The sequence below is a fragment of the Mirounga angustirostris genome, unplaced genomic scaffold, assembly GCF_029215605.1.
Source record: "Mirounga angustirostris isolate CCGP_5_RB_7025 unplaced genomic scaffold, mMirAng1.0.hap1 SCAF_11, whole genome shotgun sequence".
NCBI lineage: Eukaryota > Metazoa > Chordata > Mammalia > Carnivora > Phocidae > Mirounga > Mirounga angustirostris.
In genome coordinates, this window is record NW_026991719.1 from 40,865,427 (window position 1) to 41,004,402 (window position 138,976).

Genomic DNA, 138,976 nt, shown 5'->3' on the forward strand with positions numbered 1-138,976 from the left:
TGACTGCAACCACCTGAGGCCCCGAGAAGAGCCACCTAGCTAAGCCCAGTCGACCACAGGACCATGAAAGGTAATACTAAATTGTCATCTTCAGCCACTAAGTCTTAGGGTGTTTGTTACCCAGCAACAGATAACCAGAACACCGAGAAAAGGCTGCAGTGGCCTTTTAAGACCTGACACCCCCATTCCCACATCCCCCCGCCACAACAAAACCAACACCAGCCAGTCAGACTTTTAGTCCCTTTAATTAGGTGCTCTGAAGAAAGGGCAGAATGACAGGCAGGCAGTGGAGAAGGTGATGTTTCTTGAGCCCTGCTTGGCAACGGGTCAGTCCTCATCCTCCGGCAGCTGGATCTTGCTGGGGTCAAAGTAGTTGGATTCCATGATGGGGAGGCCATTGGCCTCTCGGAATTTAACAAGCCTCTCAGCCTCTCGGCGGGCCCACTCCTGCATTCTGGAGGCAGCAGCACGGGAGTAGACATGAGGGAGCCTCACTGGACACCAATCCCCATCTTATCTCCCCAATCCCCACTGGCACAAAGAACAGGATGCCTGGCACAGTCCCCTTCAACCTCCACCCCCACCCATTCCACTCTCTTGGACACCCCCCATGCACCTGTAATCAGGCAGATAAGCTACAAAGGTGCTGCCAAGGACCAAGACAATGGAGAAGCCAAAGAAAAAGACGACCCGCATGTTCCAGACGTCCACAACAGGGTCCTTGTCATAACCGTGGGAGTCTGGGTTCTGTGGCAAGAAGAAGAAGAGGTCAGTGAGGGCTTCCTGTGGCTCCACAAAAGCCTTATGCTGGCACTGCATAAGTTGGTCTCCAATTTCACCTCAGACCAATCTCTCCTCTCTCCTTTAATTCTTCTTTCTAGTCTTAGGAGTTGTCAACCTCCTTGCTACCACAGGGCCTTTGCACTTACTGTTCCCTCTGCCTGGAAAGCCTTTCCCCCAGATCTTGTCATGGCTAGATCTGTCTCCTCACTCAAAGTGTTGGCTTCATAATCACTTCCCTTAGGAGGCATTCCCTAGTCACCTTATCCATTACTTGTCTTAAACTACAGGAAATTGCCACTTTTATAGGTTAAAGATAGCTGAATATTGCCAATTTCCTATGGTTTCACCTAACAAAATTACCCCCTACCCCAAAGTCACTCCCCATCCACTTATCTTGCTTAACTTTCTTTCTAGCAGTTATTAGTTTACCAAGGTAGCATCTCCCCAGGTCCTATCACATTATCTTATTACATACTCAATATTACCGTTTCCAAATATTTTACATGTTTACCTTCTGTGTTCTCCACTATCATATAAGCTCTACGAGAGCAAGGGCTTTTTCTGATTTCCACACTGCTGAACCCCTAGGGCCCTGAACTGCACCTGGCATACAGCAGGCCCTGGCTCCTTATTTACAAAATGAACGGATAAATGAATAAGCATCCTATATATCCAAGCCAGAGGACAGTACTGATGAAGAACCTACTGTGTGCCATACACAAACTTCAGCATATCCCAGGGAGGCGGAAAGTAGCAATAATGATTAACACCTTCTAATGCTGAATACCAGGTGCCGGCAGCCGTTCTGAGCATTTTGACTCATTGAATTACATGAGGCAGATGTAGCATTTTATTTTCTAGAAGGTGTCCTCATACTTTCCCCATTTTACAAAGAGGCAACCACGGAGTTAAGCTACTTGACCAAGGTCACAAAGATGAATAACTGTGGGTGCTTGTATTCCAACCATGGCATTCTGATTTCAGAGTCTCTGCTATCACCACAGCACAGAGGACCTGATTCCGCCACACGTTCAGTTATGCGAGTTTGGGCAAGTCACTTAACATCTTTATGCTTCAGTTTCCTCATCTGTAGAACAGGCATGCTAACAGTACCTACTTCAAAATAGGGTTGTTTCGAGGATTAGATAAGATAACGTACGTAGAGTGTTTAGATTATTACTATTATACATGGGTGTTTAGTATTATTGTCGTTATACTATATTGCTTCTAACGTGTTCTGAGCATTGCCCACTTCAGGTTTTGATACCTGTCTGCAAAATAAAGCCAATCTCGCCCCTGGCCCTGAACTGAAGATTACTAGGGGACAAACAAGGAAATCAAGCTAGGCCAAGTTCCCAAGTCTTCGAGGATTTCACCAGCAGCGCAATCCTCAGCCGCCTAAGAACGTCCTCTACAGCGCCCGGTCCGCCGGCCCCCGATTGACCCTTCTGGCGTCCCGTTTCCACTCCCTCTCACCTTCTCATAGAGGTTTTCGTCCTCCGGATCTGGGTCCTCCTGCCAGCGTACGGTCGGTTCCGGCGTCCGCTTTCCAGCCACAGCCGACGGGGTGATCACGGCCCTGGACGAGCTGGATTCCCAGCGAACACGGGCTGCCGGGAAACGCGTCGCCGCTACTGCGAAAAGGCGGCGAGCGCACAAACCTAACAGCCCGCCCGCCATGACAGATTGTGCTGCTAGCTCTCAGGGGCGGGGACGGAAATGCGACTACGCGCAGCTGCAGTTGGCCCGAGCGCGACAATTGTCGCTCCGCCCCCGCTGCACTAAATAGGTCCCGAGTCTGGATTTGGTTTTCAAATGAAGTGAAGCGCTGAGCAGCCCTCTTTCCTTCCCTCTGTCATGGCCTCACGGGGGCGACCACTTTCCTAACCTCGGTCAGGCTAAGGAATTTCTGGCTGATAGGTCTGCTCATTTCCTTGATAAGAAAGCGTTGACATTTGGGTGGATGCAGGTCCCAGCCAATGGCACGGAGATTTCCCTCGCCCTCTGGGAAAGGGGGCGGAGCTTCCGTTTGTCTTTCATCTTCGAAGGAAGCCAAGCTTCTAAAAAGCGGGCCTCGGCGGATTGGCCAATAGCTACTCCTTTTCGCGACTTGCGAGCGTTCGGAAGGAGAGTGGGGAGGTGGCATACGCTTGCCAATCAGAGCCGGCCAGGGCTGGCCGTCGGCGGCCGGCGACCAATAGACGAGGCCGGCCAGAGCGCGCTCCCTTAGTAGGTGGATGGTGGTCGAAGCGCCGGCTCCCTTCTCGTCGTCGCCATTTTGTGCTGGTGATTGCGGCCGGCTGGGAGTAGGCGGCAGTGGGTTTCCTGGGGAGGGTAGCGCGCTTGGCGCTTCCCCCCTCCCCGCTCCTCCGCCCTTCTGCCTCCAGCCTCGGACTTGGGGGTGGTGCGGGCCGGCTCCGCTGAGCTGGGAGAGTTGGAGGAGGTGGCGGCGCGCCGAGGTGATGTCCGGGAGCCCTCCCTTGACAGCCCGGGCCGAGAAGGTGAGCGTCGTCGCTGGTCGTGGGGGCGGAGGTAAGGGGCCGGGGGCGGGCGGGTGCGGAGAGGAGGCTCGAGGGCGGACTACGGGACGTGGGCCTGGGCTACGCGCGGAACCGAGGGATGGCGTGCATGGCCTGAGCCCGGGAGGGGGTGTCTCCCCCCCCCTTTTGAGAGCGGAGGCGCGTGCGCGATTGGGGCACAGAATGGGTGCACGCGGGTTGGGGGAAGGGAAAGACCGATGGGAGTGGGCTTCCGTGGCTTACTGTGTCTGCGACACCGAACTTTATCCGTGGAGGGGCCAAGGTCTTTATCCATAGGGGAGGGGGTGTGCTATCTGCTCTGTGTGACTTGGGTACTTACCTAACCATGGGGAAGCATTCTGTGGCTCTGGTCCTTATTCTTGGGTGGGGGAGGAGGAGGAGGAGGAACAACGGGAACGTCTCTATGACTCTGGTCTTTATCCTTGCAGTCTGTGCTGTAACTCAGGTCCTTATCCATAGGGAGTCTTCCTGGGACTGGCAGCCCTAACCAACCCAGTTGCTAGGCGGGGAGGGAGCGCAAGGAATGTGTGTATGACTTACTGCCCCTTCTTTGGGAAGGGGTTCGTATCTGTGACTCTGACGCTCATCCTTTGAAAGGGCCTCAGTGTGTGATTATGGCCTGTATTCATTGTTCCTGTCTTGCGATTTTGGCCCACAGTTATTCGGGGTGCATGTCTGTGACTTTGGTCCCTATCTGTTGTGGATACCGGTGTGTGACTCTGAGCTCTTTGCCAGAGTCTACTGAGGGTTTTGTATCTGGCTCTCATCCACTGGGGCCCCTGGTTGTGATTCTAACTCTTATCCATCTGGGAGCAGGCAGCTCTGGTTCCCTGTGGCTTAAGGAGGAAGAGAAAATTGGTTGTGTGTATACATGGAGGAAAGGTGTGGTGGTAATCTAGTGTTGGGCAGGTGTTGTTACTGCCTAGCTTTGCCTGATTCCTGCTCAGAGGGTGGGGCCTGAAGATTCTGGGATACTTCTTGGTGACCCCTGGCCAGGTCACATGGCTCTGGGGACTTACTTAGTTCTCATGGCAGCCCTGAGGGTTGGGTGAAGTGACTGCCCTTCCATCCCAGCAGAACAGCACAGGGGTTGGGAACAGCCTCAAAAGGGCTCCTTTTGCCTCTGAATAAGTTGGACCCAGAGCCCTGGGGAGAGAACCACCTTGGGACCTGGCTCCGCATAAGAGACAGGGCGCATAAGAGACAGGGCTCGAGGCTGAGCCAGTTGCAGAGTGAGGGCCAAAGCTCTGTTGGCCCGGAGCCCAGGGAGACGTCAGCTGTCTCACTGCCAAGTTAGCCCCTTTACCCTCTAGGCCTTTCATGGTCTTCTGCTGTCTTGTAGGGGGCAGCCAACCTCTTGTTGGGAGGATGAAATGGCACCTGGGGCCCCATGGAAGGAGCCTGGTGGGCGCCTACAACTCCCGCTGTGAAGTCTTGCTTCCGTGCCTAATGTGCCTGATCTTAGACAAGTCATCCAGCACCGAGAACCCCCTGGGCAGGTAGCTCCAGGCTCAGACTTGTCTACCAGTCTCAGATGGCAGAGCCCTGATCACAGAATAGGTGGTACCACCAGATCTCTCTGCAGGATGCTCCCTCTCTGCTGAAGGCCCTGCTGTTTCTGTTTTATTTAAGTAAGCTCTACGCCCAGTGTGGGGCTTGAACTCATGACCCCGAGATCCAGAGTTGCATGTTCTACTGACTGAGCCAGCCAGGTGCCCCTGGCCTTGCTATTTTAGGGCTGTGGGCTGTAGCTTCATGTTTGTGGGGAAAGGAAGGAGCAGGCCAGGTAGGGGCTGCCTTCCCACTCTGGTCCACAGGAGCACCAGGAAGTTGGGAAGTAATGTCCTTGGGCTAAGGGATAGCAGAGAGCCTTGACAACAAGGGTTTCTCAAGGAGGCCCCAACTGCCTTGACCCCTTTCTTCCTTCTCCTCTCCCCAGAGTCCCTGCAGGAGGCATCACCCAGGCTGGCAGATCATGGTGGCAGCAGCGGGGGTGGCTGGGAAGTGAAACGGAGCCAGCGGCTGAGGAGGGGCCCCAGCAGCCCCCGCAGGCCCTATCAGGACATGGAGTATGAAAGACGGTGAGTTACCCACTCCCACCCCTACCAAGCATCCTAGACTTATCCCCGTGTAAGGATTGGTCCAGGAAGGTGCTAGGAGGGGACTTCCGGGCAGAGGAAACAGTGCAGCAGATGATTGGTTTCTTTTCAGCAGATATTTACTTGGCACCTGTTGTGAGCTAGGACCTGTGCTAGGCTCTAGCAGTGCAGTGCTGAGTGAGACAGATAAGACTGCAGCCTTCTGCCTCAGTGTCTCACAAGGGAGACCACACAGTTTACAGGTGACTAAGAAACAGCTTGATAGGTGCCATGGTTGGTTGTGGAGTTGGGAAAGGATCAAGAGAAAGGGAGGAATGGAGGCAGAGGCCCAGGTTTCCAGTTTGGGTGACTCAGATGTTCACCACCACCAAGGTGTGGACAGCCACTGCAGGAGGAGGGGCAGAGGTGGGTGGCAGGTGGGTGGTGGGTTGTAAGTGCCTGTGGATTCTCAGGGGAGAGGTGTGGGCTATAGCTTTGGGTTGGAGGGATGGATGGGAGTGGTCCTTTCAGAGTCAGGCATTTGTGCAGGATAAGTATGGGGCAAGCCAGGTCAGATAGTGGGAGACTTCAGGACAAGGTGGGCTGAAGCTAGCAGGATACTTGTCTAGAATGGGACACTCTCGAATGGTTATTTTTATTTATTTGTTTATTTTTCCGTGTGGTTATTTTTAAACTGGTATGAACAGGAAACAGTCGGGACACTTGGTAAAATACAGAGATCCTGGGCCAACCCTCACCATCCTGGTGGATCACTCCAGTTGATTCTCATGCAGATGATCTATTCCTGACATATTAAGAGTGCCTAGGAAAGTAGACCTAATGCTCCCAGAAAGCCTCTGTTAAGAGTCAGTAGATTTATAAAAAGTCAGGGGGGAAATAATTTTTTAAAATGTCTTACAAAGGGTTTCTTCTTCCACCACCCCCTCTAAAAATGTTTTCTGAAGAGCGAGCCCAAATTTGAGATGGGGTCATCATCTAGTGTTATTCAGTCTTCTTAAAAAAATGTCTTTTGAAAGCATTCAAGTTTTGGGTGGTATTCTCTGGAAATGCTCTGTGGCAGTTTCTGAGTTTGAGTAGGTGACATACTTCCTTCAGACTTTATAACCAAATAAAGCCACTGTCTTTCTTTCGGCTTTCAAAAGACCTCAAGTGCAGAGGTTTGAGTTAAATCATACCTTCTCAATTCAAGGTGGGTTTCTGTCATAGGTCACTGCAGGGCCTTCTCTTGCCATATTTTTTTTTCCTTTTTATTTCCAATTCCGATAGCTGTAGGCAGCTGCTCTGTCCTGTTTGAAAGGTATCCTTCTAAAATATGTAGCATTGTTTTGAGTGTCCCTGTTTTCAGTTTATACAAATGACAGAGTGCTAGAGTTTTCATTCTGTTCCTGAATTTTGTATTAGCACTGCATTTTTAAGATCTGTCTCCATTGCCATGTGTATATTAGTGCTTTGCTCCTAACTGGTCCCAAGGACGCCATGGTGTATGCCTGTTGCCTTTTACTTAATGATTCCCTCAGGATGGGTACCTGTAAGATTCATCACTTTTTTGTCTTGTAATCTGTGCATTCAGAAACCTCTGTTCCTGCCTCTGGATCGCAAAGATTGTTTTCACTCTATAGTTTTCCCTTTCACGTTCAGATCTTTAATAACATTTAAGAGTACACTTTTGAATATGGTATAAGGTAGGTTCTGGTTTTGTGTTCCTCCACATAGTAGGCAGTTTTCCCAGTACCTTTTAAATAGTCCATTCTTTCTTTATTGATTTGTAGTACGTCATCTCATTTCAAGTTCCCTCATGTACGTGGATCTGTCTTGAGTAATCTGATTTGTTTCATTGGTCTGTTTGCTTAATTCTCATGCCAGAACCTTACTGCTTTTGTTATTATGGCTTTATTAGAATCTCTTAGCTCCAACTTTGCTCTCTTATTTATCAAAGTTGATTTTAGCCATTTGCAGGACTTCTATAAAAAATGTATCAAGTCCCTCAAAAACATTCAAGAATTTTGATTAAGATTGCATCAAATTTATATATTAATTTGGGGAGAACTGTCATCTTTGTTAATTGGTGATCTCATCCAAGACCTGTATGGAGAATATTTTAAAGTTCGTTTAAAGGACATACAAGGGGCTCCTGGGTGGCTCAGTTGGTTAGCGTCTGCCTTCGGCTCGGGTCATGATCTCAGGGTCCTGGGATCGAGCCCCACGTCAGGCTCCCTGCTCATCGGGGAGTCTGCTTCTCCCTCTCTCTCTGCCTCCCCTTGCCCTGGCTCACGCTTCCTCTCACTCTCTCAAATAAATAAATAAAAATCTTAAAAAATAAATAAAATCTATGGGGTGTCTTTGTGGCTCAGTCAGTTAAGCGTCTGACTCTTGATCTCAGCTCAGGTCTTGATCTCAGGGTCGTGAGTTCAAGCCCTACTTTAAAATGAATGAATGAATGAATGAATGACATTCAAATCTGAATAAATGAAAATACAAGTCTTGTGTAATTCCTAGGTGCTTCAATAGTTTTCATTGACATCTTATTTTCTTTTATATTTTCCAAGCTTGTGTTTGCTGGGGTAGAGGAAAGCTGTTGATTTTTTTCTAAGTTATCTTACCCCTGCTGTACTGTCTTGTTATTTCTGATTATTCATTGTTGATTCTGATAGTCTTTCTAAGTAATTGATCATGCTGTATGCAAATAAATTCTGTCACTTCTTTTTCCTCACTTATAACGTTGTCTAGGACTTTAGTACCATATTAAATCGTGTCAGTGATGCTGGGTGCACAAAATAAGATTCATTTTGGCAGGTTGTAACAGAAAATCTGAAGAATAATGGCTTAAACAATGTAGTTTATTTTCTTTCTCATAAAGGACATCTGCAGATAGATGAGACATTTCTGTCTCATAAAGGACATCTGCAAGACATTAGCAGTCAGTCCCGGCCTGATAGGCAGCCCCGTCTGCTTAGCCATCAAATTGGATGTGTGCTGTAGGCTGTTAGAACGTAGCCTTTCATAAACCAAGAAAATAATCTTAGTTTGTCAAGATTGATCAGAAATGAGAATCGGGGGCACCTGGGTGGCTCAGTCAGTTAAGCATCCGACTCTTGATTTCGGCTCAGGTCATGATCTCAGGGTCCTGGGATCGAGTCCCGCATTGGGTCTGCACTCAGCACGGAGTCGGCTTGAGATTCTCTCTCTCCCTCTCCCCCCGTGCTCGCTCGCTCTCTCAAATAAATAAATCTTAAAAAAAAAAAAAAATCAGGTGTGCCTGGGTGGCTCAGTCGGTTAAATGTCTGCCTTCGGTTCAGGTCATGATCCCAGGGTCCTGGGATTGAGCCTCGCATCCGGCTCCCCGCTCGGCAGAGGGCCTGCTTCTCCCTCTGCCTGCCGTTCCCCCTGCTTGTGCTCTCTCTATCTCTGTCAAATAAATAAATAAATAAAATCTTAAAAAAAAAAATCAGTGTTGGGTTTGATGAACATTAAAAAAAAAATGAGAATCGAACTTCATAATTACGTGCTTTTTTTTCCTCCTTTTGTCCATCAGTTTCACAAATCACATTAAATTATATCCTTGCCATTGTTGAATTATACCTTCCTTGATCATGGTGTGTATGTTTATAACTTCTTATTTTGAAAAAAATTTCCAATTTTCAGAAAAGTTGCAAGTACAGTAAACTCCTGTATATCTTCTCCCCAGAACCACTAACTGTAAACATTTTGCCACATTTATTTTACCTACCCATATGCCTCACCATCCCCTTCTTCCCCCCATCTCTCTCTATATATAGAGATGCAGATACATATCTAGGTATCTATATATAGGCAACTTTTTTTTCCTGTATCATTTCAGTTAGTGACTGACGTGACCCTTAAGCATGACAGAATGTATGTCCTAAGAACAAGGACTCTCTCTTTCGTAACTATAGTACACTTCTGAATATCAGGAAATTGAACATTATTATAATACTTTTATCTTCTAAAAAGTCTGTATTTTTATGTCATCCCTTGTCCTTTATGGCATTGGTTCCCTAATCTAGGATCCTATCCAGGATCACACACTACACTGTATGGAGCAACTTTGTATTTTTGGTTCCCTTTACTTAGGAACAGTTACTAAGCCTTTCTTTTTCATCCGTGGCCTCAGTATGTTTTAAGAGCACAGGTCCTTGGCTTTGTAGATGCTTCTGAACTTGAGTTTTCCTAATGCTTATTCATGGATTGTTGGCAGAAAAATTATTTAATATGTACATTTTTAAAACACTTACATTTGATTAGGTACTGTATTATTTAGGATATTTGCATCTGTGTCCCTCAGTAAAGTGGTCTTAACGATTGCCTTTTCTAGTACCCATCTGACACTGAGTCACCATAGCCTCATGGCATGATTTGGGCAGCTTTTGCCATTTCTCTCTTTATTGGAGAAACTTGTATAAAAATTATCTGTCCCTTGAAAGCTTGTTAAAACTGAGCTTCGAAAGGGCCTGGGTTTGTAATGATCGTTTTGTCTAGTTCTTCTGCCAGTTTTGGCAGTTTATGTTTTCCAGAAATATATTCATTTTGCAGAGGTCCTCACATATTAGGATTCAGTCCAGATTTGTGGAAATGTATTATGAACAGGGTCTGTCTTTGGAAGGTATTTCGTCAAAGTGCTCTGTGGCCAATGAAAAGTGTCCTTTACAAATGTCCAAATCTGTTCTCTTCCCAGGTTTAAATAGCTAGAGTTCAGTATGCAAATTTATTTAGTTTAGGGGCACCTGGGTGACTCGGGTAAGTGGCCAACTCTTGGTTTCAGCTCAGGTCATGATCTTGGGGTCCTGGAATCAAGCTCCTCCTCAGACTCCATGCTCAGCAGGGAGTCTGCTTGAGGATTCTCTCTCCCTCTCCCCCTCCCCCCTGCTCATATGTGCTTGTGTGCTCGCTCGCTCTCCCTCTAAAGTAAATCTTTAAAAAATTTATTTGGTTTAGATGCTGAGTGTCAGAGTTCAGGGTTTCATCTGAACATTTATCAACTGTTCGGTTCTTAAATTCTGAGGACTAGAGTTCACCTATTGAGGGATAACTGTGGTAAGCAAACACATTGCTCATATCAGAAACCTTAAGGGGCGCCTGGGTGGCTCAGTCGGTTAAGCATCTGACTCTATTTCGGCTCAGGGTCATGAGATCGAGGTCTGTGTCGGGCTCTGTGCCACGCATGGAGCCTGTTTAAGATTCTCTCTCTCCTTCTCCCCCTCTCCCCCTCCCCTTCTCTAACAAACAAACAAACAAACAAAACCCTTAAAAATACGTCACTCATACCAACCACTTCTTGTCCAGGCATTTATCATAAAGAAATAATTTGGGTTCCAAGCCAAGCTCACAAGGACAAGGACTTCATTTTATTCACAGCAGTTATCCCCAGCACCTAGAACAGTACTTGACACATAGCAAATGTTACATTAATATTTGTTGAACGAATAAATGAATGAACAATTATGAAAAATTGGAAACCAACCAGATGTCTGGAAACATTTTATTTTCTCCATTTGTTAATTATCTTTGAGCTTTATGGTGTTTTTCCAGTATTTTATTATGAAATTTCAAACATACTGCAAAGTTGGAAGAATTTTACAGTGAATAACCTCTATACCCATCCACTGGATTCTACCATTAACATTTTACCATGCTTGCTTTATGACATGTTTATTTGTTTATGGTATTTTTTAACCCATTTTTAAGTTTTTACAAAGCCAGATTTATCAGGCTTTTTTTTTTTTTTTTTAATGACTTCAGGGTTTCGTCTTGCTTAGAAAGGCCTTCCCCGTTCTTGGGGTGATTCATTTTTCTTATGTTTTCCTTCTAATGTCTTTACAGTTTCTATTCAGGGATTTCAATTTTTGATTCATCTAGAATTTACTTGGTATAAGAAGTGAGGTAGATAAACAACTTTTATTTTCTTAAACTTTTTCTGTGAAGGACCAGAAAGTATTTTTGACACTGCAGACCCCGCCATCTCTGTCACAACTACTCAGCTAAAAGCAGCCCCAGACAATATGTAAATGAATGGGTATAGCCGTGTTCAAGAAAACTTTATTTAGGTGACTGGATTGGGTCCACTGGCTGTGGTTTGCTGATCTCTGGGCCAGACCGTTATTGCAACTGGTGTTTATTGACTAATCCATTTTCGCCCTGTTCATTTGAGTTGCAACCTTTGGGTTACTCTAAATTTCCATGTGTGTTACTGTGTAGTGTGGACTCTGTTCAGTTTCACTGATCTGCCCATTTGTGTTTCAATGGTTCCACCTTTATATATAATATGTTTTAGTATTTGGTGAGGTTCTTTTCCCCCTCATTAGTCTTTTTTTTTTTAAACAGAATTTTCCTGACTCTTCTAAATTGTTTCTTGTCCTTTGCTGTTACAAACAGTGCTGTTGAATGATGCTTTTGTATGTGTGCAAGTATATTAGTATATTAAATTTCCAGGAAAACTGGAGGTCAGGGTAGATTTTTAGTTTTACCAGCTATTGCCAAATTCCCCTCCACAAGGGACTGTTCCCGTTTTCACTCCTACCAGCAGTACAAAAGTGCCTATTTCCTTACCAACAGCGTCTTGCCAAACATTTGGACTTTTACAGATCTGTCGTGTTAGAAATGTTCTATCACAAAGCTTCCTTACAGAAGAATTCCAAATAATATATGTAGATACTCCACATACCAGGAGGTAGAGCTTAATTCTCCTCCTCCTGAGTGTGGGCTAATCTTAGTGACTCACTTCTAAAGAACAGAGTGTAGAAAGGGAAAAAGAGAAACTATAGTGGAGGAACCTGGCATACCCCACCACAACCACATGGTCAAGGTCAGCATCGGCAGTGATAAGTCACGTTGATATCATGGGCCCCCTTATACAGTGCGATCAGCAGGGCAAGTCACCTTTCTTGTATTCTCCCCCAAAATACCATAACTTCTAATCACAAAAACACAACAGACAAACCCAAGTTGAGGTACATTCTGCGAAATAGCTGACCAGTGCTCTTGAAAACTGTCAAAGTCATTTAAAAAAAAAAAGGCAAGACTAAGAAACCTTCACAGGCCAGAGGACACTAAGGGTGCATGATGACTAAAAGCAATGTGGCATCCTGGATTCAATCCTGGAACAGAAAGTGGATGGTAGTGTGAAAATGGGGCACCTGGGTGGCTCAGTCATTAAGCGTCTGCCTTCCGCTCAGGTCATGATCCCAGAGTCCTGGGATTGAGCCCCACATCGGGCTCCCTGCTCAGTGGGAAGCCTGCTTCTCCCTCTCCCCCCCCCCCCTTGTGTTCCCTCTCTCGCTGTCTCTTGCTCTCTCTAATAAATAAATAAAATCTTAAAAAAAAAAAGTAGTGGGAAAACAGGTGAAATCCTAATAGTGTGGAGTTTAATTAACTTCTTAGTTTTGACAAATGTGCTGTGGTTACATTTGTCCCCTGTTAACATTAGGGGAAGCCGGGTGAAGGGTATACGAGAATTATGTTATCTTTGAACTTCTCTATAAATCTAAAATTATTTCAAAACAAGTTTGACTTCATCAAGATTAGAATCTTAACATAAAAGGACATGGTTCAAGAAAGTGAAAAGACAACCCACAGAATGGGAAAAGGTATTTGCAAATCATATATCTAATAAGGGATTAACACCCAGAATAGAAAAAGAACTCCTTCAGCAGCACAGGACAACCCAATTCAGAAATGGGCAGAAGACTCGAATAGACATTTCTCCAGAAAAGACACACAAGTGGCCGATAAGCACAGGAAGAGATGCAGAATGACAAGTGTTGGTGAGGATGTGGAGAGATGGGAACCATGGTGCATTGCCGATGGGAATGTAAATGGTGCAGCTGCTGTGGGACACTGTCCAGGGGCTCCTCAAAAAAATAAATCTGCAACTACCATGTGGTCCAGCAGTTACATTCCTGGGTATTTACCCAAAGGACTCGAAAGCAGGGAGCCAAACAGATATTTGTACACCAGTGTTCGTAGCAGCATTAGTCACGACACCCAAAACAGCCAGTAGGTGGAAACACACTTGATCTTAGCCAAAAGGCCGAGAAGTGATCAGCAGGTGTCCTTCAGCAGATGCATGGCCAAACAAAGTGCTGTATGCGGTACCTACGTACATGTGCGGCCATAGCAAAGGAAGTTCTGACTTATGCTACAACAGAGATGGACCTTGAAAACATGATGCTAAGTGAAAGAAGCCAGACACAAAGTAACAAATATTGTATGATTCCACTTACACGAGGTACCGATACCGAGAACAGGCAGATCCATAGAGACTGATAGTAAAACCAGGGGAGGGGGGGATTAATGTTCAGTGAGTAGGGAGTTTCTGTTTGGGATGATGAAAAAAAGTTTCCGGAAACAGCCGGGTAGGGTTGCTCAACATTGTGAGTATATTTTGTGGTAAATTTTATGAGATCTTTATTTTACCACAATAAAAATGACTAAAAATACACAAAAAATAAATTGTAGATGTTTATTTTAAAATGGCCTGTCCAGGGGGCGCCTGGGTGGCTCAGATGGTTAAGCATCTGCCTTCGGCTCAGGTCATGATCCCAGGATCCTGGGATCGAGTCCTGCATCGGGCTCCCTGCTCAGCAGGGAGCCTGCTTCTCCCTGTGCCTCTCTCTCTCTCTCTGTCTCTTACGAATAAATAAATAAAATCTTCAAAAAATAAAAAATAAAAATAAAATGGCCTGTCCAGGGTAGTTTTAATTTTCATCCTTCATTATAAGACAGAGCATCTTTTTAAATTTAAATTGTTTGTATTTCTTTCCTGTGAATTCTGTTCCTCTTCCTCTTCCCATGCTTTTTCCCAGTTAATTTGTCCTGACTGGGCTCATGATGTTTTTTTTCTTTTCCAAGCAGAAGTGTTTTATTTTTATATAGTTAACTTTAATAATCTCTTCTGTGGCTTCTGGATTTGGGTCATAGTTTTCCCCCATTTCAAGATTATCAAGAAATCATCTCGTGTTTCCTTCTACTTTTATGGTTTCAGTTCTATTAAATCTTTGACCCATTTTATTTATTTTTTTAAAGATTTTATTTATTTATTTGACAGAGACACAGCGAGAGAGGGAACACAAGCAGGGGGAGTGGGAGAGGGAGAAGCAGGCTCCCCGCCGAGCAGGGAGCCCGATGCAGGGCTCGATCCCAGGACCCTGGGATCATGACCTGAGCTGAAGGCAGATGCCCAACAACTGAGCCACCCAGGCACCCCGACAAGTTTTATTTTTATTATTATTTTTTACTCTCGGACCGTGCATTTTATTTTTTTTTCATATTTTCCTGATTGTTTTATTTTTATTTTTTAAGAGATTTTTTTTAAGAGATTTATTTATTTATTTTACAGAGAGCGCACGCACATGCAGGTAGGGGGAGGGGCAGAGGGAGAGAATCTCAAGCAGACTCCCTGCTGAGTGTGGAGCCCATCGTGGGGCTCAATCCCAGGACCCTGAGGTCATGACAAGCTAAAATCCAGAGTCGGCCACTTAACCAACTGAGCCACCCAGGTGCCCCGATTGTTTTATTTTTGAAATTTTTTTTTCCTCATGAGAAGTGTACTCTTCAAACCCCACCCCCTATTTCTCCCGTCCCCTCCACCCACGTCTTTCTGGTGACCATCAGTTCTCTATAGTTAAGAGTCTGTTCTTGGGGTGTCTGGGGGGCTCAGTCATTAAGCATCTGCCTTCGGCTCAGGTCATGATCCCAGGGTCCTGGGATCGAGCCCCGCATTGGGCTCCCTGCTCAGCGGGGAGCCTGCTTCTCCCTCTCCCACTCCCCCTACTTATGTTCCCTCTCTCGCTCTTTCTCCGTCAAATAAAATCTTTAAAAAAAATAATTTTAAAAAGGTGTTTCTTGGTTTGCCTCCCTCTTTTTTTTTTTCCCTTTGTTCATTTGTTCCGTTTCTTAAATTCCACATAGGAGTGAAATCATGCGGTATTTGTCTTTCTCTGATTTATTTCGCTTAGCATCATACTCTCTAGCTCCATCCATGTTGTCTCAAATCTTTGACCCATTTTAAACGTATCCTGGTTTATATGTGTGAAGTATAGTCATAAGATCTTGGCGCTTGTCTAGGTATTTAACCTTTTTGGTTCAGTTATACTTGGGATCTTCCCATTTCTAAACAACGCCTCTCTGAATAGAGGCAACATATCTGTTTCTGCATGTTACTTTTGTCCCCAGCATCCTTACTGATTTATTGGTTGTAATCATTTTTCATTTGATTCTCTTAGGCTTTGCAGGTATATCGTCATGCCGTTTACAAACAATGGTAATTTTACCTTCTTGTGTCCAGCTTTTAACCTCTTTTCTTCATTCTCTTGGTTCAGCTAGCGCCTTAGAACAGTGTTCGTAGTGGTGTTGATACTAGACATTCTAACAGTGTCATTCCCGACCAGGATTGGGACCCTGCTAGCAGTAGTCTACTGCGGTGTCTGTTTTTTCTTATTTTAAGTAAACATGTATTGGTTGCTTTTAGAATACTTTTTAAGTCATTATTTCATCAAACAAAAATTATTGGGCACCCACTGAGTACCAGGTACTGAGCTTAGTTTTGGGGAGTAGGGCAGTGGACCCTCTGGATGTGGTCCCCTCTTTGCCAGAACTCATAGTTTAGTCCTTTTTTAAATCATCAAAGAAGTGCATGTGAGGGGCGCCTGGCCGGCTCAGTCAGTGGAGCATGCAACTCTTGATCTCGGGCCTATAATTTCAAGCCCCACGTTGGGTGTAGAGGTTACTTAAAAATAAAATCTTTAAAAAAAAAAAAGAAATGTACATGAAATCAACTTTGGGATAATTATTTTACGGTAATCGCGGTAGGAGAAATTTTAACAAAACAGCCGCCAGGGCCAGCAGGGTGACGGCAAAGCAGGGGGGCAGGGTAGCACAGCGCGCAGAGAGGCAGAGGGAGAGAGGGCGGTAGGGACCTCTCCCCGCAGACCCCGCAGACCTGGCAGGACCTTTGTGCGCATTTTGGTGTTTTATCTTGAGAATGAGGGGGAGCCGTTGAAGGGAGTGCAACGGTTGGGCTTGGTTGGCTTTGCCTTATAGAATACTCGCTCACATTCAGGGCGTAGCAAATGAGCTGGGAGACGCGTGGGGGGGGGTGAGACTAGCCCTGATGCCACATCTGGGGGCCTCATGAAGGAAGACAGGCGTGGGCCGGGGAGGTGGCAGAGGGAAGGAGAAGTGGATTGGATTTTTGAGGGGTGGGGACCAGCTCACCTCCTGGAGTCAGGATTTAGGGAGCCCCATTGGGAGTGGGATCTAGGGTCTAGAGGGAGTGAGTGGGTGGGAGCCCGCCCTCGCCTCTTGCACCTTGCAGAAAGGACTGCCCTCTGATCCCTCCCCGTTCTTCCCTCAGAGGTGGTCGTGGGGACAGGACTGGCCGCTATGGAGCCACTGACCGTTCGCAAGATGATGGTGGGGAGAACCGCAGCCGAGACCACGACTACCGGGACATGGACTACCGCTCATATCCCCGCGAGTATGGTAGCCAGGAGGGCAAGCATGACTACGACGACTCGTCCGAGGAGCAGAGTGCAGAGGTGAGGGCCGGGGAGGACAGAGTCCTGCGGGGCTTCAGCTTGTAGCACCATGTGCAGGTGCTCTCGGCTCCCATGCCTTCAGACTACGCTCGGTGGCTTTGCCTCACCTGGAGAGTCTGTTCCTGCTCCCCTCTGTGAGGGCTCCTCTCCCGAGTTGGGTCTCCCTGACTTCCACATGCTTGGCTCTGTACTTCTGAGGGCCCCTGGCCATCACCTCTCTCCCTTCTTCCCTTTTTTAATTGGGGTCCATGGTTCGCTGCAAGCCCTTCACTGCCTGCTCCCAGCCAGTTTGGGGCCCTTGAGGAGCCTCTTGCATGGGACCCGGCATGTGTGGTTGGGAGGGCAGTGGGGGGACTGGATATCACCCAGCAGAGTAGCCCTGGGAGGCCAACCGTGGGCATTCGCAGGGGCGGCAGAGCCCCTCTACAGAAGGGAAAGACCCTCTAGGGCCTCTCCTTTGAGCTCGGGGTAGCCAGTTCCACATTGCATTGTTAGCCCTGACCTGAGGAAGGGAGGCATGTTGTTCACCATCTGAGGAGGAGAAGCAGACTTGCCTTAAGGGAACCCCAGTTTGAGAGGATAGTCAGGGCCCAGGTCCAAGTAAGCAGGCAGGTCTCTTATCCAGAAGGGTGGGAAGGGTACTTTTGCAACCCAGCCCCCGGGGACAGAGTGTGGGCGTTTAAGCTTCCCCACTGGCAGCTGTGATCTGTACCTGGATGACTCCAGGGCACCAGGGGGCCCTGGGTGGACCCGTTGGGAAGAGTGCAAGTGGAGCACTGAGTTATCTGGTCCCCCTGAGGGCAGAAGGGCTGTGAACCCTGGCCTGGCCTGCTTAGGCCTGGCAGCATGGCTTGGGCAACACGCAAGAACTCAGCCACCGCACCCTGTTAGGGGGGAGCCTAGTGGTGACAGAGGACTGGCCAGGCGGAGGAGGATCAGGGCCTGGGGGCAGTGCTGAGGCCCTCACACCTTTGCAGGCCCCTGCTGACTGGCTCTGGATGAGATACTAAGCTACTTCTAGAACCCTGGCCCAAGCTGGAAATCATAAGGCATGAGGAAGAGTTGTGCACATACTAGCTGAGCTGGTAAGGGAGGAGGAGGGGGCAACAGAGGGCAGGATTCAGCACACTGACCCCAGACCCAAGGAGGTTTAGGCAGTGTCTGGTCACCCGTCTGTAATACTGCCGCCGGCCTCTCCCCGCTCCCACCAAGGCAGCCCCCAAAAGACCTCCGGGGACAGTTCCCTCCCCCCCCCCCCCCCCAGAAGCCTTGCAGTCCAGGGCCGACCCCTTTTGCCTGCCCTGAGCCTTTAGCCGGAGCCCGCCCAGCCCTGGCTTTCAGAGCCTGCCTGCCTCAGAGAGCCAGCGGCCAGCCCCTAGGCCCCCCCCAGACTGACTGCCCGTCTGGTGTCTCCCGTCTCATTCTGTCGGCCAGGATTCCTACGAGGCCTCCCCGGGCTCCGAGACTCAGCGTAGGCGGCGGCGGCGGCACAGGCACAGCCCCACCGGCCCGCCAGGCTTCCCCCGAGACGGCGACTATCGGGACCAGGACTATCGGACCGAGCAAGGGGAGGAGGAGGAGGAGGAGGAGGAGGAGGAGGAGGAGGAGAAGGCCAGTAACATCGTCATGCTGAGGATGCTGCCACAGGCAGCCACTGAGGATGACGTACGTGCCCCCCCCATGGCCCCGGGCAGGCGGCAGAGCAGGAGGCCAGGCTGGGTCTCCTCCAGGGCCCTCAGCTTCTCCCTCACCCCGACCTCAGCATCTTTCATCCCTTTTCTCCCCCAGCACTGATCCGTCCTCTGGGCAGGCCCTTGTACTCTCCTGGTCTGGAAGGGAGGATTGTCGGATAGGCTGCCTTGGCCAAGGGGCTGTGGTGGTGGGTGTGGGAGGGAACAGAGCATTCCTCCAGAACATTCCGCTGGTCATCCATCCATTCTGCATACGTTGATTGAGGGCCAGATGCTCACCGGGCCCAGAGCCGGCTCTTCCTGCTGGCAGAGATGATGCAGGGCCCTACAGCCCTGGGGATGGGGAGGGTCCCCATGGGATTTTCTGAGGTTTTATTCGCATTCTTTCCCCATACCCTCACCCCCTGCCCTCCTTTGTCAGCAGCGTCAAATATCAGTGGCCTGGCCACAGAGTTCTGGGTTCTTTGACTTCCTTCGCTGCTACTGACAGCCTTCCCACCCCATGCTCCGTGACATTCCCTTCCATATTCCTCCCTTTTCTTCTCTTCCCTTCTCATAGAGGCTTCCCCTAATGAGCCCCAGTAAAACCCCAGAGGGCCACTAGAATAGCCTCCTCCCTAGCCTCCCCGAGTCTCCTCTCTGCCCCCTCCCCTGAATTCTCTGCCCAACTCTTCTCTGAAATCTACCGGCTGCCCCTTTTGTCACAGAGAATGTCCCACCTGTGTATTTGGGAGTTTCTCACGGCTGGCCCAGCTGCTGTGTTCAGGGTCAGACGGTAGCTCCATGCTGACATGTGCTAAGGATTGAGCACAGGGTGGGCCACAGGCCAGGTCTCACTTAATCCTCCTCACAGCCACCCTGCGGGCAAGGTACTCTGCGTGTTTCCGTCCTACGGATGAGGAAACCAGGCCCCCAGCAGTGAAGCAGCTTGCCCCAGGTCCCACAGCCAGTGAGTGGCAGGCCAGTGAGTGGAAGAGTGGAGCTGGGGTTTGGCCCTGGGCAGCTGGATTCCAGAGCCCACATTCTTGCTGTTTCCTGAGCCCTCCCTGAGTGTTTGCAGTCCTAACGAGCTCCCCTGTGTTTCTTTTCATCCTCTAGCACGTGTGTGTCTGTGTGTGTGTGTGTGTGTGTGTGTGTGTGTGTGTGAGTGTGTGAGAGAGAGAGCGAGCGAGCGAGCAAGCTTTTTCACCTGATGAGGAAACTAAGGCCCAGAGGCAGTAAGATTGCTGCCCGAGAATGCCCAGCACATGCTCCCAGGCTTCTGCAAGAAGCACCACTGGCCTAGAGACCCTGCCTCACCTGGTCCGAACCCCAAATTGCCTCTGCAGCTTCCCTCTGGCTTCACCCAGGAAGCTTTCCAAATCCTGGGACCACACCTTTTGGTCTCCACCCCAGGATACTCCTCCATGCGTGGCCTGGGGCACACGGCGGGGCTCTGCTCAGATCCCAGTCCTTCCTGTTTTGGTATTCGCGTCACGGGTCTCTTGGGGCAAGCTCCAGCTCTCCTCACTGCCACTGCACCAAGCCTGTTGACAGACACCGTCCCCCCCCACCCCCGCAGGCCATTCTTGAGCTGCTGGCTTGGCTCGCTGCTCTCTCAATCCTCTCCGGGTCACCACACTGCCAGGCCCCCCCCCCCCCACTTGCACCATGCCCCTTTCATTTCACTCACTCTCTGCAAGTCTGGGGCCGAGTGCTGAGACCTGGTGCTGGTGCGGGCCCAGGGCCTTGGCCACTTGGGGAGAAACCCCAAGAGAGCAAGAGGAGGCGGTGCGTGCACATCACCGGCAGCCCCTCAGGGTCCTGGAGGCCTCCGGTGGCCCCCCGCGTGCTGAGCCTGCCCCCATCCGTATCTCCCCGTACAGATCCGGGGCCAGCTGCAGTCCCACGGAGTGCAAGCACGAGAGGTCCGGCTGATGCGGAACAAATCCTCAGGTGAGCTTTTGTTCCCAGTGCCCCCCCCTTCCACTGGCCAGCCGCAGCCTCCAGTCTCCCTCCTGCTTCTGCCTTCTCCCTCACCCTCCCTGTCCTGCCTTCCTGCCACAGCTGGGAATGGGCAGCTTGGGGTGCCCTCTCTTCTTCTCTTCCCCTCAACCCGTCCTCCTCACAGCTCTGGGGCTGTCGGGGAGGGGGGGGCAATACTGAGCTGAGTGCTCCCCGGGGGCAGGGCCAGGGCCAGGCTCCAGGGCACCTCCTCTTTGGGACTCTTAAGTATCTGAGGTGGTAATCCCCTCCCCATATACTCCCTTCCCTCTCCCTTCTTCTCCTTCCCCTGCCCCTCAATCTCCCCCATGTTTTTCTGGTGACAGCCTGTGACCAGAAAGTAGGTCTGACACGGTCCCACCCACATGTCCCAAGAGGGGAGGCAGGGGATGGCTCTTACCCAAGGGTGCATCCCAATGAGCAGCCAGGATTTCTGGCTTCACTTGTTCCCTCCCTCCCTCTTGCAGGCTGCTTAGAGCTGGCCTGAGGTTAGCAGGGTAGGGGGGTGGGAGTTGTCTCTGCAGGACCTCTGGCCCAGGCTCCCCAAGGCAGGCACAGTGGGGCTTCACTGCCTGGGCTTCTCTCTCCATCTCTCAGTCTCTCTCCTCCCCACACCTCCATCTCTCTCTCTCTCTCTCTCTCTCTCTCTCCCTCCCTCCCTCCCTCCCTCCTCCCCCCTCCCTTTCCTTCTCCCTGCCCCTCTTTTCCTCTCTGTCTCTCTCTTCTTCCCTCTCTCCCTCCCTCCCCCACCCCAGATCATATCATTTCATCTTCCTGTGCATCCTAACAGTTACTCTTACGGAGATCAAGCATGCCCCCCCCCAAGTCCTGCCATGTCTAAGCCCTCCCTGTGTGTACCTCCAGAAGAGGAGCTGCTCTCCTGCAGCCTCAAGCCCTGGGTCCCTTTTCCAGCCCTGGCCAGGCCTCGAGTCTCTCTTGGTAGCATGTAGGTCTTGCTCTGCTTCAGCCCAGCCAAACCACACACTGACAGGATTCTGGTCGTTCTCTGTCTCCATAAGGTGGTATCCTAGGTGTGGCCCCTTCTGGCACTTCTCTCAGGCACCCACTGATTCTTTAAGGTCTGCCTGGCCAACCCTGGCCCCCATTCTCCTGCTGTCTAGGAGGACTTGCACTGTGGGTGGCTGTAATCTTCCTAGCTTGGCCCTGAGCGGCTCCCTGGTAAGGCCCACCTCCCCTGCACTGTGCTGAGGCTGAGGTGACATTGTGTCCCTGACTCCCCCTGGTTCCTGATGGGCCTGGAGCCTTCCCAGCCTCACCAAGCAGCCTGGCCCAGGTTCTTTTTTGCTTCTTTGATGAAACACCTGTCACAGGACCCCTCCTGGGCACCGGCCTCGTGCTGGGCCCCACCCTTCCATTATCTGTTCTGGCCCATGTGGGGTCAACAGCCTGCCCATCTGCCCTCCTTCCTTCTCTGAGACAGATCTCTACTTGTACCCTTTCCCTCCCACCTCCTCCTCTCCGTCTCTGTCACCCTAGGCAGGTCTGCCTGAGCCCCTCTCTCTTTCTTCCCAGCTGGCGTGTGTGTATCTCCTCCTCCCCCTCCCACCTCCGTCCCCCGTCCCTCTTTCCTACTCCTCCCAACCATCTACCTTGCCTCCCACCCCCTGGTCTTTCTCTCTCTGATTACTTCTCTCTCTCCCTTTCTTCTTTTCTCCTCTCCCCCTTTCCCTCTGCCCCCACCCCCGGTCCTCTCCCCTCGGGTCCCACCCCCGGGAACGCCGTGTGTCCAAAGCTGTTGACTAACCCACTGCGTCTGTATCTGAATGCTGTCTCCAGGTCAGAGCCGGGGCTTCGCCTTCGTCGAGTTTAGTCACTTGCAGGACGCTACACGATGGATGGAAGCCAATCAGGTTGCTTTGCCGCACTTGAACCCCCCCCCAAACAAATACTACTTTGTAATCGAGCGCTCCCCATCGCCTGATTCTTATGGACACAGTTCCCTGCCCTGTGGCCCTGTGTCCCATCCCCCCCGCCCCCTCTCTCTCCCCCTTCCTGACCCTCACTATCTCCTCTTCCCATCTCTTGCTACCCACTGGGCTTCCCATCAAGAACCCACACTCACCACTGGTCCCTTCCCACCACCAGGCACTAGCTCTGCCCCTCCACCTCCCAGCTGAGCTTTTGGAGAAAGGGCTGCCAGGGGGGAGGTTTTCTTCCACAGAGGCTCCCACTCCTCGGGGGCCACCCTGCTCCGGGGTTAGGCAGAGCCAGGATTTCGTTCCACTCTCAGGCATCACTGGAAGTCTAGCCACTGGGGACCTTACCTGTTGGCACACTAACTAGCAAGTCCCGTTTTGCCATCTCTCTCCCTGCATGTGAGTTCGGCCTTTTGACTTCCCCGTGCGAGAGGCCAGCACCGCTCTGTTGATCTGAAGTACCAGTCACATGCGACAGAACTCGCTTCAGATGCCCCAGCCCTCCCCCTGCACCTACCCCCCGACAAGAGCCGCCGCTTGCGCACTCCGCTGAGGGCAGGCCTGCCTTCTCAGCCAGGAGTCATGCTGTCAGGAAGGGAAGGGAGCCTGCTCCCCCGCCTGGCACGGTCTCCCCACCCAGCAGCTTTGGGACCTTCAGAGACCCAAGGACCTGCTCTGCTCACCTGCCCAGAGCCTGGCTCACTGGTGTGGGACACAGGAGGAAGGGTCAGATGTGGTGGAAGCAGGGGCTCAGCAGGGCGGCCCTGGGGCCATCTCTGCCCTAATGCCGGGGGGCCCAGGACCCAGCCAGCCCCGGGAAGACAGCCTCACAGCAGGAACTTCCATCTTTTAAATATGGCTCTTTCTTTTTCCCCTTCTCCAGCACTAGCGCGCGTGCGCTCTCTCTCTCTTTCTCTCCCCTCCTCTCCCTCCCCTCCCTGTCCCCCTCATCCCGAGTGTAGCCTGTGTAGTGCTGGCCCTGGGTGTGGCCTGGCAGTGTCAGGGCCGAGTGGGGGGTTTTCCCCACTGTCCGGCAAGCGTCGGTCAGCCGAGCACTGTGTGCCTGGTGGCGTGTGTTCACGTGTGCGTGCGCGTGCCCGGAAAAGGCAGCAAACAGCTGCGCCCAAGGGCTGTGGCGCTTTCCCTCCCTCCTTCCCTTCCTTCTTCCCTCGTCCGTTCTCCGACCTCCCTCCGTTCCCTGTCCCTCATCCATCCAGCTGAAGGGCTCGCTCACTCTCTTCTCCTGTGCTGAAACGGTGCGTGGGGCACTGCTGCCTGGGCCTCACTGCGCTCTGCTTTTTCCCGCAGCACTCCCTCAACATCCTGGGCCAGAAGGTGTCCATGCACTACAGCGACCCCAAGCCCAAGATCAATGAGGACTGGCTGTGTAACAAGGTACAGGGGCGGTGGGCAGTGGTTGCCGTGGATAGAGGCAGCAGCGGCGTCTGTCGCCCTGGGGCCTCTGCGTGGCATGGGTGTCGAGGACTGGCTCAGCTCAAGGGGCCACCGTCCCTTGCCGCCTGCCCACCCACCCACATGTACTGGGCTCTTACTTGGCGCCAGGCTCTGCCCTCAGGAGGCGCAGTCCTGCCCAAAGTCCCAGTAGGCTTTCCACGAGTACTTACGTAAGCGACCGACTAGTGACAGTGGAGGCCCGCCGTGGGGTGTCCATGTCAGATGTGGACTTCCGAGCCGGGCTGGCCGGGATTAGAGCCTCCCACATCCTCCTTGGTCTCTGCCTCACTTTCCTCAGCTCCAAAACGTGAATAGCGATGACCCCTTTCCCCCAAGGTGGTCGGGAGGATTCCCGAGTGGCGCTGAGAGGTTAACCGTTGGAACAATGTCTGGCCCACAGTTAGCTCCCTTTGATGTCCGCCTGTTCCCCCAAAGGAAAGCACAGGCTGCTCTGGGAGCCTGTGTCGGGGGGCCCAACCTTGATGGCCGCTCTGGCAAAGCCACGTCCACCTGAGGCTGAGGCCACAAGCTGTAGGATCTTGCAGTCGTATTCCCTATGAGGAAGCTGAGGCTCAAAGGGGGTGCCCCCGTGGGTTAGCCTTGCGCCATGACTTGCTCCCGATCACAGGGGCCATGGATGGTACACTGGGTTCAGGTCTTCTCTGGGGCCAGCCTCCCAAGCGGCCCGGAGGCAGCCTTGCGACTCCACAGCCCCACCTTCCTCAGCCAGCTGGCAGTCCGGAGACCGAAGGGGGGCACTGAGAGCCCGTGACCCTCCCCGCAGGAAGAATCCTGCCTACTAAGGAGAGTGGCACCTGTTTGTTTTAAAAGAGAAAGTGTGGTTTTTTTTTTTTTTTTAAGATTTTATTTATTTATTTGAGACAGAGAGAATGAGAGACAGAGAGCATGAGAGGGAGGAGGGTCAGAGGGAGAAGCAGACTCCCTGCCGAGCAGGGAGCCCGATGCGGGACTCGATCCTGGGACTCCAGGATCATGACCTGAGCCGAAGGCAGTTGCTTAACCAACTGAGCCACCCAGGCGCCCCAAAAGAGAAAGTGTTATCAGGAGGCCGGGTGTCCAGTGTCTCTGCAGGGGTAGGGACCAAGGGACAGTGGCACTCTGTCCCTCCTGTATTTTCAGGTACTCCTCAGAACCAGGGAATTCTCTCCTTTATCCTCCTTTAACTCCCCGCATTCTGTTGGTCACCAGGCCCTGTCGCTTCTATCACAAAAATGCTCTCCCTCGTGATTCCCACTGCCCAGACCAGCCGTCACCCTCTCCCTCAGCTGCCGCAGACCTCTCTTCTGCTGTGCTGGCCCCTTGCCTCTTTCTCTCGCCCTCTCACTTGTAACATTCCTCGAAACTGCCTCTAACCGCGTTCTTCCGTCTCTGCTTAGAAACCTGCCCCTCGCCACTGAGCTTGAGCGTGACCACCCTCCGTAATCTGGTGTCACCTGCCCTCTCCAGCTCCCACTTCTGCCTCTCCTCACCCTCCTACACCAGCTACAGAAAATCTCTTGTGCTCTTTGCTAACGGTAGCTTCCCAGCAAAACCAGACCAAACCAAAGCAAACTTCTAGGCCTCCCAGACCAAACATCCCACCAACTGTCCCCAGCTGAGTGAGCCATGCCCCGCTTGGACCGTTCCCCTCCCAGAGTCCCCGCAGATGAACCTGCTGCCCCTCCCCCGTGCTACATCCGCTCCCTGCTGCTAGGCTGTGAGGGCGGCCCAGGCCACATCCTGGGCCTACGGGGCAGAGCCTGGCACAGGAGCGATGGCGCAGTCCCCGACCATGGAACAGACACAGAAACGTAGAACCTCCACAGATAGAAAAGCTAGGGGTTCCTGGAGGCTGCCATGACCAAGGCTGGTTTCTCAAGAACACCAACCCAGTCCTCGAGATAAAGGAGGGATGGGAGTCTGGCCAGAGAGGGACTGCTGGCTTTCAGGGGTGGAAACATTGAAGGTTTCTGAAGAGGGAAGCACATTTTAGGAAGAGGAACCCGCTAAAGGGACAAGAAGGGGGCAGTCCTGGCAGTGGGTACCTCAGAGGAGGTGGCACTTGTAACAAGGGTGGGGGAGTTGTTGATTCCTGAGTTGAGGAGGTGGCACTGAGAACCAACTTGAGACCGCATGAAGGGAAGAGTCACAGACTGGGAATGACAGCCAGAGGCCCCCTGCCACCCCTGACCCTGGGACCTTCCTTCCTGGGGCATGGTGCGGTTCCCTGGGGGGATCTCTGGATCCCGCTTTGGAGGGTGCCGCAGAAAGCCCCACCCCACCCTGACGGCCTGGCCTGTGCCTCGCAGTGCGGTGTCCAGAACTTCAAACGCCGTGAGAAGTGCTTCAAATGTGGTGTGCCCAAGTCAGGTGAGGCCCTCCCCCCTCCCCCCTCCCCCCCTCCCCCCTCCCCCCTCCCCCCCCCCGCCCCCGGGACATTGGTGGAACGGGGAGGACGGTGCCCGGCCTTGGAGCTGCCTGCCCCCTTGACGCCAGCCTGTCTTCCGCTGCCCCGGACAGAGGCAGAGCAGAAGTTGCCCCTGGGCGCGAGGCTGGACCAGCAGACGCTGCCGCTGGGCGGGCGGGAGCTAAGCCAAGGCCTGCTCCCCCTGCCGCAGCCCTACCAGGCCCAGGGTGTGCTGGCCTCCCAAGCTCTGTCACAGGGCTCGGAGCCAAGCTCGGAGAACGCCAATGACAGTGAGTCCGTTGTTCCTTCCTTTCTCCCTGCCCTAGGGTGTCTGGGCTGGGCTCTCCGAGGCCAGAGAGGTGGCGGTGACCAGGACTGAGTCCTCCCAGGGTCTCTGCCTGGTTGGGGGACAGACATGAAGTAGGGAGAGCAGGGGAGGAACATTGCCCGACTCGACTTTGGGGGTGTGTTGGGAAGGTTCTCGGCAGGTGAGCGACTGAGCTGGGACTTGGACTGACAAGCAAAGTTTATCCAGGAGGAAGAGGTGAGAGGAAGCAGCAGGTGTAAAAGACGTGGAGGCCAGAGGAGAGGGGTAGTGGGGAGACACCAGAGGGTAGGGCTGGAGCAGAGTATCAGGGGTGCCCCCTAATGCTGGGCCCCTTCCTGCAGCCATCATTTTGCGCAACCTGAACCCACACAGCACCATGGACTCCATCCTGGGGGCCCTGGCACCCTACGCGGTGCTGTCTTCCTCCAATGTTCGCGTCATCAAGGACAAGCAGACCCAACTGAACCGTGGCTTCGCCTTTATCCAGCTCTCCACCATCGTGGTGAGGGCGGCACAGGGGGGGGCCGGGCAGCCAGGGTCCCGGCCCCCGGGGCGGGGAGGAGGGACCCTGACCCCAGCCGCCTCCCCCCGTCCCCCATCCGCGGCTCCAAGCCTGGCAACGGGGCAATGGAGCCGGGGACCTCCCCGGGCCTGACCCTTCTGCCCCTGCCTCCCCTCCTGCCCATCCAGGAGGCAGCCCAGCTACTGCAGATCCTGCAGGCCCTGCACCCGCCGCTCACCATCGACGGCAAGACCATCAACGTTGAGTTTGCCAAGGGTTCTAAGAGGTCAGGACCCCACCTCTGTCCCTTCCTAGCTGGCCCCCCAGCCTGGGGCTTCTCATCTCACTCCTCGTCTCTGACATCCTCCCCAGGGACATGGCCTCCAACGAAGGCAGTCGCATCAATGCTGCCTCTGTGGCCAGCACTGCTATTGCCGCGGCCCAGTGGGCCATCTCACAGGTACTCAAAGACTCCCCTCTGCCCCAGCGTCCCCACACCGGGGCCACAGTCTCGACCCTCCCGCGCCCTCTCTGCAACCAGGAGGGCTGGCTTGCTGTCTGGCTTTCCGTGGACCCCAAACCCTCACAGTGGCTGCTGCGGGCTTTGGGGGCCTCGCCGCAGCTCCCTTCCCAGTCACCTCCTCCCAGGCTTTCAACTTCAACACCATCGTGGCTGCTTTTCGCTTCTATTTGGTGGTTATTTTATCGTCCTGAATTGTTACAACTTCTTTAATAAAACGGAATTTATAAGTGGCTGAAAGAAAATTAGGAGATGAAAATAAAGAAGGGGAGGACAGTGTCTTCCTTGACCTGACACCCAGCACTTGAACTACTCCACACACGTACCAGTGTCAGCCCTGGGAGCCTTTTGGCACAAGTCTTCGGTCGATCCTTGTTTTTGCCGCTGCCCTGCCCTGCTGTGGCCGGGCGGCCCTCACACTTCACCTGTCTGAGAGGCCTGCATGCTTTCTGTCAGCAGACAGACACTAGCCTCACCTGTGGGCAGATGCTTCTTAGCAGGTTCCCCTCCCCCTGCGCCCCTTCCTCTGCTAATAAGCCCCTCCCACTGCCCCTCAGGCCTCCCAGGGTGGGGAGGGTGCCTGGGCCACCCCCGAGGAGCCACCGGTCGACTACAGCTACTACCAACAGGATGAGGGCTATGGCGGCAGCCAGGGCACAGAGTCCTCCCTCTATGCCCATGGCTACCTCAAGGGCACCAAGGGCTCCGGCATCACTGGAACCAAAGGGGACCCATCTGGAGCAGGTGAGTCCCGGCATCTGTCCCTGAGCCTGCAGCGGGGGGGCGGTAGGCATGGGGTCCTGGGCCCCGTCATTCACAGGCATTCTCCTTCCCTCCCTGTCCCTTATGGCAGGTGCAGAGGCCTCCCTGGATCCTGGGGCAGACCCTGTATCACTGCAGGCTTTCTCCCGCGCCCAGCCTGGTGCCGCCCCTGGCATCTATCAGCAGTCAGCGGCTGAAGCAAGCGGCAGCCAGGGTGCCGCTGCCAACAGCCAGGTGAGGGAGCTTGGGGGATCCTGGGGGGGGGGGGCACGCAGGGGGCATCAGCAGACACTGAGCCCCCTTCCCCTGTCTGGCCCTGTGACCAGCCGTACACCATCATGTCACCCGCTGTGCTCAAATCCGAGCTCCAGAGCCCTACCCATCCCAGCTCTGCCCTGCCACCAGCCACCAGCCCCACCGCCCAGGAGTCCTACAGCCAGTACCGTGAGTAGCCGTGGCCTGCGGGTGGGGGGCGGGGAGCTCCTTAACAAAGCAGAGAGGAGTGTGACCCCTCTCCTTTCTCGCCCCCCCAGCTGTTCCCGACGTCTCTACCTACCAGTATGATGAGACATCTGGCTACTACTATGACCCCCAGACTGGCCTCTACTATGACCCCAACTCCCAGGTGATAGGGTGGCGCAGGGAACGGGTGGGGTCTGCGGTTCCCCTTCTTGAGGTCTCCCCTCATGCCCCCCTCCCTTGCTCCTCTCCCAGTATTACTACAACGCTCAGAGCCAGCAGTACCTCTACTGGGACGGGGAAAGGCGGACCTACGTTCCAGCCCTGGAGCAGTCGGCCGACGGGCATAAGGAGACAGGGGCCCCCTCGAAGGAGGGTAAAGAGAAGAAGGAGAAGCACAAGACCAAGACAGCCCAACAGGTGAACACTGGGGGTCCAGCAGTCGCTGGCTGGCTGTTTGGTGGCTTCCGATGAATGCATTACTCTCTAAGCTTCTGCTGCTGAGGGAGGGGGGCAGATGTGCGCAGGGCAGTGACTGCTCCAGAGAGACCGGGCTCCGGCCCGGCTCTGCTCCTTGATGCAGGACATTGAGCCAGGGCCAGTCTCCGCAGCAGTACGTGGTAGGGTGCCCACCTCCCTGAGTGGCCAGTGCCATCCATCCAAGTGAGCCCAGTCAGCTTTTCCTGTCCCGCCCCCCCCGCCCCCCGCCACCGGCGGGAACCCTCCTGTTGCTGCTTGTGTGCCCGAAGCCAGGCTAGCCCTGCCTGTGGAAACGAGGGGGCACGTTTGGGTCCTTTGGGCCCAGAACCCCACTTGTGGGTTTGTGTCCAGGTCTGTCCATCCCAGAGAACTTACTATGGGCCCATCAGGGTGTGGAAAATGGCCATTGCCACGTCTGGTGGGAGTGGGCAGTTGGAGGGAACTCTGGTGTCTTTCTGTGGAGGAAGGGTATGACAGTCTGGGTGCAGCACTTAGAAGCAAGAACTAAGTGTTCCCTTGGCATCCTGGTAAATTCTAAAAGTGGTGTTGTGCCTGGAGGTGTGGGGGGACAGAATATGGAATGTAGCATAGTATCCCATGTAGAGGTTTGAGAAAGCCGTTATCTGCACCGTAAACTGATAAGATGGAAGCACCCAGAGAGCAGAGTTGTGGGCGTGCCTGTGAGGAGGACAGGCACAGCCCAGGAGGGCTTGGCAAGGGGCACTGACGACAGAATGACGAGAAATGGGGACTTCCATCGCCACCTCCTCACCCCCTGCTGGAAGCTGCAGGGCAGGAAGGGGCAGTGGACGGAGCTGGTGGTCCCAGCCCCTGGAGGGTCCCTGAGAGCCTCACCCCCACCCTTACCCCTAGATTGCCAAGGACATGGAACGCTGGGCCCGCAGCCTCAACAAGCAAAAAGAAAACTTCAAAAACAGCTTCCAGCCCATCAGCGCTCTGCGCGACGATGAGAGGCGGGAGTCAGCCACCGCAGACGCTGGCTATGCCATCCTCGAGAAGAAAGTGTGTGGCGGCCACCCCTCCATCCCCCCCTGCCCCCGCCTCGCCATCTCCGCCGTCCGTCTGTGCAGTCCCTGAATGTGTGTGTGTCCCCCCCCCACCCCCACCCCAGGGAGCACTAGCCGAGAGACAGCACACCAGCATGGACCTCCCAAAACTGGCCAGTGACGACCGCCCAGTGAGTGGCCTGGGCAGGAGGAGCCGCGGAGGGGTGGGGGCTCCAATCCAGCCAGGCCTGACCTCCCTTCCGCACCCTCCTGTTCTCTAGAGTCCCCCTCGGGGCCTGGTGGCAGCCTACAGCGGGGAGAGTGACAGTGAGGAGGAGCAGGAACGAGGGGGTCCTGAACGGGAGGAGAAGCTCACAGACTGGCAGAAGCTGGCCTGTCTGCTCTGTCGGCGCCAGTTCCCCAGCAAGGAGGCGCTCATCCGCCACCAGCAGCTCTCTGGACTACACAAGGTGACCGAGGGAGGATTGGCAGGGAGCCTCAGCCCGGCTCGGCCCAGCCCGGCCTGGCCCAGCCGCTTCACGCCTCCTCTTGTCTGTCCCCTTGCAGCAAAACCTTGAGATTCACCGGCGAGCCCACCTGTCAGAAAACGAGCTCGAAGCACTGGAGAAGAACGACATGGAGGTGAGGTGTGACCCATTCCTGGACTCCATCCCCTCTGCCCCTTGCCAAGTGCCTATTCCCTCGGGCAGCTGGTGCTCAAGTCCCTCGGCGGGTGTAGCCTGCTGCTCACACCCCCGATATCCTGCCCACAGAGACCTCAGTCAGACCTGTTAGCCAAATCCAGCTCCCCCATTCTCTCTCACACACACACAATACACAACACACACACACACACACACACACGTGTTTTCAGCAAATGAAGTACCGGGACCGTGCGGCCGAACGCAGAGAGAAGTACGGCATCCCTGAGCCACCAGAGCCCAAGAGGAGGAAGTACGGGGGCATGTCCGCAGCTTCTGTGTAGGTGCCTGGGGCCAAGGGGAGGGGCCCGGGCCGGCGGGCCAGTCACTCACACTGTCCCACTGGCCCCTGCAGGGACTTTGAGCAACCCACGCGGGATGGGCTGGGCAGTGACAACATTGGCAGCCGCATGCTCCAGGCCATGGGCTGGAAAGAGGGTAGTGGCCTGGGCCGCAAGAAGCAAGGCATTGTGACGCCCATTGAGGTGAGTCTCCTGTGATCCCATCCCCATCCTCCAGCATTCTCTTCTCTGCTGCACCCCCATCCCGCAGCCGACCTGACAGCCTGCCTCTCTCACGTAGGCCCAGACACGGGTGCGGGGTTCCGGCTTGGGTGCCCGAGGCAGCTCCTATGGGGTCACTTCAACTGAGTCCTACAAGGAGACACTGCACAAGACAATGGTGACCCGCTTCAACGAGGCCCAGTGAGCAGCTGCAAGAGCTTCTTCTACATATGTCGGGTCCAGCCTGGGGTAGGGGAGGGAGAAGTGTGGGTGGTCTGAGTGGGGCCCTGCACCTGTCTACCAGCCCACTCCCCATCCAGAGAGGCCCTGACCGAGTCAGACTTTGAGTTGGTGACTTTTGTTGGAAAACTGGGCTGGGATCATGCTCTTCTTTTTGTAATAAAAGCTGAAAAGTCCATAGCTTGCATGTCTCTTTCTCATGCACCAGCGTGGTTTGTGGCCCCCACGCAGGGACATAAACACAGGTGGACGAGGGGCCTCATCAGGCCAAGGTAGGTGGCAGTGGTAGCATTCACGGTGTCTGGTGCATGGGGGCTACCGGCTTGGGATGAAGGTGGGGGTTATAACAGGAAGTTCTGGCTTGTGCCCCGACCCACAAGATCCCGGTCACGGCCCCCTCGCCATTGTCAAGTCCAGCAGGTCTCCATATACCAGGAAATCCCACACCAGCAGGGCACCATCGGGCTTGAAGTCCCCTTGAGTCAGAGCCAGCACTGGGAACCTCCCACCCCCTGGCCTTGCCACCCAGCAGCTGCACCCGTTGTACAATCGCAGGGCTAAACCTAAACCACACTTGGCCCTCCCTGGGCCTGGGGACTGCCCAAGGGCATCTCTAATTGGACAACAGTGGGCACTCTGGCCCCAGTCACCCCTGTGCCCTCAATGGGCAGATGACCCCAGAGGGGTGGAGCTAGAGAAGCTCAGCCTGCCAATCCCAGGTCAGAGATGCTCCATCAGGACCAGTTGGGCCCACACTTACTCCCATTCTCTCCACGACTGTTAGCACAGGACCCACCCTTATGGTCACTGCCGACCAGTCTGCACCCTGTGATTCCCAAGTATGTGTGTGCTCTCAGCACAGGTCTGGTGCAGTGGAACGTGAAGCTGAGGCTGCCCTCTCCCGGCTGGCCCTGAAGGTTTGGGCGGGAAATGGGGCCAGGAACCGCCCCGCCCCCAAACAGAGGCTTGTGAGGTGAGAAAGTGAAAGGGGAGGTGCTAAGGGAAAAGCAATGGGCACAAAGCCCCTCCCCCACTTATTGGCCTGCATTATGACATCTCCCTGCACCAGCTGTAGGAGGCAAGGTGAGAAAGAAGGGGCCCCCAGAGGTGATATGGTGGTGATTTGGGGTGGGGGTGTTGCCCAGGGACAGAGGAAGGGGTGTGGGAGAGGGGAGAGGGACAGGAAATAGGAATAGAAGGAGGCCACCTGTAAGAACCTGTCTCAGGATGGGTGGGTTTTAGCCTGGAGGCGCCCACATGTTCCCTTCCTGCTTCCCACCCCCCAGGGCTCTCAGAATCCCACAGCAAGGAACCCTTATACATGGTTGGAAGTAGTAAATGGTGCAGCCACTGTGGAAAACTGGTTGTTTCATATAAAAGGAAACATACACTTAGTCCATGACCCAGCAATTTCATTCTTAGATATTTACCCCCAAATAAATGCAAACACGCCAACAAAAAGACCTGTTTTATGTACATGGAAAGCAGCAGCTATGCTTACAGTAGCCAAAAACTAGGAACCCAAACATCCAACAAGAGGAGAATAGATAAATTACGGTCTATTCATACAATGGACTACAACTCAGCAATAAAAAAGAACAAAATACTGATATAAACATCAACATGAATGAATCTCACAAACATGAGTGAAAAAAGACACAAAAGAGTACACACTATATAGTTCCATTTATGTGAAGTTCTCAATCAAAACATGGTGGGGCACCTGGCTGGCATGCAGCTCAGTAGAGCATGCGACTCTTGAGCTCAAAGTTGTCTAAGTTTGAGCCCCGAGTTGGCTGTAGAGATTAAAGTCTTTTTAAAAAGAAAAAAACACAACATTTTGGTGATAGAGCACAGAGTGGAGGTAGGGAGGGTGTCTTTCACTAGAAAGGGTTGCAAGGTAGCTTTCTGGAATAATGAAAAAGTTCTAGATCTTGATTGGGTGTACTGGCCACATGGGTGTATATGTAGGTAAAAATTCAAGCTGTACAATTAAAATCTGAGCATTTTATCATATGTAAGTTAAACACAAAACTGGAAAAAGACCACCAGAGAAAACCTCAATAAGAAGCAAGGATATAAGAGAACAGAAATAGATGAAATAAGGGAAACACAACAGATGAGTAAAATCAAAGGCAGAATCTTTAAAACAAAAAGTAAAAGGAAAGACAGACCTGGCAAGACTGATCAATTAAAGAAGACTGAAAATGCGAACACACCAAATACAAAATTAAAAAGGGGAACTTACTACAGATGAAACAGAACTTTTAAAAATAATGAACATATGTCTGAAAATCTAGATGAAATGAATACATTCCTAGAATAATATAAAATGCCAAAACCATTCCATGGAGAAACAGATTAGTTGAATAGAGCAAAAAGTAATAAATTGAAACAGTAGTCAAAAGATTTCCTCTCCCCACCAAAAAAAAGGGGGGGGGGCGGCAAATGGTTTTTATAAGTGTGATTTACCCAACTCCCAAGGAATAGTTAATTGTTATCTTACTGAAGTGGTTCCAGGTACTAGAAAAAGAATAAAAGATGTCTATTTTATGAAGCTAGTGTAATCTCTATCCCTGAAACAGGTAAGATAATACAAGAAAATTTCAAGCCCATTTCACTTCTATCTGTAGATGTAAAAATCCTTAACAAAATCTTAGCTAAATGAATCCAGTAGTATATTTAGCAAACATGTTTTGATTAAATAGGATTTATCCCAGGAACGCAAAATTGGGTCAACATCACAAAAGGCTATAAATGTAGTTCTCTACCTTAATAGACCCAAAGTAAACAAAACATAATCATCTGAAACACAGAAAAAGCGCTTGATAAAGTTCAAGACACCATGAGTCCATACCTATATAAATGAATGGGTAAAAGAGTAAATAATTGGAGAAGAAGGGAAATAATTTTCTTTACAGTAGAACATCAACTAATAATACTAATAATTGTCAACAATGTTGGAGTTAGAAATTTTATGAATGCTAAAACTAGTGGTTACACTAGCAGTCAGTCACACTTTGATGATGAACAGGATATTCACATAGATTCAAAGTCTCTCCCTATGAAATACATGTTAGTTAATTCCAAAGGGAAAAAGAGTATCTTTACAGTAGAGAAACCTGGTAGATACCAGCTTAATAAAGGGAACACAGCGAACATTATCAGTATTAAAATCATGAACCATCTGATAGAATGAAATGAGGAGTCAATGACACTTCTGTGATCTTCCCATCCCAAACGCGGAACCTGAATCTAACCATGAGGAAGCATCAGACAGAACCAAACTGAGGGACATGCTACAAAATTCCTGGCTCGTCATCTTCAAAAGTGTCAAGGTCATGAAGGTCAAGGGAAGACTGAAGAACTGTTCCAGACTGAAGGAGACATGCCATTTGAAAGTTCAAATGTCACCTCCTTAATGAGGCCTGCCCTGTCTACCCTATTTAAAATTACAAACCCTTCCCCACCATCCTCCTGTGCCCCGCTCCTTGTATTACTTTTCTCCATAACACTTCTCAACTTCTAACATCCTCTATATATTTTTTCCTTTTCTATATTGTCTCCTTCACCAGAACAAAAGCTCCACGTCTCGCCTTGCTCACCACTGTGTCCCTAATGCCTAAAACAGGGTTTGCCATATACCAGGTCTTGGAAGTATGAATAAATACACATACCACGACTGTTCAAATCACTCTCACTTTAAAAAAAAAAAGGCTAGGAAAAAAAAAGACACAAAAACAAAAAAAAAAAGGCTAATATATAGAGTTCCTAAAAATCCATGAGAAGTACAGCAACCCAATAGAAATGAACAAAGGACACCAACAGAAAATTCCCAAAAAGCAAGAACCATAAATATCTTTAAATCTATGAAAAGATGCCCAAGCTCACTCCCACAGAGTTCACAAGACACACTCATTCGTGGCTGGAGGCAAAGCGAAATGGTACATTTCTCTCTCTCACCCCCACCTCCCCCTCCCTCTCTTTTTCCTGCTTTCTTACCTCCATGGGCTTCTGCTCAAGCTGTTCCCTCCAACTGGAATGCTCTTTCCTCTCACTTGGGAAAGTCCATATCCTGCCTCAGTGACTCCCACTGATCCATTTGAGGGCAATCAATTCTTCAGAGAAGAACTCGGCCACACCCATGGCTTCAGCTGTCTCCCCTGATGGTCCCCAAATCCATATCTCCAGCCCCAGACCTCCCTCGATCCCCCTGAATTTCACACCTGGTCCCCAACTGTTCACTCAACCAACACATACCAGAACTTGGACGTCCAACATGCATCTCAAATGTAACACATCTGAAGACAAACACCGGATCTTGCCCCACACCTGGTTCCTAATGGAGTATTTCCCATGTCAGTTGATGACAACTCCATCCTTCAGCTGCTCAGGCTAATAACCTGGGGCGTCAGCCAGGACTCCTCTCTACTTTTCATGTCCTCTATCTGATCTCTTGGCAAATCCTGGCATCTTTACCTTCAAAGTCAGTCCAAAACCGAATCTCTCCTCACCCCTTCCACTTTTACCATCTTAGTCTGATCCTCTCTCATCGCTTCTGGACTCTTGCAGTGGCCTTTCCGCTGGTGTCTCTGCTCCCATCTTTCCCCTTACAGTTTGTTCTCTCTCCACCCAGAGCAGCCAGCTTGTTTACACTGAAACATAATTTATATAATGTGACTCCTCCACTTAAAATCCTTTCACGGCTCCCCACAGATCTTAGAACAAAACCCAAACATCTCAGCCTGGCTTATAATATCCTCCTTGATACGACCTCAGAGCTCATCACCAGTGTTCTCCCTTCCACACTCCTCTCTGACTACACAGACCTCTGCACTCTTCCTCAGACAGGAACTTACAACCTCAAGGCTTTGCACCCAATGATCCCTCTGTCTGGAATGCTTTCCCCCATGTGACACATGGCCTGCTTCCTCACTTTCCACATGCCACTTCCTCAGAGAGGCGGTCCCTGACTACTTTACAGGGAGTATCTGGGGAGGTCTCTCCGAGGTGAGGCAACAAATAAATAAGAAGGAAAAGATCTGATGTAAGAGTGTTCTTGACTATTGCAAGGGCAGTCTCCTTTATATGTTCTTTGCTGTGTTCCCAGTGCTCTGCACTTAGTAGGCACTCAAGAAATCCTTTTCAGGGCACCTGGGTGGCTCAGTTGGTTAAGCGACTGCTTTCGGCTCAGGTCATGATCCTGGAGTCCCGGGATCGAGTCCCGCATCGGGCTCCCTGCTTGGCAGGGAGCCCGCTTCTCCTCTGACCCTCCCCCCTCTCATGTGCTCTCTCTCTCTCATTCTCTCTGTCTCAAATAAATAAATGAAATCTTTAAAAAAAATCCTTTTCAAATGAATAAATTTGGAGGTTGTTGACATGATACAGGATACAGAATTTAGGATAAGGTGATAAAAATATTTTCTGTTAAACACCTTTGCTCAAACATCACCTTCTCAGCAAGGCCGCCTTTGATCACACGAAAAATGCAACCTGACCCCACAGATTTCCCCTTATCTTGTTCTATTTCTCTCCACAGCACTTGGCAGTTGTCACATACATCTATACAACACGTATTTACATATATCTTTATATATTCACATATGAATATAGAATACACACAATATTTAAGACATTATACACCGATGTAAATTATTATTATTATTTTTTTTTAAAGATTTTATTTATTTATTTGAGACAGAGAATGAGAGAGAGAGAGCACATGAGAGGGGGGAGGGTCAGAGGGAGAAGCAGACTCCCTGCAGAGCAGGGAGCCCGATGCGGGACTCGATCCAGGGACTCCAGGATCATGACCTGAGCCGAAGGCAGTCGCTTAACCAACTGAGCCACCCAGGCGCCCCCGATGTAAATTATTTACATATTGACACTAGCTATCACGTTATGTCAACTATGTATTTATATGTATATTTTATTACATATAATTTATATTATACAGTCATATATCTATCATAATAAATATTTATATGAGAAACTATAATTTTTACTCATTTGCTGTATTTATGGTCTATCCCTCTCGCTAGAATGTCTGCTCCGTGAGGGCAAGGAAAGAATCCCTAGCGCCTGGCCCACAGCTTGAACTCCATAAATGTCAAATGAATGAACTCCTTTGGCCGTCTGAGCCTCAGCCTTCCCATCTGTAGGATGGGTGTGCCTTTACATCTGGAGGTACCCCACGTTCCACTCCCTTTTCCCATTCCCTCCCCCACCTCCAGCACAGCCCCCGGAATTTCACAGCCCAGGTTTACATTTTCCCATACTCTGGGCGCTGTAGCCCACCACGTGCACCGGGCACTGGCCAGACAGGACTACCACCCCCAGCATGCCTCGCGCGCTCGGGAAGTACCACAACCCGTAGGGTTGTCTGGGTCTGACACGGCCGCCGACGGCGCGGGAGCAGGGGCGGGCACCCCTCTAGCTAAGCATCTGTGGTACGTCCCAAACCGGGGGCCCTTCAAGGCCCCGCGCTTCCGAGCTCCGCGCAAACTCTGGTCTTGTACGACGGAGCTGGTTTGCTCTTCCGTTGCCCCGTGGCTTCGGCTCATCTCCAGCAGGAAGGCGAGGCTTCCGCCCGGCGCAGGGGGTGAGCTGGAGCACGGTGCCCCCAAACCCTAGGCAGCATTTGGGGGAGGGGGCTCAACTTGGGGGATCCCCTAATGGGCGCATTTGGAGCTCTGGGCCCGGGGTGGCTGTTTTTGAGGAGTCCCTTAGGAAGTGGCATTTGGGGACACCGGGATGGGATTTTGAGTCTGTTTTAGGGAGTATCACTGGGAGGCAGGATTTATATACCCCTCGGAGGCAGGGTTTAGGGGGATGTTTGAGGAGACCCTTAAGGTCCGTGTATGAGTTCTCTGTCCATGAGGCAGGATTTGGGGGTACTCCCCAAAGGGAGAGGCGAAGTTTGAGGTTCCTGAAGTCAAGGCGGCATTTTGGGACAGCTTGTTTCACGAAAGGTCCTGTGACAGTGGGAACGTTCGGGACCGACGTGGCATTGTGGATGTATCTATGGCCTTTGTGACCTCTGGTTCTATGATGAGGTCCCCCCGCGCTTGGGTACTCGGGGCGAGGCGACTGGACAGGTCGGAGCCCACACGTTTTTAGGGCGAGGGACCCCCAGGCCAGGCTGTGGAAGGGACGCTGGAACCCAGTGTGCTAGGCTCTTCCCGAGGGGACAGCGTGCTACCGGGCCTTCGTTGGCCGCGGCTTTTTCATTATTCATGAGGAGGTGGGGCCGCCCATTTTTGCCTCTTTCGCACCTGGTCCGCTGGAAGTATCGGCTTGTGAATTATTCACGAGGGGGCGGATCAGCGTGCTGGAGGGGTATGCTGAAGGGGAGTCCTGCAGTCCGCCGGGCAAACTAGAACTCATTGATTAATCGGAAAGGTGAGTAGCGCCCCGAGTTTTCTGTGGCTTTTCTAGGGGCGTAATTGTGCATAATTCATGAGGGGCGTAGCTTTTACGGTTTCATCTGCATGACCCGTTGTTAGCTTTCCCTTACAGGTTCCAGGATTTAAGCCTTAAATCTAGCGAAGGGAGGAGGCCTCCTACATTGTTCATTCCTTATGGGCCAGTAACTCCAGATTATCAACACAGGCTCTAGATTCAAATCCCATCGATCCTTGCCAGCTGTGTGATCTTTGGCAAATCTTTCCGTGAGCCTGAAAATGGGTATGGGCATAATGATAATCAGATGAGTTTACACTCATTTCACACTTTATTAGCCCATTTAATCCCCACAACAATCCTAGGAGGTAGGTTGTTATTATCCCATTTTATAGATGAGGAAACTGGGACACCGGGAGGCTAAGTAATTTGCCTAAAGTTAGTTACTCACGGTCAGTGAGTGGCTGAGCCAGGATTCAAACCCAGTCAATCTAGTTCCGGAGTCTGTAGTCTTAATCAAACGCCATAATGTCTCCCCTCCTCCCCCCGCCCCCCGCCCGCCACCACCACTTCAATGGCCTGTATTACTACTAGTTTTAGTCATATAGCACTTGTGCGGGGTACTGTTCTAAGCCCTTTCTGCCCATTTACTCATTTAAACCCCATCACAAGGTAGGTTAGTATTGTTCTCATTTTATGGGTGGGGAAACAGTGGCCCAGAGAAGTGAAGTGTCTGGCCCCAGTTCACACAGCTAGTCATCGGTGGGTGGAAATGATTTTTGTGAGGGTTCAAGAACTCTCTAAGGAGGTCACCTTTGAGCTAAGACCTGAAGGCCAGGAAGGAACCGATTTCCTGCTCTGCATTCCTGAGATCAGTGGCACAATGCATGGAAAGGACACATCACCATAATATGCGATCTGTTAACATGATCTGTTGTTATTTGAGAGAAATGTATTGGGTGCTTATTGTGCGCCTGAGGCTTTGGTATACAGTTGTATCTCTGGTGACCTGGTCCTCTATCCTGCCTATTCAGTGGACATCGGTGGCCTTAGCATTCTGTTTTCCATTGTCCTTCTAGGCGGTTGGTTGTCTCAACGCATTTTGTTTGTTTGTTTGTTTTTCTTTTTAGTCCTGAATAAGATTTCATTGCCTGGTCAAGACATTGTTTTTTAAATAATGCCCCAAGTTGGGGGTTTCTGTAGTGGCTGAGTATACCCTCACCCATAACTAATTTTATATTAATATAAATATATATTTACATAGTTCTTTTATGTTAATGTATAATACTTAAATTTAACATCGCCCTGTGTCAGCACTTCTAGCTCACACCTTGATCCGTATTCTCTGATTTTCATAATAGCACATTTTGCCTTTATGAGGTAAATGGGTTCTATTACTATCCCCATTTTACGGTTGTGGAAACTGAAGCACCTGCCAAAGGCATATTGGTCTGGATTCGGTTGGACCAAGGCAGCCCTGATGTTAGTCAGGGGTGGGGAGAAGGCAGCTACACTTCCCCCTGGGTTTCCCCTGTGGCTCTCTGCAGCATCGGCTTTCATTATTCATGAACAGGAAGGCGTGGCTGTGTTGCCTCGGCTGGAGTACTATAATCCCTACTAGCTGGGCAGGGCTGTCTTGAGTGTTTCTGTCCATCCAGCCTCATACATAATTCATAAGTAACTAGGTGGGACCTTTCTTGACCTCTCTGAGTTTCCAGGTTGAGCTGCTGCAGCATCATCATGCATTATTTATGAGCCGGGGGAGTGTGTTTTCCCTGTGGTAGCCCTTTTTCCCTGCTTACAGGGTATTAGATGCAGCAATAGGCGGACCTGTACCTTTTGTTCCAGCCCACCGGGCCTCGTGCATTATTCATGATAAGATGTGGCCTTGGTCTCCTTGGCTTCCGGGCTGCTATAAGATTATTAATTATTCATGAGCAACGGGGCGTGGCTGCCATGTTTTAACATTGGCTTTTTGGTTGCAGGGAGTTAGTCCACCAATCACCCGGCCTCATGCATAATTCATGATCAGGAAATGTGGCCTTGAGGTCCTTTCTTAGTTTCCTTGGCAGCCTGGCTGCAACAATGTATTCATTATTCACGTTCCATGGGTCGTGGCTTCTATGGTTTTTTGGGTTTTTTGTGTTTTTTTAACTTGTTTTCCTAGTTGCTGCCACCTTCGGCACAAGGTGGCGCTCTTCCTCTTCGAATGAGTTACAGCAGGCAGGGACCATTATACATGATTCATGAATGGGCGCGGCCTGCCTGCATCCGGGTTCCTGGGGGGTGGGGCTCAAGGTTTTGTTCCGGCCTCGGGCTCTGCAGCCGCCATCTTGTGTCGGCGGCGGAGGTGAAGGAGGTGGCTGGAACGAGCACTACCGCTACGGCCGGGGGAGGAGAAGGCGGCCCAGGCGGCGGCGATTCTAGGCGGCCCAGGCGGCAGGGAGGAGGAGGAGGAGAAGGAGGAGGGTGGCGGCCGGGCTTGGCTTCGGCTCCTAGAGGAGTTGGCGGCGGCGCGACCCGGGGAACCGGCATTGGTAACAAACGGCCTTTCTCAGCGCCTTGGCCGGGGCAGGGGTTTCGGGAAGCATTGGATGAACCTGGGTCGGCGCTGGGCCAGGCTGATGTCGTGATGGGCGGTGGTGACTCGGATGCTTGGGATCCGTGGGGAGGAGGGAGGGGGACAGATCTTGGGGCGGGGTCGACATTTCCCATCCTGGACCAGCCCTCGGGCTCCGAAGTCTGACCTTGGGGTCAGATCCCCCCCCCCTTCCCAGGATCTGGTTTTAGAGACTCAGGCCCAGTATCCCTAGTCAGGGACCGGGACCCTGTCCTGAACCTTGTATCGCAAGTCAGAACGCCCCTCAGTCGCCAACAGAGACTTATGGAATTGACATTCCTGGTCGATCGAAGCCCCCCACCAATGTATGCCATTAAAGCTCTACCCCCAGAGTCTACTTTCAGACCCTCCTAGTCTTTCAGTATTTGCTCTCACAGCTTCCAAGAGGGGCTAGATCCCGGGGAAGGCCTTCATTTCTGTAAGTCTTCTTTAGCAGCTTCCTTCAGATCGCTCTGCCGCCTCCCCCAACTCACACAGGCATTATCTGCCCGTAGAGCCTCCAAGGAAACTAGACCCTGTGAAAGACTATTTGGGCCTGGCCTCCATGTCAGAGACCGGTTCTCCACATCTCCAACCCCAACCTGGCCCTAGCATCTTCCATCAGAAAGCCCTCTGGGCCCAGCATTTCTAATCAGAGGGTCTCCTCAACATTTACCTTTAGAGATTCCTTTCCTTTCTAGCATCTGCTTTTAGAGACTTTCTCTACTTTAAGGGAATGCTCTTTTTCATGGTCTCAGTATTCTCTTTGGAGACTGCCTCTTGTGGGCCTCAGCAGCTCCCTGATCATACACTCCTAACTCCCAGGATGTTCCCTCAGAGCCTCCCGAAAGACCAAATACCAGGGCGGAACTGTTTGGATACATAATTCTCCATCACGGATCCCCCGGCCAGCACCTGCCCTTGCAGACCCTGTTGCCTTCCAGCCCCCTCCGTCAGACTCACCTCAAACCCCACCCTTCACTCAACCTCTGCCTTCAAAAGCCAACCAGGGTTGCAGCTTCTCTCACAGATCCCTTAACCTCACATCAGGCCTCAGAATCTGTCCTCAGTCTTTCAAGGTCCCCAGCATCAGTTAGAGGCCTTCAGGTTCGTAGGACCCCAACATCATTGTCAGATGTCACTTCCCCCAACAGGCCTAGTTGTCTTCAGTCAGAGTAGAAAACCTCCTCCTCAGCATCTACTCTCAGAGCCTCCATGGGATTCCACATAATTGGTCAGAGAAACCCAATCCTACTTGGAGACCTAGCCAGTATCTGCTTACTGAACTTTTTAGGGCCAGAACTGTCTGGGCTCAGCCTCCTCTTTCCACTCTGTTAGAGCAGCTGCCGTACCTAGCATGTACCAATCAGAGATCAACACAAGGCCCTTGTACTCCATTAGAAATCCCTCCCCAACCCCACCCTAGGACCTAGCATTCACCTTCATAGATAGTCTCCTGGGACTATTGACGTCAATGTCAGAGACACCTCTGTCCCTACAAGTCCCTGTTATTTTTGGTCAAAGGTTTTTCTGTGCCAACAGCATCCATCTGCAGAGACCCCTAGGGCCCCAACATCCTCCTGATGGAGAACACACCTCCCCCCAGACCCCAGCATCTTCCTGCAGCCTCCTTGGTCCCCAGACTCCCCCACCCATTCCCTGTGTAGCTTCCATGGGGCCCAGCTACTGCCCTCCTACCTCCTTGCAGCCTCAGGGTCCCTCTAGTGCAATTTCCTGGTCTTTCCCTAAAAGTTCCTTTACAAAGGATCAATCTGGCCTGGCCCTCCCCTGCCCGCCTTCCATGACTTCTAACCCCCTTTTCCATCTCCTCCTGAGCCTCCATGGGCTCAAACAACTACCTCCTGACTCCTCTCTTTTATGTTCCCAGGGACTTCTCAGTTAATCCCTCCCAGGAGGCTTGACAGGCCCCAGCATCCTGTGCCCTAGCTTCTCCATCCTGATAACCTGACCCTGTGCCTGCCCCCTCTCAAACCTGCTCCAGGACTCCTACCTCAAACCTTCTTCTCTGGTTTGGGTGGTAGAGAATGCTCAGGCTTCAGAATCACCAGTTTGGAGACCTCAGGCAAATTCTGAAACTCTCTAAGCCCCAGTTCAGCTTTGCTGAACAACAGATAGTATATGTGTTCTAATTGGGGCCTGAGCATATGTTGAGGGAGAAAGGGTATCAATTTTGTACTGGGGGTAGGGGGAATTTTTAGCTCCTCTCGGGGGTTTCTGCCCCAGAATCCTCCTGCTTGCCTTGAGACTGGACTGTTGCAAATCTCTGCAGTTGAAATCTTTTCTGGAACAGTTACCCAGAACCTGCTTGTCAAGACCCTTGCTGGCAGCAACAGGAATGCGGAGATAAAAAGTGCAGATATTAAAGATCTCTCTGGCCCTGGGTCATCTCTGATTTAGGAAGCAAACGAGATGCTGTGTCCCAGACGAGCAAAGCAGTGACAAGGCAAAGAGATAACTAAGTAATGGAGGCCACTGCAGGTGTCCAGGGAGGAGCTTACTGATGTCTTCAAGTCGCTGAGTTCTGACCACAGAAGTTGACTTTTTTTTTAACTTTCTCAGCAGGTCCTTGAGGATAGTTCTGTTTGTCCCTGCCTTTGGAGAAAATGGGGCTCAGTAAATGAGAGCCCTTCCCCAGGTCAGAGACTCAGTAAATGGAAAAATTATGATTTGCTTTTGTCTCCATACTAATTCACCAACTTTTTCTTGTCCAGGTTAGTGCTCTGCATTCCCAGTAATTAGGTTGGTTGGCTCCAGGGCCCTAGCCAGCCTCCTGCCTTCTGGGTTCTCCTCCCTCACACCTCATCCCTTAGCCCCATGGGCTGGGTCCCGAGCTTGATCCTGACTCTGTTCTCCCAGGAGGCATTTGGCAAACAGGCCCACACCAGCTGCGTGACTGTGGGCAAGTGACTGAGTTCTCCGAGCCTTTTGTTTTCTTACTTGTGATGTGGGCATGAGGTTATCTCGTTCATGGGCATTGTTGGGATTAGACAAAGCCCTTTACCCTGTGATTGACGGGCAGTGAGCTCTTGGTAGATGATGGGGAGGGAGCTCCTGTCTTCTTGCCTAGTGTCAGAGTGTGACAGGTGCCAAGATGGAACCTTAGGTACACTGGGGGTACTCAGTGTGATGGGGGGGGTCAGAAAAGGCCCAGTGTAGGAGGACAGTGGCTTAGGAGAGCATTGGTGGTGAGGGGAAATGGTCGAGGGTCCTGTTGTCTCTGGCATGTGGATCCAGTCACACACAGATTTCACTCCCACAGCAGGCTCTATCTATTGTTCTGTCTCTGGGACCCAGTATGTGATGCTTGGCAGGTTAACTTGACCTAGTGAGCTCAGGTTTTCTCATTTGTCTGGCAAGGGTGCTCAACCCCGCCTTGCAGGGTCAGGACCATGGAGGGGAGGGAATGTGATAACACCGGGCGGCAGCCTAGGCTTCAGGGTCGGCAGATCCTGGTCCGGGCCCCGCTTGGCCACTGTGTTTGTGGGAACCTTGGTCAAGTCACCACGTCCCCGAGTGAATTTTTTTTCCTCCAGTGTGAGTTGGGGGATGTTATTGATAGATAGTAGTCCAGATCTCATGGAGACGCCCTGAGGACAAAGTGAGGCAAGGGTCATAAAGTGCTTACTTAGTATGACATTTGGCACAGGGAGGATTCCTGATAAATATTCATCCACCATTATTGTTAACCTGTTTAAGGGGCTCCACGTGCAGACAGGGCTTGGGAAGTGTGTGTGTTGTCTCTCCCCGTGACCTCTTTCATTGGCCTGGGCCTTTCCCCTCCCAGAGCTGGGGGGAGGGGTGCGGTGGGCTTTAGAAAACTCTCTTCCCTGGGCCCCTCCGGGGACTGGGTCTCTGGCAAGGTGTCTCCTGCTATCATGCCACCCTGATGGAAGTCTAAGCTGTGTTTCCCTCCTGCGCCCCTGTCGCCGGGGCTAAGGGGGAGGAGAATGGCTGCTTGTTGTTGCCTGTCCGCTCTGTCAGGCTCTGTGGTTTGGGCTCTCTTTCATCACTTCGGCAACTCCATGGGGTAGGTAAGTGGCCCTGTCAGCCCTGTTGCACAGGTGAGGGAACCGAGTCCACAGGGCTTAAATGAGGTCTGTCAAGGAGTGGCAAGGTCTGACCTGAGCCTACAGCCTCCTCTGACTTTCCCACAAGGACATTCTTCATGTCACTCCTCTCACCCCGCAGGACTGGAGTCTCTCCCTCATGCTGGGCTGGGGAGAAAGGCGAATGGCCTAGTGGTCAGCAGCATGGATTGCAAGCCAGACCACCTGGGTTCAGATCTTAGCTCTGACAGCTGTGTGACCCTGGGCAAGTCACCTCACCTCTCTGTACCTGCCTCCTCTTCCGTAAAATGGAGATACCAGCCCTTAAGTCTTCCCTTCCCCCGACAGTCACCACTAACCAGCTGCAGCACTCACATGCCCCAGGCTCACCTCTGACCCTCCTTTTCCCTTCCAGATGTCCAGCTCGCCGCTGTCCAAGAAACGTCGCGTGTCCGGGCCTGATCCAAAGCCGGGTTCTAACTGTTCCCCTGCCCACTCCGTGTTGTCCGAAGTGCCCTCGGTGCCAACCAACGTAAGCGTCTTCTTCCTGCACCCTGGCGGGCAGGGTGGTGGGAGCGGTGGGTGGGAGAGCCTTCCGTATCACTGTGCATCTGTCCACACCCTCCTCTGTATCTCCCCAAACCTGTTCTTCTCTTCTATTCCTAGGGAATGGCGAAGAACGGCAGTGAAGCAGACATAGATGAGGGCCTTTACTCCCGGCAGCTGTAAGTGGGGCCTAGGTTGGGCCAAGCAGCGGGAGGGGCATTGGGAGGACAGGGTCTGGAGGGCCAGACTTTGACCCGGAACACCCCCCAACCTGGCAGGTACGTGTTGGGCCATGAGGCCATGAAGCGGCTCCAGACCTCTAGCGTCCTGGTGTCAGGCCTGCGGGGCCTGGGTGTGGAGATTGCCAAGAACATCATCCTTGGTGGGGTCAAGGCTGTCACCCTGCATGACCAGGGCACTGCCCAGTGGGCTGACCTCTCCTCCCAGGTACTTCTTGGCAGCCCTTCTCCCTGGCAGAGGTGCCAGTCCCCTGGGCTCTGCCACCACTCCCTTCCTCCCTGGCTCCCCTTTGCAGTTCTACCTGCGGGAGGAGGACATCGGTAAGAACAGGGCTGAGGTCTCCCAGCCCCGCCTCGCCGAGCTCAACAGCTACGTGCCTGTCACTGCCTACACCGGGCCTCTGGTTGATGACTTCCTTAGTGGCTTTCAGGTACCTTGCTGGGGGGAGGGGGCGCACCGCCCAGCCTCCTGCCCACTCTTCTCCCAGTCCATCTTTGCTTTGTTCATTAGTTCTCTGGTAAATGGGCTAGCTTCTGTGCCAGGTTTCGTGTTGGGAATGCAGGTGGGATTTGGACCCTGGACCTCCCTTTTCGGGGGGGTGGGGCTGTGAATGGGCAGACCCACGGAGCATGGTGGTTATGAGCACAGGCTGGAGCCAGACTGCCGTAGCGTGAGTCTCCAGTTCTACTAGGATGCCTTCAGGCAAGCCACTCGATCTCCTCTGGTTTATTTTGTTCTTGTTTGTGGATTTGGGACCCGTAGTAGTACCCACTTCATCGAGTTTTTGTGAGGGCTAAGTGCTTGGGATACCAGCTGGCACGTGCTAAGGGCCGTCTGCTTGTTTGTTAAATAAAAACTCTGAGCCAGAAAGAGGAGCTGTGGGGGCTGAGATTTTGCCCTGGGGTGTCCCAGTGGGCCAGGGCGCCGCCGCCGAGCCTGAGGTAGTTGGAGGAGCTGGCCCTGGCGGGGAAGGGTGGGCATTCCGGCAGAGAGCCAAGTCCCAAGGCACCTGGTTCAGCAGGCACTGTCTCGAGAATTGGGAGCGAGCGGGTGTGGTAGGAGTGAGCTCAGACTTGGGCTGCGGAGGGAGGTTTACTTCTGTGTCTCACGGGGCAAGGCAGGGTTGTAGGCGGGCGGCAGTGGGTGTTGGTGCGTAAATGAGTTCCCTGTTCACGCTCTCTCCTCCTGGCTGCCTCATTGCCTTGCCGGCTACCTTGCCTGCCCTGATGCAGGGATTCGCATTTCCCTTTTCTCTGGGTCTCACCCTGGCTGAATTTGATAAATAGTAGATACTTTGTAAAAGTATCTACTGAACCATGGTAGATACTTTGAAAGCTTTAGGACTCTTCTGAGCCCCGCCCACCACCCACCCACCCCCCCAGCCCCAGGCACCAGCGTTCCTCCATTATTCTCTCCCCTTTGCCCCGGTGCCGGGCCCTTGCCCTGAGCCTCCACCTCTCCACAGGTGGTGGTCCTCACCAACACCCCCCTGGAGGACCAGCTGCGAGTCGGTGAGTTCTGTCACAACCGTGGCATCAAGCTGGTGGTGGCAGACACGCGGGGCCTGTTTGGGTGAGTGCCCCCACCCTGGTTCCCCGACCCCTGCCAGGCCCGGGCCAAGACCCCTGAGCTGTCACCGCCCTGCCCCTCAGCCACTCGGGTTTTGGATGCTATGTGTCCACTTCTCCCCACGTGACATGAGCGCTGTGTGATTCCCAGCAGTGATAGGCTGAATTTGCTCAGCAAGTATTCGCTGCATCTCGAGGGACACGTGGGTCCCCGTGAGCATGGGACTCTGGGGCATCAGCCCTGTTGCCTCCCTTTACAGGCAGCTCTTCTGTGACTTTGGAGAGGAAATGATCCTCACAGATTCCAACGGGGAGCAGCCACTCAGTGCTATGGTTTCTATGGTCACCAAGGTGAGGAGATCAGCTTCAGGGGTCCTGGCAGGCGGATGGGCAGCAGCAAGCCTTCTGTCTGCTCCTGGTACCTGAACCCGCCTCTGAGGTTCATTTCTCCTTTAATAATCAGGACAACCCCGGTGTGGTCACCTGCCTGGATGAGGCCCGACATGGGTTTGAGAATGGCGACTTTGTCTCCTTTTCAGAAGTACAGGGCATGGTTGAACTCAATGGAAGTCAGCCCATGGAGATCAAAGTCTTGGGTGAGCTAGGGCTGTGGAGGAATCAGGGATGATAAGAGGTATGACCCTGGGCTCTGAGCGAGGGGAGACAGACACATGCTGGGTGTCCGAGATGAATCAGAGACAGACCCCCCTGTGGTCCAGCCAGAGCTGGTGGGCCTGGGGTAGAGGTGCTGTCTCGTGTTCGAGCTGTTCATAGGAGAATAGGTCCCTGGTATCTGCACTGACGGGGAAAAGGTCTCTGGCATTTGAACAGAGCAGGTCAGAGGATCCACTCACGTCTGAGCTGATGTGGACAGGGAGCAGAGAATGTCTAATAGTGTAGACTTGGATCCAAGAGCACAGGATCTCGTGGGTTCTGAGCCTGGGTCTTGGGCAGAGGGGAGATGGTTTCTGATATCCAAGTAGAACCCGGGGTGGGGTCTTGCCTCCCGATGACCAAGCTCCCTGAAAATCCATGGATTTTCCCCTTATCTTGTGGGTGTTATGGGCTTTAGGGAGGGCAGATAGCCTGACCCTTTCCCTGTCTACCTAGGTCCTTACACCTTTAGCATCTGTGACACCTCCAGTTTCTCTGATTACATCCGTGGAGGCATTGTCAGTCAGGTCAAAGTACCTAAGAAGATCAGCTTTGTGAGTGTGGTGGGTAGTGGGGGGTGGGGGGGTGGTTCTGGGCATTTCTAGGCTCTGATGCCCTGCCCCCCACAGAAATCCTTGCTGGCCTCACTGGCAGAGCCTGACTTCGTGATGACGGACTTTGCCAAGTATTCCCGGCCTGCCCAGCTGCACATTGGCTTCCAGGCCCTACACCAGTTCTGTGCTCAGCATGGCCGGCCCCCTCGGCCCCGCAATGAGGTGGGTGAGTGGGTGGGCCAACCAGGGCAGGTGACCTTGGCACTGAAGGCCCACTGTGCCTCTACCCGTCCACTCTCCCTCCCCTCTTCCCCTCCCCATCCCTCTTCCCGCAGTGGCCTGACAGGTGCCTTCTTGGTTTCTTCTGCCCCACCAGGAAGATGCGACAGAGCTGGTGACCTTAGCCCGGGCCGTGAATGCGCGAGCCCTGCGAGCAGTGCAGCAGGACAACCTGGACGAGGACCTCATCCGAAAGCTGGCCTATGTGGCTGCTGGGGATCTGGCACCCGTAAACGCTTTCATTGGGGGCCTGGCTGCCCAGGAGGTCATGAAGGTCAGCGTGGGTGGAGAAGGGCAGGGTCGGGGTGGGCCAGGCACCTCCCTGACTCCATCTCTTACTGTCCCATTTGTCCCGATTAACCACTGACTGCTTCCTCTCTCCTCCCCAATCCCCAGGCCTGCTCTGGGAAGTTTATGCCCATAATGCAGTGGCTATACTTTGATGCCCTGGAGTGTCTCCCGGAGGACAAAGAGGCCCTCACGGAGGACAAGTGCCACCCGGTATGCAAGTGGGGCCCACGGGGAAGACATCATTGGGGGCATTTCTGGCGAGACCTCCTCTGACCCTCCTCCCTTTGCACTCTTCAGCGCCAGAACCGTTATGATGGGCAGGTGGCCGTGTTTGGCTCCGACCTGCAAGAGAAGTTGGGCAAGCAGAAGTACTTCCTAGTGAGTGATCCCCTTAGATGTCCTCTACCTGCACCTCCCAGGCCTCTGGCCACATCTTCTGGAGTCTCTTGCCTCCCGAGGGAAGGTCTTTTGGTTCTGGTACCTCCGTTGCGTGCCTTTTGCCACTTTCTTTATCTCAAGGGAAAGCCTGGTGCGTCCTTCTGTGTCGTGCCCCCCCCCGCCCCCCCCGCCCCGCCCGCCCGCCGTTGCTGCCTTCCCTCAGATGGCTCCGGGTTATTTCTTAGAGTTCTGGGACTTGAGGATGTGGCACTAGCCTCACTTCGCCTCCCCTGCTGTCTTCGGGGGGAGTGAGGAATAGTGCGTACCGTCACACTCACCTGTGTTACCCCAACCAGCCTCTGTCTCTCTTCTCGGCTGCCTCCTAGGTGGGTGCAGGAGCCATTGGCTGTGAGCTGCTCAAGAACTTCGCCATGATCGGGCTGGGCTGTGGAGAGGGCGGAGAAATTGTTGTCACAGACATGGACACTATTGAGAAGTCAAATCTGAACCGGCAGTTTCTGTTCCGGCCCTGGGACGTCACGGTGAGTGGGATGGGGAGAGGGGGTGGGATTTTGTCCTCTGGCTTTCCTCCTGTCTTTTGTTTCCATTCTTTCTGGAAAGGAGGGAGGCCTTTCCACCTTTTTCCTTCAGCTCTTTGTCTCAGCTTCTCTGCCTCATTCAGGAAACGTTTCTTGAGTATCCTTGCGTTGAATCTGCCATTTTTCATCTCACTTTTTTTTTTCCTTGACCTCTTATCAGTGCTGGTTGGGACAGTGTGTTGGGGGTCCCCCAAACCACCCCAAAGTTCGATGATTGACTAGGAGGACTCACAGGGCTCAGCTCATAGCCGTATTCACAGCTATGATTTCTTCCTGCAAAACGATGCAGAGCACAATCAGCAAAGGGAAAAGGCGCCTGGGGGAGACCAGGCATGAGCTTCCAAGACTCCTCTCCCCCGGAGTCACATAGGATGCACTTAACTCCCCCAGTAGCGAGTTGTGACAACACATGTGAAATGTTGCCAACCAGGGAAGCTCATTAGAGACTCGGTGCCCAGGGCTTTTACTATGGGCTCGTCACGTAGGCACCCTCTGCTGGGCACATAACCAAATTCCAGCCTCCCAGAAGGAAAGCAGGAATTCAGCAGAATCCGTATTTTGCATAAGCAGTCTAGGCACAGGGAGCCACCCTTACCAGGTAAGGCATGGTGCGAACCCTCCCGAAATCCAGGTTCCCAGGTGCCAACCAAGGGCCGGCCTTGCCAGCAGGCCTTCCCTAGGAGGACATTTGTGCTAGGTTCACTCTTCCCTGCCGGATGGACCCCGGGCCGTACATGGCTCGAGCTGTGAAGCCTTCCGTGGGTGTCAGGGCCATGTGTGCCTTCCCAGGATCTGTTCCCCTCGCCATTCATTGACTCAGTAACCAGGTAGCCACTGGCCTAGGCACTTTTCTCGGCACTTGGGATACAGCGAGGAAAGAAAGCTTCTGGAGTGGGGAGGACAGACCATAAGCAAGCAACACAGTGTAAGGGTGAGGTTTGGAGTTAATGCTGATAAGTGCCGCGCAAAGGAAGCAACAAAAGCAAGCAAAGGGAAGTCGGGCACCCCCGGAAGATGGGTTGGCAGTTTTGGTTATAGTGGTTAGGGAAGGGCTCGGTTCTGCAGACCTGGAGGTTGGAAAGGAGTAGAGCCCCCGTTTTCTGGGTTCAGAGCGCTCCAGGCCAGGATCCTGATGGTGGGGAGAGGGGTAGAAGATGAGCTAGGGGAAGTGGGGGCCAACTCCTTTTCCCCTCTGTGGAGAGGGGGAGCCAGGGGAGGGTTTTGAGCAGAGGAGGGACATGACCTGACCTGGCCTTTGAAAGGATCATTTCGTTTGAGAGGATGGATCCCAGCTCTGGGTGCTGTTATCTGAAAGAACAGTAAATGTTGGGTAGGCATAGAAACAGAGTGGCTGGCCTCTTGCCTCTGATCTGCATTTGTTCACTGCTTCCTTTCCTTGAGCCCCTGCCACCTCTGTCCCAGCCCTGGCCATGTGGCGCTGTCGAACACTGTCTCCTGCTAAACTGGGGAGCCTTCTGAACTTAGAACCTGGTTCTTCCCGGGCATTAAGTAAATCCATGTTTAGGAGGATGCGCTATAGAAGTTTGTTGGGTGAATGCGTGAAGAGCTGAGCCCCATGTTCCCATCCCACCCTCGTCCCCCTAGAAGTTAAAGTCGGACACGGCCGCTGCAGCTGTGCGTCAGATGAATCCGCACATCCGAGTGACAAGCCACCAGAACCGTGTGGGCCCTGACACGGAGCGCATCTATGATGACGATTTCTTCCAAAACCTGGATGGTGTGGCCAATGCCCTCGACAATGTGGATGCCCGTGAGTTTGGAGGCGGGCGAGGAGGTCACGGGCAAAGGTGGTGTGCGCACACACGCGTGTGTGTATGTATTAGGGGTGTCTGTTTTTATGTTCTCCATTGACATTCCTGACATACACACGGTCTGCCCACCCCCCCAATAGGCATGTACATGGACCGCCGCTGTGTGTACTACCGTAAGCCGCTGCTGGAGTCTGGCACCCTGGGCACCAAGGGCAATGTGCAGGTGGTGATCCCCTTCCTGACAGAGTCCTACAGCTCTAGCCAGGATCCGCCTGAGAAGTCCATCCCCATCTGCACTCTGAAGAACTTCCCCAATGCCATTGAGCACACCCTGCAGGTGATCAGCTGTGGGGGGGAGAGGGGTGGGGGCAGGCACCTTCTTGGCCACTAGGCCCCCTCAGGTGTCACAAGCCTAAAGCTCAGGATGTGCTTTCTCTTGAAACCTTCCTCCCTCGCTTCCCATCCAACAGCCTGGGTTTCTAGAGTGATTCATTCATTTTGTTTTATTTTGAGAAGTTTTCAACATGTAGAGAAATACAAAGAGTGGTATGATGAATACTCAAATATCATTTCTCACTTAGATTTAATAGTTGTTAATGTTTTGACACATTTTCTTCTTAGATTGCTGTATTTTTCTTTCTTACTGCTGAAACGTATCATGGGTATCATAACACCTTAATCTAATACGCTTCCGCGAGGGAAGTGAGCTCTGCATAACAGGGTCTCTCGACCTTGGCATTATTGACATTTGGGGCCAGATACTTCTTTGTCGGTGGGGGCTGGCGTCCTCTGCACGGTCCAGTGCTTAGCATCCCTGGCTTCTGCTCACTAGATGGCAGTTGCAGCAACGCAGAATGTCTCCAGACGTTGCCAAATACCCGCTCCCTTCCTGGGGGGGGGGGTGGGGGGAATCGCTCCCAGGTAAGAACTGCTGCTGTCTAACCAAGACCCTACTTTCATGCTGAACAAAATTAATGGTGATTTCTTATTACCTTCTGCAGTTATTTAGGTCTTTAGTGCTTAGTTCTTCTTCAGGTGTGCACAGCTCTTGCTCAAAATGGCTTCGACAGCTAGTTTCTCAGGACAGTTCTGTTTGTGTGATGCGTGTGCATACAGCATACGGCCCAGTGCGCCTGTCATCAGGCTGACTTCTTACAGAGTGAACGCACCTAGGCAGCTGGCCCCAGGGCCACGAACCAGAACCCGAGCGCGGCCCAAGGAGAACTCTTGTGCTATGAGAATGACCCTGTTGTCTTCGGGAATAAACTGCTCAGAATGTTTAGTTAGGAGTGTGGGGGTGAGAACCAAATAGGGAAAAACCGGTTTCCTCGGCCACTCTCCCTTCTGCCTGGAGTTCCAGAGTGGGCCTGTTCATATTTGTGTCCCCACTGCGCTCTCACTGGGCCGTGTGTGACTTCGGACTCCAGCGCTCCGTGCCTGACTCCTCCTCTGTGAAATGGGGCTGATAGCAGTGTCGGCCTCACGGTTCAGAAAGCACTTGGCATTTACTGTGTATCTGGGGCCGGTTTAGGAACGTTTCAGTAGATACACAGTTGCTCGTTTTTTCTTTGCAACCCCACCGCAGAGTCCTTATTGTTACGGTATCTGTTTTAGAAAGGAGGGTGTGAAGGTAAGTGTTGCCGTTTGTTTCTGAAGTCCCCAAACTGGATACTAGGTAGGAGAGCTGGGGATAGATGCGCTCTCCTCCAAACTCCCTCACCAGTGAATGCATTTACTGTCCTTGGGAATTTTCAGAGTGCAGAGCGTCTGTCTTGTTTGCTGCTCAGCACCAGGGCCTGTATGGCAATCGTTTTTGGTTTGAGTCTGAATTTTTTTTTCTTTTTTTAAATTATGGTAAAATATAACTAAATTTTTTTTAATCGCGATATAACATCTCTAGTAAGGGACACAGATCCTTAAGAATCTTTTTTTTTTTTTTTCACACACTAGTGTAACCACCGCCCAGATCAAGTTCATTGGGGTTTTTTGTTTTTTGTTTTTTAAAGATTTCATTTATTTATTTGACAGAGAGAGAGAGACAGCGAGAAAGGGAACACCAGCAGGGGAGTGGGAGAGGGAGAAGCAGGCCTCCCGCCGAGCAGGGAGCCCGACGTGGGGCTCGATCCCAGGACCCTGGGATCATGAGCTGAATGAAGGCAGACGCTTAACGACTGAGCCACCGGGCGCCCTTAGTTCGTTGGATTTTAAATTGAGGCGCTGGAGGTTGGGGGAGTGGGGAAGGTTGGGGAACAGTGGCAGAGGGCTTCCCTTTTCTCAAAGCAATGGTGTTCTAATTGGATGCATTCCCTGATGGTCTCTCTAATGACAAATCCCCAGTTGTCAATCGTCCCTCCATGTCGTCCATCTGCTCTGTCTTGCAGTGGGCTCGGGATGAGTTTGAGGGCCTCTTCAAGCAGCCGGCGGAAAACGTGAACCAGTACCTCACGTAAGTATCCAGGTGCCCCTTCAGCCCATCCCCTGCCTGCCCGCCAAGGCATCCTGCCTGCTTTCCTCACCAGTGACACCCAGCACCAGGCACACTTTGCAGATGAGTCAAGTGAAGGCTCAGGCCTCATATCGCCGGGGGTCAGGACTAGCTTTCCATGGAGAAAGTGGGGTGGCCCTGGAGCCCACTCCTAGGGCCACTGTGTAATCCTGCCCCTCTGACCCCCTCCAATTCCTGATAGAGACCCCAAGTTTGTGGAGCGGACCCTGCGGCTGGCAGGCACCCAACCCCTGGAGGTGCTGGAGGCCGTGCAGCGCAGCCTGGTGCTGCAGCGGCCACAGACCTGGGCCGACTGCGTGAGCTGGGCCTGCCACCACTGGCACACCCAGTACTCTAACAACATCCGGCAGCTGCTGCATAACTTCCCTCCCGACCAGGTAATGCCCGCCGGCCATGGCCGCTTGGCGCAGTGCGTCTTCCCGGCACAGGAACCTGCTGTGGGCTCTCCACATGCTCTTCCCGGCCAGGAGTCTGGCTGTGGCAGGTACCCCAGGGCATGGGGCTCTCAGAAGACGGGTTAAGTCTGACCCGTTTTTCCCGTTGCCTTGCCTTTGAGCAAGAGACTGGTGTTTCTGTTTCCTTTGCCTGTGGCGTGCCCTGAGCCCTGCTAGACTCCCAGGGCCGAACAGATTATGGGGGAGAAATTTTGTAGTCCAGAGCGCAAGAATCCATATGGCTTCGCTTCCCAGCTCCATTTGCACTTGGGCAAGTCACATGACTTCCTCTGCACTTTAGTCTTCTCACGTGCGAAGTAGACATGACGGTAATCTACCTCACGGGAGTTTTGTGAGGATTTATTGGTGCTTACTAATAGTAAGTTAGTACAGTGCCTGGCAGTCCGTAAGAGTTTGTGAAATGGCTGCATATCTTGCACAAAGCGAGTGCCCAGGAATTGGTAGTTGTTCGCTCAGTGAGGTCCCTGGTTCAGCCTGGCACCGGAACTTCCATCTACAGGACCCTACAGTCTGGGTCTTTCATGACTGACTCCAGGGCCCTGTGTGTGCCCAGCCAGGAGTTAGGCTTGTTAGAGAGCTCTCAAGTCCTGCGCCTCAAAAATCTCTCTCCTCCTTTAGCTCACGAGCTCGGGAGCTCCATTCTGGTCTGGGCCCAAACGCTGTCCACACCCGCTCACCTTTGATGTCAACAATGTAAGTCTCTTCCCTGGGGTCTCCTTGGGTCAGGTGGAGGGTGGGTGGGAGGGAAGGAGGCTGAGACACATCAGGCGAGAGCCGATGTCCTCACCCTCCTGGGCCCTGCCTTCCCCCAGCCCCTGCATCTGGACTACGTGATGGCTGCCGCCAACCTGTTTGCCCAGACCTATGGGCTGACAGGCTCTCAGGACCGAGCTGCTGTGGCCACACTCCTACGGTCTGTGCAGGTCCCCGAGTTTACTCCCAAGTCTGGCGTCAAGATCCACGTCTCTGACCAGGAGCTGCAGAGCGCCAATGCCTCAGTTGGTGAGGGTGTTTGGCCAGTCGGCCAGGAGTTACCACCCCCCTTGTCCCCTGCCCAGGCCAGCCTCCCCACCTGTTCTCTGCCCCTGGCTCTGCTCTGCTGCCCCAGGCCTTGAGACTTCCCCACACCTTCCTTTGAGTCTCCCTTCTCCTAAAGTGTGAAGAAGGTTGTTCGGTTGGGGCACATTGTCTCCCTCGCTCCTTCTCCCCACACTCTGGTCTTCTGTGTGTATTTGCCTTGGAAAAAAGAACTTCTGTTTCTTTTTTTATGTTTCTTTGGGGGTATGATCTCCACCAATGGTCTCTGTGCCTTGACATCTGGCCCCTGTGTTCCTCTGTATGCTTCTTCACCCTAATATTGCCCTCCATAAATCTTTCCCCAGAGCTCCCTCCTTATCTTCCTCTCCATGTCTCTCCCCTCCAACTCCCCATCTCTCTCCATCTCTTCCTTCCAGCTCATGCTGGGCATATTAGGTGAGGGGCCAAATAGTGACTCCCAGGCTTTGCAGGCCATAGAGTGTCTGCGGCTAATCACCCGTTGCAGTTGAAGCACAAAAGCAGCCATATGCAATGTGTAAATGAACGCGTGTGGCTGTTTTCCAGTAAAATTTTATTGATACAGCAGGTGGTGGGCTGACGTGGGCTCAGTGCTGTAGTTTTCTGACGCCCAGTCTGTGGATTTATCTATCTTCCGCTCCGTACCTCTCCCTGTCCGTAGACTAGATACAGCATCTGCAGCTATGTGGCTCTCCCTGCATTATCTTCCATGCTCCCCATCTTCCTCTCCATCGGTCTTCTCCCTTCTGCTGTTATCTCCCCCGTCGTCTCCCCATCTCCCTTCCCAAATCTCTGCCCCCTCATGTTACTCGCTGTATGTTTCTTCCCATCTCTCCTTCCACATCTGCCTTCACTTCGTCCCTATATTTTCTCCATTTTTCTCCTTACATACATATGTACATACATGCATATAGCTGCGTAACTGAACACTGAGATCTATGTAATGTACGTAAGGTATACGTAAAATGTATATAAATGATACATATAAAGTGTGTATTGGATACATAACACTTACACGTCTCATGCCCCCATTCTCTCCTCTTCATATCTTCTTTTCCCTCCCCATATCTTTTCTCTATCTCCACGTCTGCATGTTCCCCCCAGTATCCCCTCTGTATATTTTTTCATACCCCTGTCGCACCCCCTCCCCCATATTCTCCATGTCACCCCACCTCTTTCTGTAACATTCTCCCCAGGATCTGCAGATCTCCCATCCAGATCTCTGGATCTGTCCATGTTCACTTCCTCCTGATGTCTTCCTTAGGGTCTCTGGAGAGCTCTCTCTCCACATACCTGCCCCCTTTCTGTCTCCTTCAGGTTTGTGCTCTCTTGTCCTGCTCTGCCTCTCCGCCTTGCGCCTCCTGTCTCCCAGGATAACTTTCCTTTTCAAGTCTTCTCTACCTGAACATCTTTTGCCCTCCCTGCCCCCACCCCCGCCCCCGTTTCCACCTCAGACATTGGCCTGGGATCTAAAGGGTCAGTGGTGTCTCTTTCTCCCTGCAGATGATAGCCGTCTCGAGGAGCTCAAGGCCACACTGCCCAGTCCAGAAAAGCTCCCTGGATTCAAGATGTATCCCATCGACTTTGAGAAGGTGCTGGGTCGGGTCCCTGGGCAGGCAAGGGGATGGCTAGACAGAACGGGTCAATGGGGATCTGGAGGCAGCCGCAGGCCTTTAACGGGGATTGGATCATGGGCCTGCCACATGGCCCTGAACGTATAGATGTTCCCAGCCATGCCTTTGTGATCTGAGAGAACCCTGCAGGTAATTGCAGTGGAGGATACTTGTGTCCCCAGGGGCCAGGAATCCTTTTCCTCCTCCGACTCTGATCCTCTCATCATCTCCCCGCCCTTCCCCTTCTCCCTCCCCCACTCATAAAAGGACGATGACAGCAATTTCCATATGGATTTCATTGTGGCTGCATCCAACCTCCGGGCAGAGAACTATGACATTCCCCCTGCAGACCGGCACAAGGTGAGGGGAGTCTGGACCTGATTCCACCCCCACCCCCCAGGCTTGAGTTTTCCACGTTCCATTCATTCTATGTAGGCTCTGAGCCTCTTCTACCTTAACTACCACGTGTCTTGATCCTTCCTGCCTCACAGAGCAAGCTGATTGCAGGGAAGATCATCCCCGCCATTGCCACAACCACAGCAGCTGTGGTTGGCCTTGTGTGTCTGGAGTTGTATAAAGTGGTGCATGGGCACCGACAGCTTGACTCCTACAAGAATGGTTTCCTCAACTTGGCCCTGCCCTTCTTTGCCTTCTCTGAACCCCTTGCCGCACCCCGTCACCAGGTAAGGGCCTGCATCAGGGCCGCTGGGTTTGTGAGTGGGATGTTTCTCTGTAGAGCAGCTTGCTTTAGTTTGCTTTCATAGCCTGTCACCAGGTGAGGGTTTCTGTCAGCATGCACGTACTTACTCCCTTTGTGCACACATTATTCATTTATTCTCTAACCCTGTTCTGTGCTAAGCACTGGTCTGAACCTGCCTGTGGAAGCCCTCAGAAAAGATGGGATTTTTTAATTGTATCCTAAGAGATTATTAATAACATAATAATAGCAACCAACATTTATTGGGTGCTTATTATGGTAAATACTTTTACTTGCTTCATTCATTAATTCGCTTCAAATATTTACTGAGCACCTGTGTGCCAGATACTCTTGTAGGTGCTAGGATTGTATTTGTACAATAGATTCTTTTTTTTTTTTTAGTTATTTTTAAGATTTTATTTATTTATTTGAGAGAGAGAATGAGAGAGCACATGAGACAGGGGAGGGTCAGAGGGAGAAGCAGACTCCCCGCTGAGCAGGGAGCCCGATGTGGGACTCGATCCTGGGACTCCAGGATCATGACCTGAGCCAAAGGCAGTCCTTTAAGCAACTGAGCCACCCGGGCGCCCCTGTGCAATAGATTCTATAAATAACATGATAAATTATTTTAGAATCTCCAAAAAAGAGCGCAGGGTAAGGAGGACTTGAGTACCAGATGGCAAGGGCTTGGGTTGGGGCCTTTAAGTGTGGGATGCTCAGGAAAGGCCCTGCTGAAAAGATGACCTGTGAGCCCAGACTTGGAGGAGGGGAGGAAGCAGACCACGCAGGCTCCTGGTAGGGGAGAGCATTCCAGGCAGAGGGATGAGTCTCTCCAAGGGTTCTGAGGTAGGAGCATGCCTGGCATGTTTGAGGAAGAGTAAGTCACTAGAGCAGAGTGAGAGAGAGGATGAGGGTGGGTAGGAGATGAGAACAGAACAGGATCCCAGTGACTAGGCCATGTCGGTCATCGGTCACTGAAGGGTGTCAGTGCTCAAGGTGCGACGGAAGCCACATGTTTTTGACAAAAGAGGCTTGCAAGCTGACTTAGCATGTTAGCCTGAGCTAACGTGGTGGGCGGGCGAGGCCAGGACTGACGGGGCCGGACCCTTTGGTGGCCCCCAGCCCATCAGCCCCGTTCCTTGTCCCTCAGTACTATAACCAGGAGTGGACGTTGTGGGATCGCTTTGAGGTCCAGGGGCTGCAGCCTAACGGTGAGGAGATGACACTCAAACAGTTCCTGGACTACTTTAAGGTGAGACCCCTCCCTCCCTCTCATCCCACCTGCGGGCAGTGTGCGGGCGAGGCTCGCTGGGCCGTCCACCCCCATGACGCTGCTGTCCCCCTCCCCCCTTCTCCAGACAGAGCATAAGTTGGAGATCACCATGCTGTCCCAGGGTGTGTCCATGCTCTACTCCTTCTTCATGCCAGCCGCCAAGCTCAAGGAACGGTTGGATCAGCCGTGAGTTGGGGGGGCGGAGGGTGGCGGAGGGCCTCCACTTGCAGCTGTTCCACCCCCCATTCACTGCCCTTCATCTCTGCCTCTGCCTCCCTGAGCCTCTGCTCCCCTGCCCCCCAGGATGACCGAGATCGTGAGCCGTGTGTCGAAGCGAAAGCTGGGCCGCCATGTGCGGGCGCTGGTGCTTGAGCTGTGCTGCAACGACGAGAGCGGCGAGGATGTTGAGGTTCCCTATGTACGATACACCATCCGCTGACCCCCGTGCACGCGCAGTAGGCTGGCCCCAGCCCCGCCCCCCTCCAGCCCAGGGCTCCCATCGGGCCTCTGGCAGTGGCCCAGCTAGCCACGCCTGGTGTTCCCTCCTCACCCCCCGCCCCGCACCCCTCTTGCCGCTGCTTTCTACCTTGTTTGGAACCTGAATCCTAATAAAGAATTATTAACCCAGATGCGGCACGCCCTGGTGCTTCCAGGGAAGGGAGGGACTTCCGGAGCTGTCGGTTCAAGTGGTAGCCCAGAGGGTTCAGCCCCACCCTAGCTGTGCCAGTTGCCTGAGCAGAGAAAAGGTGGGAATTGCCACTTCTTCCTCCCACCTTCCCCGCTTGGGAAGAGATGAGATGGAGGCACAGGACACAGGTACCTGGGTCTGTGTGACTGTATTTGAGCTGGATTCAAATTCCACCTTGTCCGGCTCCACCTACTCCTAACTCCCTGCCATGTTCATTTTGAGAGGTAGGAGTCGTGTTTGAGCAAGTCGTGTAACTTCTCTAACCTTGTTCCTTCTGTGAAGAAGAAAGCTAACTGTGACCCGTCAGCCAGGGCTTGGTCAGCATGGCTTATGTCCTGGCCGGTGGGGGGACAGATGCCTTCCCATCTGGCTTAAAGCACTGAGCCCCTGGACAAGTCTTTACCATCAGTGGTTCCTGTGGTGCCCTTGTTCAACTTCCCAGCTGCAGGGGATGCCTAAACAACTCTGTTGGACTGAGGAATGTCCGTAACTATGGAGACTTGGCAGTTTTTAATGAAAATATTTGGCTGAGAACATCTGTGGAGGAAAAGCCCCTTTCCCACTCCACCCTGCTCCCCCTCAGGCCTGGTCTGCTTGTCCTGAGGCCTCCTACCTTTGAGAAGAGAGCCAGCTGTGGGTTGATTAGAGCAGGCTCAGCACAGCACACACACACACCCCCCCCCGGCCCCCGCAGGACTGCAGAGCTGCCTATGCTTGTCCTTGGTCTTGATGGAACACTCCAGACAGTTGAAAGCACCAATCAGACTGGCCACCTGATGCCTGGGGATGCCACTCATATCTCTCCCTCACCCAGCCAGAAGCCCAACTTTTCTCCCACTTGGAAACAGACCCCTCATTCCTTCATTCAAACCTGGGTACTGGGAATAGCACAACCTATCCCTGAACCTGGCCTGACACTCATCACAGCCTGCCCCCACATCTGCTGCCTCCTGGGCCAGCTCCAGACCCCAGGCACAGTGTATGCCCTTGTCCACTTCTCTCTCGTGATTATTTTTTTCCTTGGCCTACTCTGCTTGGGTGACCTCATCCTTCCATACTTCCTTTTTATTCCTCTCCAGGACATTGGGGACTGAAGTGCTTTACCTCTAGCACCTATTTAGTGGTGATGCTAACTGCTTAGGTCAAGTGGAGAGGTTTTCCCTCCAGAGATACTTTCCCATTGCTGCTCAAGGGTACCCCCAAACACTCCACACCTTTGTCCACTGTTGCTACCATCTGAGACTTGAACACAAACTTTTTTTTTTTTTTAAAGATTTTATTTATTTGACAGAGACACAGCAAGAGAAGGAACACAAGCAGGGGGAGTGGGAGAGGGAGAAGCAGGCTTCCCGCTGAGCAGGGAGCCCAGTGCTGCGGGGCTCGATCCCAGGACCCTGGGATCATGACCTGAGCCGAAGGCAGACGCTTAACGACTGAGTCACCCAGGCGCCCCGAACACAAACTTCTTCTGCCCCCTTTCTCTACTACCCCAGCTCCTTGTCCACTATCTCCCCCGTTATAGCTCTTGATTCTCCAGACACTTTTGTCCCTTTGTTCACCACCCCAGCTCCTGGATCACCTTCCTACCTCATTCATACCCGAAACACTTCTTTATCAAGAACAGCTTCGGCAGGAACCCTGGAATCCTGGTTGTATCTTAGTTCTCCCACATGTGCCATTTTCTGTCCTGTTTGGCTACCATTGTAACACCAACAAGACAGAAGACCAGAGTTCAGTGGGCAGGGTTTGGGTCACTTCACTGAGTCCCGTGCACCGGGCAGGCAAGCACAAAGGAAAGTGTGTACACGGTTGTCTCTTGTCTTGACCTAGAGCTATTTGCCATCAAACATTTGCCATAACATTTGTTGAGGGCTTACTATGGACCAGGCACTATTCTAGGCATTGGAGACAGCAATGGATCCAAAAACAAAACAAAAAAATCCCTTCCTTGAGGCCTGTGGGTGTGTTGTGGGGGGTGGGCTTATGTTCTGCTAGGGTGAGACCCAGAATAGACAAACACAAGTAAATTGTAAGAAGTTGACCGGTGTCATTCAAAAGGTCTGTAGGGCCAGGTCTGGGGGTCTCAAATGATGGGGGTGCAGGTAGGCATTTTTAAATAGGGCATTCAGGGAAGGCTTCATGAAGGTGACATTGAAGCAAGGACTTGGAAGAAGTGAAGGGATGAAGCATGTGGGTATCTAGAAGAATACTCCTGGCCAAGGGACCAGCAAGTGCAAAGTCCCTGAGGCTGGATTGTGCCTGCTTTATTCAGAAACAGCTTGAAGGGAACAAATACGTCTGGAGTAGAGTGAGAGGAAGAAGGGTAGGAAATGAGAATGAAGTCAGAGAAGTGATGGACCTGATGGTCTAGCCCGCGGTGGACTTCTGTCTTCGTCAAGTATTGCCACTCCCATCATGCTCTGGTAGTCCTCCCTAGTATGAACCTTACTGAAAACTCTAACCGGTGTGATCAAGGCTGCCATAAAAGGAAGCCCAGAAGAGGCGGGGAAGCTGGCTTTGGACTGGGGTGCAGTGTAAAGATGTCCCAGAAGGCCTGCCAAAAGCTGCCGCCATTTGAGCTGGGCTTGTTGATATTGTGCAGAGTTTTCCAGGCATAGAGGAGTGAGGGCTTAGGTGTGCTGGCAGTGCTTGACACACAACAGGCGCGCAATAAATACAATAGAAAACCGCAGACCTGGGGAGAACCACGGCGGGGCCCTGTCAGGCAAGAGGGAGCTGAGAGGCGGCAGGCGAGAAAACCCAATTCAGGGTGCATACGCAAATGCTCGCGTGAGGCGGCAAAGAGGTCTCCTTCCGACCTAAAGTCCCAAGCATGCGCAGTAACGCACCCTCCCCTCTAAAGGTCCGCCTTTCTTTTCTCAGCCTAGGCTCCACCCCGTGAGTCTTGCTGCGGGGCGGGGGGAATGGGAAGGGTTAGAGGCGGGACGAAAGACGATTGAACGCTTCTTTGACCAATAATCTTGCAGAATAGTCGGCCTATAGTGAGAGAGGCGCTCAGAACAAAAAGAAGTGCCCGCCCCTGGCGCCGAAAGCCAATGAAAATCTGGCAGAGGCGTGGTACGGGGCCGTGAAATCACGCCTCTTCAGCTCAGCCACGCCCTTCATTCTTGCTCTGCCTCACCCCAGGGGGCAAACCCGATTGGCTGGGCGACAACCTCAAAGGGCGGGGCCGCACACGTTCACAGTGGGAATGAGCTAGCGGAGGTGGGGGGGGGGGAGCTAGGCGGGGCTAGACTCTGTCCTATCTAAGGTGGTAAAGGCCAATGATTCTCCAGGCCGCCTCTCCTAGAAAAGTCATCTTCTCGCGAACCTTTAAATTTCCTGCCTTCTGAGGCACCTCAAGGGACTCAGACTGACTGCCTCATCTGTCTTTTTCCTCCTTGCAAAAGTCCCGTTCGCCACCATGGGGATGTACCAAGTGAGACCAAGTAGGGGGACCGAGTGGTGACCGGCACGCTGGTTACTGGCTGCTGCCCACTTCGGCGCTAGCAAACTTCTAACAAGATCGGAACTGAGTACTAAGCAACCTCTACATTTCCCCCTGGCGCCGTTCCAGGGCTGGCGCCACACTCCCCGGTGGGCGCGCAATGGCCGCGCCCCCTCCCGCAGCGGACGGGTCTTTTGGCACATGCAGTCCGAGGTAAGTCCCCTCCTTCCCACTTCAGCCTTTTCGGCGCGTGCGTGCGCATGCGCGGAGCGCGGCGCGCGCGGCGGTTGGGCCGTTGGGTGTTCGGCCCTGGGATCCGCCGCGTCTCCGCAAGCAGTCGGCTCTGAGCCGCGAGCCGCCGTGAGCTCTCGGATTCGAGCGGGCGCCAGCGAGCCCGGGGGCATCGCCCGCAGCGGCCAAGCTCATGGCCGGCTGAGCGGGACGCCGCCTCCGCCTCAACCACCGCCGCCGCCGCCGCCTCCTGCTCCTCAGCCGGCGGCGGCCCGGGCCCAGCAGCCATGGCCGAAGACTACTGGGACGGGCGCCTGCGGCGAACAGGAGGAGAAGGAGGTCGCGCGGCCTCGCCCCGGGCCGCCGCCCCAGGCGCCGCCGCGCCGGCCCCGCGGCGCTGAGGTTGCTCGCGCGCCCCCGCCGGTGAGCGCGTCCCCGAGACGTGGGGTGGGGGCTGCCCTTCCTCTTGCAGAACCAACCCAGACCCCGGGCGGTGCCCAGGGGTCTGGGCTGCACCGCTGGCATGTGCCCCCTCCCCCAGCGAATTTCCCAGAGTGCATCGGGGCGGGGGTCATTCGGGGCCTTCCTGACCTTGGCCCCGCCCTGGGCCCGGTCTGGGAACTGGGGATGGGTAGTCCTGTGGGTGCTAATGGGAAGCAGGGTGATCAAAGGACCAGAGGATGTGGAAGTGGGTGGTGAAAGGCTCGAGGTTTGCTAATGGCCTGAGCTGTGGAGGGGTCGGAGCATGTGATAATAAGTCTTACCGCTGTGTAGGGCTTGAGGCCCAGCGTGTGCTAATGGGGGGGGGGCAGTGAAGGGCCCCGACGGTGTGTGATAGGGGAGAGCATGTCAGAGGAATGCTGAGGTATGCAAACGGGGTTAAAGGTGTGGAGAGACCCCGTGTGTGTTAATGGGGGATAAGGTGGTAGAGATAGCAGAAGGTATGCTAATAGGATCAGGGCTCTGAAGCCCTGTGTGTGTGGTAATGAGCGTCAGGATGGTGTTAATACTGTGTATTTGCCCATGAGGGACTGCAGCGTGCGGGGGTCTGGAGAGTGCTCATGGAGGTCAGGGTAGTGGAAGAACTCGAATGTTGAGTGTGTGCTAATGGGGGTCATAGCTGTAGAGGGTACGTGCGTGTGTTAATAAAAGTCTGGGTAGTGTGAGGCCCAGGATATGCTAATGGGGACAGAGTGGTGGAAGACCTGAGCCTGTGCTACTGGGTACCAGAAGTTATGAATATATGTGCGGTGGGAGGGCACAGTGGTGAGGGAAATGTCTTAGCACTGTAAGAGATTCAGTATATTAAGGATCAAGATGGTGTGAGGTCAGTGTGTGTGTGTGTGTGTCCATGTCCATGAGGACAGGGGATGTGAGACTCCAGGATACGATCAGGGACAGTTATATGTGAAATTTTAGTGACCGTTGATATGGGTTTAGAGCCTTGGAGGTGCTTAAGTGTGTGCCATTGGGGGAAGAGTCAGAGCAGTATGGGGTCTGGAAAATGCTAGTGAGCGTCAGAACATTGTGAAGACAGTGTGTGCTTGTGTCCCTGGGGGACCGGGGTGTATTGAAGTTCCAGGGGGTGCAGTAAGGAGGATTGGGGTTGTGAAGGGATTCAGATATGAACCAACAGGCATTATAGGTGTGGAGGAGTTGAAGCAAAGAGAAATAAAGGACAGGAATGTGTGAAGGTCTAGGTGTGATAAAGTGGATTTAGAACCATGCAGGGCTGAAGTGTGTGCTAATGGAGCTCCAGGCTGAATGAAGACCTATGTGCGCTAATGAGGGTCAGGCCATTATAGAACACTGTGTTTGTGTGTCCCTGGGGAATGGGGCTGAGTAAGGGTTCAGGGTGAGCTAATGGGGAGGCACTGTGGAGAGGCCCAGTGTGTGCTAATAGAGGTCAGGGTGAAGTGAAGGTCCAGCTTGTGCTGATGGGAGGTGGTGGGGACAGGGTAGTGAGAGGACCAGAATATGGGTTTAATGATGGTTATAGCTGTCGAGGGGTCTGAGTGTGGGCAAAAACAGGTCAGGGATTGGCAAGTTTCACTTTGTGTTAATGAGATTCAGGGCAGTGTGAAGGTCCAGTGAGTGCTAATTTGGGTCAGCTGTAGAGGGTCCCAAGTGCATGTTAATAGGGGTCAGAATTATGCACGGGGAACAGTGTGTTAATGGGGGTGAGTGCTTTGGAGAAGCTAACAGGCAGCTGGGCCTAGGAGGCGCCCAAGAATGTGGCGGGGAGCCTTGGGCGGTGAGCGTTAACTTAGAGGGGCCTGAGCCTATGCAAACAGAGTTCTCTGCTCTGTTGGGGCATCCTATGCTGATGGGAGTTAGAAATAAATGGGGAAATTGCAGGTGCTGATAGTTAAAATGCAGAGAGGCCTTCTTGAGGGGCCAGTGTGTGCTTAGGGGGACTGGAAAGGATGAGGATGGTGTGTTCTTGGTGGGAGTTGTGTGGTGACTATGTTGACTAGAGTGTGATGACTGTGTTCTCAGTGGACAGTGTGGTGTGAGGTGATGAGTGCCCTTGGGTGTGAGAGTATTTTGAGGAAGGGTGTATGTCCTCGGGGGTCAGGAAGGACAAATGCCCTTTTTTTGAGTGGAGTTGTGTATCCAGTTTCTTGCTCCTTCCTTCACTATTCTGAAATCTAAAAAGCTCAGAAAATGGAAATAATAATATTTAAAAGTTTTACTGTATATTAATGTTCAAGTGTCTCTGTTCACAAAGGTCTGCCCAGGGCACCCCTGCTGGGAATGTTGCGTGATATACAGATTTTGTATCCTGTCTTCCTAAAATCCCAAAAAAACTGAACTCTGGAACATGTCCAGCCCTTGGAGTTTCCAGTTAGAGGTCATGGACCCTGGCTCCTCTGGCTCCCTCCTCATCTTCCATCCGGCCCTACTTACTGTCCCCCCAGATGCCCCATTCCCTGCCACAACAGGCAAAGCCGGCTGGGTATTCGTACCATGGATGCAAGACTGCCTTTGGGGCTGGCCATGCTTCTCCTTCTTCAGCTTCAGGTCCAGTGTACGGCCTACTGGGTCAGGATTTTTTTTGTTATCCTAGGTTCTCTGAATGGACCTCATCCTCTTTACTGGGGTCTTTCCGCTAGTCTGGCCCCTCTGCTCCTCCTGGGGGTGGTGAGGCCAGGCAAGTGGAAGCAGGGTGTAGGGACCAGTGGGGTAAGCACCTGATGTCAAGGTAACAGATGACCCACTTCTCTCCTCGAATCCAGCCCCAGCCTCATCCTCCCACCTCCTATCTAGCTCCACTTCCCTTGGGCCCAGGGCCATCTTGGGCCCTGCTGTGAGTCCAGATGGTTCCTAGGCCAGGTCTTTCCCCCTCCTTGCTGGCCTGGAGCCCAGGAGGAAGCAGAAGAAGGCCAGCCTAAGCCTTTTGGTGGCCCTGTTCCCTCCAGCAGCCCCATCTAGGTCATCTTCCTGCCGACGTTAGTGTCCCTGGGCCACGTTTTCTGGAGTTGTTCACGGGTAGCAAACTTACCCTGCCCATCCTGGTAGAGATTGGTCTTAGGCCCTCAGCCCCCTGATTCATTAATTTCTGCCGTAAGCACTTTTTGAGCGTCTACTCTGTGTCAGTCACTGTTCCAGGTCCTCAGGATATAGCCGTGACCTAAACAGAAATCTACCCTGGCGGAGCTGATCTTCTAGTTATGGCGGTGAGGAGACAGACAGTTAAGAATATAGAAACCAATAAGTAGATGGTATCATTTCTGAGGAGGTGATAAGTGCTGGGGGGATAATTTGGCAAAGTGAGGGGGAGTTCAGTGTGGTTGAGATTTTAAATAGGTTTATTTGTGGAGGATTCTCCATGAAAAAGGTGGTATTTGAGCAAGGGTCCGAAGGGGGTGAGGGAGTGAGCTATTTTGAAATCTGGGGGAAGGGTATTTCACGTACCAGGAACTGCCAGTGCAAAGGCCCTAAGGTGGGACTGCTGGGTGTGGTTGCAAAACAACTAGCAATGGTTGAGGGGGAGGTGAGGCCAGAGAGATAATAGGGGTGAATAGGGTGAGACCTTGTGGGCCACCCTTGAGGACTGGGACATTTATTTGGGGTGGTAAGGGAGATGTGCACTCTCAAGTAGAGGAGAAATGAGGCTAGGCCTGGCTTATAAAAATCTGAGTGGGACCCATAGGGTCCCAGCCTGATTGAAACTTTCCAGCGACCCTCAGGACAGCTGGTGTCTATTGAGATCCCCCCCACCCCCTGGAACCTACCCAGTGGTTGGGTCTGGGTAGGACTCCCCTCTCTGTACACCCCTCACTTGAGTAGACCAGTGGGGTAGTCCACTTAATCACCGTGACAATGGTTGCTGGGGAAGGCAGGCGGGTCCTTGTGGTTGTGGGGAGCATTCTGCCTTGGCAGTTGGGGGTGATGTGGGGCTGGTGCCGGCGGAATATGCCATTCTATGGGCGAGCCCAGGGCCGTATTGGTGGCCTCTTGGTCCTGGGCGAGCCGCTCGCCCCACCCACAGCTGGGCCCATCACCACTGCTGCACCTGAGAATACCTGCTGTGGAGGCCTTTGTTCCCACAGTGAGGCTGCCCCCACAGAGGCCAACAGTCCACCAGTTGGGCCCTTGCCCTCGGCCAGCCACCCAGGCCTCAACACCCAGGTGCGCTACTTAGGAGCAGGGTCCCCCGGGGCTGGCTAGAGGTGGGCAGGCACTGACAAGGGTCCCCATCTATGCCAGGTTTCCGGGAATCCCGAATGGTTCAGGCCTCCACAGTGGTTGGGTGGGCACTGACACAAGTTCATGTCAGTGTACCTCACTAAGTTGTCTTGGGCTTTAGGGGGCCCGTGGTGGTCAGGCAAGTGCTAACGTGGGACCCATTCCCATTTATTCCCCCCTGCTCAGGTCGCCATGGATCGGATGAAGAAGATCAAGCGGCAGCTGTCAATGACACTCCGAGGGGGCCGAGGTGTGGACAAGACCAATGGTGCCCCTGAGCAGATAGGCCTGGATGAGAGTGGGGGTGGCGGTGGCAGTGACCTTGGAGAGGTACCCACTCGTGCCGCTCCTGGGGAACCTCGCTCTGGACGGGGCCCCCTCAGCTCTGCACCAGGTAGGTCCACTGACCACTCCTGCCCCAAGACTGGTCCCCAAGGTGCTGCCTCCCAGCCGAGCTCCCTTTAGACTTGTTTTATTTCCGTTTTCCTTTCTCCATTTTCTCCCCCTTCCCTGCCATCCTCTCAACACCTTCTCTCTATCTGTCCATCTGTGTCCCTTTCCTTGGCTTTGTGCCCGGGCCTCGGGGGAGGAAGAGTGCCCTGCCTGCTATAGCTGCCCCAACCTTCCTTTGCCCTTCTCCTGCACTCTGCTATGGCCCCCTCAGGCCTACGGGTGCCTGCCTGCCCTGGGCCCGCCTTCCCAGGGCCTTTGGCTACTCTGCCGCTGTGTGCCTCCTGGCCCTGGGCCAGCACCAGTCTCAGCTCACCCCTGGAATGGGGTGCTCCACTAGGTGACTATTGCCCCTCCACCCCTATTCAACCCGTCCCGACTTGTCTGAACCTCCTTGGGCCTTGCCACCCTCTCTCTGAGGGACTCCAGGCTGCTCTGGGGGCTTGCTTGTATGGACGTGTGTGATGAAGGAATGTGTTATGCTGGGGAGGGGGTTCCTGGGGCTCCAGACCTCAACTGGTCTGCCCTCCTCCCCTCCTCCCCCGTCCTCACCACCAGAGATTGTACATGAGGACTTGAAGATGGGGTCTGATGGGGAAAGTGACCAGGCTTCAGCCACGTCCTCGGATGAGGTGCAGTCGCCAGTGAGGGTGCGCATGCGCAACCATCCCCCACGCAAGATCTCCACTGAGGTGCTTAACCCCTGTCTGGCTGGTGGTGGGGCTAGAAAAGAGGGTTAAACCCAGGGAGGTGGAGCTCATGGTCCTGTTTCCCACCTATCTTGCCCGCTAGGACATCAACAAGCGCCTGTCACTACCAGCCGACATCCGGCTGCCTGAGGGCTACCTTGAGAAGCTGACCCTCAATAGCCCCATCTTCGACAAGCCCCTCAGCCGCCGCCTCCGCCGTGTCAGCCTGGTGAGCGTCTTCTGTTTCTGTTCTCTCCTCCCCCCACTTCTCTCCTCCCCAGTCCCCTCCCAGGAGTCTGCTTCAATCTGCCCCTTTACCCCACAGTCTGAGATTGGCTTTGGGAAACTGGAGACCTACATCAAGCTGGACAAGCTGGGTGAGGTGAGAGACAATCATGAGGCCTATGGTGGGGATGGGAGTCCATGAGAACTTCGTGCAGCCTCCAGCTCCTTTCCTCTCACTCTTCCTCACACTCCAGGGTACCTATGCCACCGTCTACAAAGGCAAAAGCAAGCTCACGGACAACCTTGTGGCACTCAAGGAGATCAGACTGGAACACGAAGAGGGGGCACCCTGCACCGCCATCCGGGAAGGTATAAACACCCAGGAAGGCTGTCCCAGGCTTCGCGGCCTCTCCCCATGGTACATACGTACATGGCCCATAGTGAGAAGAGAGACTGGGGGTTTTGAGACTTTCCTTCTGACACTCTGAGCTTCATAAGAAAGTGACCATTGTGCAAACCTCTAGATGATAATCAAGGTAACCAGGAATCTGTTCCTGTTTGGAGGAGAGACCAAGGAATTAGAAAGCAGGGTGCTTGCTTTGGTTCTGAGAGAACCCATGAAAGTGCTCACCAGTTTCCTTGACACGACGATTTCTAGGCAGACTATCACACGGAATGAATTTGAATTGCATAGAAATTATATATGTGCACAAACTCAATTTCACACGAAGCTGCAGGCCTCTGTACTGAGGGTTGAAACAAAACCCCTTTCCAGAAATCAAAAACAGGTTGTGAAAATCTAGTGTCACATAAACCTGGAGCTGCAATCCCAGGTTCTTGCTCCATACTCTTCTCTGAGCCTTAGTTTCCACATCTGGAACATAGGGACACACCTTCCTGGCATTGCGTGGGATAGAGCCAGTGGCTGTGAGCCACCACCCCAGAGTACACAGGGAAAGAAAGAAACCCCGGGCTCATCCCTGTCTGGTCCTCGTCCTCGCCTCTATCCTGAGGGTAGGGTCCTGACTTTTCCCCCATCTCACTCCCATGCTTCCGGCAGTGTCCCTGCTCAAGGACCTCAAACATGCCAACATCGTCACGCTACATGACATTATCCACACGGAGAAGTCCCTCACCCTTGTCTTTGAGTACCTGGTAAGGTTGAGTGGCAGTGGGTCCTGAAGGGGGGAGGTGGGGCGATGGCCACTATCTCCTCTTTACTCCTCTATTTCCTATTCTCTCCTCAGGACAAGGACCTGAAGCAGTACCTGGATGACTGTGGGAACGTTATCAACATGCACAACGTGAAAGTGGGTGTGGGGCAGGAAGCAGGGGCACCCGGGGGCCCCCACTCGCCCACTCCACCCCACACATCTCCCAGAAACAGACTTTTCCCGTTTGGCTTTTTTGCTGGGAGCCCTTGGAGGGCATTGGGACCCTGTCCGCTTTCGTGAGCTAAGGCTCTGGGCTCAGTGTCTGTGTTTGGGGGTGGGGAGCAGTGTCCGCTGGGGGTCAGGCTGCTGGATACCCTTTGACCTCCCCCTGCCCTTCTGGGTCCCTAGCTGTTCCTGTTCCAGCTGCTCCGTGGCCTGGCCTACTGCCACCGGCAGAAGGTGCTACACCGAGACCTCAAGCCCCAAAACCTGCTCATCAACGAGAGAGGAGAGCTGAAGCTGGCAGACTTTGGTACCCTGGCCTCCCCCTTCTTCTCAGTGATGCCCCAGCCTTACCCTCCTACACTTCCCGTTCCTCATGACCACCTAATCTCCGTCCCCTTCAGCTTCTCCAGGCTTGGCTTAAGATGCTCTCAGTCCCAACTGTACCGCCCCCCCGACTGCCTGGGGCCTCCTCAATTCCAGCTGCCCCTTCTCTCAACCTACCAGGCCTGGCCCGAGCTAAGTCAATCCCAACGAAGACCTACTCCAACGAGGTGGTGACACTGTGGTACCGACCCCCCGACATTCTGCTTGGGTCCACGGACTACTCGACCCAGATTGACATGTGGTGAGGACAGGTGGAAGTACGGCAGGGGCCATGTGGTGAAGGGGGTGGCTCGGTCACAGTGGCCAACCAGCCAACTGCCTCCCTGTTCGCTGTGCTCTCCCTGCCTAGGGGTGTGGGCTGCATCTTCTACGAGATGGCCACGGGCCGGCCCCTCTTCCCAGGCTCCACAGTGGAGGAACAGCTGCACTTCATCTTCCGCATCTTGGGTGAGGAGGAGTGAGCCCTGGGAACCATGGGGACATTTAGAGATGCCCTGTGGATGCTTAGGGTAATTCTTCCCCGCCAGGAACCCCAACTGAGGAGACGTGGCCAGGCATTCTGTCCAACGAAGAGTTCAAGACATACAACTACCCCAAGTATCGAGCCGAGGCCCTTTTGAGCCACGCACCCCGGTGAGACTGGTGGGTAGGTGGGTGGGTATTAGGGGCCAGAGTGCCCAAACTCAATTTAAAGCAGGTCCCCTTGTCCTTGCTGTAGACTTGACAGCGATGGGGCTGATCTCCTCAACAAGCTGCTGCAAGTGAGTCCACCTTCCTGGGCCAGCCTTGGGGGTTAGGGGATTCTAGGTGTGGGGAAATGGATGGGCTCCAGGGCTATGGTCTGGGGTGGGGAGGAAGAGAGGCCTACTTGTTGAAGGTGTTCAATACACCACCCCCGCCGCCGCCGCCCCTGCCCTCCCCCGACCTGTCCCCCACTCAGTTTGAAGGTCGCAATCGGATCTCCGCAGAGGACGCCATGAAACATCCATTCTTCCTCAGTCTTGGGGAGCGGATCCACAAACTTCCTGACAGTGAGTGAAGTTGGTGGGGGGCTGTGGGGAACAGGACACTGGGCAGGTTGTGCAGGGCTCTGGCTTGTCACCTCTAAGGGGCCACACCCTTGTTGAGACATGTGGTGTGTTTATTAAAAAAATTATTTGCTTTTTGGCTCCTTTTTACCTTTCATGGGAATTTTCAAACATACATAAAAATAGATGCAACATCGTTTTCCCTTTTTTTAGTAAACATTTTCTCATAAAATATATAGGAAACGCACAGATCGTAAGTATACAGCACAATGAATTTTTTTTTAAATTTTATTTATTCATCTGAGACACAGAGATAGAGCATGAGCAGGGGGAGAAGCAGGCTCACTGAGCCAGGAGCCGGACGTGGGGCCCGATCCCAGGACCCTGGGATCATGACCTGAGCTGAAGGCAGACGCTTAACCATCTGAGCCACCGAGGCGCATCAACACAATGAATTTTCACAAACTAAACACACCTGTGTAACTGGCATACAGGTCAAAAACTAGGATGTGAGGGACGCCTGGGTGACTCAGTCTGTTAAGTGTCTGCTTAACATAAAATAACAAGATTTTATTTATTTGACAGAGAGATACATAGTGAGAGAGGGAACACAAGCAGGAGGAGTGGGAGAGGGAGAAGCAGGCTCCCCGCGGAGCAAGGAGCCCAATGTGGGCTTCCATCCCAGGATCCTGGGATCATGACCTGGGCCGAAGGCAGACACTTAACGACTGAGCCACCCAGGCGCCCCTCCCTCTGGTTATTTTGAATCAGCTCCCAGAGATACCATTCATCTATAAATTTCAGCATGTGTCTCTAAAATATTTTTTAGGGGCGCATGGGTGGCTCAGTCGTTAAGCGTCTGCCTTCGGCTCAGGTCATGATCCCAGAGTCCTGGGATCGAGCCCTGCATCGGGCTCCCTGCTCCGTGGGGAGCCTGCTTCTCCCTCTCCCACTCCCTCTGCTTGTGTTCCCTCTCTCGCTGTGTGTCTCTGTCAAATAAATAAAATCTTTAAAAAAAAATAAAATATTTTTTAATAACAATGTCATTATCATACCTTAAAAAAATTGGCTCACTTCCTGTTTCTCCCCACTGGATTAAACTAAATCAAATCCCAAACACCATTCATCACCTAGACTCAACAGATGGTAGTTGCAATACCGTTATCATGCGTGACAAAATTCCTGATTTCTTGGTGTCGTGTAATAGTCCGTATTCCCTAGTTGTAGCTGGTTTGTGTGTAAGGATTACTTGATAGGTGGAAGTCAAGCCTCTCAAAAGGCAACTTTTTATAATTCCCCCAATGGTGCCATGTGGGAGGTGATCCTGGATGGCCCTGTGGGTCATTTCCCACTGTCTCTCTTCCATCCACAGCTACTTCCATATTTGCACTAAAGGAGATCCAGCTACAAAAGGAGGCCAGCCTTCGGTCTTCGTCAATGCCTGACTCAGGTAGGTGTGGCCCTCGCCCTCTTCCCTGCCCCAGACACCTACCTGCTTACCCACCAACAGCCATCTGTTCTGCTTTCCCCTGCAGGCAGGCCAGCTTTCCGCGTGGTGGACACCGAGTTCTAAGCCACAGACCGAGGCCCCAGCAGTCAGCAGCTGGAGGGATGCTACTCCCCTCACAGGGCAGCCCGCAACTGCATCCTCCTCGCTTGCTGTCTGCTACCTGCCTGACTCATGCTCGCCTGCCCACATGTCCCCCGCTGCCTGTCCGAACACCTGACCATTGGCCTGTCAGCCCACCCATTGGCCTGTCTGCTGGGTGCTAACAAAGCTCTCATCGCTCCTTCGCCTGGTTTGTCTGTCTTGTCTGTCTGTCTCTCTCTGTCTCGGTAGTTGCCGGTGGACAGCATGGCCGTGCCAGCCTCCCACACTGAGGCCAGGCCTATCCCCCCTCCCCATCATATCCTCCCCCAGGACCACTACCCCACGGCCAGCCAGGGGTCCGGAGCTAGCCCAGGCTGGGGATCTCAACTCAGACAAGATGTGGCAATGCCTTGGGTCTGAGGCTTCCCCTGCCTGCTTTCCTGCCTGCCCCACCTGCCTCATGTTGTGTGGGCCTTTTTTTTTGTTTGTTTCATTTCATTGTTGTTTTTTTAATTATTTTAAATGAGGTTTTCATTTTTTAAATGCAATATCTCTGTATACAGACTGGCTGGGCCCCACCCCCTGCGTGTGGCCCTCCCACAGTATTTTGTGCAATGAAGCCCCGCTCCCAGCCTTTCCAAGGCAGGGACACAGCCCCTATTTGGAACCCTGACCATCACCAGACCCTGGGGTCGGCTAAGGGAAAGCATGTCTCGACCATTCGCCTTCCTACCCACCCCCCGCCTGCCATCCCCGGCCACAGGGGGACCTGGGGACTACCGGAGACTCTCTGGGAGGTGGACGAGGTGGGGGGCCCCCCACTCTTTCCCCCCTGCAGTCCCATAGCTGGGGCCTCCTTCCTTCTCAGGGTCTCCTTAGCCCAACCCTCCTGCCCCTGTCCCACTCGGTGCTGTTGCGTAGGGCCCTGCCAGGAACTGACCAACTCTTCAAGGAGCCATAGTGTGTATATGCGCACAAGCAGGGGCAGAGGGATGCCTGGGGGTCTGTGCCCAGGTGTTATCCCTGAACCCCTGGAGAGGGTGAGGCAGGGCAGGGACAGTCTCTGGGGTCAGTCCCAGATGGGTGGTTACCTCCCCGTCCTCCACTCTAAACCTGGGGCCCTTAAATGGGGTGGGAGGGCTGGGGTGGGGGCCCTCCTAGTGGGGTTTGGGGGGTTGGGTTCCTGAATGCACCATAATCGCTGTATGAAATATTAAAAAGTCTAAAGTGAAAAACCTGATTGCAAGTCCCTGCAGGGGTGGGGGTGGGCTCAATCCAAGGTGAGTTCTGGGACCTTGGAGAATTCATAACTGGTCCCCATCATCTAGGAGAGCACTGAGATGGGCCAGGGACATGGCATGACTATGAAAGGCATCTGAGGGGTTGCACACGCAACAGTGGAACATTGAGTTGAGGCAGGTAGGGCAGGCTGAATAGAGGATGAACTAAGAATCAAGCAGAGAGAAGAGATTCACCCAAGAGTATGAGGAAGCCAGATGGTGGGGCCTGGTGTTTGTAGAGGGGCTGTTTGTTTGCAAGACACTTGGGAAGGCCCAATAAAACCAGGAGGTAGGGAGGAGAGGCCCAGTATGACCACATGTCAGAACTGGACACCATGAGGCAGGCCAGTTGGAGAGGAAGTATGAGAGAGGCTAAATTTTGGACCACTGAGAGGTAGGGGAATCCTTTAATGGGTCAAATTCAGGAGTGGGGCCATCGATGGATGGAACTAGAAGTTTGGATTATTGGTGTCCAGGAAGTAACAGAAACCCTGGGCATGCGTGAGATAACCCTGAGAAGGATGCAGTGGCTACTGCAGGTAATAAGCCTAACTAAGGCTGGTTACTGAAATCCAATGGTGGTGGCCCAAGGACCTCTAACCATTCCACTGTGCCCCTGTAAGCATTTTGGTGATCTCTCAGCCTGCAGCCTTATGGTTGAATGACGGCTGCCATGTTCCCAGAGATGGGGAAGCAAACAACAAACAGGACATCCTTCCTGTCTTACTTCCTTGTAACAGGGCTGAACCGTCCACAAGCTCCTCAACAGACTTCCAGTGCCATTCCGTGGCTAGAGTAAGATGATATGGCCACCTCTGGCAGCAAGGGAGGCTGGGAAAATGAGGACCTTGCAAAGGGAGGCAGGATTAGCTAGGCCAGACTTCAAAGGACTAGAATTCACATAACTGCTCTGGGAAGTGGTGGGCCTTTGGAAGGTGAGGAAACCAAACAGTCTAGGCCTGGGGAGGGGAGGCCTCTTGTTGAAGTGTAGGAAGGACAGGCTACCCAGTAAATGGGGAGGGGGAGTCTGCAGAGGGGCCATGAGGAGAGACAATTACAAGAATCTGACAAGATTCAGCTGGGCTTGAAGAGCAGCTACTTCCCATGTGCCAGACCCAGCTCAGTGCCATTATAGAGACCCTGGGGTGAAAGGGCTGTTCTCTTCTCCCTCAGGGTTTACACAACCGAGTTGTAACCCCTCAGCTGTGCCAGGTCTGGGCTAGGGGCTGGAATCAACAGCAATAAAGACACAATCCCTGCTCTAAAGAGGTTAACTGAAAATAGAGGTAAATTATGATGTCTGGTGGATGGGTGGGGTTTGAAAATGTGCAGGGAGAGGGTATTCTGGACCCTCCAGGCCCAGGGAGCTGTGTGCACCAGCGTAGAGGTGTGGGAAGGCAAGCTGTGGTCTTGCTTGTGGGGATGGGTGGTAAGGAAGTCACTGAACCAGAGCCACAATCATCAGCCTGTCTTAGGGGGCAGCCAACAGGCAGGTAGATACAGGGAGCCAGAGACTGAAATATTCAAGTTATCAACAAGAGGTAGGGCTGGAAGCCCCAGGAGATAAGGATGGCAGAGCCTAGTGCAGTGGTTCTCAACCAGTGATCACCCGCAGTGAACACTGGCAATGTCTAGAGACACTTCTGGGAATGAGACAATGAGGGCATGATAACTTGCTATTCAGTGGGTAAAGGGCAGGGATGCAGCTAAATATGCTACAATGCTTCCCATAACAGAAATGTCAATAGCGCCTAGGTTGAGAACCCCTGGCCTGGTGCAATGGTTCTAAACTTTGGTCACAGTCCCCTTATAGTCTTAAAAATTGAGAACGTCTAAAGAGCTTTTGCTTATGTAGCCTTGGAATATTCCACACACACGCAAGAGAGAATGACAATGAAAAAGTATTGTGAAAATAGTTCTGACTTTGTGAAACGCTCCTGAGAAGGTCTCCTGAACTAGTAGGAAGACTCGAACCACAGACTGAGAATCTATGGCCTGGTGCTTAACGTCACAGCTCTGAGTTCGAACCACAGCTCAGCCATTTACCAGCCTGGACAAAATGAATGAACATTTCTGGTCCTCAGCTTGCCCCACTGAAGTCCATAGGTGACCATGATATTTATCTACTGCCTAAGGCTACTATTTACGTGCAATAAAGCACTTAAACAGGGCCAATTATTAGCTATCATTGCTATAACGCCAACAAATATACTGGGCCTGAGGCTGACTTGCCTTCAACACGTTTGCCAAGAAAATAAATCTAGTTCAGGCAGGGAAGCGGCCCGCAGGCCTGGGTGGTGACCTTTTTTGTACCAGGTTTTGATGGACGAGAAGAGCAGTGCAATGAAGGTAGGGCATTCTGGTCAGGCTAACAAAAACTCTCAGGGCAGGGGCCGCGGTTCCCCAGCAGAGCACGGGACCGAGAAAGCCCGGAACCTTTGTGTCCCTGAGCATTCCCCAAAACGTCCTCGTCCATATCGGGGACCTCCGCCTCCACCTTTCCACACAACCTTTTGCCCAGACGCAACATGGCGTTAAAATCCTACAAGGCACCTTTGTCTTTCTTAGTGCCCATCTGGAGGTTTTACCCCGCCCACTGGCCGCAGAGATCACCGCCCAGAGTCCGATGCCCGCCTAGCCCCTCCGCGCGTCCGAGCGTGGGGTCCCTTTCCAAGATGGCAGTAGACCCCTGGCTGTTTGGGGGGCTCTATTTCCGTTTCCGGGACCAGAATCCGGAAGTAGCCGTTGAGGGGCCTCTTCCTATCTCCAGCTGCGGTAGCTGCGAGAGGAGGGCGAACGGTGATGGCGGCGGTCGCAGCGAATGTGGCGGCTGCGGCCGAGGACCGAGAGCCGCAGCGCGAAGTGCCGGGCCTTGAGAGCCAGCGGCGCCAGATCGAGAACGGCGAGAGTGGGCGAGAGCGTCCACTGCGGGCCGGCGAAAGCTGGTGAGGCAGGGCGGCGCGCAGAGCCTCTGCTGAGGGGCAAGTGGGGGCGTTGGCGACGGTGGGGGACGTGACGGCCAAGGTCCAAAGAACTGCCGTGGGGGCGGGGGAGTGGCTTGTGGGACTGAGGACGGGAGGGGCGGGGAAGTGCGTGTGAGTGGATCGCCTTGTCTGGGAAAGAGGCGGGGCCTGTATGGTGGCGCCCGAGGCCTGAGAACAGGAGAGGGTTTGTTGTGGAGAGGCGGGGGGCGGGGCCTGAGAAAGAAACGGCCGTGGGGGCGGGGCCGGGCCTGCGTGGTGGCACTCAGAACCTGGGAAAGGGCGGTCTCGGCGGCCGAGGCCGAGGGGCGTGGTCTGCGTGGCGTTAAGTAGCATCTGGCGGCAGGGGCGGCCTGCGGTTGCTTGGAGCCTGAGAATTAGGCAAGGGGGATGACGTCAGGCAGAAGAGCGGAATCTGAGCCGTAGAGCTGTGGGCGGGAGGGAGGGACTCGGAGCCTGCGTGGTGGAGGGAGCTGGCGCCTGGGAACGAGGCTTGTGACGTGGGCCGAGGGGCGTGTCCTGAGGCCGAGGAAAGACTGCAGAGGGGAGGTGGCGCCTGTGAAGCAGAAAATGGCGCCTGCGAATGAGCAAAGTTTGTGACGCGGCGAGGTTTTTGCCTCTGGCCGAGGCCTTCTTCCCAGGACGGGAGAAAGTGCAGGTGATTGGCACGGGAGGGGCCTTCGATGTTACATTTGCTTTCTGTTGTAGTACTGTTTTGTTTTTGTAATCAGGAGAAATAGCTATTTTTAAAAATGTCAATGCGTATCTTGATAAATCGGCTTGTTTTACTGATCTTGGCTAACCAGTGCTTGAAATGTACTGTTTCTGGGTTTATTTTGTTTCTCACCGAGTTGCATCTCATTGTCTAAATTGTGATATACGTAAGACCTAAAAAGATTGCATAAAACGTTTACGTAGCCCAGATTGATGGACATTCTGTAAAAAATAAACGGCCTGTGCGCTTCAAAAATCTCAAGGTCGTGAAAGACAAAGGATGAAGAACTGTTCCAGATTGAAGGAATTAATGGGATTTAAAGAGTCACGATAACTAAATGCAATGTGTGATCCTGGATTGGATCCTGGAGCAGAAAAAAATAAATTACTTTTTAAAAATCAGGGGTTTTTTTCTCATAAAATTAATTTTCTCTTTTTTACTGTAAAAGATGTTAATGGGGAAATTGGTGAAATTTGACTGAGACTTGTAGATTAGATATTAGTAGTGATAATATCTTGCTTTGGATAATTGTATTGTGGTTATGAAAGAGTATCTTTTTTTTTTAAGGGAATACATACCGAAATTTTTACGGATAAAGAACCATCGTGTAAGCCGCTTACTCGCAAATGGTTGGAAAAAATAGTGTATATAAAGATGTATTTAAAGAAACAATGATCGGGCGAATGGCAAAAATGTTAAAAATTTGGGGAATCTGGATGAAGGGTATACGGGAATTCTTTATATTTTGCAATTTTTCTGAGTCTATTTCAAATTAAAAATATTAAAGAATAATAAAACAAAAATTTGTGAATTCACCATTCAGGTTAAGATTCAGACTGTTAGCTTAAGAAATCCTGTGCCCCTCGGATGAAAATCCCTCTCCCTGCGCCACTATTATCCTGAATTTTTCAATTTGTTAACGTTTTTCCACTTCTGTACGCATCCCTAAGTAGTATTTGTGGTCTAAGCTTTCATTTTATGGAGGATACATGTGAAATCATACTAGATGCCTGCCGTGTGCCCTTCGCATCATATCAGGTGGTACATGGTATCCACATGACGTCATTGGTGACGTTAGCCTTGATCATTTGGTGAAGATGGTATCTGCCCTGTTTCTCCACTGTAAAGGTACTATTTTTCTCTTTCCGTACACAGTAATTCTTTTAAAGACATTTATGTCCATCCATTCCTCAACGTTTTAACAGCTTCCCATCTCGTGCAGTGTAAATGCTAACATTCTTACAATGACTAGCGAGGCTGGTCCCCGGCTCTGATTGCTTCTCTGATCTCGCCTCTGATTACCACCCCCCACCCCCCCAAACTCTCTCCATCCGGCCATACTGGACTCTTGCTGTTTCTCTCACACCGCGGGCATGCTCTCACCTGAGGGCTTTTCTGAGTGAGGTTTGCTCCTTTTACAGAGTTTCTAATCACAGTGCTAGTGAGATACATGTATCCCTGTTACTGGAGAGTACAGAGACAAGATTCCCCAAATAGGGAGTACGAAACCTTTTTTTTTTTTTTTTTAACTGTTGCGCTGTAGCTCTCCAGCAAGGCAAAGCTTCATTCTGTCCTGAGAACAAACAACAGTAACTGGAACGTTTTTTATAGTTCATTTGGATGTGTTCAGACAGGGTTGGGGGCTTCTGTTCCTGCCGCATCCTGCCTTTACAGCGTCCTGGTGACAATACCCTTTAAAATTACCTCACGGGTATGGGTTTCCTTTTGGGGTGTTGAAAATGTTTTGGAACTAGATAGAGGTCGTGGTTGCACAATATTGTGAATGTACTAAATGCCACCGAACTGTTCACTTGAAAATGGTTAATTTTATGTGAATTTTTAAAATTATATGTTCTGTCAATAAAAAAAAATTACCCCACCAATGTTGGTTCAGTATTGAAGCCAGTTCATCTCTGCAAATGTGGCTGATGTGAAGCGTTTTACCTTATCTCCATTTTTTAAATGCTGATTTACTTAGGTGAGAGCAAAGCATCTCAAGGTTCTTTAATTTGCTTTTCATTTTATAGAGGTTTGCTGCAGTGGTCAGGAAATTTGTGTTTACAAAGCATTTCGAAGTCATGGACTAAATCCCCAAATCATCTCTCTAATTAATCAGTATTAATATTTTGCACCTTCTTTTTGTCAGTTGGCAGATCTGGGCAAGGGCAAGTAATTTGGCCATCTGAACTGATTTAATTTCTAGAAGTTTCTATTTTAAGAGTAAATTCAAATCTATGATAATAAAGCTTCCTTGGCAAATTCCAGTTTTTCTTTTTAAGGATGAACCATCTACAAACATAACTAAATCTAAGGGAGAGTGGAGGGAGTCTCTAGAAGGTTTGTGCAGGGTGTGGGTAGTTTCCTAGTAGGTAAGCAGGCAAGGGGTTCTTTGTTCAGGTAAAGGAAGGAGTGTGGCTGGGTTCAGTATTGCAGAGTGGATGGAGATGTGTGAAGGGAAAGTGACGGTGTTCCATTAGAGGTTAAGGACTAGCCTAGGAATGTTGAGGGTTTTCTGTCAGTGGAGAAGCCTGCACAGCACAGGGGACCATTGAGTGTAATGAAGACGTTAGAACTAAATCAACAATTTTCACGTTTGCTTGGTGATTGCTGCTATAGCTCTTAAACAAGGTGGATATGCCTTGACTTCTGGATCTAATGAAAGACTGAAATAAACAGTAGGCCTCTGGCAATTCCCTTGTCATTGAGTCGGTCCCCCTAGTGCTTGCTCAGACTTTGCATGAACCAGGGGGAAGAGAGTTTGTGAGTTTAGGGTCCTGGACTGGGGAATCTTTTGGTAAATAGTAATTGCACCAGTCTTTGTTGCTTAAACGTGAATATGCCTTTTAGCTTGAAAAATATGCAATTATTGAAAGATATTTGCAATTCTAATTCTAATTAGCATAATTAAGCTAGGAAGATAAACTTGCTTTTTGATTTGTCATCTTTAAAAAATACCGAGTTTTTTTTTTTTTTTTTTAAGATCTTATTTATTTATTTGACAGAGAGCGAGAGCAGGAACACAAGCAGGGGGAGCGGGAGAGGGAGAAGCAGGCTCCCGGCAGAGCAGGGAGCCCAATGCGGGGCTCGATCCCAGGACCCTGGGATCATGACCTGAGCCGAAGGCAGACGCTTAACGACTGAGCCACCCAGGTGCCCCCAAAATACCGAGTTTGTTAAAGAGTACACTTATCACAATGACCACTGAGTAATGTATAGAATTGTTGAGTGACTATATTGTACACCTGAAACTAACTCTGCGTTAACTATACTAGAAATAAAATTAAAAACTTAATAAAGAAAATGTTAAGTTTGGAAAATGAAAGAGCTTTTATAAAAATTTTAAGTTCATTGAAATATGGAACATTTTAATCAAACCTAATTATGCCTATTGCCATTCCTTTTGTAGGGCAATGGAGTAAATCTTTGTGTTATCTCCCAGACAGTAGTTTAGCCATAAAAGAACATTTGAACAGTATTATTATTCAGAATTGGGGAAAGACAAATCAAGAATAGTTGTTAGAAGAAAAAAATATAAATTGAAGTAAGGACAAAAAATACAGTCAACTTTGTAAAAACGCAGTGATAACTAACAAAGATGAGTAGAAGCTTAACTTTTTTGATGTCAGAAAACACCAAGAGTTAATAATTTGGTGATACAAAATGAACTTATAATCTGGGCATAAAATAATGACATTTGACAGAAAAGGCCCAAATTCTAATTTTCCTCCTTTGGTACATTATTGATGTAACAATTTATAGTAAAGGATTCATTTATATGCCACTATGTACATCTATTTAGACTTATACGGATATATAAGTAATAAACTTAGAACAACATAGTATTACATTTACCATCTGAATAGGCTGACAAAGCTTTTAATAAACAAATAGGAAAAAAAATAGGAAATCCTATTTCCTCATTTATATCCATATTTCTATTTCTCTCTGATTATTGTATCTAGTATAATTGACCTGTTACGTATATTGTTATCTTAACCAGTGTAACCAATTTTCTTCAGACACGAGAGAAAACCAGAGGACAAAAAACATTGTTTAGTAATTTTTTCCATAAGCATGTATTTCATAAGCATTTCAGCAAATTTGAGGAAGCACAAACATAAGTGACTTTAGCACGATCTGTTGTATTTCTATATACTAGCAGGAAGAAACTGGAAAATTAAAATTTAAAAGATACCTTTTATGATCGCATCCTCCCAAATCAAATACCTAGGGGTAAATCTAACAATGTGGGTGCTTCCCTATCAGACAATGACAACTCTGTCATGACTGCCATCTGGGCTGACAGATTATGAGACATCCCAATTTCAGAGATGTTAAACATTTCTAAAGTGTCCTTGAATTGGAGAAATCTGGTATTCTTATTCTGTAAAAATTGGTATAAAACTTCAGGCTCCTGTGAAGACTTTAGAAATTCAGGCTGTAGCCAGGTACGAGGGGTTTTGCTTACTGCTACAGGGTCTTTTTTTTTTTTTTAATTGAAGTATAGTTGATACACAGTGTTCCATTAGTTTCAGGTGTATGCTACAGAGTGGTTTTAATGTTAATTTTCCTTAAAAATCTGCTCTTAAAAAAAGTTGAGTAGTGCCTCCCCTTGCATTGAAAATCCCAGTCACCCTAAAGTTAGAGCTTTAGGGAAGAAGTTAACCTCATAGACTGTCAGTGGAGGCAGTGAAAGCCTCAGGGAAGGGTAGAGGTGGGTTTGCAGGTATGAGTGACGGCGGGGTAGGGGTCAGTGATGGGGTATTCCAGAAGAGTAATGGGAGATTTGTGGCATAGACTACTGGGGCAGGGAGGGTGTGTGTTCCTAGTATGAGTGACGTGCAGGGGGGTCAGTGCAGCAAAAACAAACAACAAAACCCCACCAAAATGTGTGCCTATCTGGGTGACTTGTGACTATTGCAAGGTTTTCTAGGCCTCCATCCCCCCTCACCTCCCTCATCCTTTTATGAACACAGGAAAAGTTGCCATTTTAAAGAATCCCACTGAGGGTTAAATTGCTGGAACACTAATCACTACAGCATGAGAGTAATATTTTTTTAAAAAAGTGTTTATTTGAGGCAGTTAACTATCTGGGATAGCCTCTTATGTGTCAAAAATCCCATAGCAGAGCAGGTTTGTGAGTGAGTGTGGGACCGGGGTTGTGTGTAAGCTTTGAGGTCCAAGCCCTGAGATTGAAACAGTAACTGCTGACATTCATTTAGCATTTTTACTCTTATGTCAAGTCTTTTCTGGACTTGAGACTTGCTCGTGACATTTTACAGGGGCAGGCTTCAGCAGTCCTAAATGTTTATCCTAGGTGTCGTGCGTATAAGAGTTTCTCTTTTAAAAGAGAGCTGGCCAAGCTGTACACTTGAAAATGGTTCAGGTCATGATCCCAGGGTCCTGGGATCGAGCCCCACATTGGGCTCTCTGCTCAGCGGGAAGCCTGCTTCTCCCTCTGCTGGTGTTGCCTCCCTCACTGTCTGTCTCTCTCTCAAATAAATAAATAAAATCTTAAAAAATTAAATAAATGGTTCAGATGGTAAATTTTATGGTATGTGCTGCTTTTTGCCACAATTAAAAAAAATAGAGGGACGCCTGGGGGTCTCAGTCGGTTAAGCATCTGCCTTCAGCTCAGGTCATGATCCTGGGGTCCTGGGATCGAGCCCCGCTTTGGGCTCCCTGCTAAGCAGAGAACCTGCTCCTCCCTCTCCTCCCCGCTCCTGCTCTCTCTCACTATCTCTGTCTCTCTCTCAAATAAATGAATAAAATCTTAAAAAAAAAAAAAAAAAGAACGAGCTAGTTACCATAAGCTAGATCTATTATAAAGCTAAAATAAATCCTCAAAACAAAAATGACAAAAAATGGTGAGATGCAGTCTTTGAAGGAAAACCTTGTGATTCTTTTAGCATTTTAAATTCTTCTCAGTTTCTGAGCAGATTTCCAGAATTTAATAATTCATTTCTTATTCTCCATTTATATATCCTTTACAAACACTGCACACTTAATGAATGGCTAAATCTTTAAAACATTAGCTGTAAATAACGGGTAATTTTCAGCCTAATTCTTTGTTCTGTAATAAAACCTCATATTTCCTGGCACTATGCATGTGGGTTTGTGGTTTGTTTTGTCTTGTTTTGTTTGGAGTTTTGCCATTTTCTGTTTTTAATCAAATCTCTTTTAGTGTCCTAAGAAATTAGGTAATCTGTTAAAACCTGAGTTTCGCTGAATAAATTTTGCTTCTAATTATTTTCATATGTTGGTGAAGCTTTTTTTTTCAAGTTGAGTTCTGGGAGAGATTTCCCTTTTTTATTGAGATAGAATGGACATACAACATGGTATGAGTTTTAGGTGTACGTGAAATTTGTCATGTCGACTTGCAGTGTGTTGATCCTTTTAGTCTAATCACCATGGGAAGTGGTACCACTAACTCCAGGTAACCATGTGACACCCTTGTTACCTGTCTGGTCCAGGTTCCTCGTGGAGCAGCACTGGTACAAACAGTGGGAAGTGTACGTGCAGGGAGGAGACCAGGACTCCGGCACCTTCCCTGGCCGCATCAATAATGCCGACCTCTTTGAAGGTACCAGGCCTCTCCCTCCCCATCCCAGCCAAGCCCTGGTGTTCTTGTCCCCTCTGTGCTTACAACAAACGATCATAAGCCTCTTCACTGAGCTATGTCATTGGTGAGATGGCCAGAGTGACTTACCACTTTCCTTCCCCGATTCTTCCTCTACCGCCTTCCTCTGCCCCCGGCAGACCAGGTAAACTGGCGCCTCAAGAAGGGTTTAGTGGAAGGTGAAGACTATGTGCTGCTCCCGGCGGCTGCTTGGCATTACCTGGTCGCCTGGTACGGTCTAGAGCATGGCCAGCCACCCATTGAACGCAAGGTATAGCGGATGCGGACGGTGCTCAGGGCGGATTCTTGGGGGATGCGGTGGGAGAACGGCCTTGTAGGCCCAGGATGGGTCTCGACCAGTGTGTACCTGGGTCTCCACGTATGCTGTGTAGGTAGCACCCTGTCTGGGCTCCTCCCCGCTCACGTATCTTGGTGTGTCCCAGGTGTGTGTTCGTCTGCATGCATGCTCCTCTGATCTTAGAGGTCGTCGTGCCTGTGTCTGTGTATCTGTGTTACGTGGGTGCGCCCGCGTATGCACCCCTCCACCTTCCAGGTTGTGGAGCTGCCCAGCGTCCAGAAGGTCGAAGTGTACCCAGTAGAACTGCTGCTTGTCCGGCACAGTGATATGGACACACCTCACACTGCTCAATTCAGCCATACAGATTCTGTTGGTGAGTCTGAGGGCCACGGAATGAGGTAGCCCTCCCACAGCTCGGTGACCTAAGAATGCCTGGGCTTTGGCTGTGGCCGACTGAGAAAGCATCGGTCAGACTTTGGAGGACCAAGAAGGTATTGATCGAGTTGGGCGGAGGCCCTGAGGGGGTGCTCTAGAGTCCCGAGGGGGGGCGGTGCGAGCTGCATTCCCGTGGCTTAGATGGTCTGGCAGGCTGGGGGTCTCAAGTCCCGAGCGGGCATCCGTCGTTCGGAGAGCGTTCGGGGACACGAGGTATTGGCCGAGTGTGCCCAGTCTGTGAGGGTGAGTCAGGGGCTGATGCTGAGATGGGTCGATCACTCAGGGTCTCAGGAAGACCTCGAGTGTGCTCTGCCACCTTCCACAGAGCTCGTTTTGCGCACCGCCCGAGAGCAATTTCTGGTGAGCCCCCAGGAAGAGACGCGGCTGTGGATCAAGAACGCAGAGGGCTCTTTTGAGAGATTGTGCAACACGCGCGTCACACTTCTTGACGCTGCCCTCAAGACTGGGCAGGTGAGGGTGGGGAGGGCCTCCTGCTCACCACCCGTGCTCTCCGGTTGCGGGCAGTGAGGGTGAGGCGCCCAGAGGCCCTGCAGGAGTGCCTTTCCTGCTTCTCTTTTCTCTTCCTCGACCCAGGTGGTCATCATGGAGACCCGAAACAAGGATGGCACTTGGCCCAGTGCCCAGCCACAGGCCGCGTAAGCCTCTAGAGTGTCGGGCACAGAGTGGGGTCCCCCCAGCAAGCAGGATGACTGAGTTCACGAGCCCATTTCACCTGCACGTCTTGGCCTTCAGCTGATAACCGCTTCCCCTCCACCGTAGGAGCACTGCGTTGGAGGAGGAGGAGGCGCTCCAGGGCCAGCCAGGCATCTGTGGTCTCACCAACCTGGGCAACACGTGCTTCATGAACTCGGCCCTGCAGGTTGGGCGGGTAGAGCTGCGTGTGGCGCAGCCGCAGGGGCGGGCTTCAAGTGGCGAGGACTGGGGGGCGCTGCAGGGCACGGGGTCAGGTTGAAAGCTGGGGCCCCACGCGTCGCACTTGACGTGCCCACGGTCCTCCCTGCAACACCAGCACCTTCTCCCTCGGCTTGCCCGCTTCCCGGGTTCTTCTCTCCTTTGTCACCGCGTTCTTCCTTTTCTCGAAATGCTGCTGCCTTCTCTCCGCCACCTTTTTGTCCCCCTCCCCCCCTTTCTCTCTCCTTCCTCTTTGCTTCCTTCTCTCTGTCTCCACCTTGGTCACCCCTCTCCCCTCTCCTCTGCCCCATTTTCCCGGGCCCTGCCTCCTGCAGTGCCTCAGCAACGTGCCACAGCTCACGGAGTACTTCCTCAAAAACCGCTACCTGGAGGAGCTCAACTTCTGCAACCCGCTGGGCATGAAGGGGGAGATCGCAGAGGCCTACGCGGACCTGGTGAAGCAGGCCTGGTCTGGCCACCACCGGTCCATCGTGCCTCATGTGTTTAAGGTGTGACTCAGGCCTGGGCTGCCCCTGCCCACGCACCCCCCCCCCGACTCCCTATCGCTCTGACCACCCTGCCCATCTTCTCAGACCAAGGTCGGCCACTTTGCGTCCCAGTTTCTGGGCTACCAGCAGCATGACTCACAGGAGCTGCTGTCGTTCCTCCTGGATGGGCTGCATGAGGACCTCAATCGTGTCAAAAAGAAGGAATATGTGGAGTTGTGCGATGCTGCTGGGCGGCCAGATCAGGTGGGGGCACTCCTCAGAGACCCCTATGCTGAGAGCTCCATTAAAGCCACCAGGGCCTCTGCTCCAGGGATCCTGTGGCCTCCCCGGGGTATCCCACACCCCACCTGACCTCATCTCCAACCCTAGTCCCAGCCCGGGCTCCCGCCCAGAGTTAACCTTCCTGCCCAAAGAAACCCCAGCCTGACCGTGAGCACAGCCTCCAGGTAGCCCTGGCTGTGACTCTGTCTCTGGACTTTGCCATGGCCCTCACCTGGACTTCATCCCGATTCACATCCACCCCAAACTATGGTTTCCCCTGCCCCAGGCAAGCCTTATCACCCAACATGACACTCTCAACAGGAGGTCGCTCAGGAGGCCTGGCAGAACCACAAACGGCGGAATGATTCTGTGATTGTGGACACTTTCCACGGTCTCTTCAAGTCCACGCTGGTGTGCCCTGATTGTGGCAACGTGTCTGTGACCTTCGACCCCTTCTGCTACCTCAGCGTCCCACTGCCTGTCAGCCACAAGAGGGTCATGGAGGTCTTCTTTGTCTCCATGGATCCTCGCCGCAAGCCAGAGCAGGTATGGGCTCATGGTGACGTAGGAACGTAACGAGGGATGTAGTCAGAGGTTGATGACTCTGCCATACCTTAATGTTGCCCACACTGACTCACCACACCCCCCTCTGCTCTTTTGTGGACATGGTTTCTCCCTCAGCACCGGCTCGTGGTCCCCAAGAAGGGCAAGATCTCGGATCTGTGTGTGGCTCTGGCCAAACACACTGGCATGTCGCCAGAGAGGGTGAGGCTCTTGGAGGCACAGGGAGGGTAGGATTTAGGGGCAGGGGGCCTGGGGAGACCTTGCAGACTGACCAGCCTCCTCTGCATTCCGTTCCCAGATGATGGTGGCCGATGTCTTCAGTCACCGCTTCTATAAGATCTACCAGCTGGAGGAGTCTCTGAGCAGCATCTTGGACCGAGATGATATTTTCATGTGAGTGAGGGGACCAGGAGACTTAGGGGTGCCTCAGGAATCTCTTCCTCTTAACCAACTTCCCTGCCCCCCCTTTGGCCTGACTCACAGGGCACCTGCCTTGTGCAGGGCTTTGGTCATGGGCCTTAGTAGGGCAGGAGGCTTGGGGCTGTCAGTGGGGTGGGTGAGACATCCTTATACAGGGTGTTCTTGGGTGTTTTCTTTCTTGTTCCGTGATGAAGTCTCCTGTTTCTTCTTCGTTTTATTCAGCGGTCACTGAGAACTCCTCTATCTACCAGGTGCTCGAACCGTGTTCGTTACTCCTATTGCAGTCCTCAGAAACCAACAAGGATTTTGGAAATAGGGAACACTAAGATATTTTCTGAACATAAGAGTATTCAGAATAAATTTGAAATCTTTGGGTAACTAAAACAGAAAGTGCAGGGGCGCCTGGGTGGCTCAGTTAGTTAAACATCCGACTCGTGATTTTGGCTCAGGTCATGATCTCAGGGTTGTGAGATCGAGCCCTGCACCAGGCTCTGTGCTCAGTGGGGAGTCTGCTTGAGATTCTTTCCCTCTGCCTCTCCCCCCACTTGCACTTGTGTGCATGTTCTCTCTCGCTCTCGCTGTCTCGCTCACTCTCTCAAATAAATAAATCTTTAAAAAAATAAAATAGAAAGTGCATCCTGAGTAGAGAAAGTCTTTTTAAACCAAGGAGGGTTTTCCAGAAAGAAAATGGTTTTAGGTCCCTTTGTCACTAAAAATTTCTGTTACTCTCCTCAGCGCTTTCTTAACCACCAGAGCGCTTTGTAAAACATCACGCAAACAAAGTGTTGTACCATCTACCAGTCTGTAAAGCACAAAACACCGGGTGGCTCTTCAGACCCTTTAAAGAAATATTTTCAGGCTGTGAGGAGTGGGTGGGTGAAGCAACTGGGGCAGAGTCCCCAGGTCCCTCTGGCGTGTCCTGATCAGGTGTGACCCGACGTTCACCCCCTACAGATACGAGGTGTCAGGCAGGTCTGCTATTGGTGAGAACTCCAGGGAGGACGTCGTGCTTCCTATCTACCTGCGGGAGCGCACCCCAGCCCGGGACTACAACAACTCTTACTACGGCCTCATGCTCTTTGGGCACCCGCTCCTGGTGTCAGTGCCCCGTGACCGGCTCTCCTGGGATGCCCTCTATCACATCCTGCTCTACCGCCTCTCGTGAGTCTGCCTTTTGGGGGGCCGGCGGGGGGAAGGTGGAGTCTGAACTCAGACCTGGGTGTCGAGCTGCTTATTGCCAACCCTCTTCCACTTCCAAAAGACAGCTAAGCTTAACGTGGCCAGAGAGGAACTTGGAGGGGTTTTTTTCTTGGTCTAAACCTCTGGCTTTGCCGCTGCCTCTCCTGGGTGTTGGGGGTAACAGGGGTCAACAAAATGGACAAAATACACACGACTTTGTCTCATACTTGAGTACCCTGTCCTTGGTGAGGCATGGTTATTTGGATTTTTACGAAGAGATCTCCACGGTGCCTGAAGTCCAGAGTCCTTACCGAGGCAAACAGAGCAGTGCGCTGTCTGACTTTATCTCTCCTTCATGTTGCACTAACAGGTCCATTGCTCAGAGGCCTGCCCTGATCAAAGTTTGCAGTTGATGGTGTGTTATTTAAAGTGGCTCCCCATACTTAAGCTCCATACTCCTTAGCCGTGGCTCACGAGACCCTACCTTGTCAAGCCACCTCTTCATGCGTTTCTGTGTCATCTCTTGAGACCTTCCAGGGTCAGCATGAATGACTGCTTGTGTGGGGCTTTGCTGGTGGTTTCCCATCAGAAGCAAAGTAGAATCCTGGGCCCTGGACTCCCTGCCCTCGTGCCCCTCCTCAAGAGTCTCCTGTGCTCTCTTTGCAGGCGCTATGTGACCAGGCCCAGCTCGGATGACGAGGACGATGGGGATGAGAAAGGTGAGGAGGAGGAAGGAGAGAGGATCGACAAGGATGAGGGTCTGTACAGGCCGTGCCAGGGCCCAAGGGAGGGTCAGTGGGGGCGGGAGGTCCACCTGGATGCACATAGCTGCTCAGCCACTTGGGGCTCACACAGACCCGTGTCTGCCGCCCTCCCCTATCCTAGCAGACATGGAGGATAAGGACAACATCCCCAAGCCGGGACATGTGGCTGGGGGCAGCTCCCAAGATTCTGGGCCGGAGCAGGCTGGGCCCAGCTCCGGAGTCGCGGGCGGGAGCCGGGCCCCCGTGGACAACTCCCCTGGACCATCTCACTGGCCCCAGAGGGCGCGGCGCAAGCACCTGTTCACCCTGCAGACAGTGAACTCCAATGGGACCAGCGACCGCTCGACCTTCAACGAGGATACCCATGGTGTCTCCTTCAGCTGTGAGCCAGGGTTGGGAGGCGGGAGGGGGGTTTCCTTGGCAGCAGGGCCCATGACCACCTCCCTCGCCCCCAGCCCAGCCGTACATTGCCATCGACTGGGAGCCAGAGATGAAGAAGCGTTACTATGACGAGGTGGAGGCTGAGGTAAACGGGATCCCAGTTGCTTGCGTCCCGCCCCCGCAACCCTTCACCCCCGCCCCTCCCACCTCCAAGCCATGACCGCAGAGCTCCCAGGGTCTCAGATTCCTAGCTTCGGGGTCCATGTCCTTCACCACGGGGCACGTGTCTTCTGCCTCCGCTCCCTTTCACGTGCTGTCCACTCCTGGCCTAGGGCTACGTGAAGCATGACTGCGTCGGGTACGTGCTGAAGAAGGCTCCCGTGCGGCTGCAGGAGTGCATTGAGCTCTTCACCACTGTCGAGACTCTGGAGAAGGAAAATCCCTGGTGAGGGGCCAGGCTGGGGTCTCTGGGGTGTAGTTGGGTAGGACCCCCTGCCCAGATCCCTCCTTACCGGTAAATATCCCTCACTCGGACCCTTCCTGCTACTCTGGCCACCAACACCCAGGCTTAGTCCCACCTGAGAGCCTTTACCTGTTTGTCCCTCCTTCCAGTCCGGTTATCTGCAGGACCGGACTCCTTCGTTTTGCTCAGGTCTCTGATCAAACGTCAGCTTATCCGAGATCTCTCTTACTACCCTGTTAGAAGCCACTCCCCCCAAGCCATCCCTCCTTCCGTTCCCTCCCCAGGCTCTCTGTAGCCCAGCATCACTCTTTTCCTAGCTCAGTAATACCACTTGTTGGCATGTCCTAGATCCCCTTTTGCTCATTCTTTGTTTTTTTTTCCATTAGAGTAAACCCTTGAGGGTGAAGACTTTTAATTTTAAGTATCTGTTGTGTGTCTCTGTCTCTTCTCACTGATTGTAATGGTGGGTGGCGGGTGCAGGAGGCACTCAGTAGCTCCTTGCAGGATGAACAAAATATAAAGGGACAACCGAGAAGATAAAACCGGTCTCAAAAACTAGAGCAACATCTCCGTGGAGCAGGGAGGGACAGAAGTACAAAGTAGTGGCCACAGGACTAGGCCGTAGGTGGTCAGTAAGTACCTGGCAAGTGAGTGAGTGGATAAAATGGAGAAGTAGACGGACAAAGGCAGGCTCTAAAATAAGACAAGCATCTCATGGACCGGAAACGAAAGCAAAACACACTAGTATAAAAGCGTGACAGCCTGGGCAGGTAGATAGTACCTGATGAATGACAGGATTTTAACACGTGGAGAGGGCCGACTGGAGTAATGGGCGGGCTGGAAGGAAGAGCAGCGTCTCTGTGGACCAGACGGGGCCCGTGGGGGCCCCACAGAACAAAGAGCATGCAGTAGGCGCTCAGCGAGTGTCTGTGTGCTGACTCGGGCTCTTGTTTGCAGGTACTGCCCCACCTGCAAGCAGCACCAGCTGGCCACCAAGAAGCTGGACCTGTGGATGCTCCCTGAGACGCTCATCATCCACCTGAAGCGCTTTTCCTACACCAAGTTCTCCCGCGAGAAACTAGACACCCTTGTGGAGTTTCCTATCCGGTCTGGGCTGGGTCCAGAGCAGGGTGGTGTGGGGGTGGGGGTGGCGGGGGGAGGCAGGGAAGGGGCTTTCTGGGAGTAACCCTGTCCTCCCCCGCAGGGACCTGGACTTCTCCGAGTTTGTCATCAAGCCGCAGAACGAGTCGGCGCCAGAGCTGTACAAATACGATCTCATCGCAGTTTCCAACCATTACGGGGGCCTGCGTGACGGACACTGTATGTGCCGGGCTGTGGCAGGGCTGGCCCGGGGTCAGGGGGCAGGATATCCCGTGTGTGACAAAGCTGAGTGAGCGGGGGGGGGGGGGGGGGGGCGGGAACGTGGGAAGCTCTCGGGGGCAGGGCAGTAGGTGTGGACAGCACCCCTCTCTTGCAGACACGACATTTGCCTGCAACAAGGACAGTGGCCAGTGGCACTACTTCGACGACAACAGCGTCTCACCTGTGACTGAGAACCAGATTGAGGTGGGCGCTCCCCCCTCCCCTCGCCCCTCCTCCCGACCCCCACCCCGCAGCCAGCCGGTCCACACTGACTCCTGTCCTCTCGCTGCAGTCCAAGGCAGCCTACGTTCTCTTCTACCAACGCCAGGATGTGGCGCGTCGCCTGCAGCCCCAGCCCGGCTTAGCTGACCCCCCGGCATCCCCTGCCTGCGGTTCCCCACCCAACTCTGAGTTCATGGATGTAAACTGAGGGGCCCCGGCCCTGCCGCAGGGAAGGAAGCCATCTCCGCTCTCTTCCTTCCCACCGCCCCCCCCTTACCCGTGTTAGGCGCCCCGTGCCAGGCATCGCAGGCTTAGTCGTGGCTACTGTTCTCGTGCCGCTGTATTGCTCTCTCCCGGGGAAGCAGAGGTCGTGTCTCCTCCCGGCAGTGTGTTCCCTGCCTGTGTTTGCCCCTTAGAGCATTAACCTTCCCTTCTATTCTCTATTTATGGTTGTCCCCTTCCCTCTGTCCTCAACCTGGGCTGTTCTGAGGGGGTGGTGGTGGGGTGCACCTGAACACAGAGTGTATTTTCTTATTGAGACCTTGTACCTTCCGCTGTGTATATATAAAGTGCCAGTGTGTTCCTTGGCGGTGTGGTTTTTTCCGCAGGTAGTTCCCGAGCGCCGGTCGGATGCCTGTGTGCTCGCGTGTGCTTACCGAATGCCAGGTTGTGTGATGAATGCCGCGCCGAGTGCTTGTCGGGCGCCATTTCGGAGGTGTTTGTTAGCACCATCTGAACGCTGGACACGATTCTCAGCACTAACCGCGTGTCCAGGGTTTTCCTGAGCATTTTACACACTGACTCACAATCCTCACAACGGTCTCGTGTGCGAGTTGTCATCTCCGGTTTCAGATGGGTAAACTGAGGTACAGAGATCAAGTAATTGCCCAGGTTCTGTCAGATCAGCACACCCCGTTCGTTACACTGGTGTTGGGTCCCGGAGGGGGCGTTTGACCTCTCTGGACCCGAGACAGAAATCTTTCTGTGGACATGGCCTGCCCTACAGTGGATGTGGGAAACGTACCCCTGGAACAGACAGGCATCCCTGTGGGCAAATGTGTGGTTTCTGAACCAGACGACCTCCCAGACCCCCACCTGTGTCCTCAGAGGAGAACTGCGGAGGCGGCACCTGACCCAAACCAGCCAACCCGACAGGACAGATGTGCTGTGTCTCTGTTGTCCCTATACTTAGCCCCCCTGCACCCCCCCCCCACCAGGCAGGGTCCCTCCAGCCTCATCCCGGAGAAGAGGAAGATGGAACCCCTACCACAGAACGGGAACAGCATAGTGTGTATGGGTATAAGACACCATTTGAACACCGAGCATCTCCCAGCTGACCCTTCGTGTAGGCGCCAACCACCTCCTCTAAGAAACAGCTCCCATGGGAGCCGCTGCGGGGTGGAGCAGTGTGGACAGATGTGTGGGATGTGGATGTAAGCAAGCCCGCAGCCCCTCACACTGAGGAAGGGAATCTTGCACAGTGGCGGTTGGGGGACTGTTCCCACAGGAAGGCCCTCAACATCCCCCTGGCAAGCCCCACTCAGGGTCACTCAGCCCAGCATTAGCACCCGCAAACCTCCCAGTCACGCCATTGACCCGGGCAAGAAGGGAAGTAGTTGCTGCGAGGAACCCAGCTCAAACTGAAGTAGGCAAAGATAAATACTGTTTCAGGTAGGACCAGATCCAGGAACTCAAAAAAGCAGTCATTTAATCCTCATAAAGACCATATGGTTTGAACACTTGTTACCCCATTTTGCAGATGAGGAAGCAGGTGTAAAGAGCTGATTCAGAATGGGCTTTAAGTACAGAAAGACCTCATTACCCATGCATCATCAGTCCTGGACGAAGACCTCCTAAAGTGAACCCATTTAAAATAACTTCCCTGATTTAACCAAAAATGTCTTGAAATGACAACACGAGGGGCACCTGGGTGGCTCAGTCGGTTAAGCGGCTGCCTTCGGCCCAGGTCATGATTTCTGGGTCCTGGGATCGAGTCTCACATCTGGCTTGCTGCTCAGTAGGGAGTCTGCTTCTCTCTCTCCATCTGCCCCTCCCAACCGCTCATTCTCTCTCTCTCTCAAATAAAATCTTTTGAAAAAATGACAGCACACATAATCAGAAGAGAATCCTAAGAGTCAGAATCACATGGGCGCCTGGGTGGCTCAGTCGTTAAGCGTCTTCCTTCAGCTCAGGTCATGATCTCAGGGTCCTGGGATCGAGCCCCGCATCGGGCTCCTTGCTCAGCGGGGAGTCTGCTTCTCCCTCTCCCACTCCCCCAGCTTGTGTTTCCTCTCGCTGTGTCTCTCTCTCTGTCAAATAAACAAAATCTTAAAAAAAAGAAAAAAGTAGAAATGATAAGCCTGAGATAGGTAATAAAATTTAAGAAACCAATGGATAAGAGGCGCCTGGGTGGCTCAGTTAAGTGTCTGCTTTTTGCTCATGTCATGATCCCAGGGTCCTGGGATCGAGCCCCGAGTTGGGCTCCCTGCTCTGCGGGGAGCCTGCTTCTCCCTCTTCCTCTGCCCCTCCCCTTGCTTGTGCTCTCTCTCTGTCAAATAAGTAAATAAAAAAATCTTAAAAAAAAAAAAAACACGGGTACCTGGGTGGCTCAGTTGGTTAAGCAACTGCCTTCGGCTCAGGTCATGATCCTGGAGTCCCGGGATCGAGCCCCGCATCGGGCTCCCTGCTCGGCGGGGAGTCTGCTTTTCCTTCTGACCCTCCTCCCTCTCATGCTCTCTCTATCTCATTCTCTCTCTCAAATAAATAAATAAAATCTTTAAAAAAAAAAAAGAAAAAAACCACAATGGATGAGTTGAACAACACATTACACGTAGCCAAGGAGGAAATGGGTGAATTGGATATAGGTTAAAGCAGAGGCTGGCTCAGTTGGTAGAGCACGTGACTCTTGATCTCCGGGTTGTGAATTTAAGCACACGTTGGGCACAGAGCTTACTTAAAATAAGTAAATAAAATATATTATGGATAGAGGTTAAAGTGTACCAAGGAATGCATCTTCTAGACTTTAAGTTAGACTAATACTATATTTTGATAAACTAGGGCTAGCCAACTAAAGAATAGGAAAGGATATACATTTCAAACAAATGGAGGGAAACAGAATGATGAATAGATCAACCCAGAAGGGAAAATAGAGCAAGGTGGATGGATAGAGAGCACATACATGCGCATTTACAAAGTCAGCTCTGTCCCAAGGGAGGGAACTGGGAACCTGGCTGCACTTTGAGACCATGGCTGCCACCATGCCAGGGAGGGGGTCGGGTGAGCGTGGGTAAGAATACCTAAAACTTTCCTACGACTTTGAAGATGGCTTTCTCTTGGATGGATCTTGCTCCGTTGCTGTAAAACTCTGTTCTCCAGGGCGCTGACACGGTTTGTTCTGACAATTCGGCTTGGCATTTGTTTGTTTGTTGATGTTTCTGTTGGAGAGTGAGAGCTTGGAGCTTCCTAGTCTGCCATTTTGCTGATCCCACTCCCCTTGTGTATTATGTTTTAAGTGTGTTTCTTAACACACTTAGGTAGCATGTAGTTGGATCTTTAATCTGATCCAACAATATCTGTGTTGTAATTGGGGTGTTTAGATTATTCAGTTAATGTGATTATTGACATATTTACCTATAAGTTGAGTCTTTCATTTGGCTGTTGGTTTTCTATTTATCCTATTCCCTCTTCTCCTTTTCCCTTTTTCTGCTTTATTTTGGGTTAGGTATTTTTTTAATGATTCCACTTTAGCTCTTTTGTTGACTTATTAGCTCTAACTCTTGGTTTTATTTGCTGATTGCTTTGGGGTTTATAGTATACAACTTTTTTTTTTTAAAGATTTTATTTATTTGAGAGAGAGAGAATGAGAGAGAGCACATGAGAGGGGGGAGGGTCAGAGGGAGAAGCAGACTCCCCGCCGAGCAGGGAGCCCGATGCGGGACTCGATCCCGGGACTCCAGGATCATGACCTGAGCCGAAGGCAGTTGCTTAACCAACTGAGCCACCCAGGCGTCCTATAGTATACATCTTTAACTTCAAGTGACAGATACCACTTCACATATAGTATAAGAACTTTCTGAGAGCATGCTTCCATTTCTCCCTGCTTAGCCTTTAAGTTGTTGTCATCATGCATTTTACTTTTGCATTATAAACCCCATGATACATTGGTTTTTTTTTTCTTTAAATAGTCAATTGCTTTAAAGAGATTTAAGTAGCGCCCGGCTAGCTCAGTCGGTAGAGCATGAGACTCTTAAAGAGATTTAAGTAATAAGAAAAGGAATCCCATATATTTACCATGCCATACCGTGGTTACTACTTCCAGTGCTCTTCATTCCTTTGTCTAGGTCCTGATTGCCATCTGGTGTCACTTGCCTTCTGCCTGAAGGGCATCCTTTAACATCTCTAATAGTGTAGGTCTGCTGGTGATGAATTCTCTCAGTTTTGGAATGTCTGGAAATGTCTTTGTTTCACCTTATTTTTTTTAAAAGATATTTTCATGGGTATAGAATTCTAGGTACACAGTTTCTAGTTCTTTCAGTATGTTAAAGATGTTACTCCAGGGACACATGGGTGGCTCAGTCGGTTAAGTGGCTGCCTTAGGCTCGGATCATGGTCTCCGGATCCTGGGATTGAACCCCGCATCGGGCTCCCTGCTCAGCAGGGCGTCTGCTTATCCCTCTCCCTCTGCCTCCTCCCTCCTCTTCATGCTCTCTCTCTCTCTCAAATAAATAAATAAAATCTTTAAAACAATTTAAAAAATGATGATGTTACTCCACTGTCTTCTTGCTTGCATTGTTTTCCAATGAGAAATCTGCTGTCATCCTTATCCTTGTGCTTGTATACCTAGCATGTCCTTTTTGGCCCCTGGCTGCTTTGAATATTTTCTCTTTAGCGCCAGTGTTGAACAATTTGATTATGATAAGCCTTGGTGTAGTTTCTCCATGTTTCTTGTGTTTGGGTTTCTTTGAGATTCTTGGATCTCTGGATCTCTGGTATTCATCAAATTTGGAAACATTTTGGCCAGGATTTCTTCAATTTTTTTTTCTTTTTTCCTGAAGCTCCCCTCTCTCTTCTCCTTCACGGACTCCAGCTATTCATATATTAGGCTGCTTGAAGTTGTCCCACAGCTCACAGATGCACTTTTCATTTTTTAAATTCTTTATGTGTTTCATTTCCTTTTCTTTTTTATAGAATATGTATGTATGTATGTATGTATGTAGTATGTATGTATGTAATCTCCCCACCCAACGTAACGTGGGGCTCAAACTCCTGACCCCGGGATCAAGAGTTGCATGCTCCACCCACTGAGCCAGTCAGGAGCCCCTATGTGTTTCATTTTCAGTAGTTTCTATTGCTGTGCCTTCGAGTTGACTAATACTTTCTTCTGCAATGCCCAATGTGCTGTTAATCCCACTAGTGTATTTTTCAATTCTTCTTTATATCCTCAGTGTCTCTATTTAACTTTTGGAACATACAGCATACAGTCATGCTAATGTTAATAACTGTTAATGACCTCTGATAATTTATCAGGGTCAATTCTAAGTCGGTCTTGATTAATTGATGATTCTCCTTATTATGGGTTGTGTTTCCCTGCAAAGACATTTCTGGTAATCTTTGGTTGGATCCTAGACATTGTGAATTTTATCTTACTGGCTGCCGGATATTTTTGTCTTCCTCTAAATCTCCTGGGTCTTTGTTCTGTGATGCATCTAATTTTCTTAGAAACAGTTTGATCCTTTCAGGTCTTGCTTTTATGACTTGTTAGGCAGTTCCAAAGAAGTGTTTGTTCTGAGGCTAATTATTCCCCACAACTGAGTCCTCTAGCTCATGACCTGTGAATTATGAGTGTTTCCAGTCTTGCCAGTGAGATTAGCCTCTGTTCCCCACCCTGTGTGAAAGCTACGCATTTGTTCCCTATAACCCTTTCAGATGGCTCTGTCCCCAGTCTCGGGCAGTTTCCTCACACATGTGCCCTGACTGATACTCTGCTGACTATTTGAGGAGGACCCTCTGCAGATCTCCAGGGTCCTCTGTGCATTAATCTCCTCTCTGCTACTCTGCCCTATGGACTTTAGCCATCCTGGTTTCCATGGACTCTCTGCTCTGTCTCTTTGAGTTGAGGGGTCTGCTGGGCTCTGCCTGGGTGTCCCTCCCTACACCGCGGCCTGGACAATCCCTCTAGGCAGGAAGCTGAGGAATTCATAGGGCTCATCTCAATTGTTTCCTATCTCTCAGGGAACACTGTCCTTCATTTCCTGATGACCCTTATTTTGAAAACGATTGTTTCATGTGTTTTGTCTGGTTCTATTGTTGTTTCAGGCAGGAAGATAAGTCTTGTCCCTGTTGCTCCACTATGGCTGGAAGCAGAAGTACTTTTCCTCAACATTATTAAATTGACTTAGCTGTTTGTTTTCTCACTTCTTGAGATGAAAGCTTAGCCCATTAATTATTCCAACTTTTTGTCTCAATATATTTGTACTCTTAGGTACTAAAAGACAGAAATATGGATTGTAAAAACCTCACAGACACTGATTTGTTACTTTTAACACTGTTGGGTTCTTTAAATTCATTGAGTAAAAAAAAGTGATACATTTGTGAAATGCTTATAGTTTTTTTGTGCTGTTATAATCCTTGTCTTGAAAAAAGTTTCCTTAACAACTGGACAAAAATGGATATAAACATGAGTATCTATATTTTATTTTTTAATACAGAGGTTTTTTAAAGATTTTATTTATTTGAGAGAGAGAGCATGAGCAGTAGGAGGGGCAGAGGGAGAAGCAGATCCCCGCTGAGCAGGGAGCCCAACACAGGACTCAATCCCAGAACCCTGGGACCATGACTTGAGCTGAAGGCAGACACTTAACTGACTGAGCCACCCAGGTGCCCCAAGTATCTATACTTTAAAAACATTTTCGGGCGTCTGGGTGGTTCAGGTGGTTAAGCGCCTGCCTTCGGCTCAGGTCATGATCCCCAGGTCCTGGGATCAAGCCCCACATGGGGCTCCCTGCTCAGTGGGGAGTCTGCTTCTCCCTATCCCTCGGCCACTCCCCCTGCTTGTGATCTTTCTCTCTCTCTCTCTCAAATAAATAAATAAAATCTTTGAAAACATTTTCTTATACGACCTTCTAAAATTGTACGTTCTTGGGCGCCTGGGTGGCTCAGTTGGTTAAGCAACTGCCTTCGGCTCAGGTCATGATCCTGGAGTCCCTGGATCGAGTCCTGCATCAGGCTCCCTGCTCGGCAGGGAGCCTGCTTCTGCCTCTGACCCTCCCCCCTCCCATGTGCTCTCTCTCTCTCATTCTCTCTGTCTCAAATAAATAAATAAAATCTTTAAAAATAATAATAATAAAAAAATCAAAAAAAATTGTACGTTCTTTCAGTGCAGTAAGGAGAGAGGAGAGAAAGCAATCTGGAAGTTAAAAAGAAATATGGAAGGCAGAAGAAAGCAAGAAAGGGGAACAGAAAAGTAGAACAAATGAATAGTGCATGGATAAGGTTTACAGTTACAGTTTCCAGAGAATGTGATGCACAGCTGGTCATGGTCCACATGCATTTGCCAGCCACCCATTGAGTGGGTCACTGCCTATGTTAGCTACTCTATGAAATGGTAAAAGCACCACAGAAGAAAACTTAATTGTGAATATAGGTTTTTGGTGTTAGGAATGAACAATGTCTGAAGACAGGGCTTCAAGGGACCATCCTTCCCCCCCCCCCCAAACTGCCATGGAAGATCCATGTCCCAATCTCTGAGCAGCTCTGGAATCTTGATTCTTTCCATTCTAGATCCTAACAAAATTTCGGTTTGGGTTTGCTCCAGCAGTTATACTCACCGAGGGGCTTCTCTCCTTCTCTCCTTCCTCCCTCCCTCCCTCAGTCAGTAGGTTTTTCTGTGCCCAGTTGGAAATGGGGGAGGGGTAGAGAGGATCTTTCCTCTTTCCAAAAGGAGACTGTGCTGAAAGCAGCAGATTTTGTATCCATTTGGAAACATTCCTGCCTCTTCCCAAGCTCCTGCCCTTGGCTTTCAGCCAGCCCCCCCCTTTTTTTTGTGACATATGAAGAGGGCTATGACTCAGTGAAGGTAAAATATGTGTTTCAAAATACATTTCAAAATACAATCTGTTTTTGAACCCATTCTGGAAACAAAAATAATGATTATTAAAAACCGTCCTGCTCTGTCTTAAATACAATAATACAAATGGGACTTCAGGAATTCCAGATATATTCTCACTTGCCCCTCGTGATAACACTATGGAATGTGGTGTTATTGTTGCCATGTTAACAGATGATGGAGCGGAGCGGCTGCTGCTGAGGTTCCGCAGTCTGCCCTTGCCCAAGGTCATGTAACAAACAAGTAGTATCTTTTAGCTAGGTATTCTGTCCGAAGCCCCACTCTTTCTACTGCTCTATTCCTTCTAACATGTGCTAAAGAGCAATTTTATTTGTTTGAAGAAAAAGAAAATCCTTTCAGTCCTCCTACTGATTTTGATCATGTGTAAGCTTTAAAAAAAAAAGGAACTGCAGTTGTATAATTTGAAGGAGTAAGCCATGTTGGTAGGGCCGACTGTTTACACATTAGTTCATTATTTTAGATTATCTCATTCCTTAGTTTTATTCCTTTGCACCCTGCCACGGTGGGATTAATGCCATTCTAGCTTGTGAAAGGCTCTTCATCATAGGATGGTCAAGGGAGGGGCATCTCTGGGATTGCTACTCTCTTAGTGGTTCTGGCATGAGGTTTGAAAATTGACAGTTTATTATTTTTTAAAGATTTTATTTATTTGTCAGAGAGAGAGAGCACAAGCAGGGGGAGCGGCAGGCAGAAGTAGATTCCGGACTCGATCCCAGGACCCCGGGATCATGACCTGAGCCAAAGGCAGACGCTTAACCCACTGAGCCACCCAGGCATCCTAAAAATCAGCGGTTTAAAAAAGCCAGTCTTCTCTTGGAATTTTGCACACACACCGCCCCCCCCCCCCAATTTCAGCTATTTGTGTAGCTCTTTGTTTTAACCCAGGATCAAAAGAGGACGTGGTTATTTTGTTGTCCATGCAGAAGCAACATCATTTACGCTGACTGCTACAATGTAATTCCTCCATGTCTCCATCCCTATCTTTGGCGTGTTTTGTGAACTCCCATAATGGAACAGCACAGGGCTTCTTCTCTGTTTTTACAGGACGCAGAAATACTGGAAACTTCAGATTGTGCTGTTGTATTCAGCTGAAGTGATCTTTTTTTTTAAATTATTTATTTATTTACGTCATATCTGCGCCCAGCGTGGGGCTTGAACTCACAACCCAAGATCAAGAGTCACGTGCTCTTCCCACTGAGCCAGCCAGCCGCCCCTCAGCCAAAGTAATCTTATTTACAAGACAACAAGTTAAAGAAATAAAGGTTATCGGGTGCCTGGGTGACTCAGTCGTTAAGCGTCTGCCTTCGGCTCAGGTCATGATCCCAGGGTCCTGGGATCCAGTCCCGCATCGGGCTCCCTGCTCAGTGGAGAGTCTGCTTCTCCCTCTGCCCCTTCCCCCTGCTTGTGCTTGCTCTCTCTCTCTCTCTCTCAAATAAATAAATAAAATCTTAAAAAAACAACTCAGAAGAAAACCAACAGAAATTGTTTTGTTGGCAGTAGGTCAGGGAACTACCCCACAGAGTTAGACACATCAAGTAGGTGATTTTTATTGGGTTTACTGAATTAAATCAATGATGAGGAAATGTATTAGGTGCATGTACTACTTGTTGACTACATCTGAAGCCCTAAATCTCTGAGCCATGAGTTGTGAGTCTGCAGGGAAAGTGAATGCTGAACCCACAGCAGGTGTATGTTCTCCTGAAATCTTTATGTTTTTTTAGTTATTTTTATTTTTTTCCGGTTTTACTGAGATATAATTGTCATATAACATTGTATTAGTTTTCAGCTTCTGATACGATAATATGATTTATGTATACTGTGAAACGATCACCACAGTACATTTAGTGAACACCCATCACCTCACACACCAAGATCTTTTTGGAGAAAGAACAGACATCTTAAAAAAAATTTTTTTTTAAAGAGGAAAAATAACCACGTTTATTTATCCTGTAGCTTGGGTAACCTCACATTTGCTGAGAATAGCCGTTCATATTTCTGGGCTGCTACGTGGGGCCTTCCCCATATTTTTTTTAAATTTTATTTTATTATGTTATGTTAGTCACCATATAGTATGTCATTAGTTTTTGATGTAGTGTTCCATGATTCATTGTTTTCGTATAACACCCAGTGCTCCATGCAGAACGTGCCCTCCTCAATACCCATCACCGGGCTAACCCATCCCCCCACCCCCAGCCCTCTAGAACCCTCAGTTTGTTTCTCAGAGTCCATAGTCTCTCATGGTTCATCTCTCCCTCCAATCCACCCCCCTTCATTTTTCCCTTCCTTCTCCTAATGTCCACCATGCTATTCCTTATGTTCCACAAATAAGTGAAACCATATGATAATTGACTTTCTCTGCTTGACTTATTTCACTTAGCATAATCTCCTCCAGTCCCATCCATGTTGATGTAAAAGTTGGGTATTCATCCTTTCTGATGGCTGAGTCATATTCCATTGTATATATGGACCACATCGTCTTTATCCATTCATCTGCTGAAGGGCATCTCGGCTCTTTCCACAGTTTGGCTATTGCGGACATGGCTGCTATGAACATTGGGGTGCAGATGGCCTTTCTTTTCACTACATCTGTGTCTTTGGGGTAAATACCCAGTAGTGCAATTGCTGGGTCATAGGGGTAACTCTATTTTTAATTTTCTGAGGCACCTCCACACTGTTTTCCAAAGTAGCTGTACCAACTTGCATTCCCACCAGCAGTGTAAAAGGGTTCCCCTTTCTCCACAACCTCTCCAACATTTGTTGTTTCTTGCCTGGTCAATTTTTGCCATTCTAACTGGTGTAAGGTGATATCTCAGTGTGGTTTTGATTTAAATTTCCCTGATGGCTAATGATGATTTTTCATTTTATTGGAATGCTGTGATGTTTCTTATTTTTTCCATTGTATCCTAACACCCCTCCTTATCTCCTCACCCGCGTTTCCTCCAACAGTTTCCTAAGGTAGAATTTTTGGGAAACCTGTGTTTTTTTAAAGTTGCAATATTTTTTTAAAGATTTTATTTATTTATTTGACAGAGAGAGAGAGAGGGAACACAAGCAGGGGGAGTGGGAGAGGGAGAAGCAGGCTTCCCGCTGAGCAGGGAGCCCGATGCGGGGCTCGATCCCAGGACCCCGGGATCATGACCTGAGCTGAAGGCAGACGCTTAACAAACGACTGAGCCACCCAGGTGCCCGAAAAAGTTGGAATTTTTAAAAGAGATTTTATTTATTTATTTGAGAGAGAGAGAATGCACGAGCAGGGGGAGCAGCAGAGGGAGAAGGAGAAGCAGACTCCCTGCTGAGCACGGAGCCCAACGACGCAAGGCTCGATCCCAGGACCCTGAGATCATGATCTGAGCCCAAGACAGACGCTTAACTGAGTCACCCAGGCGCCCCTAAAGTTGGAATTTTATGAGGTCAGCCCCTTCTGTGATAAGCATTCCCAAGAAATCAGGAGTTAGGTCTCTATCTTGGAAGTACAATTTTTAAAACTGCAGCAGTCACTTATTGATTTCACTGAAAGTATAACATCAACAAGTGATGTTTGCACTTTTAAAGCATTATTAGATGGTAAAGCATGAGACAAAGGAATAATTCCCATTTCAGAGCTCAGTAATGTCCTCAAAAGGGTGCTTTATTTATGATAGACCTCATTCTCCAATGCCACAGGGCGCCTCCTTTGTCAGAAGGTAGCATTTTCCAGAGGTCTCCACCATGCCATCGTACTCTAGGTCTAGTTAGAAAGCGGCTCAGGTCATGGTCCCAGGGTCCTGGGATCGAGCCCTGAGTCAGGCTCCCTGCTGGGCGGGAAGCCTGCTTCTCCCTCTCCCGCTCCCCCTGCTTGTGTTCCTTCTCTCGCTGTGTCTCTCTCTGTCAAATAAATAAATAAAATCTTAAAAAAAAAAAAGAGCACAGATGAAAGAACAATGTAACCTAAATTTTGTAAGAATGTGTCACTTGACAGTGCTCAGCCTCTGTGTGTGTGTGTGTGTGTGTGTGTATTCTAGGAGGAACATAGTTATGGTGGATGCATTCCCGAGCAGTGATAAACAGTGAAACTGGGAACAATATAGCCAACTGTCTCTATGGCAACCTCCACTGGCCATGTGTATGCATATTTTACTCATTCTGTAATGCGTATTTTAAAATATATATGATTTTATGCTCATGATCATGCATTCGTGATCATCAGTTACTTGTGACCCCAGTGATTATTAGTTTTTGTTTCTGCTCTGGAATCATAAGAGCTGTGGAGGAGGTGGGTGGAGGAGAGGCAGGGAGAGAGATGATTCATTTTAACCTTTTTGGGAACCAACAGGTGATGACTTCAGGGGGAAAAAAAATGATTTTAGTATCTACTTCCCCCAACCAATCACCCCCACAAAACCTTTCCCAGTGATGTAATGCCTTTCTGCATTGACCCTATCCTTCAGCCATGGTAGCCAGACTGGGGCTACTTTTCTTTTCTTTCTTTCTTTCTTTCTTTCTTTTTTTTTAGTTAAAGATTTATTTATTTCTTTATTTGAGAGAGAGAGAAAGCCAGAGCCAGAGCGTGAGCGGATGGGGTGGGGGGAGAGGGAGAGGGAGAAGCAGGCTTCTTGCCAAGCAGGACCCTGGGATCATGACCTGAGCCAAAGGCAGGGCGCCGAACCCTCCAGGCGCCCCTGGGGCTACTTTTGGAGTGATGCCTAGGCTTGAGAACACTTTGCATTTAAGTGAGTCTGGGGGAATCTTTTCAGCTGAGCTGCTCAGTTGTCTTATGTTTATTGGAGACAATTCTCTGAGGTCTTCATTTGGTAAAGTCTCCTGGGGAGAATTTAAGAACTGCTACAGACCATCTTCGTCACCCTCATTAAACCAGACAGCTGAACAAACCGTCACATTGGGAACCTGAGCTCATAAGTAAGACGGCCAGCTTATATTCAGGCCACGACTTCATCAAGGCACATGGAGTTGGTAAGTCATTTCTCTCCATGGCCTTCCAGTAGCTTTCACGGTGTTCTTAGAAATGTACCAAGTGTCCCTGATGAATTTACCTGCTTCACTGTCATCCCCCACGTGAGGTGTGAAAATGCATATTATCAGAAGGACCCACAGAGAGCAGGAGTCCCTCTGTGATCCGTGTTGGCCTAAGGAAGCATGCTTTTATTTTGTTTGAGCGTTGCTGAGGACCAAGGGTTGAATTGACAGTTGAGTGGCCTGATTTGTCACAGGAAGTGGTGATTTCTGAAGCCTCTTTTTTTTTTAAAGATTTTATTTATTTATTTGAAAGAGAGAGAGAGTGTGGGGGAGGAGGAGCAGAGGGAGAGGGAGAGAGACAAGCAGACGCCCTGCTGAGCACAGAGCCCAATGACGATGTGGGGCTCGATCCCAGGACACTGAGATCATGATCTGAGCCGAAACCAAGAGTCCAACGCTCAACCGAGTGCGCCACCCAGGTGCCCCTGAAGCCTCTTTTCTTATAACACCTAAACAACAATGCAGAAATGCCAATTAGTGTCTCTCTAAATATATTTTGGAAAAAAAATAATGCTTGGGACTTGAATGCCCCATCACAGATTTCTTCTCATCAAGAAACCCTAGGCTTTCCCATTTTAAACCTCCATGTTTCCCATAGCAGGACAACCGGTCTTCATTGGTCTCAAAGGCTAGCAGAGCTTTTCCTCGCAGAGAGTTATGGCTTCGAAAGCCTTCTAAAGCAATGACATATTCAGAACTCTTGCTTATGGCTCGAAGGTTCCAGCAAATCTCTCTGCCATCTGCCTGCCTGCTTTTTCTGTCCCTCCTGAAATTCCGACTTCATGCCCATGGTCAGAGCCATTCCTGTGGCTATTTAAATTTGTTTCCTGCTTTTCTATCCTTTTTCTGGTTTTCATGCTGCTGTCAGTTTCTTATTCACAGAAATTCTCTCTCTCTCTCTTTTTTAAGATTTTATTTATTTGATAGAGACACACAGCGAGAGAGGGAACACAAGCAGAGGGAGTGGGAGAGGGAGAAGCAGGCTCCCCGCTGAGCAGGGAACCCGATGCGGGGCTCGATCCCGGGACCCTGGGATCATGACCTGAGCCGAAGGCAGACACTTAACCGACTGAGCCACGAAGGGCCCCGAAATTCTCTCTTTTTTTAAAAAATGATTTATTTGGGAGGGGGCAGGGAGGAACAGAGAGGGAGGGAGAGGGACGCACGCATGGCTTGATCCCACGACCCTGAGATCATGACAGGAGCCCAAACCAAGAGTCTGAGGCTTAACTGACTGAGCCACCCAGGGGCCCCTCACAGTAATTCTCTTAGTGAGAATCATAAGAGGTTTCGATTCTCAAGACATAGAACCCGATTTTCCTGATTGTTCTGACATTTTTTCCTTGTCCTTGTTATTGTACTTAGACCCAGAGAAGTAACATTTTCTTCTGCATTGGTAAAAATGTCTACTTTTCCTCCCAAAGATCTTTCAGCACCGTTGGCTATTTGTACCACGCATTTCTTTCCTTAGTCCTTGAAAATAATTTTCAGCTTGCTTTTGTTCTGCTATATTGTTATTCCCCACGACTTTTTGCTACTAGTCCAGTTGCTACTCTTATAAAGGCCACAGTGATTAAAAAGCAAACAAGCAAAGCTCTCATTTTATCACCCCCAAAGTCCTAATGCGTCCGACAAAGATTGCGGAATGGCCAGGGACCTGTTTGTGCTGCAGAAAGGATATCTTTGTTTCTTAGCAGGCACCTACAGCTCAACGGGACCGTGAGCCGCTTTCTCCCTTGTGAAATGAAGTTGAAACGATCTTCATCAGATTCAGCGGCAAATTTTTTGCATTCCAATTCTTGGAAAAACTAATAATCCGGGTGTGGTATGGAGGGTAGCGTTTCATTAATCAGATTAGTAAGCTGCTGGATCCCAGTATTCTCCGCTTTACCTAACAGAAGAGCTTTCTGTAGAATTCTGCTAGACCCAAACAGGCTTTTCCTCTGAGTCCTAGTGATAAAGTGGTCTCACTATGTGAATCGCAGAATTCTTTTCTTCCAGAAAAAAGGTGAAAGATGAGTTGGAGGATTTTTGTGAACATACTCTGTTTCTTTTTTTTAATTTTTATTTTTTTAAAGATTTTACTTACTTATTTGAGAGAGAGAGCACAAGCAGGGGGAGGGGGGCAGAAGGAGAGAGGGAAGCAGACTCTGAGCTGAGCAGGGAGCCCGACACCGGGCCCGATCCCAGATCCCAGGACCCTGGGATCAAGATCTGAGTGGAAGGCAGACCCTTAATGACTGAGCCACCCAGGCACGCCTTATACTGTTTTGCTCCTTAATGACTATTTCGCCTTATAGGTGGACCAACTCAGCTGTCACCTCTGAGAGGTGGCCAGAGAAGGGAGGCAGGGGGCCAGCTGTTGGGTTACAGCCCTCATTTGCTAGGCTTTGAGCAAATAGGCAGTGAATATAATTTATGGAATGGGTGTTAAAGTATAGTTGCAACCTTTTTATAAATTTTAAGATTGGCTCTTTGAACGTTTGGATTTTACAGAGTACATTAAAATGGTTTGCTTTACAAGATGGACCTATTTTAAACTCTGTGGAATAAATATCCACCCCCCCACCCAATTTTTGACACTAAAGGGCAATATTTTGAATTGAAATGTCCCATAATGCCACCACCCCCTTTTAAAAAAGATTTACTTATTCATTTGAGAGAGAGAGAGAGAACATGAGCTGGGAGGGTGGGGTAAGGGGAGAGAGAGAAGGGAAGCAGACTCCTTGCTGAGCGGGGAGCCCGCCCCAGGGCTTGAGATCTCATGACTCTGAGATCACGAGCTGAGCCGAAACCAAGAGTCGGTTGCTTAACTGACTGAGCCACCCAGGCGCCCCTAATGCCCCTCGTTTTTAAAAAAAAAAAAAACTCACCCATAACAGTGCATAATTATGTCCCAATGGAAATGTGTTCAGCATAAATCCTTCCTTTGACACATTTATGTTGTGTGAACACTGTGGAATATATCAATTTCCGTTCCCATTACCATATGTTTTTCCTATCATTTATGGTTTTTCCAGTTACCACGCACACAACATAGTAGAAACCACTCGAGCCCTGGACCAGCGAAGAACTGGTTTGAGTCCCGCTTACTAATCAAGTGGTGCTCAAAACACCATGGCAAAGGGTCACAGAAGTCCATTCTCTGAAGCTGGTATATGATATATTAATTTAAAGCCTAATTTTCCGAGTGACTGCTCCTCAATTCACTCTGCCAAAAAGATTTTTTTGTTAAAGATTTTATTTTTTCAAGTAATCTCTACACCCAACGTGGGGCTCGAATTTATAACCCCAAGATCATGAGTCACATGCTCTACCCACTGAGCCAGCCAGGCGCCCCTCTGTCATAAAGATTTTAGCTGTAAATGGAAGAAAAAAAGAAATCCGGAGACTCTGATATTTTCTTCATAATTTCCAGAGCTTTAAAATGTACGGTATAGGGTGCCTGGGTGGCTCAGATGGTTAAGCGTCTGCCTTCGGCTCAGGTCATGATCCCAGTGTCCTGGGATCGAGTCCCACATCGGGCTCCCTGCTCCTTGGGAGCCTGCTTCTCCCTCTGCCTCTCTCTCTCTCTCTCTCCGTCTCTCATGAATAAATAAATAAAATCTTAAAAAAATAATAAATAAATAAAATAAAATAAAATGTACGGTATATATAAAAACTAGATACTTGGATTTCATATTCTATGTGTTACATATGACGCAGGTGACATACATCTGTGACGCATACACATAAAACACATACACATATAAGATGGTGTGCAGTGCTGATTTCAGTCATTCATGTGCGACCATCACTACTTTTGTCATATCCATATACCACATGAACATTATTTATTCCCTATGTTGCTTTACACGGATGCACATTTTGGGGCGCCTGGGTGGCTCAGTCATTAAGCGTCTGCCTTCAGCTCAGGTCATGATCCCAGGGTCCTGGGATCGAGCCCCGCATCGGGTTCCCTGCTCTGTGGGGAGCCTGCTTCTCCCTCCCCCTCTGCCCCCCAGCTCCTGCTCTCTCTTTCAAATAAACAAAATATTTTTTAAAAAACCTGTTGCACATTTTTAACATACTTTATTTTTTTCTTTAAGTAAGCTCTACTCTCAGTGGGGGGCCTGAACTCAACCCCCCCCGCCCCCCCATCAAAAGTCACATTCATCACCGACTGAGCCGGCCAGGCATCCCTCAACTGATGCATATTTTGAAGGTTAAATAAAATGACGCTCAGTACTAAGTGCAGGGTGCTGTTATCACTGGTGGTAACTATGGATGCAGCTCTAAATAACAGTGAATCACGGGTGAGAGAGCTGCTGCCTTCCCTAGGCTCCTTCAGCATCTGTGGCTATGGCAGGTAGAAAGTCTCCTTTTGGAACTTGTGACAACGGAAAGGCAGGCCTCCGGCCCAGAGTCTCCACCAAACAGTAGGATTTAGCTACGATTCAGTAAGACTGTTTTGTTTTCATTGTACTGACTCCCAGTATATAAAGGGGAAAAAAAGCAGTAACTTAGAAACCAAAGTTTTGTGATCACATACACATTCTCCTTCCAGATCATAGATTGTCAAACAAAGTTCATCTTATTTAGGAAGATGCCAGTGAACATGTTAGAATGGACGCGTTGCTACTCTTTCATTGAATCAAAGCAATTCACAATTATTGCAGAGATTTTTCAAATAGCCACACTGAAACTCAGAAAAGAAATAGGAATGCCAGAGGAAGAAACCAGATCTTTCAAGTAGTTTGCTTCTTTCTCAACTATCTGAGACTATGTTATATAACTAACTGTGAGTTGCTATGCAGATGACCTTGAACAACAGGGGTATGAACTGTGCAGGCCCACGATATACACGAATTTGTTTTTATAAATACGGTAGGGTGCTGGAAATGTATTTTCACTTCCTTGTAACTGTTTTTTTCTTATAAGTTTCTGAATAAACTTTTCTTTTCTCTAGCTTACTGGATCGTAAGAATGAGGCATATCGGGGCGCCTGGGTGGCTCAATCGGTTAAGCATCTGCCTTCTGCTCAGGTCAAGATCCCAGGGTCCTGGGATCGAGCCCTGCATCAGGTTCCCTGCACAGCGGGAAGCCTGCTTCTCCCTCTCCCGCTCCCGCTGCTTGTGTTTCCTCTCTCGCTGTCTCTCTCTTTGTCAAATAAATAAATAAAATCTTTAAAAAAAGAACGCAGCATATAACTGATAGAACATAAAAAAGAAATATGTTTTCATTAACTGTTCTCAGTAAGACTTCTGGTCAACAGTAGGCTATTCCTGGGGCGCCTCGGTGGCTCAGATGGTTAAGCGTCTGCCTTTGGCTCAGGTCATGATCCTGGGGTCCTGGGATCGAGCCCCACATTGGGCTCCTGGCTCAGCGAGGAGCCTGCTTCTCCCTCTGCCTCTGCCTCTCTCCCTGCTCATGCTTTCTCTCTCTCTCTCTGTATCTCTGTGTCTCAAATGAATAAATAAAATCTTTTTAAAAAAAAACAAAAAACAGTAGGCTATTCCTAGTTAAGTTTCTAGGAAGCCAAAAGTTACACGTTGATTTTTGACTGCATGGGGTGGGGATCAGCCCCTGTAACCTCCGCTTTGTTCAAGGGTCAACTACACAGCTACGGTGCAATTCTAAGTTTGATTAATGCATTTGATCAAAAACTGCAAATAAAATAAGCTTTTGGTGCTCTTGCTAATCACCTTCCCGCAAGCCCAAATATACATCTCCAAATGCAACAGGTTGGGGGGGGGCGGTGACAGCCTCAGAACCAAGATCGGGAGCGAGAGGGCAGCCAGGCACAAATGAGAAGTCCTTCCAAACGCAGGAACACCAGCGAGCAGGCGGCTGGCGCCCTTCATGTCTGAGTGCTGCGAGAGGACTGGCTTGCACACCGGCCGTTGCACGAGAGGACTGGCTTGCACACTGGCCGTTGCACAACAGCACCCAGCGGGGCTACGCGTTAGCATTGGTGACATCACCCGAGCATGCCAAGTAGTGTCATTTGTCACGCAGGCATTTTCCGTAAGAGTGAAAGTGTTCATGTCTGTGCCTGCTTTGTCTAATGTAACGCTATAGCGTTTTAAGAAAGTGTAATTTTAAAAAAAATTGTAATTCCAGTATAATTAACATACGGTGTTACATTGGTTTCAGGTGTACAGTCTGGTGATTCAACACTTCCATGTATTACTCAGCGCTCGCAGGCCCGAGAGATGAACTCTTAATCCCATCCCCTATTTCACCCGTTCACCCCGCCCCCGACCTCCCCTCTGGCAACCCCCAGTTTGTTCTCTATATCTTAAGAGTTAGGCTTTAACTTTTCGAAGGGGGGAAAGAATCACCAACTGAAGAGCGAGCACATACTCCTTGTTGTCATTGTTGCTGTTTGCTGCTTGTGTAAAGGCTGTAGGTGCAAGAAAGGGACATGGTCCATCCCAACTCCACGCCAGGGGGGGTGGGGTGGTTTGGGACAAGGCACCTTACAGGTCGGTGGCCCCGTTTCTGGCCTGTAAGACGGGTACAGAAATCCATGCCCATGTGATTGAGGCTTTTGGTCTAACTAACCTCCAGATCTCCTTTTCACTGTCGACACGTCTGTGATCTGTGTTGTTACATTACACGGATGAACTAATTTCTTTTCCATGGGGCTTTTCTTCTAGAAAAATGGCAGTGAGGGTTTCCTGTCTTGCCTTTGAGGATCTCTTAAGCAGCATCGAAGCTTCCAGGGGGCTCGCAAGGGCTAACGTGCAGCACACTTGTCCGGGGCAGTGTGACTCCGGGCGCTGACGTGGACAATTGGAAGATAAGGTGACACTGGGAAGGTGGTTCATCAAAATGCCAAAGTGAGAGGAAGCGTATCCTCCCCCGTGTTTCAGCACATTTGTGTCACTCAGGAAAAACAGTTCTTTAGCGACAGTGTGGTGGCCGCTGCTAGGCTAGCTTGTCACATGTCCCCAGATTGAGCCAAGAAAGAGACAACGAGCCCACATCCATTCACTTTATTGCCTACAGAGACAGCAAAAGTAAGGCCAGTGTGGTGATGGCTGCCACGTCCCTAGTCCCCCCGGGTGACCCTGAACCAGAGCAGCACAGATGACTGGCAGCAAAGACGCTGAGTCGCTCTGTTAGAGAAGAGCCAACTCTAAACAGGAGTCGCTCTGTTTCCAGAACTACACGACTCCGGTCAGTTTTGGAGACTTACACAGAAGCCTGCAGCTGGACCCCCCGTGCGGTCAAGGTGGGAAGTCCCAGCAGCACCCGAGCCAGGGACGCGAGGGACACTCCTCACCAGGCTCCTCACCAGGCTGCCCGTCCTGCCATGTCCCAGAGAAGACCGTGGGACCCTCCACCAAGACTCACGTGGGACTTCGCTCAAGCCTGTGCCCTTTGCGGTCCACGCGAGGCTGTGCCCCGCCCCATCTTTCACGTGATCTAAGAATTCTTTTTAGAAGCCCAGGGCACCCCATCAGATGCCCCGAGGAACTGTACCGAGACGGGCTTGGAAGAAAGCCTTTCTATTTGTCTTGAGTGCAATCAGATGGGAGTGACCATGGCTATGACTGCCAGTAGAATGACCAGCCCTGGTCTGATCCCAGACAGACCACAGCCAGGCTCCTGGTCCAGAGGCAAGCCCCCTAAATATGTCCTGAGTCCAGGTGTAGCAAGAGCTGTTGGCAACCGCACGCAGCCCCCCTTGGGGTGGCCAGTAGGAAGTCCGGGGCCGTGGGATTGTCCGTCCCCAGTCACGCCAGGGAGTTGAGACTGGTTTGTGTGTGGCAGGCAAAGACCACAGAAATGGTACCCTAGGGGCGTCTGGGTGGCTCAGATGGTTAAGCATCTGCCTTTGGCTCAGGACATGATCCCAGGGGCCTGGGATTGAGCCCCACGTCGGGCTCCTGGCTCAATGGGGAGTCTGCTTCTCCCTCTGCCTCCGCCGCACCCCCCCCCCACAATCATGCTCTCTCTCTCTAATGAATAAATAAAAATCTTAAAAAAAAAAAAAGAAGTGGTACCCTATTGGGGCCGAAACTGTAGCAGGCTGGAATCATTTATTACACTTATGATAACTGGAATAAACCAGTTTTGCATCCCTTATCCAGACCAACCCTTTGAGCCGGCTCAAGTGTTTGCGCAGAGAACAATTAGGCTGCCCCGGCCGGCACAGCCCCCCGCCTCGGCCTGCTCACGGGGAGCTGGCTTCGGTTAGCAGGTTTGTAGGCAACTGAGGAGCAGCGTTTTGTTGACTTGGGGTCTAGAAAAGGTTTCCACAGCTTTCTGAGATGACAGGACAAGCCAGGCGTCCTGCAGGCAAGAGGAAAGCAAACCCTAGTGGTTTCCCCCCAACCCCTCACTGCACCAAATCCCCTAGGCCTGATGGGTTCCTTCCCCACCAGCCCAAGATGTCACTGTCCTTTGGGGGCCACATGATGGGTATGCCCAGTCTCTGAAGCACCCAGGCCTTGTCATCTCCCCATATTTGCCCCACCCGTGTGTGTGGTTGCTCCAGGACCAACTTAGAAGTCATCCCCTCATACCTACTGCCATTGTCATCGGTCTCTAACCATCCAGCCCTGCTGGCTAATGGGATGGGAAGAGAAACACCAGGTTAGCCTCTCCCCCTCCCTTCTCTTCTCCACCACTCCCGAGGTCCAGTTGCCCGGCTTCCTGCTGGCAGGCGTGGGAGGGGAAGAGATAAGGTGAAAAGGATGGCTCGTGTGATCAGGGTCTCTTACAGCCAGTCTGGGCCTCCTCCTCTTGCCCCCAAGTTTATAATTAAACATTTTCTTCAAACGGGAGGTTCTCTGGGGGCACCTGGGTGGCTCAGTTGGTTAAGCGTCTGCCTTCGGCTCAGGTCATGGTCCCAGGGTCCCGGGATCGAGCCCCGCATCGGGGTCCCTGCTCAGCAGGGTAGTCTCCTTCTCTCTGCCTCTGCTTCTGCTCTCTCTCTCTCTCTCTAATAAATACAATCTTAAAAAAAAAAAACAGAAAAAAACAAACGGGATGTTCTCTGGCGGAGAATTGCCACGTCTCGAGCCCACACTGCCTGTTTAAAATGTGTGCTCCCCGACGAGCGGCGCCTTGGTGACTCAGTTACCTTTCATTTTCTCTTTTACGAATCCATTTTATGTTTTAATGGCATTCCTATCGGCTGGGGGGGGGGGGGGGTGACCCAGGGCAGGGAATGTGCAGCCATCGGCCCTCTGCCTGGCCATCTTTGCTGAAAGGTGGCACCATTTGGTGCGATCGGATGTGTTTGGGGAATTCCAAATGCAGCTCCACCCAGTTAGGAGTCCTTGGATCCAAGGCCTCACCTGCTGCGCAGGCAGGAGCCGCAGTGCCCAGCCCGAAGAGGCACCTGCTGCAGTCCATGCCCCCACCCTCGAGAGCCGGGGAGGGCACTTGCCTAGAGGGCGATGTGCCCTGAAGCTCTCTCCGTCACCCTACCGTGTGACTGGCAGTCTCAGCACATTTGCCGGGTCTCCTTGCTTTCTCGTGCCGCCGTCACTAGGCCTTGTTCTGGGCCCTAGTCCGGAATCGTGGCTGGCTTATGCTCTGCGGCTGGGGTCCGGTTGTCCATGGTCCTGACCCAGGCGGTGCAGGGCTCACTAGCCTGTTGATCCACTGACACGCATTCTGAAAGGGTCCCGTCCCGTGGCATCTGTTCACATGGGTCCCGAACAGGGGTCTTGGGCAATCCGCTGCCACAGTGTTTGTCCCCACAGAGGCTGACACTCGGTCATCCAGTGGCCTCGCTGCCAGGCTACAGTCTGTGAGTTCAGGGCTCAGGGCAGCTCCACAGCCCGCCGCTCTGCCCACAGAAGCCAGTCCCCTTCTCCACGCCAATTGGTTTTTAATTTTTAATCTTGAAATAAGAGATTCACACGAAATTGCTCAAACAAATGATACAAAGAGATTCCATGTGTCCTTCATTCAACTTTTGCATGACTATAGTACAACATCGAAAAGAGGAAATCCAGGGTGCTTGGGTGCTTCTGTAGGTTAAGTGTCCAACTCTTGATATCGGCTCAGGTCATGATCTCAGGGTCGTGGGATCGAGCCCTGCATCAGGCTCCCTACTTAGGGGGGAGTCTGAGGATTCTCTCTTCCTCTCCCTCTGCCCCTCCCCCTGCTCGTGCTTTCTCTCTCATTCTCTCAAATAAATAAATAAATCTTTTAAAAAAAGAGGAAATTGACATTGGTGCAACCCACCAACTTTATTCAGATTTCACCAGCTTTACGTGCACTTGTGTGTGTGGGGGGGGGGGGGTGTGCAATTCTATCACATGTGTAGATTCTGCAGTAAAGGCAGAGAACTGTTCCCTTAGCACAAAGAGCCCTGTGCTATGCCTTTTACAGGCCCCCTCCCCCTTCCCTGTCCCCTTGGCAACCACTAATCCTTTCTCCATCTCTATAATTGTGTTATTTCAAGAATGTTACATAAATGGAACCACACAATATGAAACCTTTGGAGATTGGCTTTTCCACTCAGCATGATTCCTTTGAGATCCTACGACTAAGTTGTTGCATGTTTTAATAGACCGTTGCTTTTTATCCCTGAGAATATTCCATCGCATGGATGTGTCTGCTGCTTGTTAACCAGTCACCCACTGAAGGGCATTTTTGCCTAGTATGAACAAAGCTGCTAAGACCATTCATGTACATGTTTTTGTGTGAATGTAAGTTTTCATTTCTCCGGGATAAATGCCCAGGAATGCAACGCTAGACCATATGGTAGTTGCATGTTCAGTTGTATAAGAAACTGCCAAACTATTTTCCAGAGTAGCTGTATCATTTTGCATTCTCTCTAGCAACGGACAGTTAACCCTTGAACAACACAGGTTTAAACTGCATAGGTCCACTTATGGGTGGATTTTTTTCCATAAATACAGTACAGTTGTGTAAGTATATTTTCTCTTCTTTATGATTTTCTTAATAACATTTCCCTTTCTCTAGCTTACTTGATTGTAAGAATATAGCATATGATACGGAATATGTATTCCTCGATTGTTTATGTTATCAGTAAAACTTTTGGTCAACGGCAGGCTATTAGTAGTTAGGAGAGTCACAAGTTATACATGACTGGGGGGGGTCAGCGCCCCTAACCCCTGCATTGTTCAAGAGTCCACTGTATAAGTGATCCAGTTTCTCTACATCCTCTCCAGCATTTAGTATTGTCACTATTTTTTTTTAAGATTTTTTATTTATTTATTTATTAGAGAGCAAGCGAGAGAGAAACAGCATGAGAGAGGAGAGGGTCAGAGGGAGAAGCAGGCTCCCTGCTGAGCCGGGAGCCCGATGTGGGACTCGATCCCAGGACCCTGGGATCATGACCTGAGCCGAAGGCAGTCGCTTAACCAACTGAGCCACCCAGGCGCCCTTGTCACTATTTTTTATTTTAGCCATTTTGATAGGTGTGTAGGGATATCTCATTGTGGTTTTCATTTGCATTTCCCTGGTGGCTAATGATATTGACATTATTATTTGCCATCTGTACATCCTCTGGGGTGAAATGTTTCTTCATGTCTTTTGCACCATTTGCTAATGGGATTGTTTGGTTTTCTAATTGGGTTGTTCAGTTGAGTTTTGAGAGGTTTTTGTTTTTTGTTTTTTTTAAGATTTTATTTATTTATTTGACAGAGAGAGAGACACAGCGAAAGAGGGAACACAAGCAGGGGGAGTGGGAGAGGGAGAAGCAGGCTTCCCACAGAGCAGGGAGCCCGATGCGGGGCTCGATCCCAGGACCCTGGGACCATGACCTGAGCCGAAGGCAGACGCTTAACGACTGAGCCACCCAGGTGCCCCGAGAGGTTTTTTTATATATATATTTTAGATACAAGTCCTTTGTTGGATATATGTTTTGCAACTATTTTTTCCCAGTCTGTAGCTCGTCTTTTCATCTCTTCCAGGACAAAAAGTTTTAGTTTTGGTGAAGCCCGATTTGTCACATTTTCCTTCTATGGATTGTGTTTTTGGTATCATGTATAAGAACACTTTGTCTAGCCTGATGTACTGAAGATTTTCTCCTGTTTTCTTTTTAGAAGTTTTATATGTAAGTCTATGATCCATTTTGAGTTAATTTTGTATAAGGTGCAAGGTTTGGTCCAGGTTCATGTTTTTTCCCATTGATGCCCACTTGGCTCTAGCACCTTTGTTGAATAGGGCTGTCCTTCCCTTGAATTGCTTTTGCTCCCTTGACCAAAATCAGTTAGGCCTATTTGTGTGAGTCTATGCCTGGGTTCTATATTCTGTTCCATCCATTTATGTGGCTATCCCTCTACCAGTACCATGCGCTCTTGATTCCTGTAGCTATATAATAAGCCTTAATATCAGGTAGAGTGATTTCTCCTGCTTTTTTCTTCCTTGCTCAAAATTGTTTTAGTCTTTGCTATTTTACTCTTTGCTTTTCCATATAAATTTTAGAAAAAGCTTGTCTCTGTCTATGGAAAACTTTGCTGGTATTTTTACAGTGATCGCATTAACCCTATAGATCAGTTTGGGGAGAATTGACTTTTTTTTTTTTTTTTTTTACCATGTTGACCCTTCCAATTCGTAACACAAAATATCTCTCCATTTATTTAGATCTCCTTTTATTTTCTTCATCAATATTTTATAATTTTTAGCATACAGATCCTGTACGTTTTTTGTTAACTGTATACCCAAGTATTTTATGTTCTTTGGAGCAATTATATATGGTATTGTGTTTTTACCTTTCATTGTTAGTATATAAAAATGCTATTGTTTTGTGTGTGTGTGTGTGTTGCAATAAAACTTTACTTACAAAAACAGACAGAGGTCCGTATTTGGTCATGGGCCATGGTTTGCTGGTCCTTTTTCTAAGAGAACACAAAAATAACTTAAAGCAGAAAATATCCCGAGTTTCCTCTCAAAGGCAGATTTCCATTATTACTAAATAAACAACAAAAAAGACAATCAACTGTCTTTTCCAGTTCAAAGATTTCTAAGGTATAATTCCCAATAGTAATATTACAGTTACTTTAGGCCACAGGCACATAACCTAATGCATATCTCCATGGCTAAGTCATATAAATTCTGAATCCCTTTCATAGTTTTCCTAATCAAATGAAAATAATCTCTCTGATGCTTTTTTCCTCTGGGTGAAATATTTAGACAGAAGATCACTCATGGCCAGGAATGTAAATAGCTCCTCTGTCTTTGTTACTACGATATTGTGACTTATAATAAGAAATACTGTTTATTTGATCATCGCTCCAGGTTCCCTAATTAGTACTAGAAATAGGAAGAGGTGTGTCCACTCCATCTTCTCCAGGAACCACAAGTCTGGCATTGGAGTTTGTCAAATACTGGGGGTTTGTGTGTTGGCATCAATTGACATGATCATATGATTTGTCTTTTTTGATATGGTGGATTACATTGACTGATTTTTGAATATTGAACAAGTCTTTCTTACCTAGAATAAATCCCATTTGGTTGTGGTATACTGTATAATTCTTTTTTTTAAACATTGCCAGATTTGATTTGCTACTGTTTTGTTGAATTTCTCTGGCTGAGTTCAGGAGATCTCTCCGTCTGTAGTTGTCTTTTTCTTTGTGTGCTTTTTTTCCTGGTTTTGGTGGCAAAGGGAAACTAGCCCTCATAAAATGAGGTGGGAAATGTTTTCTTATCTGCAAGAGAGCCTACAAAGTTGGTTTTAATTTCTCTTTCAACGTTTGGTAGAATTCTCCACTGAAAACATCTGGATCTGGAGATTCCTTTCTGGAGGGCAAAACAACACATGTCATCTCTTTAATGGTTCTGGGACTATTTGGATGAGTTTGGTCATTTGTAGTACTTGGTCAATTTCTTCTAAGTTGTTGAATTTATGAGCATCAAGTTGTTTGTAGGGTTACCTTACTATCTTTTTAATTGCTGCAGGATCTGCAGAGATATCCCGTGTTTCATTCCTGATGTTGGTGATTTGTATTTTCTCTTTTTATCTTTCTCGGTCTTGCCAGAGGTTTTCAATTTTACTGATCTTTTCAACGACCTAGCCTTTTGTTTCACTGATTTTATCTATTACTTTTCTACTTTCAGGTTTTTGCGGTTTTGCTCTTATCTTTATAATTGCCCTCCTTCTGCTTGCTTTGGGTCTGTTTCACTCTTTTTTTTTCTAGTTTCGGGGTAGGAACCAGATTATTGATTTGAGAACTTTCTTCCTTTCTTTACTTTTTTTTTTAATTTATTTTTTAAATTGGAGTACAGTGGACACAATATTACATTAGTTTCTTTCTTTTCTTTCTAAGATTGGTCAAATTATTTTTTTTAAGGATTTATTCATTTGGGGCACCCGGGTGGCTCTGTCGGTTAAGTGTCTGCCTTCGGATCAGGTCGAGGGATCGAGTCCTGCATCGGGCTCCTTGCTCAGCGGGGAGCCTGCTTCTCCCTCTCCCTCTGCCCCTCCCCCTGCTTGTGCTTTCTCTCTCTGACAAATAAATAAATACAATCTTTTCTTTTAGGATTTTATTTATTTATTTGTCGGGGGGGGGGAGAGGGAGAGAGAGGGCACAAGCAGCGGGAGTGGCAGGCAGAGGCAGGGGGAGACAGAGAGGCAGAGGGAGAAGCAGGCTCCCAAGGAGCAGGGAGCCCAATGCGGGACTCAATCCCAGGACACTGGGATCATGACCTGAGCCGAAGGCAGACGCTTAACCATCTGAGCCACCCAGGCGCCCCAGTACATCATTAGTTTTTGATGTAGTGTTCTATGATCAATAAATAAAATCTTAAAAAAAAGATTCATTTATCTATTTTAGAGAGAGAGAGAGGATTAGTGGGAGGGACAAAAGGAGAGGGAGAGAGAATCCCAAGTCGACTCCACACTGAGCACAGAGCCAAACATGGGGCTGGATTCCACAACCCTGAGATCACAACCTGAGCAGAAACCGAGAGCTGGATGCTTAACCAACTGCGCCACCCAGGCTCCATTGAGTAGTACAGACATTTTAACAATGTTTGTTCTTCCAATCCATGAGCATGGAATGTTTTCCCACTTCTTTGTGTCATCTTCAATTTCTTCCATACGTGTTTTACAGTTTTTAGAGTACACATCTTTTACCTCTTCAGTTAGGTTAATTCCTAGATATCTTATGGCTTTTGGTGCAATTGTAAATGGGATCGATTCCTTGATTTCTCTTTCTGCTGCTTCATTAGTGGTGTATAGAAATGCAACAGCTTTCTGTACATTGATTTTGCATCCTGTGACTTTACTGAATTTGTGTATCTGTTTCAGCAATTTTTTGGTGGAGTCTTTCAGGTTTTCTACATAGAGCATCATGTCTTTGAAGAGTGAAAGTTTGACTTCTTCTTCCTTTCTGATTTGGTTGCCTTTTATTTCTTTTTGTTGTCTGATTGCTGATGCTAGGACTTCCAGTACTATGTTAAATAACACCAGCGAGAGTGGACATCCCTGTCTTGTTCCTGACGGTAGAGGAAAAGCTTTCAGGTTTTCCCCATTGAGGATGATACTAGCTGTGGGTCTTCCTTTATGATGTTGAGGTATGTTCCCTCTATCCCTTCTTTGTTGAGGGTTTTTATCAAGAATGGATGCTATAGGGGCACCTGGGTGGTTCAGTCAGTTAAGCATCCGACTCTTTTTTTTTTTTTTTAAAGATTTTGTTTATTTATTTGTCAGAGAGAGAGTGCACAAGCAGAGGGAATGGTAGGCAGAGGGAGAAACAGGCTCCCCGATAAGCAAGGAGCCCGATGTTGGACTCGATCCCAGGACCCTGGGATCATGACCTGAGCCGAAGGAAGATGCTTAACTGACTGAGCCACCCAGGCATCCCCAAGCATCCGACTCTTGATTTTGGCTCAGGTCATGATCTTGGGGTTGTGGGAATCAAGCCCCGCATCAAGCAGGCTCCCTGCTCAGTGCAGAGTCTGTCCCTCTCCCTCTGCTCCTCACCCTGCTTGGGCTCATTCAAACATGCACACCCTCTCTCAAATAAATAAATAAATAAAATCTTAAAAAAAAAAAGAATGGATGCTGTACTCTGTCAAATGCTTTTTCTGCATTTACTGAAAGGATCATATGGTTCTTTTCTTTTATTAATGTGGTGTATCACGTTGATTGAACCACCCTTGCAACCCAGGAATAAATCTCACTTGATCATGGTGAATGATTCTCTTAATGTACTGTTGGACTGAATTTGCTAGTATTTTGTTGAGAATTTTTGTATCCATGTTCATCAGGGATATTGGCCTGTAGTTCTCTTTTTTTAGTGGGGTCTTTGTCCAGTTTTGGAATCCAGGTAATGTTGGCCTCATAGAATGAGTTTGGAAGTTTTCTTTCCATTTCTATTTTGTGGAACAGTTTGAGAAGAATAGGTATTAACTTTTCTTTAAATGTTTAGTAGAATTCCCCTGGGAAGCCATCTGGCCTTGGACTTTTGTTTTTTGGGAGATTTTTGATTACTGATGCAATTTCTTTGCTGGTTATGGGTCTGTTCAAATTTTCTATTTCTTCCTGTTTCAGTTTTGGTAGTTTATATGTTTCTAGGAATTTATCCATTTCTTCCAGAATGCCCAGTTTGTTGGCATGAAGTTTTCATAATATTCCCTTACACTTGTTTGTATTTCTGTGGTTTTGGTTGTGATCTCCTCTCTCATTCGTGATTTTATTTCTTTGGGCCTTTTCTATTTTCATTTTGATAAGTCCAGCTAGGGATTTATCAATTTTATTAATTCTTTCAAAGAACCAGCTCCTAGTTTCATTGATCTGTTCTACTGGGTGTTTTTTTGTTTGTTTCTATATCAAATATTTCTGTTCTAATCTTTATTATTTCCCTTCTGCTGTCTTTAGGCTTCATTTGCCATTCTTTTTCTAGCTCTTTTAGGTGTAAAGTTAGGTTGTATATTTGAGATTTTTCTTTTTTTTTTTTCTTTTTTTTTTTAAAGATTTTATTTATTTATTTGACAGAGAGATAGAGAGCACAAGTAGGCGGAGAAGCAGGCAGAGGGAGAGGGAGAAGCAGGCTCCCCGCAGAGCAGGGAGCCCCACGCGGGACTCGATCCCAGGACCCTGGGATCATGACCTGAGCCGAAGGCAGCCGCTTAACTGACTGAGCCACCCAGGCGCCCTATTTGAGATTTTTCTTGCTTCTTGAGGAAGGCCTGTATCATTATATACTTCCCCCTTATGACCACTTTTGCTGTCTCCCAAAGGCTTTGGACCATCTTGTTTTCTTTTTTTTTTTTTTAAGATTTTTTTTTTTAAAGATTTTATTTATTTATTTGAGAGAGAGAATGAGAGAGAGAGAGCACATGAGAGGGGGGAGGGTCAGAGGGAGAAGCAGACCCCCTGCTGAGCAAGGAGCCCGATATGGGACTCGATCCCAGGACTCCAGGATCATGACCTGAGCCGAAGGCAGTCGCTTAACCAACTGAGCCACCCAGGCGCCCTATGGTTGTTTTTTTTTTTTATTTGACAGAGACACAGTGAGAGAGGGAACACCAGCAGGGGGAGTGGGAGAGGGAGAATCAGGCTCCCCGCTGAGCAGGGAGCTTGATGCGGGGCTCGATCCCAGGACCCTGAGATCATGACCTGAGCCAAAGGCAGACGATTAATGACTGAGGCACCCAGGCCCCCCTGGACCATCATGTTTTCATTTTCATTTGTTTCCACATATTATTTTTTAAAATTTCTTCTTTAATTTCCTGGTAGACCCATTCATTCTTCAGTAAGATGTTCTTTAACCTCCATGTATTTGTGGTCTTTCCAAATACTTTTCTTGTGGTTGACTTCAAGTTTCATAGTGTTGTGGTCAGAAAATATGCATGGAACGATCTCAAACTCTTTGTACTTGTTGAGGCCTGATTTGTGACCCAGTATGTTATCTCTTCTGGAGAATGTCCCATGTGTACTTGAAAAGAATGTGTCTTCTGTTGCTTTAGGATAAAATGTTCTGAATATATCTGTTAAGTCCATCTGGTCTAGTGTGTCATTCAAAGCCATGTTTCCTTGTTGATTTTCTGCTTAGATGATCTGTCCATTGCTGTGAGTGGCGTGTTAAAGTCCCCTACTATTATTGTATTATTAACAATGAGGTCCTTTATATTTGTTATTAGTTTTATATATCTGGATGCTCCCGAGTTGAGGGCATAAATATTTACAATTGTTAGATCTTCTTGTTGTAGTTCCTTTCTTCATCTCTTGTTGCAGTCTTTGGTTTAAAATCTAGTTTTTCTGGGTGGCTCAGATGGTTAAGGATCTGCCTTCGGCTCAGGTCATGATCTCAGGGTCCTGGGATCAAGCCCTGAGTCAGGCTCCCTGCTCAGCAGGAAGCCTGCTTCTCCCTCTCCCTCTACTGCTCCCCCTGCTTGTACTGTCTCACTCTCTCTCTGTCGAATAAATAAATAAAATCTTAAAAAATAAAATAAAATCTAGTTTTTCTGGGGTGCCTGGGTGGCTCAGTCGGTTAAGCATCTGACTCTTGATCTTAGCTCAGGTCTTGATCTCAGGATCATGAGTTCAAGCCCTGCATTGAGCTCCACACTGGAAATGGAGCTTACTTAAAAAAAAAAATCTAGTTTTTCTGATATAAATATTGTTACTCCAGCTTTCTTTTGACATCCATTTGCATGATAAATATTTCTCTATCCCCTCATTTTCAATCTACAAGTGTCTTAAAGTCTAAAATAAGTCTCTTGTAGGCAGAATATAGATGGGTCTTATGTTTTTATCCATTCTGACACCCTATGTCTTTTGATTGGAGCATTTAGTCCATTTACAATCAGAGTAATTTTGTTTTAGATTTTATTTTTAAGTAATCTCTATACCCAACATAAGGCACAGATTTACAATCCCAAGATTAAGAGTCACATGCTCCACTGACTGAGCCAGCCAGGCACCTCCAGAGTAATTATTATGATTATTTTTGGAGTAATTATTGATATGAATTTAGTGTCACTTTATTACTTGTTTTGTCGTCATTTTTGGACACTTTCTATTTCCTTTCTAGTCTTTGTTGCCTTGGTCTTTCTTTCCCACTCACAGAGTCTCCTTTAATATTTCTTGCAGAGCTGGTTTAATGGTCACAAACTCTTTTAGTTTTTGTTTGTCTGGGAAACTCTTTATCTCTCCTTCTATTCTGAATGACAGCCTTGCTGGATAAAGTATTCTTGGCTGCATATTTTTCCCGTTCAGCACATTGAATATACCATGGCACTCTCTTCTGACCTGCTAAGTTTCTGTGGATAGATCTGCTGCTAGCCTTATTTGTCTTCCCTTGTAAGTTAGGGACTTCTTTTGTCTTGCTGCTTTTAGGATTTTTTTCCTTAGCTCTATATTTTGCAAATTTAGCTATAATATGTTATGGTGTTGGCCTACTTTTGTTGATTTTGTTGGGAGTTCTCTGTGCCTCCTGGATTTGGAAGTCTGTTTCCTTCCCCAGATTAGAGAAGTTTTCAGCTATAATTTCCTCAAGTAAACTTTCTGCCCCCTTTTCCCTCTTTTCTTCTTCTGGGACTACTGTGGTACGAATGTTATTATGCTTTATGGAGTCACTGAATTCCCTAAGTCTATATTCATGATCCAATATTTTTCTTTCCCTTTTCTTTTCACCTTCATTATTTTCCACAATTTTATCTTATCATTCATTTGTTCCCCTGCTTCTTCCGTCCTTTGGTCATTACATCCAGTCAGTTTCGAATCTCAGTTATAGGATTTTTATTTCCGCCTGACTAAATAGACCTATATTTTAGGTCTTTTACCTCTGTGGTAAGGGACTCCCTGGTGTCTTCTATGCTTTTCAAGGCCAGCTAGTCTTCTTATGATTGTTCCTTTAAATTCTGGATCAGGCATATTACTTAATCTGTTTTGATCAGATCCCGGGCTGTGACCCTTCCTTGTTCTTTCTTTTGGAATGAATTCCACTGTCTTGGCATTTTGTCTAGGTCTCTGTCTTCTTCTGTGTGTTAGGAAAGCCTGTTACTGGGGCGCCTGGGTGGCTCAGTCGGTTAAGTGTCCTACTCTTGATCTCAGCTCAGGTCTTGACCTCAGCATTGTGAGTTCAAGCCCTAGGTTGGACTCCACACCCAGTATGGAGCCTACTTTAAAAAAAAGAAAAAGAAAGCCTGTATGTTTCCTGCTTCTGAATATAATGCCTTTCTGAAGAAGGGGTCATACACTGTCCAGGGCCTGGAGCTTCAGGGAGTGTCTCTAGTGTGTGTTGTGTTGTGGCTGCTCTATCCCCCAGGTCAGTCCCATGCAGAATTGCTCCTTGTCTGCTGTGGGGAGTGTCTGGACCTTGGCCAGAGCGTGGCGACTTTTAACTCGGCGTGCTCCGGTCTGCTTGTTAAAAGAGGCCTGATGCTATTTCCAGTAGAGCTGAAGCTTTGCAGCACTCTGTGGTCAGGAGATGTGGTATATGTGGGGGGGTTGTGCTGGTCTTCTGGGGGAGGGGCCTGCTGCTCTGGGTCTCAGGCACACTTGCCCTAGTAAAGAAGCACTTGCCAAGGGCAGGGGGGCGGGGAGTGGTGTAACCAGTTTAGAACACTGCTGTTTATTTAAGTTAGTTTATGCTGAGGGACAGGGAGGGAAATGGTGCCAGCCATCTCCCTCGTCACAGAGAGGGGAGTTTGCACCTGCCGCTGTCTGGGAAGTCCTCCCAGAAGGGCGAACAATCTCCCCTCCTGTGTCCCAGGTGTCCCTCAGCTGGCTACCCTCATCGTGTCTATGTCTGGGCCATCTGCTCACCCAGCAGCGCAGTGCACCTTGGGCTCTATCCCAGGCAGGCCAGCTGAGTTTTAAAACTCCAAACTTTAGGGACCTGGCATGTCAGGGACCCATGCTGGTCCTCTGAGGGAGGGTCTTGCTGAGCTGGGACTGATACAGGTCTGTCCCGGAAAGGCAGTTGCACCAAAGTGCAAGGGTGTGGAATTTGGAGTAAAGAGTAAAGAGCAGCAAAGAGCTGGTGTCCAGGTTAGCCACCCTCCGCAGGTGTCTCTGCCCCTATGCTGAGGGGCAGGGAGGGTAATGGCGCCCACCAGCTCTTTTGTCCTTTGAGAGGCAAGGCCACCTCTCCCAGATATGCTCCAAGAAGGGGGAACGATCTCTCCCAGGAGGATCCTCAGATTATGCTGTCTGCCCCTGGTCTATCTGCCCCCCTTCTCCACAGGAGCACTGCAGTGTTCTCAGGGCTCTGTACCAGGCACACTGTGGATCTCTAAAACTCCAGTCTTTGAGCCCCGCTGGTTGTAAAACTTCACAAAAATCAACTCCTCTTGTTCTCCCAGTCAATAGTTTTGGGGAAATGTTTTCCTTGTGTGATCCCCTGTGCACTACTCTCTCTTGCCTCTCTTGGTGACCAGGGCTCCCTCCTCTCTGCAGCACATTTCATCTCCACACCTCCTACCTTCCATGATGTGGCCTCCTCTCTGCCTCTTCTGCAGTTTGTTCTGTCAGTCCTCAGATCGATTTCGTGGGTATTCAGAATGATTTGACATTTATCTGGCTGTGTTATTGAGGAAGTATAGGGTTCTCCTACTACTCTGCCATCTTAGCTCCTCCTCCTTTAAAAAAATTTTTTTTGTGGGGTGCCTGGGTAGCTCAGTCGTTAAGCATCTGCCTTCGGCTCAGGTCATGATCCCAGAGTCCTGGGATCGAGCCCCGCATTGGGCTTCTTGCTCAATGGGAAGCCTGCTTCTCCCTCTCCTACTCACCCTGCTTGTGGTCCCTCTCTCGCTGTCTCTCTCTCTCTGTCAAAAAATAAATAAAATCTTTAAAAAAAATAAATAAAATAAAATAAATTTTTTTGTGTGTGTAATCTCTACACCCAATGTGGGGTTTGAACTCATGACCCCAAGATCAAGAGTCATATGCTCTACCAACTGAGCCAGGCAAATGCCCTCAGTTCCACATATTTGTAAAATTTCCTTTTGGCTTCCATCTTCACCCATGGATTATTGAGAAGCATGTTTTTAAATAAGTGTCTTAGAGATTTTACTGTTGTCTCTCTGTTATTGATTTCTAGTTTGATTCCATACAGTCAGAGAACATACACTGTATGTTTTCAGTTCTTCTGACTTTGTTGAGGTATTTTTTATGGCCCAGAAATTGTCCATCTTGGTGAATGTTCCATAGGCACTTGAAAATAATGTGTGTTGTCATTGCATTGAATGTTCTATAAATATCAATTAGATCCTATTAATCAATGGTGCTGTTCAGTTTTTCTTTATCATTGTTGAAATTCTCTCCAGTAGTTCTATTAATTGCTAAAGTGTGGTGGTGATGTCCTTAATTATAATTGTGGATTTGTCTATTTCTCCTTTCAGCCCAATCACTGTTGCTTTTGCATTTTTTGAAGCTATTTTGTTGGTGCATATTTTGTTAGGATTGTTATATATTCTTGGTGGATTGATTCTTCTATCATTATGTAATGTTCCTCTTTGTCCCTGTAGGTTTATTTGCTCTGAGATCTACTTTTTAAAAATTCATGTTAAGGGGTGCCTGGGTGGCTCAGTTGTTAAGTGTCTGCCTTTGGCTCGGGTCATGATCCCAGGGTCCTGGGATCGAGCCCCACATCGGTCTCCCTGCTCCGCGGGAAGCCTGCTTCTCCCTCTCCCACTCCCCCTGCTTGTGTTCCCTCTCTCAGTGTGTCTCTCTCTGTCAAATAAATAAAATAAAATCTTAAAAAAAAAATTCATGTAAACATTTCATATCTTTTTCCTTCCCTTTACTTTCAACCTACCTTTGTCATCATATTTGAAGTGAATTTCTTATAGACGGCATATAGTTATGTTGTGTTTTGTATCTACTCTGCTAATCTCTGTCTTTTAACTGGCATATTTGGACCATTTACACTAAAAGTAATTAGTAAGATATGTTTGGACTTATATCTGCCATTTTGTTATTTGTTTTCTATCTGTTCCCTCGGATTCTCATTCTTCGGCTTCTCTCCTTTTGCTTTCCTTTGGATACACAAACATTTCTTAGAATTCCATTTTTATATATTTATGTAATTTTTGAGTATATCTCTTTGTGTCATTTTCTTAGTGGTTGCTGTAGTAGTACAACGTGCAGATGTCACTTATCACAGTTTACTGATAGCAATGTTTTACCACTTGATTGAAGTGTAGAAAACTTAATTTCTTTCAGGTCCCTTTATCCTTCTGACTTTTAAAATATAATTGTCCTAAGTATCTCCTCTGCATACGTTGAGCACCATATCAGATGTTGTTATAATTTTTACTTCAATCATTAAATATGGTTTAAAAAGTTCATGAGGAGAAGGACATTTACTCCTATTTTAACCCATTCTGTTGTTCTTTTTTTCCTTTTTGAAGTTTCAAGCTTTTGTCTATTATTATTTTATTTCTGTTTGGAGAACTTCTTTTAGCCATTCTTGAAGGGTAGATTTGCTAGCAACAAACTGTTTTAATTTTCTTTCATCTGAGAATGTCTTTATTTCCCTTTCATTCCTGAGGATAATTTTGCCCAATATAGAATTCTCAGTTGACAGTTCTTGTCTTTCAGTATCCAAAAAATGTGTCATTTCTTCTTAGTTTCCATAGTTTCAGATGAGAAATCCACCATTATTCTAATCAGTGTTCCCCTATACATAATGTGTCATTTTTATCTAGCTGCTTTCAAGGTTTTTTCTTTGTTTTTAGTTTTCAGAAATTTATTTTATTTTATTTTTAAAAGGATTTTATTTATTTATTTGAGAGAGCTAGAGCACAAGTTCAGGAGGGGCAGAGGGAGAGGGAGAAGCAGACTCCCTGCTGAGCAGGGATCCCCCACATGGGGCTCTATCCCAAGACCCTGAGATCATGACCTGAGCCAAAGGCAGATGCTTAACCAACTGAGCCACCCAGGTGCCCCATTTTATTTTATTTTAGTAATCTCTACATCCAACGTGGGACTTGAACTCACAAGTTCAAGATCAAGAGTTGCATGCTCTTCTGCCTGAGGCAGCCAGGTGCCCCTAGTTTTCAGAAATTTAATTGTGATATATTGGCATGGATTTCTTTTGGTTTATCCTACTGGAGTTTTCTCAGCTTCTTGAATCTGTAGGTTTATGTCTTTTGCCAAACTTGAGAAGGTTTCAATAAGTATTTCTTTTAATACTTTTTTAACACCACTCTCTCCTCTACTTCTGGTAGTTCAGTAGTATGAATCTTAGATCTTTGTTATTGTCCTATATGTCCCTGAGACTCTTTATCTTTTTTTTCCCCAGTGTATTTTATCTCTGTTATTCAGATTGAGCAATTTCTAATGTTCTACCTCTATGATCACTTCTTCTCTGTCAAATTTATTCTGCCATGGATCCTTTTGCATAAGTTTTAGATTTCACTTATATTTTTCAATGCCATCATTTCCATTTGTTTCATTTTAATATCTTACTTGGTGAGAATTTCTCTCTCTTCATTTGTTTCAAGTTTATTTGTAATTCCTTGTTGAATCATTTTTATAATTACTTTAAAATCCTTGTCAGATAATTCCAACATTCAGTTAACCTTGGTATTGGCTTTTTTTTATATCTTTTCACTCATATTGTGATTTTTTTGTTTTTTGTTGTGAGATCTGATTTTTATTGTATCCCAGACATTCTGTCTATTATGTTATGATACTCTGAATCCTATTTAAATCTTCTGTTTTAGCAAACAATTATCCTGTTTAGGTTTAGCATGCAAGTCTTGACTGTTTGGGGGCTGTGGTTCCAATGACAATTTAGTTTTCAGAGTCCTTGGAATGTTATTCTAGTCTGATTCATTTACCTGGTGCCACGGGAGCACCACCTCAGTCTTTGTGTGTGCCAAGGATGGATGTTGCTTTCCTGGCCCATGGGTGTGGGATGGAAGATGTGGGATTGGGAGGTGGGAACACTCTTTTCAGTTTCTTAGTGCCTCCTGTTCCATCTGTGCTGGTGTTGCCTCAGGAGTACAACCCCTTCCTGGGTCTGCATGCTCCATGCAAAGCTTTAAATAGTTTTGTTTTGTTTTTTGGTGGTTGCACTGCTGCAAGTGGCCCAGAGTGCTCCATCAGACTTTAACTTAGTTGATCCATCTGTGAATCCGGTCCAGTTATCCTCAGGAATCTTGACGTACTAAAGCAAATGCCATGGGGTGCCTGGGTGGCTCTGTCGGTTAAGCGTCTGCCTTTGGCTCAGGTCATGATCCCAGAGTCCTGGGATCAAGCCCCGAGTCAGGCTCCATGCTCGGTGGGAGCCTGCTTCTTCCTTTCCCTCTGCCTCTCCTCCCCACTCGTGCTCTCTCTGTCTTACTCAAATAAATAAAATCTTAAACAAACAAACAAAACAAATGCCATGTGCAAAACCATAGCAGAGATTATGGCCTTAGTGGCAACATATATATTTTTAAAGATTTTATTTATTTATTTGACAGAGAGACACAGCGAGAGAGGGAACACAAGCAGGGGGAGTGGGAGAGGGAGAAGCAGGCTTCCCATGGAGCAGGGAGCCCGATGTGGGGCTTGATCCTAGGACCCTGGGATCATGACCGGAGCCGAAGGCAGACACTTAACGACTGAGCCACCCAGGGCCCCAGTGGCAATGTATTTCTGCTACAGGTTCCAGTCTGCCTAATTATCAGTCATTGACACTTGTAGTTCAAAAAGCTCATTAAGCCTGACTGACCTAAGCAAGATAGCAATCTGTTGGATATTTTTTATTATTTTATTTTACTTTATTTTTATTATTATTTTTAAAGAAAAGCAGACTGTCACACGCAGCAATTCATTTGGATGTGTCTGGAGTCTTGGAAGCTTGACTGCCCTACATTCTCCTACAAATGGACCTTGAGAGCTTGTTTGGAGGTTCTAGCAGGGGAGTGCAGCTACTCATTTATCCTTGATCTTCTCTATCGGAGAAGGTTGTCCTCTATGAACAAACACACAGCTTCAGGAGGGACGCACATGGAGCAGTGAGGGAGGAAGGGGACACCCACCTAGCCAGCCAGATCAGCCAAATCAACCCTGGCAATCAATGGGGTGACAGATGTCATAGCCAGATCACCCTCTCATCCTGGATATTTTTTAAAGCACTTCCATCTCTATTAGGTTTTTGTTTAATAAAAAGATCAGCACCCTCTCTCTCATCTTGTGTTATTTTAGTGACACCATATGGCTGGGCTGGGAAGCCAGATGCAGTCCTGGCTATATCTTATCCTACTGCTACTGTTTTAATTGTGGCGTTTCTCCACTGGAAACGTCCTACACAATCAGAAGAAGTATTACTCCTACTTAAAATGTTACTCCAGTACTTTCAGCAGCATCTGTTGCAACCATTTGAGTGTGTGTTCATCAAGTAAAACATGGCACACTTTGAACAAATATCATCTGTGATGAGGTCCCACTGATAACCTGCAAGGGTGTCACAGAGCTGATGTTGATCTATTAGGAGTGGGTGGGGCCAATGCCCAGTGTAATGAGAACTTTATGGTAACAAGACTTTGCCAGAAATTTTAAGTCTGGCATGCACTAGTGGTTTCCTATCAGAAACATAAAGTCCTCTGCTTTGTAAGAGATAGTAGGCTGTGTTCTTTGGCTTCCAGAGGGACGGAGTGTTATAAATTCACCCATGTGGATCCAAAAAACTTTAGTTGGCAAGCAGGACTCTGGATTTTGTTGGGGTTGATCAGCTACCCCTACTGATGAAGGTGAAACGACACCATAGACAAGGCTGCTAAGATTAAGGCTTCTGACTTGCCAACCAACAGAATATCATCTGTATAGTGAAAGCTTTGGACATCAGAGGGTAGAGGTACTTGCATTAAATCCTGACTCACACATTGGTGACAAATTGTGGAGGGAGGTTTCCTCACAAGTGCTTTTTACACGTGGCAGTGCCCTGGAAAGAAAAAGAGCATGCACTCCCAGATCCCAAGGGTTCTCCTAACTTGGCCTGCATGGCTCCTATGTCTTTTCTCCAAAAAAGCATTGTGACTTTACTGGCCCCACCTTGGGTGCCAATTTGTCAAGTGGTCAAGCAGTCCCTAAGCAGCACAGTCAAGTTGGCTTGTCTTATTTCCATAGATTCAGCCAGCTGGTAAGAAGACAGTGAACCAGGGGCGCCTGGGTGGCTCAGTCGGTTAAGCGACTGCCTTCGGCTCAGGTCCTGATCCTGGAGTCCCGGATCGAGTCCCGCATCGGGCTCCCTGCTCGGCAGGGAGTCTGCTTCTCCCTCTGACCCTCCCCCCTCTCATGTGCTCTCTCTCATTCTCTCTCTCTCAAATAAATAAATAAAATCTTAAAAAAAAAAAAAAAAGACAGTGAACCATAAGGATTTATTATTTACACAAACAATAAAAGCAAGGTCAGTATTGTGTTGCTCCCCATATGCCCAGTCTTACAGGATGACACTGATCCAGAGGGGCCAGATGACAGAAAGCATGCATGGTGGGTCACTCTGTCATTGAGAACTCTCTTATAAACTATAACCAAACAGTTTTATAGACTTACACAGAGGTTTGCAGCTTACCCTAAGGGGAGGCATCAAAGCAGAAAGTCCCATGCCTCACTTGAAGCAGAGAGGCAGATGAGAAAATGCTTTGTGGGAGCCTCTGGCAAGATAGCAATGTTTCTGGGACATAGGGAGGCAGATGAGAAATGGCCATGTGACAACTCCTCACAAGACCATGGTGTTCCAGGGGAGGATCACAGGGCGTTCTGCCAGGACTTGGGTACTGCCATCAAAACTTGACTACGTGACCTATGTGGAGAGAAGCAAGATGGCCACGGTGCCATTTTGGATCTGTTCACTTACAATTTATAAATGAACGTGCAGGCCTAGTAGCTTAGAATCTTATTAGCATTTCACAGGAAATGACAGTCTAGGTGTGAATAATTAGTGAATAGAGAATTTTAAGTGGTAGCATTAGCTGGAAGTTTGTCTTATTAAATATTGGTTAATATAGTTCAAATAGAAATTACTTTGTTAAAAATATTAGAACACAAAGATAAATATTTTCTTATTATTCATGTGCCATTTTTACAACTTTGTAATTCACCTAGTAAAAATGTAGAAGCAGATACATAAAATCAGAACTAGAAGCCAAAGAAGGGTTCAACAATCAGCTCCAGTTTTATTATAAGAGGATAAGTCTAAGACAAAATCTTTATGCTTTTGGGCAGAATAATCTTATACATTTAAATTTAAAGGTTCTGACATTTATTCTTTGTACAATTGCTTTGTATTCACAGTCACTTTTTCTAAACCCTGAAATGGTGTAAGTAAAACAGCCTGTTTTATAAGCCTGTTGCCACAAGCTTATATTTAAATCAACATTACTGACCAAATATTTGGATTTCTTTTAACACATGGTTACTTGTTTATTTCTTCTATATTCTTCCAGGCAGGGTAAATTGAGACTCGTCTCAGGTTTTAAATTAAACTAGATTCAAAAATACTTTGTATTGCTGGAAATATTTTCATGAAGGGAAATTTCTTATAAGGATACATCACAAAGCAGAGGGAAGGTAAAGTGTAAAGTTATAGGAGTAAATGGGAAGAATGAGAGAAGAAAATGAAGGTAAAAGAAAAAAAGGAAGAAGAAAGGTGTTTCATTTCTTTATATTTTGGGGAAGAATGTGCCAATTTTTTAGACTTTACTATTTCTTTTTTTAAAGATTTTATTTTTAAGTAATCTCTACACTCAACATGGGGCTCAAAGTTACAATCTTAAGATCAACAGTTGCATGCTCTGGGGGCGCCTGGGTGGCTCAATTGGTTGAGCGTCTGCCTTTGGCTTGGATCATGATCCTGGGGTCCTGGGATGGGGCTCCCATGTTGGGCTCCCTGCTCAACCAGGAGTCTGCTTCTCCTTCTGCCTGCTACTCCCCCTGCTTATGTTCTCTCTCTCTTTCTCTCTCACTCTCTCTTTCTGTCAAATACATAAAAATCTTAAAAAAAAAAAAAAAAAAGAGTTGCATGCTCTGCCAACTGAGCCAGCCAGGTGCTCCCAGACTTTTCTATTTCTGAAAAATGTTAGGACAGTTAATCTCTAAGAATCTTAAACTTTGTAATTTCCAATAATGAAAATCACCATTGGAAAAATTACAAGATTCAGGAAGGAAAAATCATACTTTTAATTGAGATTTTTATTCCTAGCTAATAGTTTCCTGTAAAAATTCTTGTCAAATGCTGGAGACCTTTCTCGAGATAATATCATGCTTGGTGTGCATTCATTATAAACATTTTTCTTTTGGCTATGAGAGGCTATTAATCCTTCTAAATCTCTTTTTAAAAGAACACCTTGTACATGCAATGCAGTTATGAGAATTACATAAAGAAGCAGTAAAAATACTTGGTTCAACTTAAGCTTAAACTTGTATAAAGCTATCAGGGACATAAAATGTTATATGTCAAATATATTTCTACTTAAAAATTGAAAAAATTTTTAAAAGTTCCCCTACTATAGGGGAAATAGTGAGAAGTGGATGGGAGTGGGCACTTGTTTGGGGTCTGGCCCAACTTGGAAACAACAGAAGGTGCACTGCACTTCACCAGCCTCAGCTCTCACTGAGGCTCCTGGAGAAACTGTAATCCTCTCAGCATTGAGCCCTTAAATTCTTCCTCCTACTGCCCTAGGAAGGTGGTTGTTTAAAGCTCTTCCTATTGGTATCAGCCAGGATACTGTGTTCGAAGGATCATTGGATATGCAGACTATGATGTTTGGGATCACAGTGGAAATCTGTTAAAAAAAAAATTCAGGGGGCGCCTGGATGGCTCAGTTGGTTGGGCGTCTGCCTTCGGCTCGGGTCATGATCCCGGGGTCCTGGGATTGAGTTCCGCATTGGGCTCCTTGCTCGGTGGGGAGCCTGCTTCTCCCTCTCCCTCAGTCTCTCCCCCTGCTTGTGCTTGAGCTCTCTCTTTCTCTCTCTGTCAAATAAATAAATAAAATCTTAAAAAAAAAAACAACCACCACAAAATTCAACTGAGTAAACCTGAAAGATTTTATTGGCTTTATTTGGCAATTCATGAATCAGGCAGCATCCCATCTAGAAGATAGAAAGGAGCTCTGAAGAGCTGAACAAAATGGGAGACTTTTCTAGGTAGAAGGAGGCAGGGGCAAGGGTCCATTAACCTCATCTTTCTTTGGTGGACAAAGGGAGTCAATCAGGTAGATTACCTCACTAATGCTGACCAGGAAATTCCAGATTTATTGGTTGAAACTGCAATTAAGTTACATATTAAGTCTTGGGTCTACGGCCATACCACCCTGAACGTGCCGGATCTCGTCTGATCTTGGAAGCTGAGCAGGGTCGGGCCTGGTTAGTACTTGGATGGGAGACATATTAAGTCTTGGTTTGGTGACATGGGCTTAGCATAAGTGACTCCAATTTGGGCCTGTTGTATCTTCTTTAACAGTAGTCAAATATTTAAGAGTAAGATATGATTTCAGCCAAATAGTGTTTTGGAAAACCATGTATACAAAAGTTTCATTTAATAGGGGTAGGTGGGTAGATGGGGATCATACCCTTTATATCTAGGTTAATGCATGTGAATCTCCCATACTGTGGCCCAAAATAGAAGCAGTGCCCTTATTCTTGAGACCTGCCTTAGGTATAGGAGTTTATGATAGTTATAAGGATAATGAACACTAATACTAAGGAAAGCCAGTAATGAAAAACTCAGCCCATATAAACCTGCAGAATCAAAGTGATTTGGGTAGGGGTCACCTCCTTACCTCCAGCTTTTACAGCAACACAATGTTATTCAAGTGTCATCTCTAGCCATGACCTCCCCTGACATTTCAGAAAGGGTTGCTTGTTGCCAATACTTAGAGAAATGTAAAAAAAAAAAAAAATGCCTTTACAAATAAATTTACAAAAATACTTAATGCCAAATGTTGATAAGACTATGGAGCAATGGGAACTCTCATACACGGCTGGTGACAGTACAAACTGGTACAGTGACTCTAGAAAACTGGCATGATCTACTAAATTTTAACATACACATGCACTATGATCCAGCTATTGCACTCCTGAGCATACACCCAGCAGAAACACATTCGTATGCACACCAAAAGTCCTGTAGATGAATGTTTATATCACTGTTCTTTATTCAAATAAGAACTTGGAAACAACACAAGTGTTTATCAATAATAGAATGGATAGGGGTGGTGGGATGGCTCAGTCGGTTAAGCATTTGTCTTCGGCTCAGGTCATGATCCTGGAGTCCAGGGATGGAGACCCGCATCGGGCTCCCAGCTCAGC

At 49.6% G+C, this 138,976-nt stretch overlaps 5 protein-coding genes across 24 annotated transcripts; 4 read left to right on the forward strand and 1 right to left on the reverse strand.

The window, feature by feature from the left end:
- Positions 1-226: 226 nt before the first annotated feature.
- Positions 227-2,685, reverse strand: NDUFB11 (NADH:ubiquinone oxidoreductase subunit B11). The gene is made up of 3 exons (XM_045876824.3): positions 2,260-2,685; positions 617-747; positions 227-454 (listed from the first exon to the last, which is right to left on the reverse strand). Exons 1-3 carry the CDS (start codon positions 2,461-2,463, stop codon positions 328-330), a joined length of 462 nt encoding a protein of 153 aa, XP_045732780.1. The 5' UTR covers positions 2,464-2,685; the 3' UTR covers positions 227-327.
- A 208-nt stretch (positions 2,686-2,893) lies between these two features.
- Positions 2,894-32,129, forward strand: RBM10 (RNA binding motif protein 10). 7 transcript variants are annotated; one of them, XM_045876785.3, is made up of 24 exons: positions 2,899-3,315; positions 5,263-5,404; positions 16,791-16,974; positions 18,409-18,639; positions 20,531-20,600; positions 22,446-22,519; positions 23,894-23,980; positions 26,350-26,410; positions 26,561-26,737; positions 27,117-27,277; positions 27,466-27,563; positions 27,650-27,737; positions 28,427-28,541; positions 28,651-28,793; positions 28,886-29,003; positions 29,093-29,184; positions 29,274-29,438; positions 30,372-30,521; positions 30,631-30,696; positions 30,787-30,975; positions 31,073-31,147; positions 31,380-31,486; positions 31,562-31,691; positions 31,789-32,129. In XM_045876785.3, the coding sequence occupies exons 1-24, from the start codon at positions 3,021-3,023 to the stop codon at positions 31,912-31,914; spliced, it is 3,144 nt and encodes a 1,047-aa protein (XP_045732741.1). In that variant the 5' UTR covers positions 2,899-3,020; the 3' UTR covers positions 31,915-32,129. The 7 variants fall into 7 exon arrangements, with proteins under 7 accessions (XP_064430059.1, XP_045732741.1, XP_045732718.1 ...); XM_045876762.3 differs by having other exon boundaries at positions 2,900-3,315; positions 28,355-28,541; XM_045876770.3 differs by having other exon boundaries at positions 2,900-3,315; positions 27,117-27,274; positions 28,355-28,541.
- Positions 32,130-38,519: 6,390 nt separating this feature from the next.
- Positions 38,520-61,124, forward strand: UBA1 (ubiquitin like modifier activating enzyme 1). Of its 4 annotated transcripts, XM_045876846.3 has the most exons (27): positions 41,687-41,887; positions 46,159-46,281; positions 46,432-46,548; positions 46,683-46,741; positions 46,841-47,009; positions 47,098-47,232; positions 48,268-48,374; positions 48,631-48,721; positions 48,834-48,966; positions 49,481-49,578; positions 49,654-49,800; positions 49,955-50,131; positions 50,254-50,358; positions 50,446-50,526; positions 50,913-51,068; positions 52,731-52,896; positions 53,038-53,234; positions 55,279-55,343; positions 55,585-55,780; positions 56,477-56,551; positions 56,671-56,860; positions 58,418-58,506; positions 58,795-58,887; positions 59,019-59,210; positions 60,375-60,476; positions 60,583-60,683; positions 60,801-61,124. In XM_045876846.3, exons 3-27 carry the CDS (start codon positions 46,432-46,434, stop codon positions 60,934-60,936), a joined length of 3,177 nt encoding a protein of 1,058 aa, XP_045732802.1. In that variant the 5' UTR covers positions 41,687-41,887; positions 46,159-46,281; the 3' UTR covers positions 60,937-61,124. The 4 variants fall into 4 exon arrangements, with proteins under 4 accessions (XP_045732808.1, XP_064430060.1, XP_045732802.1 ...); XM_045876852.2 differs by lacking the exons at positions 41,687-41,887; positions 46,159-46,281 and adding an exon at positions 38,520-38,550; XM_064573990.1 differs by lacking the exons at positions 41,687-41,887; positions 46,159-46,281 and adding an exon at positions 39,228-39,350.
- A 3,350-nt stretch (positions 61,125-64,474) lies between these two features.
- CDK16 (cyclin dependent kinase 16) lies at positions 64,475-75,505 on the forward strand. Of its 6 annotated transcripts, XM_064573993.1 has the most exons (17): positions 64,888-65,287; positions 68,465-68,544; positions 69,743-69,950; positions 70,565-70,698; positions 70,799-70,924; positions 71,021-71,077; positions 71,175-71,289; positions 71,981-72,075; positions 72,168-72,230; positions 72,483-72,606; positions 72,804-72,924; positions 73,033-73,130; positions 73,211-73,316; positions 73,381-73,444; positions 73,624-73,714; positions 75,084-75,161; positions 75,222-75,505. In XM_064573993.1, the coding sequence occupies exons 2-17, from the start codon at positions 68,539-68,541 to the stop codon at positions 75,482-75,484; spliced, it is 1,749 nt and encodes a 582-aa protein (XP_064430063.1). In that variant the 5' UTR covers positions 64,888-65,287; positions 68,465-68,538; the 3' UTR covers positions 75,485-75,505. The 6 variants fall into 6 exon arrangements, with proteins under 6 accessions (XP_064430062.1, XP_064430065.1, XP_045732858.1 ...); XM_064573992.1 differs by lacking the exons at positions 64,888-65,287; positions 68,465-68,544 and adding an exon at positions 64,475-64,846; XM_064573995.1 differs by lacking the exons at positions 64,888-65,287; positions 68,465-68,544 and adding an exon at positions 64,477-64,846 and having other exon boundaries at positions 73,402-73,444.
- A 3,807-nt stretch (positions 75,506-79,312) lies between these two features.
- Positions 79,313-95,250, forward strand: USP11 (ubiquitin specific peptidase 11). 6 transcript variants are annotated; one of them, XM_045876861.3, is made up of 21 exons: positions 79,313-79,527; positions 86,752-86,861; positions 87,038-87,168; positions 87,451-87,568; positions 87,956-88,101; positions 88,225-88,286; positions 88,411-88,510; positions 88,878-89,051; positions 89,136-89,294; positions 89,634-89,858; positions 89,994-90,077; positions 90,175-90,269; positions 91,251-91,457; positions 92,142-92,194; positions 92,361-92,621; positions 92,695-92,765; positions 92,953-93,065; positions 94,041-94,190; positions 94,288-94,403; positions 94,561-94,649; positions 94,738-95,250. In XM_045876861.3, the coding sequence occupies exons 1-21, from the start codon at positions 79,385-79,387 to the stop codon at positions 94,873-94,875; spliced, it is 2,745 nt and encodes a 914-aa protein (XP_045732817.1). In that variant the 5' UTR covers positions 79,313-79,384; the 3' UTR covers positions 94,876-95,250. The 6 variants fall into 6 exon arrangements, with proteins under 6 accessions (XP_045732817.1, XP_045732834.1, XP_045732825.1 ...); XM_045876878.3 differs by having other exon boundaries at positions 79,315-79,527; positions 92,361-92,606; XM_045876869.3 differs by having other exon boundaries at positions 79,315-79,527; positions 92,364-92,621.
- The last annotated feature ends 43,726 nt before the right edge of the window (positions 95,251-138,976 follow it).

Coding starts and splice junctions, on each gene's coding strand:
- UBA1 (XM_045876852.2), top strand. CDS start 46,432: ATGTCCAGCTCGCCGCTGTCCAAGAAACGTCGCGTGTCCGGGCCTGAT. Junction 50,132..50,253: donor CTGCCCAGGAGGTCATGAAG/GTCAGCGTGGGT, acceptor CCCAATCCCCAG/GCCTGCTCTGGGAAGTTTAT. Junction 50,359..50,445: donor CGGAGGACAAGTGCCACCCG/GTATGCAAGTGG, acceptor TGCACTCTTCAG/CGCCAGAACCGTTATGATGG.
- NDUFB11 (XM_045876824.3), bottom strand. CDS start 2,463: ATGGCGGGCGGGCTGTTAGGTTTGTGCGCTCGCCGCCTTTTCGCAGTA. Junction 748..2,259: donor ACGAAAACCTCTATGAGAAG/GTGAGAGGGAGT, acceptor TTCTTGCCACAG/AACCCAGACTCCCACGGTTA. Junction 455..616: donor GCTTATCTGCCTGATTACAG/GTGCATGGGGGG, acceptor TGCTGCCTCCAG/AATGCAGGAGTGGGCCCGCC.
- USP11 (XM_045876861.3), top strand. CDS start 79,385: ATGGCGGCGGTCGCAGCGAATGTGGCGGCTGCGGCCGAGGACCGAGAG. Junction 90,270..91,250: donor GACCGAGATGATATTTTCAT/GTGAGTGAGGGG, acceptor CACCCCCTACAG/ATACGAGGTGTCAGGCAGGT. Junction 92,195..92,360: donor GGACGATGGGGATGAGAAAG/GTGAGGAGGAGG, acceptor CCCCTATCCTAG/CAGACATGGAGGATAAGGAC.
- CDK16 (XM_064573992.1), top strand. Junction 72,607..72,803: donor GCTGAAGCTGGCAGACTTTG/GTACCCTGGCCT, acceptor TCAACCTACCAG/GCCTGGCCCGAGCTAAGTCA. Junction 75,162..75,221: donor TTCGTCAATGCCTGACTCAG/GTAGGTGTGGCC, acceptor ACCCACCAACAG/CCATCTGTTCTGCTTTCCCC.
- RBM10 (XM_045876762.3), top strand. CDS start 3,021: ATGGTGGTCGAAGCGCCGGCTCCCTTCTCGTCGTCGCCATTTTGTGCT. Junction 29,004..29,092: donor GGAGTCCTACAGCCAGTACC/GTGAGTAGCCGT, acceptor TCGCCCCCCCAG/CTGTTCCCGACGTCTCTACC. Junction 31,692..31,788: donor GCATTGTGACGCCCATTGAG/GTGAGTCTCCTG, acceptor TCTCTCACGTAG/GCCCAGACACGGGTGCGGGG.